Source organism: Staurois parvus, unplaced genomic scaffold (assembly GCF_062004578.1).
Source record: "Staurois parvus isolate SC_StPar_1 unplaced genomic scaffold, SC_StPar_1.0 ptg000595l, whole genome shotgun sequence".
In the NCBI taxonomy this organism is placed as follows: domain Eukaryota; kingdom Metazoa; phylum Chordata; class Amphibia; order Anura; family Ranidae; genus Staurois; species Staurois parvus.
This window is the reverse complement of record NW_028318391.1, coordinates 2,413,661-2,557,839: the sequence shown is the minus strand read 5'-3', so window position 1 is coordinate 2,557,839 and position 144,179 is coordinate 2,413,661. Positions and strand designations below refer to the sequence as shown.

General features: G+C 46.8%; 1 long non-coding RNA gene across 1 annotated transcript; it reads right to left on the bottom strand.

Moving 5' to 3' along the window:
* Positions 1-83,282: 83,282 nt before the first annotated feature.
* Positions 83,283-87,523, bottom strand: LOC149449930 (uncharacterized). The gene is made up of 2 exons (XR_016315345.1): positions 87,416-87,523; positions 83,283-83,749 (listed from the first exon to the last, which is right to left on the bottom strand). It is a non-coding gene; the product is annotated as an uncharacterized LOC149449930 (long non-coding RNA).
* Between the last annotated feature and the right edge of the window lie 56,656 nt (positions 87,524-144,179).

Genomic DNA, 144,179 nt, shown 5'->3' with positions numbered 1-144,179 from the left:
GTTTCCATAAATGGATCCATTTATGGAAACAAATACATACAATGTTTCAACCGCTGCATTGAAGGACAGTCCCAGAACTGTCATTAATAGTCTATTTCTGACAGTTCCATGACATTCCCTCCATACAGCGGTTAAAACAGCTGTATGCAGTGAATGTCCCAGAACTGTCATAAATAGTCTATTTCTGATAGATCTGGGACATTCACTCCATACAGCTGTTTTAACCGCTGTATGGAGGGAATGTCATGGAACTGTCAGAAATAGACTATTAATGACAGTTCTGGGACTGTCCTTCCATGCAGCGGTTGAAACATTGTATGTATTTGTTTCCATAAATGGATCCATTTATGGAAACAAATACATACAATGTTTCAACCGCTGCATTGAAGGACAGTCCCAGAACTGTCATTAATAGTCTATTTCTGACAGTTCCATGACATTCCCTCCATACAGCGGTTAAAACAGCTGTATGCAGTGAATGTCCCAGAACTGTCATAAATAGTCTATTTCTGATAGATCTGGGACATTCACTCCATACAGCTGTTTTAACCGCTGTATGGAGGGAATGTCATGGAACTGTCAGAAATAGACTATTAATGACAGTTCTGGGACTGTCCTTCCATGCAGCGGTTGAAACATTGTATGTATTTGTTTCCATAAATGGATCCATTTATGGAAACAAATACATACAATGTTTCAACCGCTGCATTGAAGGACAGTCCCAGAACTGTCATTAATAGTCTATTTCTGACAGTTCCATGACATTCCCTCCATACAGCGGTTAAAACAGCTGTATGCAGTGAATGTCCCAGAACTGTCATAAATAGTCTATTTCTGATAGATCTGGGACATTCACTCCATACAGCTGTTTTAACCGCTGTATGGAGGGAATGTCATGGAACTGTCAGAAATAGACTATTAATGACAGTTCTGGGACTGTCCTTCCATGCAGCGGTTGAAACATTGTATGTATTTGTTTCCATAAATGGATCCATTTATGGAAACAAATACATACAATGTTTCAACCGCTGCATTGAAGGACAGTCCCAGAACTGTCATTAATAGTCTATTTCTGACAGTTCCATGACATTCCCTCCATACAGCGGTTAAAACAGCTGTATGCAGTGAATGTCCCAGAACTGTCATAAATAGTCTATTTCTGATAGATCTGGGACATTCACTCCATACAGCTGTTTTAACCGCTGTATGGAGGGAATGTCATGGAACTGTCAGAAATAGACTATTAATGACAGTTCTGGGACTGTCCTTCCATGCAGCGGTTGAAACATTGTATGTATTTGTTTCCATAAATGGATCCATTTATGGAAACAAATACATACAATGTTTCAACCGCTGCATTGAAGGACAGTCCCAGAACTGTCATTAATAGTCTATTTCTGACAGTTCCATGACATTCCCTCCATACAGCGGTTAAAACAGCTGTATGGAGTGAATGTCCCAGAACTGTCATAAATAGTCTATTTCTGATAGATCTGGGACATTCACTCCATACAGCTGTTTTAACCGCTGTATGGAGGGAATGTCATGGAACTGTCAGAAATAGACTATTAATGACAGTTGTGGGACTGTCCTTCCATACAGCGGTTGAAACATTGTATGTATTTGTTTCCATAAATGGATCCATTTATGGAAACAAATACATACAATGTTTCAACCGCTGCATGGAAGGACAGTCCCAGAACTGTCATTAATAGTCTATTTCTGACAGTTCCATGACATTCCCTCCATACAGCGGTTAAAACAGCTGTATGCAGTGAATGTCCCAGAACTGTCATAAATAGTCTATTTCTGATAGATCTGGGACATTCACTCCATACAGCTGTTTTAACCGCTGTATGGAGGGAATGTCATGGAACTGTCAGAAATAGACTATTAATGACAGTTGTGGGACTGTCCTTCCATACAGCGGTTGAAACATTGTATGTATTTGTTTCCATAAATGGATCCATTTATGGAAACAAATACATACAATGTTTCAACCGCTGCATTGAAGGACAGTCCCAGAACTGTCATTAATAGTCTATTTCTGACAGTTCCATGACATTCCCTCCATACAGCGGTTAAAACAGCTGTATGCAGTGAATGTCCCAGAACTGTCATAAATAGTCTATTTCTGACAGTTCTGGGACATTCACTCCATACAGCGGTTTCCGGCAAAAAGTGTATGTGCAGAGTTCCTCTATTCTGCAGATACACTTAGAGGAGCTCTGCAGATACACTTAGAGGAGCTCTGCACATACACTTTTTTCCGGTTTGGAATTATTCTTATTTTCATCCTACTTCTTCTTCTTCTTCTTCATCCTCATCCTCATCCTCTTCTTCTTCTGAGGATGAGGATGAAGAAGAAGAAGAAGAAGAAGAAGAAGTAGGATGAAAATAAGATTAATTCCAAGCCGGCAAAAAGTGTATGTGCAGAGCTCCTCTAAGTGTATCTGCAGAGCTCCTCTAAGTGTATCTGCAGAATAGAGGAACTCTGCACATACACTTTTTGCCGGCTTGGAATTATTCTTCTTTTCATCCTACTTCTTCTTCTTCTTCTTCTTCATCCTCATCCTCAGAAGAAGAGGATGAGGATGAGGATGAGGATGAGGAAGAAGAAGAAGAATGAAAAGAAGAATAATTCCAAGCCGGCAAAAAGTGTATGTGCAGAGTTCCTCTATTTCTGACAGTTCTCTCACAGCTTCTTCACATGTACAGCGGTTGAAATATCTGTATCCTAAATGGAAACTAATAGATACAAATTGTATCTATTAGTTTCCATTTAGGATACAGATGTTTCAACCGCTGTACATGTGAAGAAGCTGTGAGAGAACTGTCAGAAATAGAGGAACTCTGCACATACACTTTTTGCCGGCTTGGAATTATTCTTCTTTTCATCCTACTTCTTCTTCTTCTTCTTCTTCTTCTTCTTCTTCTTCTTCATCCTCATCCTCATCCTCTTCTTCTGAGGATGAAGAAGAAGAAGAAGTAGGATGAAAAGAAGAATAATTCCAAGCCGGCAAAAAGTGTATGTGCAGAGTTCCTCTATTTCTGACAGTTCTCTCACAACTTCTTCACATGTACAGTGGTTGAAACATCTGTATCCTAAATGTAAACTAATAGATACAATGTTTCAACCGCTAAACATGTGTTCCTTCTGTCAGAGAACTGTCAGAAATAGCGGAGCTCACTGCAGGGACACTTTTGCCGGCTGATCGGGAAATGTTCGATTCGCGCACCCGAAGTAGGCAAAATTTCGGTTTCGACACGAATCGAATATTTCCTGAAATTCGACTCGAATTCCGGTTCGCCTAGTTCGATTCGCTCATCTCTAGTCATAATAATGGTATGAGGGGTGGTCATAATAATGTCATGGAGGGTGGTCATAATAATGGTATGGAGGGTGGTCATAATAATGGTATGGAGGGTGGTCATAATAATGGTATGAGGGGTGGTCATAATAATGATATGGAGGGTGGTCATAATAATGGTATGAGGGGTGGTCATAATAATGGTATGAGGGGTGGTCATAATAATGGTATGAGGGGTGGTCATAATAATGGTATGAGGGGTGGTCATAATAATGGTATGAGGGGTGGTCATAATAATGGTATGAGGGGTGGTCATAATAATGTCATGGAGGGTGGTCATAATAATGTCATGGAGGGTGGTCATAATAATGGTATGGAGGGTGGTCATAATAATGTCATGGAGGGTGGTCATAATAATGGTATGGAGGGTGGTCATAATAATGTCATGGAGGGTGGTCATAATAATGGTATGGAGGGTGGTCATAATAATGGTATGAGGGGTGGTCATAATAATGGTATGAGGGGTGGTCATAATAATGTCATGGAGGGTGGTCATAATAATGGTATGAGGGGTGGTCATAATAATGGTATGAGGGGTGGTCATAATAATGTCATGGAGGGTGGTCATAATAATGGTATGGAGGGTGGTCATAATAATGGTATGGAGGGTGGTCATAATAATGGTATGAGGGGTGGTCATAATAATGATATGGAGGGTGGTCATAATAATGGTATGAGGGGTGGTCATAATAATGGTATGAGGGGTGGTCATAATAATGGTATGAGGGGTGGTCATAATAATGGTATGAGGGGTGGTCATAATAATGGTATGAGGGGTGGTCATAATAATGGTATGAGGGGTGGTCATAATAATGGTATGGAGGGTGGTCATAATAATGGTATGAGGGGTGATCATAATAATGGTATGAGGGGTGGTAATAATAATGGTATGGAGGGTGGTCATAATAATGGTATGAGGGGTGGTCATAATAATGGTATAGTTGACCATTGTTTCAGACATGTAAATAGGAGCCTACACGTGATCAGATTTGGAGTCTACTCATCCTAAAAAATGTTCTAGACAGACCCTTCCATCCTCGGACTGGGAAGCCCTCATGATCCCACACCTCCATTAACAGTGCTCTCTTTGCCCGTCTTGGGTTTTGTTATCCCTTCATATTATTTTACAAGCGGAGACAAACACAGACAACCACAACTGCCGTTCCAGTGTAATGTACTTGAGGAACGATAAGGAGAACAAGTAGAAGAGGCTTTTAGTGGGTTTCTCTGATCGTATTGTAATTCAGTACCTCTAAAACCAAAGCTCATTGTCTCTCAAGTGTTTTCCCGATTCCGGCAGCGGCTCAGCGTTCTCTGAAAGGCACACATCCTGCATCTTATCATACAATAAAAATGGAATAATAAGAATATAACCGCTGGCTCTAAGCAGCGAGGTTCCTTGTCGCAGCTATTACACGGCACAATCACGCAGGAGTCACACGGAGGTTTGGTATTTAGGTAGCTGACTTTACATTGATCTCAGCCAGGCCCATGCCTTGCCTGGATGTAAAAGGCTTTCTATGTTCCGCGTGGTCATCTGGTTAAATAGATAAATCTCTGTTTTATAGTTTCTTTCATGGCGTCAGCCTGCAGAGCGGCTCCCTGTGAGGGTCAAGCTACTCTGGCGGTTTTTGCACTCTTTACAAACTGGAAAACTTGTTCTAGCAAAGAACTACTGAAAACGACTTCAAGATTTCCCGCTGAGCATCTGGCTTTCACATCTCAGTTCACATGTGAAGCAGCAGCCTTAGCCATGAGCAAAATGTATTTTTCACAGCTCATTTGGACAGGTATTTCCAGCTTAAAAGGTAGTCCGAAAGAGCAAACAGTGGACTTTTCAGGAGTAAAACTTGCGTTCATCTCCTCTACTTCCTTCTTGGTGTTCATCAGTCCAATCTTTAACAAACTCGTGCAGACTCCACCTCCGCAACATCGCCAAAATCCGCATGTTCCTAACCCCAGAAACCACTAAACGGCTCATCCACTCCCTCATCATATCCCGACTCGACTACCTCAACTCCCTCCTCACTGGCCTGCCTCGCCGCTGGTTATCCCCGCTTCAGTCCATCCTGAATACGGCTGCCAGACTCATCCACCTTTCCAACCGCTCCATCTCCGCCACCCCCCTCTGCCAATCCCTCCACTGGCCTCCACTCAGTGTCCTCCACCCCCCTCTGCCAATCCCTCCACTGGCCTCCACTCAGTGTCCTCCACCCCTCTCTGCCAATCCCTCCACTGGCCTCCACTCAGTGTCCTCCACTCCCCTCTGCCAATCCCTCCACTGGCTTCCGATTGCGCAACGGATCAAATTCAAAATCCTAACACTGACGTACAAAGCCATCCACCATACTGCCCCGAACTACATCACTGACCTAATATCCAAGTACCACCCAACACGCACACTCCGCTCCTCACAAGACCTCCTTCTCTCTAGTTCCCTGGTCTCCTCCTCCCATGCCCGCCTCCAGGACTTCTCCAGGGTGTCACCCATCCTCTGGAACTCCCTGCCCCAACCCATCAGATTATCACCTACTCTCCTCTCCTTTAGGCGCACCCTGAAAACCCATCTCTTCAGGGAAGCCTACCCCACCCCCTGCTAACTTGCCAACCTCCTCCACTCTCCTACCACTCCATCCCCCACAGCTATCTCCTCCTGTACCACCATCCCCTCCCTCCTATATTGTAAGCTCCAAGGATCAGGGCCCTCGATCCCCTCATGTTTTGCATTGTATTGGTATTGTTCTGTCACATGTTCTGTCCCCCTTTGTAATGTACAGCGCTGAGCGAACTATCGGCACTTTATAAATACTGTATAATAATAATAATAATCAGGATAGCAAGACCCTGGGCAGTGGACCTCTTTCTCTTACATAAAACCTGCAAAATGATTGCTATTCTCTTTTGGTGAGCCTCATATAGCCACTAAGATGTTTTCCTGTATCCAACAGAAGACCAATAAATGGTGTTCTCCACATGGTTACGATGGCCAGTGTGGTCCATAAAAGCAGTTTATTCTTATTACAGATATATAGCGCCACCAATTTAGGCATCACGTTATATATATTGTACATTCCCATCAGTCCCTAACCCTCAAGGGGTGTACAATCTAAGGTCCCTAACTTACATTCATACATACACATACTAGGGCCACGTTAGACAGGAGCCAATTTACCTACCAGCATGTCTTTGGAGTGTGGGAGGAGACCAGAGTACCCAGAGGAAGCCCAGGCAGGCACAGGGAGAGCCGGCAAAAGGCTGGTCTCCACCAGTATCACCTCCACTGCACACTAGCAGGTGCTGGCCCTGTTCATAGCAGGCATCATAGTAGAGAAGGAAAATCCGGTCAGTCGCACATCCGATAAAATCACATTTATTTGGACATGATCAGGTAGACACTCCACAATGTACATAAGAGGGAACATAGCACTCCAGCTAATGCATTTCACACCTCCACCAACCTTAATCATAGCCCACACAGGCACAGGGAGACAATGCAAACTCCAGGCAGGTAGTTCCATGGATGGGATTCAAACCAAAGACCCTAGACTTCGATATTTCCCGCTGAGCATCTGGCTTTCACATCTCACCTCACATGTAAAGCAGCAATCTTAGCCATGAGAAAAATATATTTTTAACAGCTCATTTGGACAGGTATTTCCAGCTAAAAAGGTAGTCCGAAAGAGCAAACAGTGGACTTTTCAGGAGTAAAACTTGCGTTCATCTCCTCTACTTCCTTCTTGGTCTTCGACCTCATCAGGATAGCAAGACCCTGGGCAGTGGACCTCTTTCTCTTACATAAAACCTGCAAAATGATTGCTATTCTCTTTTGGTGAGCCTCATACGGCCAGTAAGATGTTTTCCTGTATCCAACAGAAGACCAATAAATGGTGTTCTCCACATGGTTACGATGGCCAGTGTGGTCCATAAAAGCAGTTTATTCTTATTACAGGTATATAGCGCCACCAATTTAGGCATCACGTTATATATATTGTGCATTCCCATCAACTCCAGGCAGGTAGTGAAAAGTAATCATGTCTCAAGGCTGGTCTCCACCGGTATCACCTCCACTGCACACTAGCAGGTGCTGGCCCTGTTAATAGCAGGCATCATAGTAGAGAAGGAAAATCCGGTCAGTTGCACATCCGATAAAATCACATTTATTTGGACATAATCAAGTAGACACTCCACAATGTACGTAAGAGGGAACATAGCACTCCAACTAATGTATTTCACACCTCCAACAACACTTAATCATAGCCCACACAGGCACAGGGAGACAATGCAAACTCCAGGCAGGTAGTGCCATGATTGGGATTCAAACCAAAGACCCTAGTGCTGCTAGGCGGAAGTGCTACCCGCTTAGCCACTATGCTGCCAGTTTAAACATCATTTCTTGTTTTCAGGTGTAGTTTGGCCTCCCTGCATAGATGGCGCTGTTCATCAGCCACCGTGCAGGGAGAGCGGAGGACAAGGGAAACCACTGTTTCTCTGGGGCCTTCGTAGGTGTCCTTAGGAGAGCAGATGTCCGATTGGGCGCTGCTACTCTGGTTGATCTCTACAGCCATCTTTGGCGTGGGCAGTACTAATAAATAGGACTTCAGTTGGTGCACATTTGCAAAGTGGCTAAGACAGGGCCGGATTTGGCCCACGGAGAGCAGATGTCTGATTGGGCGCTGCTATTCTGGTTGACCTCTACAGCCATCTTTGGCATGGGCAGTACTAATAAATAGGACTTCAGTTGGTGCGCATTTGCAAAGTGGATAGGACAGGGCTGGATTTGGCCTGCGGAGAGCAGATGTTCAATTGGGCGCTGCTACTCTGGTTGACCTCTACAGCCATCTTTGGTGTGGGCAGTACTAATAAATAGGACTTCAGATGGTGTGCGTTTGCAAAGTGGCTAGGACAGGGCCGGATTTGGCCCACAGAGAGCAGATGTCCGATTGGGCGCTGCTATTCTCGTTGACCTCTACAGCCATCTTTTGTGTGGGCAGTACTAATAAATAGGACTTCAGTTGGTGCGCATTTGCAAAGTGGCTAGGACAGGGCTGGATTTGGCCCGCGGAGAGCAGATGTCCAATTGGGTGCTGCTACTCTGGTTGACCTCTACAGCCATCTTTGGTGTGGGCAGTACTAATAAATAGGACTTCAGTTGGTGCGCATTTGCAAAGTGGCTAGGACAGGGCTGGATTTGGCCCACGGAGAGCAGATGTCCGATTGGGTGCTGCTACTCTGGTTGACCTCTACAGCCATCTTTGCTGTGGGCAGTACTAATAAATAGGACTTCAGTTGGTGCGCATTTGCAAAGTGGCTAGGACAGGGGCGGATTTGGCCCGCGGAGAGCAGATGTCCGGTTGGGCGCTGCTATTCTTGTTGACCTCTACAGCCATCTTTTGTGTGGGCAGTACTAATAAATAGGACTTCAGTCGGTGCGCATTTGCAAAGTGGCTAGGACAGGGGTGGATTTGGCCCGTGGAGAGCAGGTGTTCAATTGGGTGCTGGTACTCTGGTTGACCTCTACAGCCATCTTTGGTTTGGGCAGTACTAATAAATAGGACTTCAGTTGGTGCGCATTTGCAAAGTGGCTAGGACAGGGCTGGATTTGGCCCGCAGAGAGCAGATGTCCGATTGGGCGCTGCTATTCTTGTTGACCTCTACAGCCATCTTTTGTGTGGGCAGTACTAATAAATAGGACTTCAGTTGGTGCGCGTTTGCAAAGTGGCTAGGACAGGGGTGGATTTGGCCCGCGGAGAGCAGATGTCCAATTGGGTGCTGCTACTCTGGTTGACCTCTACAGCCATCTTTGGTGTGGGCAGTACTAATAAATAGGACTTCAGATGGTGTGCGTTTGCAAAGTGGCTAGGACAGGGGTGGATTTGGCCCGCGGAGAGCAGATGTCCAATTGGGTGCTGCTACTCTGGTTGACCTCTACAGCCATCTTTGGTATGGGCAGTACTAATAAATAGGACTTCAGTTGGTGCGCATTTGCAAAGTGGCTAGGACAGGGCCGGATTTGGCCCGCAGACCTTGTGTTTCACACATATGATCTGCAGTATGGGCAGCAAGGAGTATTCAACCTTTCCTTTGCAGGGAACAGTCTGCTTTGAATATGTATGTTAGTAACAGTCACTTCAGCAATGTAATTTCACTCATTTACATGTATATATTGGAGTCTTGTGGTTAGGAACTCGCTCCTCCGTAGAGAACATTTTTCTTAGGGTTTTAGAAACAAAATACAGAAATGAAATTAAAATAATACAATAAAGCAGGCAAAATAAGCAGAGGGAACCCTGCAAGTAAGGCATGAAAGAACGGTACAAACGAAACAAAAGGTACAATATTTGACTGCATATAGCAAAAATATCATCACTTTATTGGTCTATTGAAATAAATAATAAGAAAAGAAAAAAAAATTAATGGCAGCCAACAAAATATAAAGTGAGGTAAAAAGCACTTAAATGTCAATGTTTTCTGGTCCCGTAGAACAGGTCTAGAACTCAGGAAGGGTTTCCATGCATAAAGAAGACGTTGTCAGGAACTCATCACAGGCCGGGGGACACAACAAGGCATTTAGATAATGCATTCACCCCTCATCATCACCATCATCATCATCTCTCCGCTGCGTCGCGGGTGGTCTGCTTTTAAAGCATCTTAACCATTTCCCTGCTGTGTGATTGAAAACTGACGTCTTCCAAGCCACTGTAATCACGGTACGAGGAGTGTGGCGTAAAACGAAATCCCTGCAAGACTTTGCCCTACATAAATCTGCCCCCTGTGCTGCCAAACCCATTACATAACTCCATCATAACACCATCTCATCCAGCCCTATACAATCTATTCTACCGGGAACTCTCTGCTGCAACCCCACCGCCTCCACCAACCACCTCATTTACTACCCAGGGCGTTGTCACTTCACAGTTCAGATATCTTCCTCACTTAACCATGTCTAGCATCACGTTCAATACTTTCTTTTTTGACCCTGCTATTATAAAGGAGGATGTTGAACTTTTATCTGAAACCCACATTACCGCCTGCCTCCTGGACCCCCTACCCTTGCTGCTACTTCAGTCACTGTCGTGCTCTATTTTATGCTCTATAACCTGTATCTATGATCCCCTTTATACTGGCATCTTCCCTTCCTTTCTAAAACATGCACTTGTAACCCCCACACTTTACAAATACCACTGGTAGGACCTGGATCACCTGCTGGCATGGTCGGATCTAGGGGTGTGCTGGGGTAGGATATGCCCTCTCCCCCCAAATTTCAGCTGTGCCCCCCCCCAAATTTCAGCTGTGCCCCCCCCCCCCCCAAATTTCAGCTGTGCCCCCCCCCCAAATTTCAGCTGTGCCCCCCCCCCAGCAGACATTATCGCAGAGAAGCTGTCTGCAGCTGCTCACATAGCCCAGACAACACACACACCCCTCCCTTCCCTGCATGGACAGTTGAGAGGGGATGATGTGCACTGCCTCCTCCTGCCCCTCTCCTCCTGTCTGCCCCATTCACACATCTTCGTAAGGCTCAGCACTGGTTAGGAGTTGGAGTTTGGGTGGGAAATTTCAAGCACTGCAGCTGACAACTACATCATGGCTGCAAGATTGACTCCTCTGCCTGAGCCTGCAGAGACCAACCTGGGGGAGTGAGCTGAGCTCTGCACTACAGCTGAACTCTCCCAATCCCCCTCCCCCCCCCCATCTCCCTCCTTCTCTCCCCCCTCCACCTCCCTCCTTCTCTCTCACCTCCATGTCCCTCTTTCTCTCCCCCCTCCATCTCCCTCCTTCTCTCCCCCCCTCCATCTCCCTCCTTCCCCCCCCCCCTCCGTCTCCCCCCTCCATCTCCCTCTTTCTCTCCCCCCTCCATCTCCCTCTTTCTCTCCCCCCTCCATCTCCCTCCTTCTCTCCCCCCTCCATCTTCCTCCTTCTCTCCCCCCCTCCGTCTCCCTCCTTCTCTCCCCCTCCATCTTCCTTCTTCTCTCCCCTCTCCATCTCCCTCCTTCTCTCCCCCCTCCATCGCCCTCCTTCTTCTCTCCCTTTTCCATCTCCCTCCTTCTCTCTCCCCTCCATCTCCCTCCTTTTTCTCTCCCCAATCCATTTCCCTCCTTCTTCTCTCCCTCCTACAATTCATTCCTTCTTCTCTCCCTCCTCCATCTCCCTCCTTCTCTCCCTCCTCCATCTCCCTCTTTTTTCTCTCCCCAATCCATTACCCTCCTTCTTCTCTCCCTCCTCCATCTCCCTCCTTCTCTCCCCCCTCCATTTCCCTCCTTCTTCACTCCCTCCTCCATCTCCCTCCTTCTCTCCCCCCTCAATTTCCCTCCTTCTTCTCTCCCTCCTCCATCTCCCTCCTTCTCTCCCCCCTCCATTTCCCTCCTTCTTCACTCCCTCCTCCATCTCCCTCCTTCTCTCCCCCTCAATTTCCCTCCTTCTTCTCACCCTCCTCCATCTCCCTCCTTCTCTCCCCCCTCCATTTCCCTCCTTCTTCACTCCCTCCTCAATCTCTCTCTTTCTTCTCTCTCTCCTCCATCTCCCTCCTTCACTCTCCCTCCATCTCTCTCCTTCTCTCCACCCTCCATTTCCCTCCTTCTTCTCTCCCTCCTTCATCTCCCCCCTTCTTCTTTCCCTCCTCCATTTATCTTCTCTCCCCCCTCCATTTCTGTCCTTCTTCTCTCCCCCCTCTATTTCACTCCTTCTTCTATCCTTTCTCCATCTCCCTCCTTCTTCTCTCCCCCTCCATTACTCCTGCTGAGGTAATGTGTTCTGAAAGTGAAGAGACTTCAATGCCACCAGAATACACTGATCAGTGCTGCCAGCTATAGTCGGCGGTGCTGATCGTGCAGAAATTTTCCTAGAGGATGATTGTACAGAAGTCGATCGGTACATCGACTTCTGTACAACCAGCCTGTCCATACATGGATCAGAATACAACCGGTCCTCAGTGACTCCGCACTGAATCAGAGGAATTTTGATCCGTGTATGGCCACCAAAGAAAAAAATATCCTTTTTGTGTGCTTAAAAACATATAAAAGGGAAACATTTCCTTTGTCCTGAAGTTTGTGTCTTTGAGAATGTGGGTTGTGCACAGTAATCAGTATTTTGTGGGTAAGAGTACTGTGGTATAGGTGTGCATTGTATACAGCAGGCACAGATTCTGTTCAATCTCCCCTTAAGACCCTCCCACTGGCCAGCCACAGAACCTATTTCTCTGTTCTTTCCCAGGGTGCCCCATGTCTTTCATCATCCCAGTCTTGCTCACATTTTGTCATCCTGCTTTGACTTTTTAATTGTAAAGCCAGTCAGATTACTTGTTATGCATATTGTTAATATTGTCAATGTTTACATATTGTTTATTCTGTTTAGAGGCTAAGTTTCCCTTTAAAAACATATATGTCCTGCACACTGCTGACCCCCGGTACACTGTCATACTGACCCCTGTCCACTCCCCTTCTGACTTACCATCCTCTGCCCTGCTGACCCCCTGTACACTGTCATACTGACCCCTGTCCACTCCCCTGCTGACTATCCGTCCTCTGCCCTGCTGACCCCCTGTACACTGCCATACTGACCCCTGTCCACTCCCCTTCTGACTTACCGTCCTCTGCCCTGCTGACCCCCCTGTACACTGCCATACTGACCCCTGTCCACTCCCCTTCTGACTTACCATCCTCTGCCCTGCTGACCCTGTACACTGCCATACATACCCCTGTCCACTCCTCTGCTGACTATCTGTCCTCTGCCCTGCTGACCCCCTATACACTGCCATACTGACCCCTGTCCACTCCCCTGCTGACTATCCGTCCTCTGCCCTGCTGACCCCCTGTACACTGCCATACTGACCCCTGTCCACTCCCCTGCTGACTATCCGTCCTCTGCCCTGCTGACCCCCTGTACACTGCCATACTGACCCCTGTCCACTCCCCTGCTGACTATCCGTCCTCTGCCCTGCTGACCCCCTGTACACTGCCATACTGACCCCTGTCCACTCCCCTGCTGACTATCCGTCCTCTGCCCTGCTGACCCCCTGTACACTGCCATACTGACCGCTGTCCACTCCCCTTCTGACTAACCGTCCTCTGCCCTGCTGACCCCCTGTACACTGCCATACTGACCCCTGTCCACTCCCCTGCTGACTATCCGTCCTCTGTCCTGCTGACCCCCTGTACATGCCATACTGACCGCTGTCCACTCCCCTTCTGACTAACCGTCCTCTGCCCTGCTGACCCCCTGTACACTGCCATACTGACCCCTGTCCACTCCCCTGCTGACTATCCGTCCTTTGCCCTGCTGACCCCCTGTACACTGCCATACTGACCCATGTCCACTCTCCTGCTGACTATCCGTCCTCTGCCCTGCTGACCCTGCACACTGCCATACTGACCCCTGTCCACTCCCCTGCTGACTATCCATCCTCTGCCCTGCTGACCCCCTGTACACTGCCATACTGACCCCTGTCCACTCCCCTGCTGACTATCCGTCCTCTGCCCTGCTGACCCCCTGTACACTGCCATACTGACCCCTGTCCACTCCCCAGCTATCTGTCCTCTGTCCTGCTGACCCCCTGTACACTGCCATACTGACCCCTGTCCACTCCCCAGCTGACTATCCGTCCTCTGTCCTGCTGACCTCCTGTACACTGCCATACTGACCCCTGTACACTCCCCAGCTGACTATCCCTCCTCTGCCCTGCTGACCCCCCGTACACTGCCATACTGACCCCTGTACACTCCCCTGCTGACTATCCATCCTCTGCCCTGCTTACCCCCTGTACACTGCCATACTGACCCCTGTCCACTCCCCTTCTGACTAACCGTCCTTTGCCCTGCTGACATCCTGCACACTGCCATACTGACCCTTGTCCACTCCCCTTCTGACTAACCGTCCTTTGCCCTGCTGACCCCCTGTACACTGCCATACTGACCCCTGCCCACTCCCCTGCTGACTATCCGTCCTCTGCCCTGCTGACCCCCTGTATACTGCCATACTGACCCCTGTCCACTCCCCTGCTGACTATCCGTCCTCTGCCCTGCGGACCCCCTGTACACTGCCATACTGACCCCTGTCCACTCCCCTGCTGACTATCCGTCCTCTGTCCTGCTGACCCCCTGTACACTGCCATACTGACCCCTGTCCACTCCCCTGCTGACTAACTGTCCTCTGCCCTGCTGACCCCCTGTACACTGCCATACTGACCCCTGTCCACTCCCCTGCTGACTAACCGTCCTCTGCCCTGCTGACCCCCTGTACACTGCCATACTGACCCCTGTCCACTCCCCTTCTGACTAACCGTCCTTTGCCCTGCTGACCCCCTGTATACTGCCATACTGACCCCTGTCCACTCCCATCTTAGCCAATGACACCACCAAGCTACAAATTAACTCCCTGCTTATTTCTCACCTCAACTACTGCAACCGTCTCCTTGTTGACCCGCCTCTACATAGGCTATATTCCATTCAGTTTATTATGAATGCTATTGCCAGACCCATCCAAGTTACAAACTGTTCAATGTCTGCCAATCATTTCAGCCAACCAATCCAGTGGTTTTTCTGCCCAACAAAAAAATTTAAATAGTAAGAAGATCATACCCAACCATTTACCTGTCTGATCCAAGCTATATCACCAACCTATTCTCAAAATATCACCCACACCTTCCTCCCAAGATCTCCTGCTCACTAGCTCTCTCAGAACACCTTTTTCCATGCGAATCTGCAGGACTTCTGCAGAGTTTCTCCCATCCTCTGGAACTCCCTGGCCCAATTTGTCTGGTTATCTCCAATTCTGTCCAGCTTTAGACGATCCCTGATGCTCATCTCTTTGGAGAAGCCTATCCCAACTCCACCTAAAAATTGTACTTCTGCGTTCTCCATTAACTCATCCCCTCAAACTTTTACCATTTATATTGTGTCCATCACATTTAAATTGTATGTTCTCATTACCAGGACCCTCTGAACCCTCTTGTCTTGATCTGTATTGTAACTCTACCATTTCCCCCTATACTGTGAAGCTCTGTGCAAACTGTTGGTTCTGTACAAATCCTGTATAATAATAATTATTACACAAATATATCAGTTCAATATTGAAACGTTCTGTTAAATTAAATTTGACCTTCAGATTTAGAAGGAAGAAAGTTTTTAATCCAATCTCTTGTCTATAATTAACATGTAATTTATTAAAGTTGGTCTATTAATAGATAATTAAGAGAAGCCATCCGTTCAATTCTTACACAACCAGAGCCAAAATCTTCAAGGGCCTTTGAGAATATGAATTTTATACATTAGACTTGTGTATCTAGCAATCTTAGACCAAAAAAGTTTGTTTCTTCACATCGCCGCATACCATATGCCAAATTTTTGTTTGAACAGCCACACTTTGGACATTATTTGCTATAGTTGGACAAATTGTAACTAAGGATGTAGCACCCTCCTAGTGTAGGATGCTAGGTAAATTTAGTTGTTGGTTTGATCTGAAATCAAAGAAGCAATTAATAATTGTTTTGGTCTGCTTGTGGTTTCAAAGGCTGGGCATTTGATTGTTTCCTCTGGGAGAAGCTTCCAGAGCCTAGGGCGAGAAATTCAAATGGCTGGCCTGAATATTTACTATGCCCTGGCCATTCCCTGAAGAGGTGTGCCCACAAGGTGGTCTGGGAGGTGGTAAATAGCCTGAAACCTTGAGGAAATTGTCTTTGCCTCATCAGGTATGGATCTATGAGCTTCAAGGGGCTGCCTGCCACTGAAGCACTTCTGGAAAAAATGCTGGACCTCTCTATCAAGGGATCGAGCCTGAAAAGTTGGCTGTATAGGATTTGTGAGTAGAGTACCTGGCTGACTCCCCATATATGAGACTTTAACTATTCTGGACTTATCTCATGGTCCCCAGCTGTGAAGCTTTGACTATTCTGGAGCTATCTCATGATCCCCAGCTGTGAAGCTTTGACTATTCTGGAGCAATCTCATGATCCCCAGCTGTGAAGCTTTGACTATTCTGGAGCTATTGCATGGTTCCCAACTGTGAGGCTTTGACTGCTCTGGAGCTATTGCATGGTTCCCAGCTGTGAAGCTTTGACTATTTTAGAGCAATCTCATAGTCCCCAGCTGTGAAGCTTTGACTATTCTGAAGCAATCTCATGGTCCCCAGCTGTGAAGCTTTGACTATTCTGGAGCTATCACATGTTCCCCAGCTGTGAAGCTTTGACTATTCTGGAGCAATCTCATGATCCCCAGCTGTGAAGCTTTGACTATTCTGGAGCTATCGCATGGTTCCCAGCTGTGAAGCTTTGACTATTCTGGAGCAATCTCATGATCCCCAGCTGTGAAGCTTTGACTATTCTGGAGCTATCGCATGGTTCCCAGCTGTGAAGCTTTGACTATTCTGGAGCAATCTCATGATCCCCAGCTGTGAAGCTTTGACTATTCTGGAGCAATCTCATGATCCCCAGCTGTGAAGTTTTGACTATTCTGGAGCTATCGCATGGTTCCCAGCTGTGAAGCTTTGACTATTCTGGAGCAATCTCATGATCCCCAGCTGTGAAGCTTTGACTATTCTGGAGCAATCTCATGATCCCCAGCTGTGAAGCTTTGACTATTCTGGAGCTATTGCATGGTTCCCAACTGTGAGGCTTTGACTGCTCTGGAGCTATTGCATGGTTCCCAGCTGTGAAGCTTTGACTATTTTAGAGCAATCTCATAGTCCCCAGCTGTGAAGCTTTGACTATTCTGAAGCAATCTCATGGTCCCCAGCTGTGAAGCTTTGACTATTCTGGAGCTATCACATGTTCCCCAGCTGTGAAGCTTTGACTATTCTGGAGCAATCTCATGATCCCCAGCTGTGAAGCTTTGACTATTCTGGAGCTATCGCATGGTTCCCAGCTGTGAAGCTTTGACTATTCTGAAGCAATCTCATGGTCCCCAGCTGTGAAGCTTTGACTATTCTGGAGCTATCACATGTTCCCCAGCTGTGAAGCTTTGACTATTCTGGAGCAATCTCATGATCCCCAGCTGTGAAGCTTTGACTATTCTGGAGCAATCTCATGATCCCCAGCTGTGAAGCTTTGACTATTCTGGAGCTATCGCATGGTTCCCAGCTGTGAAGCTTTGACTATTCTGGAGCAATCTCATGATCCCCAGCTGTGAAGCTTTGACTATTCTGGAGCTATCGCATGGTTCCCAGCTGTGAAGCTTTGACTATTCTGGAGCAATCTCATGATCCCCAGCTGTGAAGCTTTGACTATTCTGGAGCAATCTCATGATCCCCAGCTGTGAAGTTTTGACTATTCTGGAGCTATCGCATGGTTCCCAGCTGTGAAGCTTTGACTATTCTGGAGCAATCTCATGATCCCCAGCTGTGAAGCTTTGACTATTCTGGAGCAATCTCATGATCCCCAGCTGTGAAGCTTTGACTATTCTGGAGCTATCGCATGGTTCCCAGCTGTGAAGCTTTGACTATATAGAAATTGTCGTATGACAGCAGGCTGCCAGCCCAATTAGCTGCAGCCAAGATATTGCCTGTCAAGCAACTGTACATAGCACAGGGGTGGGGATGCTGGGGACATCATTGACCTAATATAGGGCAAGATACGATAATCCTTTAAGTTGTCTGTCACGCTCCCATGGATAAATGACAGATCATGTCAAACATGGCGCCGTAGATCCCAGGTGACATCATAGATCAAATATGGCCATCACTAGTAATACTTCACAAATAGTGACAGTGCTCCTACATAAAGTGCAATCAATGTAGTGCAAATCCTCCTGAATAATAAAGTGCAATCAATGTAGTGTATGTAACGTACCAAACTGCTATGTTTCACCAATAACATAATGCAAAAACATTTTCTCATCTGTGTGTTTTTCTGTAAACAAGTCCAATATTTGAAATGTAAAATTAGTGCTTAATACCATAAACATGATATCTTTCTAACATAAAAAAAACATACTGTAAGTCTCTAAAAGATAAAGTCCTTTCTTCGATTCCCAGTGAATAAGGTGCAAAATGGTGCCATGTAATCACACTGCGGTGCCAGCTCTCAGTGATCAAGTGCTCTCACCCCTCTAGGATGGAAAACTCACTGGAAATATATGACCTCTTATATGTAAAAAGGTCAATCAGTGCTTCATGGAATATATTACTCTTCACATATAAATGGAGTAATTGCTTCTCCCGAAGGTAGCAATCTCTCTTGTACAGAAGAGCCTTGTTGGAATCCACAAAATCCTTCTCTCACCTCCACCAAGTTTAATACATAAGACACAGATCAACAGGAGCCCCATCATGTAACACGGGTTATTCAAATTCTCATAGCAAGCCTCTCCTTTCCTTCTCTCTCTCTCTCTTTCCTTCTCCCTTTTTGCTCTCTTCTTCATTCTCTCCTTCTTTCTTTCTCCTTCTCTCTTTCCTTCTTTTTTTCTCTCTCTCTTTCCTTTTCTCTCTCTCATTCTCTCCCTCTCTTTCTTTCTCCTTTTTTCTTTCTCTTTCTCTTTCTCTTTCTCTCTCTTTCCTTCTCTTGCTCATTCTCTCCCTCCTCTGTCTGTCTTTTCTTCTCTCTCTTTCTTTCTCCCTTTTTTCTCTCTCCTCTTCCTTCTCCTGTCTCTGATTCTCTGATTATATCTCTCTTTCTTTCTCACCTTTTCCCTCTACTTCTCTCCCTCCTTCTTTCTTCTTTTTCTCTTTCCTTCTGTCTCTCCTTTCTCCTTTTCTTCCTTTTTTCCCTCTATTCCTTTCTTCTTCTCCCTCTGTCTCTCTCTCTCCTCTCTCTCCCCTCTCTCCCCCCTCTCTCTCTCTCTCTCTCTACTCTATCTTCTTCTCTTTCTCTTTCCTTCTCTTTCAGTCTTTCCTTCATTCTCTCATCTCTTCTCTTTTTTTTCCTCTGCATTTCCTTCTTTCTCTCACTCTCTTCTTCTCTTTTTCTTCTCTCTCTTCTTCGTCTCTCTCTCTGATTCTATCTCTCTTTCTCACTTTTTATCTCTCATTTTTTCTCTTTCTTTCTCTCTCTCTTTCTCCTTCTCCCTGTCTTTCCTTCTCTATTTTTCTCCCATTTTCCCCTCTATCTCTTTCTTCCTCTCTATTTCTCTCTTTTTCTCTCTCATTTTCTCTCTCTCCTTCTCTCTCTTCTTCTCCCTTTTTTTCTCTCTCCTCTCTCTTCTTCTCCCTTTTTTTCTCTCTCCTTTTCTCTCTTTCTCTCATTCTCTCTTTCTTCGCTCTTCTTCTCTCTCTCTCCTCTCTCTGTCTTTTCTTCTTTCTCTCCTCTATATTCTTTTTTCTTCTCTCTCATCTTTTCTCTCTCTGATTCTATCTCTCGTTCTTTCTCACTTTTTATCTCCCCTTTTTTCTCTCTCTCTCTCTCTCTCTCTCTCTCTCTCCTTCTCCCTGTCTTTCCTTCTCTATTTTTCTCCCATTTTTCCCTCTATCTCTTTCTTCCTCTCTATTTCTCTCTTCTTTTATCTCTGATGCTATCTCTCTTTCTTTCTCACCTTTAATCTCTCCCTTTCTCTCTCTCCTTTTTTCTCTTTCTTTCTTTCTTTCTTTCTTTCTTTCTTTCTTTCTTTCTTTCTTTCTTTCTTTCTCTCTCTCTCTCTCTCTCTCTCTCTCTCTCTCCTCTCTCTCCTTCTTACTCTCCTTCTCTTGGCCTTTCCTTCTGTCTCTCCTTCTCTCTCTCCTTTTCTCCCTTTTTTCTTTCTCCTTCTTTCTCTCCCTTCCTCCATCTCCTCCTCTCTCTCCTCTTTCTCTGCTTCTTCCTTCTCTCTCCTTCTCTCTCTCTCTCCCCCTCTCTCCTACTGTATCTCTCTTTCTCTCCTCCTCTCTCTCTTTGTCTCTCCTCCTCTCTCTCCCTTCCCCCTCTCCTCCTCTCTCTCCTCTTTCTTGCCTTCTTCCTTCTCTCTCCTTCTCTCTCCTCCACTCTCTCCTTCTCTCTCTCTTTCTCTCTCCTCCACTCTCTCCATTTCTCTCTCCCTTTTTTTCTTTTTATCTCTCTCTCCTTCTCCCCGTCTTTCCTTCTCTCTCTTCTTCTCATTTTCTCCTCTCTCTCTCTCTCTCTCTCTCTCTCTCTCTCTCTCTCTCTCCTTCTTACTCTCCTTCTCTTGGTCTTTCCTTCTGTCTCTCCTTCTCTCTCCTTCTCTCTCTCTCTTCCTCTCTCTCCTACACTGTCCCTCTTTCTCTCCTTCTCCCTCTCTTTCTCTTTCTCTCTCCTTCTCCCTCTCTTTCTCTTTCTCTCTCCTTCTCTCTCTTTTTCTCTCTCCCATTCTCTCTCTCCCCCCTCTCTCATTCTCTCTCTCTCTTTCTCTCTCCTTCTCTCTCTCATTCTCCCCCCCCACTCTCCCCCCCCTCTCTCTCTCTCCTTCTCTCTCTTTTTCTCTCTCTATTATGAATTCTATGGCTAAGACAGCAGATGAATCTCTCCCTAATATAACATATGTCCACCTGTTAGGCTCTGGCTTTTGTCTCAGAATACAAGAATTCAGGATTCCAATAAATTCCACAGAACAGGGTAGAAGGAGTGTTGCATTTTTCTTCCAATCTGGAGCCGTATTCCTCATGCCGGAGCGCTCCGAGCAGCTGCCGCCGTGTGCCGGGAAAGGCGCCGAGCGTTTATTTAGCTGCACATCTGTCAGAGATATTAGCTGAAGCAGAAGAGAGATTTCTACAAAGAGTGAAATGTTTGGATTTTAATGGCGCTCCTCTTTCATCCCCCTCTGAACAAAGCCGTGGTGTCAGAATTGTATTGTGAATGGAAGACGGGAAGATAATAAACCATATTAGGACAGGACTATGGAAAACACAAGGTCTCGGTGACAATCAGAGGAGGACGGGAACAATGCAACATGAATAGGGAGAATATATTTGGGGAGGGAACTGAACTGCCAGACGACTCCGTTTGTTTTATGTCTGACAAATCCCCGATGTGCATTGTTACCATTTCCATTGTTCTGCGGACAGAAGAATTAACTGAGAACCTCTCTGGGTGCCGATACTGCTGGGTGTTTTTTAAGCGTGAAAACTTTAAATCAAATGCAATCAGAGAATATCAAAGACAGATACAGCTTTCCATTACAGTTAACCTCCAGTCTTGCACTGGTGTACCGGCTCCTCCCCTTCAGTCTTGCACAGGTGTACCGGCTCCTCCCCTTCAGTCTTGCACAGGTGTAGCGGCTCCTCCCCTTCAGTCTTGCACAGTTGTACCGGCTCCTCCCCTTCAGTCTTGCACAGTTGTACCAGCTCCTCCCCTTCAGTCTTGCACAGGTGCACCGCTGTATGGAGTGAATGTCAGAGAACTGTCAGAAATAGCGGAGCTCTGCAGATACACTTAGCGGAGCTCTGCAGATACACTTTTTGCTGGCTTGGAATTCTTATTTCCATCCTACTTCTTCTTCATCCTCATCCTCATCCTCTTCTTCTTCTTCTGAGGATGAGGATGAGGATGAAGAAGAAGAAGAAGAAGTAGGATGAAAATAAGAAGAATTCCAAGCCGGCAAAAAGTGTATCTGCAGAGCTCCTCTAAGTGTATCTGCAGAATAGAGGAGCTCTGCAGATACACTTTTTGCCGGCTTGGAATTCTTCTTATTTTCATCCTACTTCTTCTTCTTCTTCCTCTTCATCCTCATCCTCTTCTTCTTCTTCTTCTTCTGAGGATGAGGATGAGGATGAAGAAGAAGAAGAAGAAGTAGGATGAAAATAAGAAGAATTCCAAGCCGGCAAAAAGTGTATCTGCAGAGCTCCTCTATTCTGCAGATACACTTAGAGGAGCTCTGCAGATACACTTTTTGCCGGCTTGGAATTCTTCTTATATTCATCCTACTTCTTCATCCTCATCCTCTTCTTCTTCTTCCGAGGATGAGGATGAAGAAGAAGAAGAAGAAGTAGGATGAAAATAAGAAGAATTCCAAACCGGCAAAAAGTGTATCTGCAGAGCTCCTCTAAGTGTATCTGCAGAATAGAGGAGCTCTGCAGATACACTTTTTGCCGGCTTGGAATTCTTCTTATTTTCATCCTACTTCTTCTTCTTCTTCATCCTCATCCTCAGAAGAAGAAGAAGAGGATGAGGATGAAGAGGAAGAAGAAAAAGAAGAAGAAGTAGGATGAAAATAAGAAGAATTCCAAGCCGGCAAAAAGTGTATCTGCAGAGCTCCGCTAAGTGTATCTGCAGAGCTCCGCTAAGAAATAGCGGAGCTCTGCAGATACACTTTTTGCCGGCTTGGAATTCTCCTTCTTCTCATCCTTCTTCTTCTTCTTCTTCTTCTCCTCCTTCTCCTTCTTCTCATCCTTCTTCTTCTTCTCATCCTTCTTCTTCTTCTCATCCTTCTTCTTCTTCTCATCCTTCTCCTTCTTCTCATCCTTCTTCTTCTTCTCATCCTTCTTCTTCTTCTCATCCTTCTCCTTCTTCTCATCCTTCTTCTTCTTCTCATCCTTCTTCTTCTTCTCATTCTTCTTCTCATCCTTCTCCTTCTTCTCATCCTTCTTCTTCTTCTCATCCTTCTTCTTCTCATCCTTCTCCTTCTTCTCATCTTTCTTCTCATCCTTCTCCTTCTTCTCATCCTTCTTCTCATCCTTCTCCTTCTTCTCATCCTTCTCCTTCTTCTCATCCTTCTCCTTCTCCTTCTTCTCATCCTTCTCCTTCTTCTCATCCTTCTCCTTCTCCTTCTTCTCATCCTTCTCCTTCTTCTTCTCATCCTTCTCCTTCTCCTTCTTCTCATCCTTCTCCTTCTTCTCATCCTTCTCCTTCTCCTTCTCCTTCTCCTTCTTCTCATCCTTCTCCTTCTTCTCATCCTTCTCCTTCTTCTCATCCTTCTCCTTCTCCTTCTTCTCATCCTTCTCCTTCTCCTTCTTCTCATCCTTCTCCTTCTCCTTCTCCTTCCTCATCTCCAAGGGCATTTAAATTAAAGGTACAGTGTTCTGCACTAATATAAAGGCTCTCTGAAGCCTAGAAACCCTTTTTATAAGTTAAATTCGTAGCGAATAAATTCGCATCGAATCGAATTTCTTCCTCAAATTCGGCGAATCAGCCGAATCAAATTTTTGAATAATTTGCTCATCTCTAGGTATTATCATGCCAAGACATCCGGACTAGTACCACCCATTCATCAAGAATGGCACCCACCAGGGGCGGACTGACCATTTGGAAACTCGGGCACTGTCCGAGGGCCCGGGGTCAGTAGGAGGCCCCATGAGATGCCCCTGGTACCTTTTTCATAGGCTTTTTTGAGTTTAGGCAAGGGCACAGGGGCCCCATGATCCCCTATTGCCCGGGGGCCCCATGAGTTGTCAGTCTGCCCCTGGCACCCACCCATCAAAGCATTTTGATATTTGCATAACTCCTTCCAAGAGCCAGTACTTTGCTTGCATCAAAGCTGAGGGCTCTTTAGAGAAGTACTGAAGGAAAGCTCTGTGATGTTTTCAGAAGCTATGTACAGCTCCCTGTTAGCCCCTCCCACCAGTGAGTGTACAACACTTTACTAGCCCCTCCCACAAGCCACGATCTTCCTGCACTGCATAAAGAAGCACATAGACCCAGTAATGACATTGTCAGGTCTAAAATAAAGTAGGTAATGAACACAGAAAGGTTTTATTTCACTAACATATTGATAACGGGGGAAGGGGGAAACCAGGGAAGGCCAAATAAAAGGAGAATTAACCCCTTGGCACCAGAGCCTCCCGGCCCTTTAAGGGTTTCAACATCCAATCACGTGCAAGTAAAAATGCTTTTTTTAAAATTTTTCTTGCGCCTGATTGGGTATTCTTTCCCAATTGAAGCTTTACCACATTTATAAATGGCAACCCGCTTCGGCACTGCTCCCGTCCAGCCGTTTATGTACATGGGCTGGGCAGGAAGTGGTTAAAGTGATATTAAAGCTTTGCTTTTTTTGTTTTTTTTTTCTTTAAAAGATAAAAAAACCTGTCATACTTACCTGCTCTTTGCAGTGTTTTTTTACAGAGCAGCCCCCACCCTCCTCTTCTCGAGCACCCCACCGATGGTCCTCCCCATTTACCAGTGCCTCCAATATCAAGCCACTTGCTATAGGGGCACTGGTGCATGCTCGCTCTCGCGCCCCGCTCTGTGTGTCCATAGACACATGCAGTCGTGTATTTAGGTTCTGTGCTGCCCTAGGCAACACAAAAACCGTATGCCCACATGGACACCGACCAACACAACCCCCCCTTCCCCCTCCCGCGGAGAGAGAATCACATTGACCAACAACACCCAGCACCCCACCTGGGAGAGCCTTCCAATACCCCCCCGCCCATAGAGAGACACTCATCTTCACAGCTCTGGACATCCCTGGGAGCAAGAGCCAGGCTCTACATACACCATCAAACAGGCTGCAGCCTCTCTTGGATCCCACCTGGTTCCCATGATGCACATGTCCATTCTTTCTTCCCTTCTTCTAGGGGGAGGTGCTGCCCCCCTGAAAAATGCTGCCCTAGGCAAGTGCCTTGTTTGCCTTGTGGTAAATACACCCCTGGACACATGCCCCCATGCTCAGCCCTGCCCCCAGCTCTATCTTCATTGGCTCACTGGCTGGGAACCAATGGCTCCTGCTGCTGTGTCAGCTAATGAGGAGAGAGAGACCTGGGATAGCAGGGGCTCTCGTGCACATCGCTGGATTGAGAGGGGGCTCAGATGAGTATTGGGGGTTTTTGGGGGGAGCAGCACACAAAACTTTTCACCTTCATGCATTCTAAAAAAAACTTCAGCCTTCACAACCACCTGAACCTTTTGTAATAAAGTCTTATATTTTACAAAAATTTGTGTTCCACTTTCAATTCCAACTATTTTTTCTGTGGAGAAACACCAGGGCCAATTATCTACAGAACAGAAGCAGGTGCTAATTTGCAGAAAACCAAAACAATTCCTGGCCTACAGCTGACCAGACCGGGATTGAGTTTCCCTTTAAGCTGATGCAACGAGATACAGGCGATAAAAGTATATTCTCCATTTGCAGATGATTCTACATAAAACAAACCAGCGTCCGCCTTTAATCGCTGGCTGTAAACCGCAGCCGGCCACCCTAAGGCGCGGTAACGGAACACTGCAACGTGCCACGGACGAGGAAATATTAGTCTAATAATATCTGCTGGTGCCCTGCTTCTCTCCCTCGGTCTCCATCTGACATCTTCATCTCGCCGGAGCCATGGGCGCTTCTCCCCGCACGAGGCTCCCGCTCTGCCCGCCCCGAAAAACGGCCTCAAAGATATGATTGATATGCCGCGGCCTTGACAATAAGCAAAACCTTCAACGGTGGGGCGTAAAGAACCCGCTGAGTGATGGAGACTGTCAGAGGAAACACAAACATAACAAATGGGCTAAATAAAGACAGAACCGTCTGAAGATTGTAATTCTTTCCTGAGGATGCCGGGAAGTGCCGGAGGTTCTGCCAGGAAAACTTCTCACTGGGATCCGGGACTCTATAATGAGAGACGTGACCGGATGAGATTCAGTTTTGGGTTGGAGCACATTCTTTGTTCACCTACAGTGAAGGAAATAAGTATTTGATCTTGGGTGGGAACCGTCTTCTGCTCAAGGAAGCACATGTCCAGGCCAGGTGCACCATGCAAGATCTCCCCTCGTGGAGTGTCAATGATCATGAGAACAGTGAGGAATCATCCCAGAACTACACGTGAGGATCTTGTCAATGATCTCCAGGCAGCTGGGACCACAGTCACCAAGAAAACAATTGGTAACACACTACGCCGACAAGGACTGAAATCCTGCAGTGCCCGCAAGGTCCCTCTGCTCAAGAAAGCACATGTCCAGGCCCGTCTGAAGTCTGCCACTGAACATCTGAATGATGCAGAGGAGGACTGGTGGAAATTGTTGTGGTCAGATGAGACCAAAATCCAGCTCTTTGGCATCAACTCAACTCGCCGTGTTTGGAGGAGAAAGAATGCTGCCTATGACCCCAAGAACACCATCCCAACTGTGAAACATGGTGGTGGAAACATTCTGCTTTGGGGGTGTTTTTCTGCTAAGGGGACAGGACAACTGCACCGCATCAAAGGAACGATGGACAGGGCAATGTACCCTCAAATCTTGGGTGAGAACCTTCTTCCCTCAGCCAGGGCATTGAAAATGGGTGGTGGATGGGTGTTCCAGCATGACAATGACCCAAAACACACAGCCAAGGCAACAAAGGAGTGGCTCAAGAAGAAGCACATTAAGGTCCTGGAGTGGCCTAGCCAGTCTCCAGACCTTCATCTGATTGAAAATCTGTGGAGGAGCTGAAAGTTTGAGTTGCCAAACGTCAGCCACCAAACCTTAATGACTTGGAGAGGATCTGCCAAGAGGAGTGGGCCAAAATCCCTCCTGAGATGTGTGCGAACCTGGGGGCCAACTCCAGGAAACATCTGACCTCTGTGATTGCCAACAAGGGATTTGCCACCAAGTACTAAGTCATGTTTTGTGAAGGGGATCAAATCCTTATTTCCCTCATGAACATGCAGATCAGTCATCATTTGTTAGACGCATTTCTGCTGAATTTGTTGTTGCTATTCCGTCTCTCAGTGTTACAATACACCGAACATTCGATTTTTAGACCGATCATTTCTTTGTGAGGGGCGAACATTCAACATCAGCAGGGGAGCAAAAGTCCACAAAAGTAAAATCAGTCTGTATATTCAGTAAAGCATGCTTGTTATACTCACTGTGGAACCTACGGGGTTATTCCTCCACATGTATAAAAACACTGTTTGATTCTGTCTTCTCTGATCATCCCCTTCTTCTGTTGTCCCCAATCCATCTGCTGACAGTACAGAGCTCTAGGAGGCACTCTGCACATGCTCAGTTTAGTGTGTGTAGCTAGAGAGTTTTTTTTTTCTATGGGAGGGTGCATGTGAATGGCACAGGGCCAATCAGTGCTGTCTGGACAGAGGGTCGGGGGTTATGCAGCCTCATAGGACCATCAAAGCAGAATGAAAACTCCTCCTACAAGTTTTAACCAGTGCTCAGCTGGACACTGATAGAAGTCACAAGACTGCTATATAAAGGTATTTAGCAGTTTATATTTACTAAAATAATTGCATTTCCATGTTCTGTGTCCTGTGGGAGACCAGATATAGTGAATTCAGGGTCCAGGGTTTAGTAACAGTTTAGGAGGCATTAAAAAACCATTTCCCCCTTGTACAATATTTTTAAAAACATTTTTGCATATCACATGTCCCCCATGGCAGTGCCTAGCTACCCATCCCCTCGCCTATTGATTTTTTTAAAAGGCCAGGAAAAAAATGGTTTTGCCTCCCACAGAATTTCAATGGAGTCCAGCACTTGGGGTTTACTGAGTTCTGAGGAGTGTTTTCTGAAAGCAGAGGGCCTGTGTGTAAGAGAAACCAAATCTGGATACCCATGGGAGTTTTTGGAGGTACTTCAACACAATAACTTATGTGTAGCACTACCCCCTTAGGAGTTGCAATAGATTTGGGTCCCCCTACAGTCCTGCACAGCCAGGCATCACACATTTCCTTTGCTCAGACTTGCATCTGGAGACAGTAACCAGTCCTTGAGCTCTGTTTTGATGTTTTATTAGGGGGGGTTTGAACTTGGATGGGTTGAGGGGGTGTACGGGATGCCCAAGAGAATGGAAATTGAGAACAAACTCCTTAGCAACTATATACAAGTCTTTACAGCAAAGTTTCTCTTCTGAATCGCTAGCCAGCATCTCTTGTTGTACCACCCCATACACCAGATTAACCCTCTTCTCATCCAGCTGTGTTGGGTGTTTCCCTGGGCAGGGGGTCCAGTGCCTGGCACTGCAGTGTGAACAGTTCTGGGTAAGATAGCAAATCCAGTTCCCCACTAGAGTGCTCCTTTTCCCTTACTGAGCCAAGGGGTGCAGGTTTACCAACTTGGTCCCTCTCCTGTGTTGCTGTGGCTTCTACCAGGCCTTCTAGCTGGGCTGCTCCTTCCCTGCCACACAGGTGGTCCTCTCTGTGGGGGCTGTGAAGTCCCAGGTTTTCAGCCTTCCAAGGTCCTCTGCCTGCAGGTGAGTCCCTCTCCATCTGGGCCCCTTTACAGGCTCCAGCCTCCAGCCTCACATCCTTCTCTCTCTCTTTCACCCAAACTCTCCTGCTGCTGAGCCGGCTCAATCACTTTTAAGGGTTATCCTGGCCCCTTGCCAAGCCTCCGCTTGCAGATCAGCCACTCCTCAGATCCACCCACTGCTTCTAGACCTTTCTCCAAACCTCTAGAGCATGGAGAAATTCCAGAAGACTTGTCTGCAGAGCCTCTCAGCCCTGACCACAATTTGACCTCCCTCTGACTGTTACATCAGGCTGCTACTCAGCCTCTGACTGGAAATTAGCACTCTAGCTCCCCTTAGCTAACTAGGCGGGCGCTCCATAAGCATTCAAACAGTCCACTCTATTGAACATGTAAAACGCCTATTAAAGATTAAAATGTATTTTGCTCCAGGTACTGATTTATGTTTTCACAAATGTGACCACATATTCAAATGGCCTCTTCATATAAATATCAATCAGGAAACCTGCAAATTAGACAGATGGATACATTGTATAAATATTGGTATTTTAACCGCTTCCCGTCCGGACACTGTATATAAACGGACGGATGGTGGCAGTCCAGGGGAGGGTTGCCGTTCATAAACGGCGCCCGCCATTTTGAATTGTGCACACTCCCTGGGAGCGCGCGGCACCACAATGCAGTGATGAGTTGTAGATTGGACATATAATTCACAGGGGAAGAGTTGGGTTAAAATAGAAGGTATATTAACCACTTCCTGTCCGGCCCATGTACATAAATGGCCTCCGCATTCCCTGTCTGTGTGTACTCCGAGATCCGGTGCCCGCTGTGTCCGAACACTGATCGCTGTACGGGACCTCTGTGTGAGGTCCCGATCATGTGATCACCAATTGGCCAATCAGTGATCACATGAATAGGTGTAAACAAGATGTCACTTCTGAAATCATTGCTTACTACGTGTGAAATCTGTGAATGATTACAGAGATCACATGGTACAGGACTGTTCACAACAGCCTTGTACCATGTGACAAGCTGTGACCAATCACAGCTCACACAGTATTTCTCAATGGCTGCAAGAATGCATCCAGAGAGAAGGAGAAATGATTGCTTTTACAGCCTTTATGGGTGTAAAAGCAATCAGTGTACAAAAAAAAAATCTTCATCACCCCCCACAAGTAGTACAGTGCCACTATGGTGACACTACTGCTAGGGTGACGGTATGTTAAAAAATAAAAACATAAATAATATAAAAAAAAAAATAAAAATATAAAAAAAAATTTGAAAAATTATAATTTTTGGTTATAAACAAATTTGGCTTATTTTTCTTTACTAAAAAGATAACTGAATAAATTTTGGCCAAGATTTATGAAGAAAGATTATTTATTTTCAAAATTTTATAAGAAAAACACTTTCTTTTCAAAATTTTTTTCATTTATATTGCAAAAAAAAAAAAAATCCCAGTGGTGAATAAATACCACCAAAATAAAGTTTTATCTGTCTCAAAAAAAATTCTAAAAAATTCATATGGGTACAGTGCTGCATGACCGCGCAATTGTCATTCAAATTGTGATAGCGCTGAAAGCTGAAAATTGCCTGGGCAGGAAGGGGGTGAAAGTGTCCGAACTGGAAGGGGGGGAAAGTGTCCGGACTGGAAGGGGGGGAAAGTGTCCGGACTGAAAGGGGGGTGAAAGTGTCCGGACTGGAAGGGGGGAAAGTGTCCGGACTGGAAGGGGGTGAAAGTGTCCGGACTGGAAGGGGGGGAAAGTGTCCGGACTGGAAGGGGGGGAAAGTGTCCGGACTGGAAGGGGGTGAAAGTGTCCGGACTGGAAGGGGGGGAAAGTGTCCGGACTGGAAGGGGAGGAAAGTGTCCGGACTGGAAGAGGGGGAAAGTGTCCGGACTGGAAGGGGGGGAAAGTTTTCGGACTGGAAGGGGGTGAAAGTGTCCGGACTGGAAGAGGGGGAAAGTGTCCGGAGTGGAAGGGGGGGAAAGTGTCCGGACTGGAAGGGGGTGAAAGTGTCCGGACTGGAAGGGGGTGAAAGCGTCCGGACTGGAAGGGGGTGAAAGCGTCCGGACTGGAAGGGGGTGAAAGTGTCCGGACTGGAAGTGGTTAATAGAATGGTATGATTCATTACAGTATAGTAATAATGTACTATTAATGTGCTGTTATTGGTCATTTTATTGTTATACTGTCTTGTTTTTGTTTGTTATTGTGATTTTATGTTGTCTTTGTTGACTGGAACCGTATTTTAATAATTTACCTTTGGGATTATTAAAGTATTCAGAATCTAAATCTAAAACCTCGGCACATTTTGTAAACCATCATTCACTTCCTCAGGAGAAAATGCTACTGGCAGGATATCTATGGATTAAATACAACAAAATGAGATACGTAAATAAAATCTCTAAATAAGACACTTACAAATCAACTTGGCAAATCCGGACATTATAAGGATTTTCTTGGTTTGTTTTATGCCAGGTTGATTTGCATGTACATAATAGACCCTTGCATAGTTTGAGGGAACCTCTACAGCAGGCCTTGAAATTTCCACTCGCCTGCTCGCCAATGGCAAGTGGAAATTATGGTGGGGGCGAGTGTGTCCCCCAGGGCCGTCTTGCTGAGCAGGCTCGGAGCTCGGGCCGGATCTGTCATTGGCACTGGGAGCCGTCAGACTGCTCAATAGCTGAGCGCAGTGAAAGCAAAGGAAGGAGTGTGTGCTGTGCTCTCTGCCTCCCCCTAGAGTGCAGTACCCGGATCTGTGAGTGAACAACGAAGTACTGCAACTTTTTATACGGTATGTGTGTGTGTATCTAATTTCAACTCACTCTGGTCACATGATCCTCTATGTCAGCCAGTGGTGGCTTCAAGGGAGAGGAGAGAGCACTTAACAGCGTGTGTGTATACATGTCTGTGTACATGTGTGTATCTGTACATGTGTCTGCATGTATGTGTGTGTGTGCATGTACATGTGTATGTATGTACATGTGTTTGTGTGTATGTACATGTGTCTGTGCATGTGTATTTCTGTGTATGTACATGTATCTGTGTGTATGCATGTCTGTACGTGCCTGTGTGTGTATACATGTGTCTGTATGTGTGTACATGTGTCTCTGTGCGTGTGTGTACATGTTTCTGTGTGTATGTGTATGTACATGTCTGTGTGTATGTACATGTCTGTGTGTGCCTGTGTGTGTATACATGTGTCTGTATGTGTGTGTGTGTACATGTGTCTCTGTACGTTTGTGTACATGTTTCTGTGTGTATGTGTATGTACATGTCTGTGTGTATGTGTATGTACATGTCTGTGTGTGTACAGGTGTCTGTGTGTTTGTTGGTGGCGAGTATGTCTTAAGGCTTGGCTAGTAGCTCAATACTTGAAGTTTTAATCCCTGCCCTACAGTATGTATTATGTTTTTATTATGTATCTTATTTTGTTGTATTGAATATATAGACATCCTGTCAGTAACATCGACTCCTGAGGAAGTGAATGATGGTTCACGAAACGGGATAAGTGGTGCAATTTATCCATCTGTCTGATTTGCAAGTTCCATGAAGAGGCCATTTGAATATGTGGTCACATTTGTGAAAATGTAAATCAGTACCTGGAGCAAAATACGTGTTAATCTTTTATATGTGTCTTTATATGTTCAATAAGGTGGATTGGTTGTATACATAATTTATTGTGCTGGAGTACCTCTGAGAAGTTCCACACCTATCCAGATTTGGTTTCTTTTGAAATGATGAGGGATGGAGGTGTCAGAGCCCATGTACCAGCAACCAATCTTTGTCACATTGGCAAGATCATGAGTTGAGCCCTGCTGCCTGAGAAAAAGAAAGTGGCAAAAATTGGGTGTGGTTTTCCCTGGGCTGAATATTGACTGTGACTTTAAGGAAGACAGTGCAGGGGTCAGAAGTAAGTAATGCAGAGTTCAGGGGTCAGAAGTAAGTAATGCAGAGTTCAGGGGTCAGAAGTAAGTAATGCAGAGTTCAGGGGTCAGAAGGAACACAGTGCAGGGGTCAGAAGTAAGTAATGCAGAGTTCAGGGGTCAGAAGTAAGTGATGCAGAGTTCAGGGGTCAGGAGTAAGTGATGCAGAGTTCAGGGGTCAGGAGTAAGCGATGCAGAGTTCAGGGGTCAGAAGTAAGTAATGCAGAGTTCAGGGGTCAGAAGTAAGTAATGCAGAGTTCAGGGGTCAGAAGGAACACAGTGCAGGGGTCAGAAGTAAGTAATGCAGAGTTCAGGGGTCAGAAGTAAGTAATGCAGAGTTCAGGGGTCAGAAGTAAGTAATGCAGAGTTCAGGGGTCAGAAGTAAGTGATGCAGAGTTCAGGGGTCAGGAGTAAGCGATGCAGAGTTCAGGGGTCAGAAGTAAGCAATGCAGAGTTCAGGGGTCAGAAGCAAATAATGCAGAGTTCAGGGGTCAGAAGTAAGTAATGCAGAGTTCAGGGGTCAGAAGTAAGTAATGCAGAGTTCAGGGGTCAGAAGTAAGTAATGCAGAGTTCAGGGGTCAGAAGTAAGTGATGCAGAGTTCATGGATCGGGAGTAAGTGATGCAGAGTTCAGGGGTCAGGAGTAAGTGATGTAGAGTTCAGGAGTCAGGAGTAAGTGATGCAGAGTTCATGGATCGGGAGTAAGTGATGTAGAGTTCAGGGGTCAGGAGTAAGTAATGCAGAGTTCAGGGGTCAGGAGTAAGTGATGCAGAGTTCAGGGGTCAGGATTAAGTGATGCAGAGTTCAGGGATCAGGATTAAGTGATGCAGAGTTCATGGATCGGGAGTAAGTGATGTAGAGTTCAGGGGTCAGGAGTAAGTAATGCAGAGTTCAGGGGTCAGGAGTAAGTGATGCAGAGTTCAGGGGTCAGGATTAAGTGATGCAGAGTTCAGGGATCAGGAGTAAGTGATGTAGAGTTCAGGGGTCAGGAGTAAGTGATGCAGAGTTCATGGATCGGGAGTAAGTGATGTAGAGTTCAGGGGTCAGGAGTAAGTAATGCAGAGTTCAGGGGTCAGGAGTAAGTGATGCAGAGTTCAGGGGTCAGGATTAAGTGATGCAGAGTTCAGGGATCAGGATTAAGTGATGCAGAGTTCATGGATCGGGAGTAAGTGATGTAGAGTTCAGGGGTCAGGAGTAAGTAATGCAGAGTTCAGGGGTCAGGAGTAAGTGATGCAGAGTTCAGGGGTCAGGATTAAGTGATGCAGAGTTCAGGGATCAGGAGTAAGTGATGTAGAGTTCAGGGGTCAGGAGTAAGTGATGCAGAGTTCATGGATCGGGAGTAAGTGATGCAGAGTTCAGGGGTCAGGATTAAGTGATGCAGAGTTCAGGGATCAGGAGTAAGTGATGTAGAGTTCAGGGGTCAGGAGTAAGTGATGCAGAGTTCATGGATCGGGAGTAAGTGATGTAGAGTTCAGGGGTCAGGAGTAAGTAATGCAGAGTTCAGGGGTCAGGAGTAAGTGATGCAGAGTTCAGGGGTCAGGATTAAGTGAGGCAGAGTTCAGGGATCAGGATTAAGTGATGCAGAGTTCATGGATCGGGAGTAAGTGATGTAGAGTTCAGGGGTCAGGAGTAAGTGATGCAGAGTTCAGGGGTCAGGATTAAGTGATGCAGAGTTCAGGGATCAGGATTAAGTGATGCAGAGTTCAGGGATCAGGATTAAGTGATGCAGAGTTCATGGATCGGGAGTAAGTGATGTAGAGTTCAGGGGTCAGGAGTAAGTAATGCAGAGTTCAGGGGTCAGGAGTAAGTGATGCAGAGTTCAGGGGTCAGGATTAAGTGATGCAGAGTTCAGGGATCAGGATTAAGTGATGCAGAGTTTAGGGGTCAGGAGTACGTGATGCAAAGTTTAGGGGTCAGGAGTAAGTGATGCAGAGTTTAGAGGTCAGGAGTAAGTTATGCAGAGTTCAGGGGTCAGTAGAAAGTAACAGTGAGTTCAGAGGTCAACAGTAAGTGACACTCAATCCCACAGCACAGCCCTCCCCCGCACAGTACCTGTACCTGTGCCTACAGCGCATGTGTTCATTCAGCAAGTTACAATCGAGTGATTCCTAAAGCTGCTGGGGGAGGGGGGCGATCGAGCCACACATATTAATTAGGGCTCGTTTACGCTTGCTTTACTTTCTGAAGAGCTATCCTGATTTAGATCGTTCTTCAGAGAGCATTTGATAGGCGATGAGGATGTGTTGTACCTAAATAACAGAATACCACGCCCAGGGGCAACTCATGGGGCCCCCGGGCAATAGAGGATCATGGGGCCCCTGTGTCCTTGCCCAAACTCAAAAAAGCCTATGAAAAAGGTACCAGGGGCATCTCATGGGGCCCCCTACTGACCCCGGGCCCTCGGGCAGTGCCCGAGTTTTCAAACGGTCAGTCCGCCCCTGGCCACGTCTCATCTGCATGCGTTGTGCGAGGTTGTAGGTAGGTTACAATTCTGTTCCATTCACTTCTGTGCGTTGGTTATAATTCCTGCTGCAGGTTCAAAGCAAAGCACCGTGTATACCCCTAGCCTCTGCCTTCCCAACTAAAGGGGGAGCAGTTGGGGGACGGCCGCAGGGTTTCACAGCCCCCTAACTGCTAATGTGAATGATCCCTAAGGTCCTGTTTGTGCCAATTCACACCACCGCAACGCTGACAAATGGTGCTACAAGCACTACTTTTTTTACAGTGCAGCACAGTGCGACACAATCCACCAACTTGCACCATGCCATAGAACTTCATGGGAAAAAGCAAATCCTCCCTGTGTTCATTCTGCAGCCATATTCTAATGCATCTGCTGGGGAAGGAGCCGAGCTCAAACTGAACCTCACAGCTGCTAGGCATCTGTCATGTGCCCAGGATGAGATTTTTCAGAAGATCCTCTCCCCCTGCCGCTGGCCCCCAAACTCCTCCGCAGCACAATTGCTAGATGGGTCTTCGCTGCAGCTGTGGCTGGTAATCGCAGCTGCAGCAAGGGCACAGAAGCGACACCTCCTTCTGTTGCGCATTGTGTGGGCACAGTGGGCCCCCACCTTGGGGCCCGTGTGCACTGCACACATTGCACTCTAGGAGGATATGCCACTGGGGCTCATAGACTTCACTCGCGGGTTCACCTGTCCCTATTTATTATTATACAGGATTTATGGCGCCAACAGTTTGCTCAGCACTTTACAATATAATGGGAGACAATACAGCAACAATACAGTTCAATACAAGAGGGATAGGAGGGCCCTGATACTGGGAGCTTACAATCTAGGAGGGAGGGGCTAGTGGTACAAAAGGTAATAACTGTGGGGGATGGACTGGCAGGAGGAATAGAAGATTCCATTATTAGCTGAGGGCAGGATAGGCTTCCCTGAAGAGAGAGGTTTTCAGAGATCACCTAAAAGTGGGCAGAGTAGGCGATAGTTGGATAGATTTGGGTAGAGAGTTCCAGAGGATGGGGGAGGCTCTGGAGAAGTCCTGGAGATGAGAATAGGAGGAGGAGACAAGGGAGCTAGAGAGCAGGAGGTCGTGGGAGGAGCAGAGAGTACGGTTTGGGTGATATTTGGAGACAAGATCGGTGATGTAATTTGGGGCGGAGTTATAAATGGCTTTATATGTTATTGTTAATGTTTTGAATTGTATTCATTGGGCAATGGGAAGCCAGTGGAGGGATTGACAGAGAGGGGTGGAGAACACTGAGTGGAGGCCAGTGGAGAGATTGGCAAAGAGGGGTGGAGGACACTGTTGCGGAGGCCAGTGGAGTGATTGGCAGAGAGGGGTGGAGGACACTGTTGCGGAGGCCAGTGGAGGGATTGGCAGAGAGGGAGGGAGAACACTGAGTGGAGGCCAGTGGAGGGGTTGGCAGAGAGGGTTGGAGGACACTGAGTGGAGGCCAGTGGAGGGATTGGCAGAGAGAGGTGGAGGACACTGAGTGGAGGCCAGTGGAGGGATTGACATAGAGGGATGGGGGACACTGAGCAGAGGCCAGTGGAGGGATTGGCAGAGAGGGGTGGAGGACACTAAGCGGTGGTCAGTGGAGTGATTGGCAGAGAGGGGCGGAGGACACTGAGTGGAGGCCAGTGGAGGGATTGGCAGAGAGGGAGGGAGGACACTGAGCGGAGGCCAGTGGAGGGATTGGCAGAGAGGGGTGGAGGACACTGAGTGGAGGCCAGTGGAGGGATTGGCAGAGAGGGATGGAGGACACTGAGTGAAGGCCAGTGGAGGGATTGGCAGAGAGGGGTGGAGGACACTGAGTGGAGGCCAGTGGAGGGATTGGCAGAGAGGGATGGAGGACACTGAGTGGAGGCCAGTGGAGGGATTGGCATAGAGGGGTGGCAGATACAGAACGGTTAGTAAGGTGGATGAGTCTGGCAGCAGCATTCATGATAGGCTGAAGAGGGGATAGCCTGTGATGAGGTTGGCCAATGAGGAGGGAGTTACAATAGTCAAGGTGAGAGATAACCAGGGAGGGAATAAGTTGCTTAGTTGTATCTCCGGAGGTTGGAGATATTGCGGAGGTTGGAGATGTTGCGGAGGTTGGAGATGTTGGGGAGGTTGGAGATGTTGCGGAGGTTGGAGGTGTTGCGAAGGTTGGAGATGTTGCGGAGGTTGGAGATGTTGCGGAGGTTGTAGATTTTGCGGAGGTTGGAGATGTTGGGGAGGCTGGAGATGTTGCGTATCTTGGAGATGTTGCGGAGGTTGGAGATGTTGTAGAGGTTGGAGATGTTGCGTATCTTAGAGATGTTGTAGAGGTTGGAGATGTTGCAGAGGTTGGAGATGTTGTGGAGGTTGGAGATGTTGCGGAGGTGAAGTCTACAAGATTTGGACAGTGATTGGATTTGGGGCTGAAAGGACCAACCAACGATATCCCTGCCTTCTAGAATGCACAGCCCCCGGTGCGTGGTGCACCCTGCGGAGTCCGTCTTCACAACAGTAGTGCAGCGCGGGATGCAAATAATAGACATATGTATGCAAAGTAAGCTCAGCAATAACTCTCCCTAACAGTTGCGATTTTATGTTTTTATGTGGTAGAGTCGTGTCATTTTAAAGCTGTTCTCCAGGCAAACAGCTAAATATACGCATGAAATACATTTATGGGAGCTGTTTTATCTGCCAAAGGATTTGTATTCCTATCTATCCAGTTGTAACAAGTAAAAAGCTCCGCCACACAGCACAGTCCTACCTGGGAGGGAAAGAGACCTGCGTTTTCTCTGCTGCAGATCAACAACACTCACAGGTCTTGTCCCTCCCTTGTGCTCACCCCAGAAGGAGGCGCTGTTGACTGGGTCCCCTTGGTGTCAGAGGACAATGACCTTTCCGGCAATGCCGCACCATCAGAGAGACGTAACAGAGAAATCCGCACGGCTTTCCATCAGTTTCCAGATACAGAGAGCCACAAACACCATGTAGACTGAGGGACCTGAACCATTCCAAGGGGTTTAAATCCAGTGCTGTCAAACATCAAGAGGCAAAAAAAAAAGTTTCCATCAACTAAATATGTCATCAAGATGTAGAGTAATGGGGAAGATGCCCTCATGCTCCAAAGATCTCTGCAGGGTTCCCTCATCAGCCTCCCAACAGATGTCGATCGTTCTAAAGCTGGGGCGGACTGACCATTTGGAAACTCGGGCACTGCCCAAGGGTCCAGGGTCAGTAGGGGGCCCCATGAGATGTTCCTGGTACCTTTTTCATAGGCTTTTTTGAGTTTGGGCAAGGACACAGGGGCCCCATGATCCCTTATTGCCCGGGGGCCCCAGGAGTTGTCAGTCCGCCCCTGTTCTAAAGTTTACACGTCGCCCAATGCGTTCTGGTGAACCAAGCCATCCAGGTTCAACGTCCTGAGGGCAAGTGGTTAACCTCATTGCGCTGGCCGCACGCAAATGTGCGGCCTCCCGTTGTCTGGGCCTTGACGCCGAGCATCCGCACATTTGCGTGCAATTAAGAAAAACATATGTGCTGAGAGCGCACGCCCTTCACGCTACCAGCACACATGTCCGGTACTCACGGAAAGGTCCCGATCTCCTCTTTCGATCGGGACCTTTCCAGATCATGTGACCGCCATGATTCGCCGTCACGGCGGTCGCATGATTGGGACCTTTCCGTGAATACCGGACATGTGTGCTGGAAGCACGCAGGGCGCGCGCTCTCAGCACATATGTTTTTCTTAATTGCACGCATGACCTTAAAACCCCGCCCCGCCTCCCGGCTTCTGAAACCCTTAAAGGGCCAGGAGGCACCGGCGCCAAGGGGTTAAAGAAAATGTAAACCCAATATTTCCTTTTCCTAATCTGGGCCTGCTCCCATATGGAAGAAAAATATATTTGAAATGCTACAATGCAGGCCATATTCAATATATTTCTAAATATATTTCAATAAATATATATAAATATACTGCATGTTGGAATGGGGTTTTTATGTATTACAAAATATATGAAAAATATTTTTTCAAATATATATTTTTTAAATATATTCTTCAGATTTTTTTAAACACATAAAAAAGTCATTTTAACATGTATTTGAACATATATTTGTAAATGCATTCCAAAAATGTAGATTTGTATTTTTAAAGACATAGAGTATATTTGAAATGTATTTTTAAAAATATTTTTCATATATTTTAATAATAAAAATGAATTTCAACATACTATATATATATATATATATATATATATATATATATATATATATAGTTATTATTATTATACAGAATTTATATAGCGCCAACAGTTTGCTCGGCACTGTACAATATAATTGGAGATAATACAGCAACTATATATATATATATATATATATATTTTTTTTTTTTTTTTTTTTTTCAAATATATTGAATATGGCCAAAATTGTAGCATTTCAAATATATGTCAATATATATGGGAAGAATATTTTTAAAATATATTTTTCTTCCATGTGGGCATCCACAGCCCTGCCCCAAGGTATACCAATCTCATCTCACATGATCACATGAAGAGTAGTAAGCAAGATGTCACTTCAAAGTGTGATAGCTCTGAAAGCTGAAAATTGGCCTTGGCAGGAAGGGGGTGAAAGTGTCCGGACTGGAAGGGGGTGAAAGTGTCCGGACTGGAAGGGGGTGAAAGTGTCCGGACTGGAAGGGGGTGAAAGTGTCCGGACTGGAAGGGGGTGAAAGTGTCCGGACTGGAAGGGGGGGAAAGTGTCCGGACTGGAAGTGGTTAATAGAATGGAATGATTCATTACAGTATAGTATTAATTTAGTATTAATGTGCTGTTATTGGTCATTTTATTGTTATACTGTCTTGTTTTTGTTTGTTATGTTGTCTTTGTTGACTGGAACAGTATTTTAATAATTTACTTTTGGGATTAATAAAGTATTCAGAATCTAAATCTAAAATCTCTACACGTTTCGTAAACCATCATTCACTTCCTCAGGAGAAAATGCTACTGGCAGGATATCTATGGATTAAATACAACAAAATGAGATACGTAAATAAAAATCTCTAAATAAGACACTTACAAATCAACTTGGCAAATCCGGACATTATAAGGATTTTCTTGGTTTGTTTTATGCCAGGTTGATTTGCCTGTACATAATAGACCCTTGCATAGTTTGAGGGAACCTTTACAGCAGGGGCGAACTGACCATTTGGAAACTCGGGCACTGCCCGAGGGCCCGGGGTCAGTAGGGGGCCCCATGAGATGCCCCTGGTACCTTTTTCATAGGCTTTTTTGAGTTTGGGCAAGGACACAGGGGCCCCTTGATCCCCTATTGCCCGGGGACCCCATGATCCCCTATTGCCTGGGGGCCCCATGAGTTGTCAGTCCACCCCTGTCACAGAGGTCACATGGTACAAGGCTATTCACAACAGCCTTGTACCATGTGACAAGGTGTGACCAATCACAGCTCTCACAGTATTTCTCAGTGGCTGCAGGAGAAGGAGAAATGATTGCTTTTACAGCCTTTATAGGTGTAAAAGCAATCAGTGTAAAAAAAAAAAAATCTTTATACCCTCCCACAAGTAGTACAGTGTCACCATGGTGACACTGTACTGCTAGGGTGACAGTATGTTAAAAAAAAAACAACATAAATAATAATATAAAAAATAAAATAAAAATGTAAGAAAGATTTTGAAAAATTAAAATTTTTGGTTATAAACTAATTTGGGTTATTTTTTTTTTTACTAAAAAGATAGATGAATAAATTTTGGCCAAGATTTATGAAGAAAGATTATATATTTGCAAACTTTTATAAGAAAAACACTTTTTTTCAACATTTTTGGACTTTTTCATTTATATAGCCAAAAAAAAAAAATCCTAGTGGTGAATAAATACCACCAAAATAAAGCTTTATCTGTCTCAAAAAAATGCAAAAAAATTTGTATGGGTACAGTGTTGCATGACCGCGCAATTGTCATTCAAAGTATGACAGCGCTGAAAGCTGAAAATTGGCCTGGACAGGAACGGGGGAAAGTGTCCAGACTGGAAGGGGGTGAAAGTGTCCGGACAGGAAGGGGGTGAAAGTGTCCGGATTGGAAGGGGGGGAAAGTGTCCGGACTGGAAGGGGGGGAAAGTGTCCGGACTGGAAGGGGGGGAAAGTGTCCGGACTGGAAGGGGGGGAAAGTGTGCGGACTGGAAGGGGGTGAAAGTGTCCGGACTGGAAGGGGGGGGGGAAGTGTCCGGACTAGAAGGGTGTGAAAGTGTCCGGACTGGAAGGGGGGGAAAGTGTCCGGACTGGAAGGGGGGGAAAGTGTCCGGACTGGAAGGGGGTGAAAGTTTCCGGACAGGAAGGGGGTGAAAGTGTCCGGACTGGAAGGAGGGGAAAGTGTGCGGACTGGAAGGGGGTGAAAGTGTCCGGACTGGAAGGGGGGTGAAAGTGTCCGGACTGGAAGGCGGGGAAAGTGTCTGGACTGGAAGGGGGTGAAAGTGTCCGGACTGGAAGGGGGGGGAAAGTGTCTGAACTGGAAGGGGGTGAAAGTGTCCGGACTGGAAGGGGGTGAAAGTGTCCGGACTGGAAGGGGGTGAAAGTGTCCGGACTGGAAGGGGGTGAAAGTGTCCGGACTGGAAAGGGATGAAAGTGTCCGGACTGGAAGGGGGTGAAAGTGTCCGGACTGGAAGGGGGTGAAAGTGTCCGGACTGGAAGGGGGGGAAAGTGTCCGGACTGGAAGGGGGGGGAAAGTGTCCGGACTGGAAGGGGGTGAAAGTGTCCGGACTGGAAGGGGGTGAAAGTGTCCGGACTGGAAGGGGGGGAAAGTGTCCGGACTGGAAGTGGTTAATAGAATGGAATGATTCATTACAGTATAGTATTAATTTAGTATTAATGTGCTGTTATTGGTCATTTTATTGTTATACTGTCTTGTTTTTGTTTGTTATGTTGTCTTTGTTGACTGGAACAGTATTTTAATAATTTACCTTTGGGATTAATAAAGTATTCAGAATCTAAATCTAAAATCTCTACACGTTTCGTAAACCATCATTCACTTCCTCAGGAGAAAATGCTACTGGCAGGATATCTATGGATTAAATACAACAAAATGAGATACGTAAATAAAAATCTCTAAATAAGACACTTACAAATCAACTTGGCAAATCCGGACATTATAAGGATTTTCTTGGTTTGTTTTATGCCAGGTTGATTTGCCTGTACATAATAGACCCTTGCATAGTTTGAGGGAACCTTTACAGCAGGGGCGAACTGACCATTTGGAAACTCGGGCACTGCCCGAGGGCCCGGGGTCAGTAGGGGGCCCCATGAGATGCCCCTGGTACCTTTTTCATAGGCTTTTTTGAGTTTGGGCAAGGACACAGGGGCCCCATGATCCCCTATTGCCCGGGGACCCCATGATCCCCTATTGCCTGGGGGCCCCATGAGTTGTCAGTCCACCCCTGTCACAGAGGTCACATGGTACAAGGCTATTCACAACAGCCTTGTACCATGTGACAAGGTGTGACCAATCACAGCTCTCACAGTATTTCTCAGTGGCTGCAGGAGAAGGAGAAATGATTGCTTTTACAGCCTTTATAGGTGTAAAAGCAATCAGTGTAAAAAAAAAAAAATCTTTATACCCTCCCACAAGTAGTACAGTGTCACCATGGTGACACTGTACTGCTAGGGTGACAGTATGTTAAAAAAAAAACAACATAAATAATAATATAAAAAATAAAATAAAAATGTAAGAAAGATTTTGAAAAATTAAAATTTTTGGTTATAAACTAATTTGGGTTATTTTTTTTTTTACTAAAAAGATAGATGAATAAATTTTGGCCAAGATTTATGAAGAAAGATTATATATTTGCAAACTTTTATAAGAAAAACACTTTTTTTCAACATTTTTGGACTTTTTCATTTATATAGCCAAAAAAAAAAAATCCCAGTGGTGAATAAATACCACCAAAATAAAGCTTTATCTGTCTCAAAAAAATGCAAAAAAATTTGTATGGGTACAGTGTTGCATGACCGCGCAATTGTCATTCAAAGTATGACAGCGCTGAAAGCTGAAAATTGGCCTGGACAGGAACGGGGGAAAGTGTCCAGACTGGAAGGGGGTGAAAGTGTCCGGACTGGAAGGGGGTGAAAGTGTCCGGACAGGAAGGGGGTGAAAGTGTCCGGATTGGAAGGGGGGGAAAGTGTCCGGACTGGAAGGGGGGGAAAGTGTCCGGACTGGAAGGGGGGGGAAGTGTGCGGACTGGAAGGGGGTGAAAGTGTCCGGACTGGAAGGGGGGGGGGAAGTGTCCGGACTAGAAGGGTGTGAAAGTGTCCGGACTGGAAGGGGGGGAAAGTGTCCGGACTGGAAGGGGGGGAAAGTGTCCGGACTGGAAGGGGGTGAAAGTTTCCGGACAGGAAGGGGGTGAAAGTGTCCGGACTGGAAGGAGGGGAAAGTGTGCGGACTGGAAGGGGGTGAAAGTGTCCGGACTGGAAGGGGGGTGAAAGTGTCCGGACTGGAAGGCGGGGAAAGTGTCTGGACTGGAAGGGGGTGAAAGTGTCCGGACAGGAAGGGGGGGAAAGTGTCTGAACTGGAAGGGGGTGAAAGTGTCCGGACTGGAAGGGGGTGAAAGTGTCCGGACTGGAAGGGGGTGAAAGTGTCCGGACTGGAAGGGGGTGAAAGTGTCCGGACTGGAAAGGGATGAAAGTGTCCGGACTGGAAGGGGGGGAAAGTGTCCGGACTGGAAGGGGGTGAAAGTGTCCGGACTGGAAGGGGGTGAAAGTGTCCGGACTGGAAGGGGGGGAAAGTGTCCGGACTGGAAGGGGGGGGAAAGTGTCCGGACTTGAAGGGGGTGAAAGTGTCCGGACTGGAAGGGGGTGAAAGTGTCCGGACTGGAAGGGGGGGAAAGTGTCCGGACTGGAAGTGGTTAATAGAATGGAATGATTCATTACAGTATAGTATTAATTTAGTATTAATGTGCTGTTATTGGTCATTTTATTGTTATACTGTCTTGTTTTTGTTTGTTATGTTGTCTTTGTTGACTGGAACAGTATTTTAATAATTTACCTTTGGGATTAATAAAGTATTCAGAATCTAAATCTAAAATCTCTACACGTTTCGTAAACCATCATTCACTTCCTCAGGAGAAAATGCTACTGGCAGGATATCTATGGATTAAATACAACAAAATGAGATACGTAAATAAAAATCTCTAAATAAGACACTTACAAATCAACTTGGCAAATCCGGACATTATAAGGATTTTCTTGGTTTGTTTTATGCCAGGTTGATTTGCCTGTACATAATAGACCCTTGCATAGTTTGAGGGAACCTTTACAGCAGGGGCGAACTGACCATTTGGAAACTCGGGCACTGCCCGAGGGCCCGGGGTCAGTAGGGGGCCCCATGAGATGCCCCTGGTACCTTTTTCATAGGCTTTTTTGAGTTTGGGCAAGGACACAGGGGCCCCTTGATCCCCTATTGCCCGGGGACCCCATGATCCCCTATTGCCTGGGGGCCCCATGAGTTGTCAGTCCACCCCTGTCACAGAGGTCACATGGTACAAGGCTATTCACAACAGCCTTGTACCATGTGACAAGGTGTGACCAATCACAGCTCTCACAGTATTTCTCAGTGGCTGCAGGAGAAGGAGAAATGATTGCTTTTACAGCCTTTATAGGTGTAAAAGCAATCAGTGTAAAAAAAAAAAAATCTTTATACCCTCCCACAAGTAGTACAGTGTCACCATGGTGACACTGTACTGCTAGGGTGACAGTATGTTAAAAAAAAAACAACATAAATAATAATATAAAAAATAAAATAAAAATGTAAGAAAGATTTTGAAAAATTAAAATTTTTGGTTATAAACTAATTTGGGTTATTTTTTTTTTTACTAAAAAGATAGATGAATAAATTTTGGCCAAGATTTATGAAGAAAGATTATATATTTGCAAACTTTTATAAGAAAAACACTTTTTTTCAACATTTTTGGACTTTTTCATTTATATAGCCAAAAAAAAAAAATCCCAGTGGTGAATAAATACCACCAAAATAAAGCTTTATCTGTCTCAAAAAAATTTGTATGGGTACAGTGTTGCATGACCGCGCAATTGTCATTCAAAGTATGACAGCGCTGAAAGCTGAAAATTGGCCTGGACAGGAACGGGGGAAAGTGTCCAGACTGGAAGGGGGTGAAAGTGTCCGGACAGGAAGGGGGTGAAAGTGTCCGGATTGGAAGGGGGGGAAAGTGTCCGGACTGGAAGGGGGGGAAAGTGTCCGGACTGGAAGGGGGTGAAAGTGTCCGGACTGGAAGGGGGGGGGGAAGTGTCCGGACTAGAAGGGTGTGAAAGTGTCCGGACTGGAAGGGGGGGAAAGTGTCCGGACTGGAAGGGGGGGAAAGTGTCCGGACTGGAAGGGGGTGAAAGTTTCCGGACAGGAAGGGGGTGAAAGTGTCCGGACTGGAAGGAGGGGAAAGTGTCCGGACTGGAAGGGGGGTGAAAGTGTCCGGACTGGAAGGCGGGGAAAGTGTCTGGACTGGAAGGGGGTGAAAGTGTCCGGACTGGAAGGGGGGGGAAAGTGTCTGAACTGGAAGGGGGGGAAAGTGTCCGGACTGGAAGGGGGGGAAAGTGTCCGGACTGGAAGGGGGTGAAAGTGTCCGGACTGGAAGGGGGGGGAAAGTGTCCGGACTGGAAGGGGGGTGAAAGTGTCCAGACTGGAAGGGGGGTGAAAGTGTCCGGACTGGAAGGGGGGTGAAAGTGTCCGGACTGGAAGGGGGGGAAAGTGTCCGAACTGGAAGGGGGGGAAAGTGTCCGGACTGGAAGGGGGTGAAAGTGTCCGGACTGGAAGGGGGTGAAAGTGTCCGGACTGGAAAGGGGGGAAAGTGTCCGGACTGGAAGGGGGTGAAAGCGTCCGGACTGGAAGGGGGGGAAAGTGTCCGGACTGGAAGGGGGGGAAAGTGTCCGGACTGGAAGGGGGTGAAAGCGTCCGGACTGGAAGGGGGGTGAAAGTGTCCGGACTGGAAGGGGGGGAAAGTGTCCGGACTGGAAGGGGGGGAAAGCGTCCGGACTGGAAGAGGGTGAAAGTGTCTGGACTGGAAGGGGGGGAAAGTGTCCGGACTGGAAGGGGGGGGGAAAGTGTCCGGACTGGAAGAGGGTGAAAGTGTCCGGACTGGAAGGGGGTGAAAGTGTCCGGACTGGAAGGGGTTAATGGTAACACGTATAAAGTAGCTGTTATCCAAATTTGGCTGCAGAAGTGGAAATGAACATTAAACTTCATTGGAGTGAGTGGTGCATGTTATCTCTCCAATTAAAACACAACTGCTTTGGATCCACCTCAGAATTTCTATGTGGATGTATTTTAAAATAGCGCAGTGCTGTGAATGTCTCCTGGAAATGATTTAAAAATAACCAAGCTGGGGAAAAAGATGAAAGGAAACTTTGTGTGTAAAATGATATAATTACATATGTTCCTATAGAGAGAACACAGCAAACAGAAATCCGTACAATGGGACTTTAAATACACCTCCAATGGTTCAAATGTACACGTGACACACGTAATAAAAGAAACGACACGTCTTTATTACATCAATTTTAAAAAAAAACGTTTTCCTTTAAAAACCACATATACAGTTTGAAATAGGATGTCACCTGTACCACTTGTGATCCACGTAATTGAATGGAAGGACTATAGCATGGAAGTTCTCAGAGATCTTTAGTTACAGGTCGACGCGTTTCGTGGGGTGACCCGCTTTATCAGGACCTTAGATCTCAACTGTAGATATAGATTAGGTAGATACACTATATTGCCAAATGTATTGGGCCCCCTGCCTTTCCACACACATGACCTTTAATGGCCTCCCAGTCTTAGTCCGTAGGGTTCAATATTGAGTTGGCCCCGCCCTTTCCACACACATGACCTTTAATGGCCTCCCAGTCTTAGTCCGTAGGGTTCAATATTGAGTTGGCCCCGCCCTTTCCACACACATGAACTTTAATGGCCCCCCAGTCTTAGTCCGTAAGGTTCAATATTGAGTTGGCCCCGCCCTTTCCACACACATGACCTTTAATGGCCTCCCAGTCTTAGTCCGTAGGGTTCAATATTGAGTTGGCCCCGCCCTTTGCAGCTATAACAGCTTCAACTCTTCTAGGAAGGCCGTCCACAAGGTTTAGGAGGGTGTCTATGGGAAGGTTGGACCATTCTTCCAGACGCACATTTGTCAGGTCAGGCACTGATGTCGGGGGAGGAGGCCTGGCTCGCAGTGTCCGCTCTAATTCATCCCAAAGGTGTTCTATGGGGTTGAGGTCAGGACTCTGTGCAGGCCAGTCAAGTTCCTCCACCCCAAACTGGCTCCTCCATGTCTTTATGGACCTTGCTTTGTGCACTGGTGGGCAGTCATGTTGGAGCAGGAAAGGGCCATCCCCAAACTTTTCCCACAAAGTTGGGAGCATGAAATTGTCCAAAATGTCACCTTAAGAGTTGCCTTCACTGGAACTAGAGGGCCAAGCCCAACCCCTGAAAAACAAACCCACACCATAATCCCCCCTCCACCAAACTTTACACTTGGCACAATGCAGTCAGGCAAGTACTGTTCTTCTGGCAACCGAAAAACACGTCCATCGGATTGCCAGACAGAGAAGCGTGATTGGTCACTCCAGAGAACACGTCTCCACTGCTCTAGAGTCCAGTGGCGGCGTGCTTTACACCACGGCATTCGAAGCTTTGCATTGCACTTGGTGCTGGAAGACTTGGATGCAGCTGCTCGGCCATGGAAACCCATTCCATGAAGCTCTCTACACACTGTTGTTGGGCTCATCTGAAGGCCACACCAAGTTTGGAGGTCTTTAGCTATTGACTCTGCAGACAGTTGGCGACTTCTGCGCACTGTGCGCTTCAGCATGCGCTGACCCCGCTCTATCATGTGACGTGGCCTACCACTTGGTGGCTGAGTGGCTGTTGTTCCCAGTGGCTTCCACTTTGTTATAATCCCACTAACAGTTGAGCGTGGAATATTTAGTAGCCAGGAAATGTCACGGATGGACTTATTGCCCAGGTGGCCACCTATCACGGGACCACGCTTGGAGTCACTGAGCTCCTGAGAGCGACCCATTCTTTCACCAATGTTTGTAGAAGCCGTCTGCATGCCTAGGGCTTGGTTGTATACACCTGTGTCCATGGAGGGGATTGGAACATCTGAACAGGGGCGGACTGACCATTTGGAAACTCGGGCACTGCCCGAGGGCCCGGGGTCAGTAGGGGGCCCCATGAGATGCCCCTGGTACCTTTTTCATAGGCTTTTTTGAGTTTGGGCAAGGACACAGGGGCCCCATGATCCCCTATTGCCGGGGGCCCCATGAGTTGTCAGTCTGCCCCTACACATGAATCACATGATTGGGAGGGCGGGCCCCATACTATTGGTGTGTATATTAAGTTGTTTTTTCAATATGAAATATATATGAAGTTTTGCTAATTTGTATATCTTTCTAATACAATTTTAGTAATCAGTTATATCTATATTTGAGATCTAAGGTCCTGATAAAGCAGGTCACCCCACGAAACGCGTCAACCCACAATTAAAGATCTCTGAGGACTTCCATGCTATAGTCCTTCCATTCAATGAACAAGTGGTAGATTTGATGTTTTATTTCAAACTATATTTGTGGTCTTTCATGGAATTTTTTTTTTATTGATGTAATAAAGACATGTCTTTTCTTTTAATACTTGTGTCACGTGTATATTTGAACATTGGAGAGGTATTTAAAGTCCCATTGTATGGTATAACCTATGATGATTCCTATATATATACATTCCCTGAGGACACCTGCCCTGAGATACTCATCATTATCCTCAATTCGGAGGAAAGACAAGGTGGATATTTTGGTCCATTGGTTCTACATTTAGGTAGATCAAGTAGAATATTCCCATGGCACGCTTTCCTGGAGATGGTTTGAAGCAGATGGGTGCTGCAGCAACTACTGGCTGGCATCAGTGTTAACATAAGTCACAGCATACAATATGTGGCCAGCATACCGCAGATCTTCAAAATAGGGTCCAAAAAAGTTATTAACCATTTGCTGACCGACATACCTATATAAACATCCTGGCTACAAATGGTTATGACAAGATCTTGGTACCGATCGCACTGTGAAGGGCCACCCTTACCCTCCTGCCGCCATCCACAGTGGTTCTTGGACTCTCCTATTACTCCAGGGGGGCTGGGACCACAGTAGGCACCTGGGATGGCTTCACACAGAGGAGGTGGAGGTACATTCATTCCCTGATATCCTTGATAAACCCAGAAGCAACAAGGATTTCATCACTTCTGGTTTCAGAGCTTTCATTCTGTTGCTGCTGGCATTCTGTAAGCTACTTTGAAGGCAGATGAGACATCAGGGGTCTAATAGACCCCTGAGGTCTCCATGGAGAGTACTAGTTTCATAGCAGTCATTCTCTGGCTGTTACAACCAGGGAAGCAGCTAACCAAGCACAATATGTTCTTCATTAGCTGTTTTGAAGGGCAGAGGAGACATCAGGGGTCTAATAGACCCCTGCTGTCTCCATAGACAGTACCAGTTTCAGAGCAGTCATTATCTGGCTGTTACAACCAGGGAAGCAGCTAACCAAGCACAATATGTTCTTCATTAGCTATTTTGAAGGGCAGAGGAGACATCAGGGGTCTAATAGACATCAGGGGTCAAACATTCATTCCCTGGGTGTTACAGCCATTGAAGCAGCTAACCAAGCATGATCTGTTGTTGGTTAGCTGCTTTGAAGGGCAGAGTAGACATCACGGGTCTAATAGACCCCTGATGTCTCCATAGAGAGTACCAGTTTCAGAGCAGTCATTCCCTGGCTGTTACAGCCATTGAAACAGCTAACCAAGCATGATCTGTGATTGGTTAGCTGCTTTGAAGGGCAGAGGAGACATCAGGGGTCTAATAGACCCCTGATGTCCCCATAGAGAGTACCAGTTTCAGAGCAGTCATTCCCTGGCTGTTACAGCCATTGAAACAGCTAACCAAGCATGATCTGTGATTGGTTAGCTGCTTTGAAGAGCAGAGGAGACATCAGGGGTCTAATAGACCCCTGATGTCTCCATAGAGAGTACCAGTTTCAGGGCAGTCATTCCCTGGCTGTTACAGCCATTGAAACAGCTAACCAAGCATGATCTGTGATTGGTTAGCTGCTTTGAAGAGCAGAGGAGACATCAGGGGTCTAATAGACCCCTGATGTCTCTATAGAGAGTACCAGCTTCAGAGCTGTCATTCTCTGGCTGTTACAGCCATTGAAGCAGCTAACCAATCACAATATGTTCTTCATTAGCTATTTTGAAGGGAATAAAAATTAGGTGAAATTAAAAAAAAGTAAATATTTAAATATAAATTAAAAGAATAAAATAAAATAAATAAATTAACATTTAAAATCACTCTCATCACAAATGCGAACACATGCATAGGTCTGGAACACATACGTGAACAGCGATTGCACCACACACGTGAAGTGGGAGCAATCATTTTAGCACCATAATTTGCAATTAATTCCAAATTGTTTACCTGTAAAGGCTTTTAAGGCGTCACCCATGGACAATTTTACTGTTTTAGTTTTTTTTCCATTTCACGGACGTGAACTATTTTAAATCTTGACATGTTTAGTATCTAATTACTCGATGCATTGCCATCTTTTATATGTTACAGAAAAAAATTGGGTATTATTTTGTGCTTGTGTGCATTCATTTTAGTGGTTTTTTTTGCATTTGATAAACAGCAGCACAAATATGGCGTGACATAAAAAAAATTTGACATAGACACCATTTTATTCTCCGGGGCCTCTGCTTACAGAATATATATCATGTTTGTGGGGGGGGGGGGGTGGTGGTATCTAAGTAATTTTCTAGCAAAAATTGCTGATTTTAACATGTGTGTGTGTGAATAATTAAAAAATTGTCCCGGACAGCATGTGGTTAAAGCGATCACATCGCTGCATTAAATGATGATATTTTGGGGCCCCATGGGACTTAATCAAAAGGGTCCTGTGTGGCCCCTGAAACATCACAATTTACTGCAGTGATGTGATTGTTGTTACATTTTTGGATGCTGTTTTGCAAATTCTTGGTGTGCTGGCGATATTTATTTTTTTCAGGTACTTATATAGTGCTGTCAATTTACGCAGAGCTTTACATATATATTGTACATTCACATCAGTCCCCGCCCCCGAGGAGCGTACAATCTAAGGTCCTTAACTCACATTCATACATACACATACTGGGGACAATTTAGACAGGAGCCAGTTAACCTCCCAGCATGTCTTTGGAGTGTGGGAGGAAACCAGAGTACCCCAGAAAAAACCCAGGCAGGCACAGAGAGAACATGCAAACTCCAGGCAGGTAGTGCTGTGGTTGGTATCAGGGGCGAACTAACCATTTGGAAACTCGGGCACTGCCCGAGGGCCCGGGGTCAGTATGGGGCCCCATGAGATGCCCCTGGTACCTTTTTCATAGGCTTTTTTTGAGTTTGGGCAAGGACACAGGGGCCCCAGTGCCCCACTGTGTCCGGAGGACAAAGCGGGCGATACAGTGCCCGCTTTGTCCTCCGGACACAGTGGAACACCGATCGTCGTACGGGACCTTTGTGCGAGGTCCCGATCATGTGATCACTGATTGGCCAATCAGTGATCACATGCAGAGTAGTAAGCAAAATGTCACTTCTGATCAGGGGCGGACTGACTATTTGGAAACTCGGGCCCGGGGTCAGTAGGGGGCCCCATGAGATGCCCCTGGTACCTTTTTTTTTTTTATAGGCTTTTTTGAGTTTGGGCAAGGACACAGGGGCCCCATGATCCCCTATTGCCCGGGGGCCCCAGAAGTTGTCAGTCCACCCCTGGTTGGGATTCAAACCAATGACCCTAGTACTGCCAGGCGGAAGTGCTAACCATTAAGTCACTGTGCTGCGATTTATGCTTTGACCTATGGGTAGGATACACGACAGTCCATTGAGGCGCCATCTTGATCCCAATAAATAGTCTATTACTGGGATGATGGAAGGCAGAAGGCTGTTCCATGGTGCCCCCCGTCCAGTATATATGAGGAGGCAGCACAATATACACTGTAACGAGCCGATCCGGGTCAATATTTGTTTAACCGGCTCATCCTTTAATCAGTTTAAATTGAAGGCATACAATAGGCAGATCCTCAGCTATTGATTATCGCTGTGAATTATTTAGTATCTCTTTTTCTGGCCATATTAATGTTCATCTATATGCAGATAGTCCCAGTGTTTATAAAAAAGGAAAATCCATTTGTTGTTCAAACCTAACCCCCCCGAGCCTATTGACTACACGGCCTCATTAACAAGCACAGCGCCTGCCGGGATGACGCCCCGGGTAGGATATTAGCTGGGCTTGCTATCCATTGACTGGAAAGAATAACTAAACATACAAAACTCATAAATACACCAACCGCCAGACTCCATAAAAAAAAAAGAAGAGTGTAAAGATGTCTTGGGGCAGATGTAAAAAGTGTTAAACGGGCGATCGGCAGATCATTCAATAAATGTTCAGTCTTACATGCCCACTGGATGATTTGCCGGGCTGTATAACACATTTGCTGTCTGCGTTCGTCCAATCAGGAAAACATTCGCTGGCGTCAGAGGATCCATGATGCACAGTCGGGGCCACGTTCCCCGTATGGAAGAAAAATATATTTGAAATATATTTTACAAAATATTCTTCGCAAATATATTGACATATATGTGAAATGCTACCATTTTGGCCGCATTAAATATATTTCAATAAATAAATATATATATATATATATACTGCGTGTTGAAATGCATTTTTATTACAAAATATAGGAAAATTATTTTTAAAAATACATTTCAGATATACTCTATTTTTTAAAAAATACAAATCTACAAATCTACATTTTTGGAATGCATTTACAAATATATGTTAAAATGACTTTTTTATATGTTAAAAAAAATCTGAAGTATATATTTAAAATATATATTTACATTTTTTAACACATAAAAAGTAATTTTCACATATATTTGTAAATCCATTCCAAAAATGTAGATTTGTATTTTTAAAGACATAGAGTATATTTGAAATGTATTTTTAAAAATATTTTTCATATATTTTGTAATAAAAACACATTTCAACACGCAGTATATATATACTTACACAGTATTTAGCAGTTTATATTTACTAAAATAATTGCATTTCCATGTTGTGTGTACTGTGGGAGACCAGATATAGTGTATGCGGGGTCCGGGGAGAGCGGATATAGTGAATGCAGGGTCCGAGGAGAGCGGATATAGTGAATGCGGGGTCCGGGGAGACCAGATATAGTGTATGCGGGGTCCGGGGAGAGCGGATATAGTGAATGCAGGGTCCGGGGAGAGCGGATATAGTGAATGCAGGGTCCGGGGAGAGCGGATATAGTGAATGCAGGGTCCGGGGAGAGCGGATATAGTGAATACGGGGTCTGGGAGAACGGATATAGTGAATGCGGGGTCCGGGGAGAGCGGATATAGTGAATGCAGGGTCCGGGGAGACTTGATATAGTGAATGCAGGGTCTGGGGAGACCGGATATAGTGAATGCAGGGTCCGGGGAGAGCGGATATAGTGAATGCAGGGTCCGGGGAGAGCGGATATAGTGAATGCAGGGTCTGGGGAGAGCGGATATAGTGAATGCGGGGTCCGGGGAGAGCGGATATAGTGAATGCGGTGTCCAAGGAGAGCGGATATAGTGAATGCAGGGTCCGGGGAGACCGGATATAGTGAATGCCGGGTCCGGGGAGACTGGATACAGTGAATGCAGGGTCCAAGGAGAGTGGATATAGTGAATGCGGGGTCCGAGGAGACTGGATATAGTGAATGCCGGGTCCGGGGAGACTGGATATAATGAATGCCGGGTCCGGGGAGAGCGGATATAGTGAATGCGGGGTCCGGGGAGAGCGGATATAGTGAATGCGGGGTCCGGGGAGAGCGGATATAGTGAATGCGGGGTCCGGGGAGAGCGGATATAGTGAATGCGGGGTCCGGGGAGACCGGATATAGTGAATGCGGGGTCCGGGGAGAGCGGATTTAGTGAATGCGGGGTCCGGGGAGAACCGATATAGTGAATGCCGGGTCCGGGGAGAGTGGATATAGTGAATGCGGGGTCCAGGGAGAGCGGATATAATGAATGCGGGGTCCAGGGAGAGCAGATATAGTGAATGCGGGGTCCGGGGAGAGCAGATATAGTGAATGCAGGGTCCAAGGAGAGCAGATATAGTGAATGAGGGGTCCGGGGAGAACCGATATAGTGAATGCCGGGTCCGGAGAGAGCGGATATAGTGAATGCGGTGTCCGGGGAGAGCGGATATAGTGAATGCGGGGTCCGGGGAGAGCGGATATAGTGAATGCGGGGTCCGGGGAGAGCGGATATAGTGAATGCGGGGTCCGGGGAGAGCGGATATAGTGAATGCGGGGTCCGGGGAGAGCGGATATAGTGAATGCAGGGTCCGAGGAGACCGGATATAATGAATGCGGGGTCCGGGGAGAGCAGATATAATGGATGCAGGGTCCGGGGAGAGCGGATATAGTGAATGCAGGGTCCGGGGAGAACGGATATAGTGAATGCAGGGTCCAGGGAGAGCGGATATAGTGAATGCGGGGTCCGGGGAGAGCGGATATAGTGAATGCGGGGTCCGGGGAGAGCGGATATAGTGAATGCAGGGTCCGGGGAGAGCGGATATAGTGAATGTGGGGTCCAGGGAGAGCGGATATAGTGAATGCAGGGTTCGGGGAGAGCGGATATAGTGAATGCGGGCCCGGGGAGAGCGAATATAGTGAATACGGGGTCCGGGGAGAGCGGATATAGTGAATGCGGGCTCCGGGGAGAACGGATATAGTGAATGCAGGGTCCAGGAAGAGCGGACATAGTGAATGCGGGGTCCGGGGAGAGCGGATATAGTGAATGCGGGGTCTGGGGAGAGCGGATATAGTGAATGCGGGGTCCAGGAAGAGCGGATATAGTGAATGCGGAGTCCGGGGAGAGTGGATATAGTGAATGCAGGGTCTGGGGAGACCGGATATAGTGAATGCAGGGTCCGGGGAGAGCAGATATAATGAATGCGGGGTCCAGGGAGAGCGGATATAGTGAATGCAGGGTCCGGGGAGACCGGATATAATGAATGCGGGGTCTGAGGAGAGCAGATATAATGAATGCGGGGTCCGGGGAGAGCAGATATAGTGAATGCAGGGTCCGGGGAGAGCGGATATAGTGAATGCAGGGTCCGGGGAGAACGGATATAGTGAATGCAGGGTCCAGGGAGAGCGGATATAGTGAATGCGGGGTCTGGGGAGAGCGGATATAGTGAATGCGGGGTCCGGGGAGAGCGGATATAGTGAATGCGGGGTCCGGGGAGAGCGGATATAGTGAATGCGGGGTCCAGGGAGAACGGATTTAGCGAATGCAGGGTCCGGGGAGACCGGATATAATGAATGCGGGTTCCGGGGAGAGCGGATATAATGAATGCGGGGTCCGGGGAGAGCGGATATAGTGAATGCGGGCTCCGGGGAGAACGGATATAGTGAATGCAGGGTCCGGGGAGAGCGGATATAGTGAATGCGGGGTCTGGGGAGAGCGGATATAGTGAATGCGGGGTCCGGGGAGAGCGGATATAGTGAATGCGGTGTCCGGGAAGAGCGGATATAGTGAATGCAGGGTCCGGGGAGAGCGGATATAGTGAATGCGGGGTCTGGGGAGACCGGATATAGTGAATGCAGAGTACGGGGAGAGCGGATATAGTGAATGCGGGGTCTGGGGAGACCGGATATAGTGAATGCAGAGTACGGGGAGAGCGGATATAGTGAATGCAGGGTCTGGGGAGTCCGGATATAGTGAATGCAGAGTACGGGGAGAGCGGATATAGTGAATGCAGGGTCCGGGGAGAGCGGATATAGTGAATGCGGGGTCCGGGGAGAGTGGATATAGTGAATGCAGAGTACAGGGAGACCGGATATAGTGAATGCGGGGTCCGAGGAGAGCAGATATAATGAATGCGGGGTCTGGGGAGAGCGGATATAGCAGATGCAGGGTCCGGGGAGAGTGGATATAGTGAATGCAGAGTCCGGGGAGACCGGATATAGTGAATGCCGGGTCCGGGGAGAGTGGATATAGTGAATGCAGGGTCCGGGGAGACCGGATATAGTGAATGCCGGGTCCGGGGAGACTAGATATAGTGAATGCAGGGTCCAGGGAGAGCGGATATAGTGAATGCAGGGTCCGGGGAGAGCGGATATAGTGAATGCAGGGTCCGGGGAGGGCGGATATAGTGAATGCAGGGTCTGGGAGAACGGATATAGTGAATGCGGGGTCCGGGGAGAGCGGATATAGTGAATGCGGGGTCCGGGGAGACTGGATACAGTGAATGCAGGGTCCAAGGAGAGCGGATATAGTGAATGCGGGGTCTGGGGAGACCGGATATAGTGAGTGCGGGGTCCGGGGAGAGCGGATATAGTGAATGCAGGGTCTGGGGAGAGCGGATATAGTGAATGCGGGGTCCGGGGTGAGCAGATATAGTGAATGCAGGGTCCGGGGAGAGCGGATATAGTGAATGCGGGGTCCGGGGAGAGCGGATATAGTGAATGCAGGGTCTGGGGAGACCGGATATAGTGAATGCGGGGTCCGGGGAGAGCGGATATAGTGAATGCAGGGTCCGGGGAGACCGGATATAGTGAATGCCGGGTCCGGGGAGACTGGATACAGTGAATGCAGGGTCCAAGGAGAGTGGATATAGTGAATGCGGGGTCCGAGGAGACTGGATATAGTGAATGCCGGGTCCGGGGAGAGCGGATATAGTGAATGCGGGGTCCGGGGAGAGCGGATATAGTGAATGCAGGGTCCGGGGAGAGCGGATATAGTGAATGTAGGGTCCGGGGAGAGCGGATATAGTGAATGCGGGGTCCGGGGAGAGCGGATATAGTGAATGCGGGGTCCGGGGAGAGCGGATATAGTGAATGCGGGGTCCGGGGAGACCGGATATAGTGAATGCGGGGTCCGGGGAGAGCGGATTTAGTGAATGCGGGGTCCGGGGAGTACCGATATAGTGAATGCCGGGTCTGGGGAGAGTGGATATAGTGAATGCGGGGTCCAGGGAGAGCGGATATAGTGAATGCGGGGTCCAGGGAGAGCAGATATAGTGAATGCGGGGTTCGGGGAGAGCAGATATAGTGAATGCAGGGTCCGGGGAGAGCAGATATAGTGAATGAGGGGTTCGGGGAGAACCGATATAGTGAATGCCGGGTCCAGAGAGAGCGGATATAGTGAATGCAGGGTCCGGGAGAGCGGATATAGTGAATGCAGGGTCCGGGAGAGCGGATATAGTGAATGCGGGGTCCGGGGAGAGCGGATATAGTGAATGTTGGGTCCAGGGAGACCGGATATAGTGAATGCGGGGTTCGGGGAGGGTGGATATATTGAATGCAGGGTCCGGGGAGGGTGGATATATTGAATGCAGGGTCCGGGGAGAGCAGATATAGTGAATGCGGGGTCCGGGGAGAGCGGATATAGTGAATGCGGGGTCCGGGGAGGGTGGATATATTGAATGCAGGGTCCGGGGAGGGCGGATATAGTGAATGCAGGGTCCGGGAGAGCGGATATAGTGAATGCAGGGTCCGGGAGAGCGGATATAGTGAATGCGGGGTCCGGGGAGACCGGATATAGTGAATGCGGGGTTCGGGGAGGGTGGATATATTGAATGCAGGGTCCGGGGAGGGTGGATATATTGAATGCAGGGTCCGGGGAGAGCAGATATAGTGAATGCGGGGTCCGGGGAGAGCGGATATAGTGAATGCGGGGTCCGGGGAGGGTGGATATATTGAATGCAGGGTCCGGGGAGACCGGATATAGTGAATGCGGGGTCCGGGGTTTAGTAACACTTTGCGTAATGGCACAATTATTGCTGAATAAACAGGTCCAGGCAGAAGTAGAAGCATTGTTCTGGTCCATCAGGGGTGTACAGGTGTGAATGCTGAACTGGTTGATCAATAGACCGATTTAATGTTTGAGAACTCCCAAGGATAACTCAATGTGCTTTGGGTCATGAATATTCAGTTGTGCTCCTGAAGCCGCGCGGATGTTCCGCCGCCAGTGCACATGCATATAGTGTTTGGCATTAGGCCCTTTCTCGTTTTAAACAGTCAGTACAGTAATGCTCGTTAAGCTAACGATTCTTAGAAGGCTTCCGTGAATCACGCAGGCGGCTTATTAGCTGGGCCCGGCGCTCTGTCCGTCCTCTCCTGTACTGCGCCACCGCCATCGACTCATCTATCAGAGACTTATGTGCCGGGTCAGTCCCATTACCGCGGAACAATAAATAAAATTATAATTGGCAGGACAGGATGTTACATTGTAACAAGCTGATGATATCTCCAGCGATGACTTTAATTTAGGATTTTTATGGGGTACGGCTAAGGTCATGTTAATAGGAATCGGCTGTATAGAGGAGATAAATCACGGGGCCAACAGAGCCAATGGATCCTCACCTCCGGGGCAGCTGCCCAGGGGAGAAATTCTGCTTCAGAGCCGCAAACAGACGATTACTGGAACATGCGACTGCTGAGCTCTCCTTATGCTGCTTGTCTGGCAGTCATGTTGATCCGATGTCTTCAGTACTTTCTGAGTCACTAACCCAGGACTAGTGTATTATGTGGATCAGAAGTTCATCACCTGAAGGTAGGTAGTCAGAGACTCTGAGGGCCGGTTCACACATAGAAATGCACTCCAGATGCGTTCCAGATGCGTTTCTACATGCGTGTTTTTGACGCATTCCGGTGCATTTTTAATGCGTTTTTCACGCTTTCCGCTGCATTTTTGATGCTTTCTGGTTCATTTCCCCTCCCCCTCTCCTTGTCTTCAATTTAAATAAGATCATGTGTGTTCCAGTCAGGGGCGGACTGACCATTCGAGTACTCGGGCACTGCCCTAGGGCCCGGGGTCAGAAGGGGGCCCCATAAAATGCCCCTGGTAACTTTTATAGGCTTTTTTGGGTGTGTTTTGAGTGTGGGCAAGGACACAGGGGCCCCATGATCCCCAATTGCCCGGGGGCCCCATGAGTTGTCAGTCCGCCCCTGGTTCCAGTGCATTTCTGATGCGATCTGCTGCGTTTTTGCTGCATTTTACTGCATTCCAGTTCAGTTCTGTGCAGGAAAAATGCTGCCTGTTCTACTTTTTTTCTGCAACCCGAACGCACTGGAACTGCAAGCACTGAAGGGAACTATGACACTGACAACCATATCACCTACTTTCTGTGTGTTTTGGATGCAGAAGAAACGCATCCTGAAACGCATGTAGTGTGAACTGGCCCTGAAAGTGCTGAAGCTGATGGATCAGCATGACGATTGGGCAATGAGGATTATCACATGGAGGCCAACTAGTTCAGCCTATGTATTTCATTCATCAACACATGGATCTGAACCTGCAACCTCTGCTGTGCCTAGTAGTATTTTCTTTAACCGCTTTCTCCCTTTAACCCTTTTGCTGACACAGCCATTGTTACATACGTTTAAAAATCATTTTAGGAAAAAAGGATTTAATATGATGAATCCCAACCACGGCACCACCTGCCTGGAGTTTGCATGTTCTCCCTGTGCCTGCGTGGGTTTCCTCCAGGTACTCCAGTTTGCTCCCACATTCCAAAGACATGCTGGTAGGTGAATTGTCTCCTGTCTAAATTGTCCCTAGTATGTGTATGTATGAATGTGAGTTAGGGACCTTAGATTGTACGCCCCTTGAGGGTTAGGGACTGATGTGAATGTACAATCTATATGAAAAGCGCGGCGTAAATTGATGGCGCTATATAAGTACCTGAAATAAATAAACCCCCCTCATTGTCAGGACCTGGATCCGAACCTGCAACCTCTGTTGTGCCTGGTAGTATTTTCTTTAACCCCTTTCTGCCCAACCCATTTCTCCCTTTAACCCTTTTGCTGACACAACCATTGTTGCATACATTTAAAAAATTATTTGAGGAAAAAAGATGAAACAAATCCCCCTCATTGTCAGGACCTGCATCCGAACCTGCAACCTCTGCTGTGCCTAGTAGTATTTTCTTTAACCCCTTTCTGTCTTTAACCCTTTTGCTGACACAGCCATTGTTGCATACATTTAAAAAATTATTTTAGGAAAAAAGATTAAATAACTCCCCCTCATTGTCAGGATCTGGATCTGAACCTGCAACCTCTGCTGTACCTAGTAGTATCTGTTCTTGCTGAGCCATCTGAGATGCTAACAGCTCCCTGAACAATTCATTGGGCAATCTTGACTTGTACCTTGTTTCTGGTGAACCTTGAACTCTTTGCTCCTCCCATAAACCTCCTATTTAAGCCATGCCTTTGCACTTCCTGTTTGCCAGATTATTTTGGCTTCTCCGGATGATATCTCGCTCTGCAGCTGTCCATGTCTCCGCTACCGCTTGTTACTGAACTTTGGCTTGTACCTCAACTAGCCATCTGCTTGAATCCAACCTACAACTGCTTGTTACTGAACTTTGGCTTGTTCCTCGACTAGCCATCTGCTTGAATCCAACCTACAACCGCTTGTTACCGACCTTTGGCTGGCGTTTGAAAAAAAAAAACAGTGGTGCTCAAACACCACCAATAGAAATCTCTATTTGTGTGGAAACAAAATTTAATTTGGGTACAGTGTTGAATGACTGCTCAATTGTCAGTTAAAGTAACGCAGTGCCAAAAAGCAAAAAAATGGCCTGGTCATGAAGGGCTGTAAATCTTCCGGAGGTCAAGTGGTTAAAGAACATGACATGAAGGAAGATGGAACAGGAGACAAACCAAGGGAGGGAAGGGGAAATGAAGAAGAGACCAGAGAAAAGGGGGTGGAAACAAGAGAAAGGGAGCCTGTAGTGGGTGGATTGCTGGGCTTTGGCGGGCATTGAGTGAGTAGGGTGGAAGAAACGGAGGAAGGTGTTGAGGGAGTTAATCTACAGCAGGATTATTAATATTATTATACAGTATTTATAAAGCGCCAAACGTTTGCTCAGCGCTGTACATTACAATGGGAGACAATACATGAGACAATACAATAACAATACAATGCGATACACGAGGGGTTCGAGGGCCCTGCTCCTTGGAGCTTACAATCTAGGAGGGAGGGGATAGTGGTACAGGAGGAGATAGCTGTGGGGGATGGAGTGGTAGGAGGAGTGGAGGAGATCGGCAGTTAGGTGAGGGTGGGGTAGGCTTCCCTGAAGAGATGGGTTTTCAGGGTGCACCTAAAGGTGAGGAGGGAAGGATGATGCAGTTAGTGTTTTGCAGCCAAGGAGACCATGATCAGTTAAACTTTTCTTGTATGAGGTGGGCTTTGGTGAACATAGGCTGAAGGGGAGCATGGTTGTTGAGTATTGGATTGGTTGCAAAAAAGATTGGAGGCATTGGTCATTTCCGGTTGTGGGCTATAGATAATCTGGTCACTATGGGGTTTATTTACTAAAGCTGGAGAGTCCAAAATCAGACTCCCTTCTGCATAGAAACCAATCAGCTTCCAGGTTTCATTGCCAAAGCTTCATTGAACAAGCTGAGGTTAGAAGCTGATTGGTTTCTATGCAGAAGGGAGTCTGATTTTGGACTCTCCAGCTTTAGTAAATAAACCCCTATGTGTCACGTATCTGGTGTTAGAGGCCAATGGAGAGAGGGCTTCCCTTGCGGCTAAGTTCCAGACTCCCCTGGAGATGGGAAAGAAGGAGTCAGGCCCAAAGTAGCATGGGTCGCCTGTAGGAGTGCTTGTCAGGGGTACACCCAGGAGCACAGCTGATGCCCTGGAATGGTGTCTATAGACAGGTGGTGCCTGTGAGAGATATGCAGGATTTCAGAGCAGCAGAGGACCACAGAGTACAAAGCTAAGGTCAGATGCTGGGTGGAGATTGGAGCAGACGTAGTTAATAGGATAGCTGGGGTCAGCAGGTGAGAATATCAGCAGGTGAGAATATCCATTAGCCAAGCCGGGGTCAGATCAGGAGTCAGACAGAGAAGACAGGTCCAGGAACAAGCCAAATCATTAACAGCATATCACAGTAGCAAAGGAACACGGACAAAGGTACTGGGGAGCCAGAGATCAACCAGCAATTTGAGGGAGTGATGGGCTTCCATATAAAGGCCATCTGGCTCCAAACTGGGCTAATGCGTGCGTAACTATGTGCCAGTGCGTGTCCGTGCTCCAATACACATAGATTTTCGCCAGAGTGCATTTCTGCAGCCATGCAAGGTACTGGCAGGAATGCCAGGTCTCCGAGTACCTCTGCTGTGGACAGAGCCCTGACACTATGAACAGGTGGGAAAGAATGGTGTGGAATTCAGAGGGCCAGGCGTGCATGCCTATTCCTAGGAGGGCCAATTTCCGGTCAGGTGCAGTTGCAATATTGATAACAAAGAAGACCAAAGTAAAAGCAGAGTTCCAAAATTCCTCAATGAGCGGACGGTACCACCATATATGAGCAAGCACACCTGTGGAACCACAGTTCCTCCAGCAGTAGCAGTAATGAAGGGCTTTTTCTGGATTTCCAATGGGAGACACATTTAGAGAGCTAAAGGGTTCATAGAGTAGCTAGATGCCACTGTGGGGGAGTGGCAGAGAAGTTAAATATGCATTTCCACCTTTCCATGGTGGATGTTTTATAAAAGGTTTGTGTAACAGTTGCCATATTGTGGAGACACCTTTGTTAGAGGAAATGAGACTGTCAAAGAAATTTAGTAGATCCCCAAGCAAAGGAGTGGCTCTGCTCTGGAGGTGTTTCAAGGTGTGTACTTATAGAAGTTGGAATGGTTGATAGCGTACAATGAGAGCAAAGGTCCTGGAAGGATTCCAGTTGTGCTTCTTGAATTAAATTTCCAACAGAACAGATACCTCCCTGGTGCCAGGATTGAAGAGAGATGCTTTGAATGAGAAAATTGGTAAACATTTTTGAAGCTAACTTTGGGGGTAATTAAATGTCCAACAGAACAGATACCTCCCTGCAATACGTTGTAGTCAGACTACCCCCAAAGTTAGCTTCATATCAAGTGGCAGAGCCGTGCTCTCAATTTGGAGCGGATTCCCAATGGAAGACACATTTAGAGAACTTGAGGGTTCATAGAGTAGCTAGATGTCACTGTGGGGGAGTGGCAGAGAAGTTAAATATGCATTTCCACCTTTCCATGGTGGATATTTTATAAAAGGGTTTGGGTTTGTTTAACAGTTGGCATATGGTGGAGACACCTTTGTTGGAGGAAATTAGAGTGTCAAAGAAATTTAGTAGATCCCCAAGCAAAGTAGTGGCTCTGCTCTGGAGGTGTTTCAAGGTGCCAGATACCTCCCTGGTGCCAGGATTGCAGAGAGATGCTTTGAATGAGCAAATTGGTAAACATTTTAAACCTTGGCTGTAAAGGCCATCATTGCTAGCCCTCATAGAATTCCATGTTTTTAAGGCCGTAGTGATGGTCTACGGGTAGGATCTCTGAGGCATACGTTGTAGTCAGACTACCCTCAAAGCTAGCTTCAGATCAAGTGGCAGAGCCATGCTCTCAATTTGAAGCCAAGACAATTCCGGAGGAGAACTCCATCTATGTTTGAGTTGATCTAAAATTGTTCAAGCCTTAGAATTGTGTGCGCACATGAAATGGCGACAAACTTCAGCACACTATACTTCCCATAGGTGGCACTTCAAAAGCCCCAACAGATCATCAGTCTAGAGTTAACTCTGGTGTGCTCGGTGATATGTAACTGTCTTGCAAATTACATTTTTGTGTGTAAGCATCCCCCAACACATGCATTTACCTTCATATATGGGGGCGGAGGGGGAGGAGGTTAAACAAATTTTGGTTGAAATTTAAAGCACTTGACTGTAACTTTAGTTTTTTTTTTTTTTTTACTGAATGGTTTTTTTTTCATCACATGGGAATGCAGATTGTGATCCATTGACTTCTTGGCTGAGGACAGTGTTGCCAGGACCTGGAAATGATGTTTTACATGTTGCTTCGAGGTCATTAGCAGGAAAGGGAGATCAGTGAATGGATGTTTGCTGATCTCTTTCTCCCCAGTGGCATCCGCCATGCTGGTTTCAGGGTGCCCAGAGCCTGGGAAACATAAGGAAGGGGGATGGACATGGGTGTGTTGACATGGCGGATGCACAGCCACTGGATCACTTCCATCTGACAGCCAATAGTTGGCTTGTCAGATTTAGAAACACCCTTGGCAGCTGCTGCCATCGTACGTGTGTGTCTGACCCCCCCCCCCCAAAACCATACATCAGTGGCAGTAAAGGGGATAACAAGCTCTGTACAGCAGGGGCCACATGATAGGGAGCCAGTCCAATTGGCTATCAATGTCTTTGACAGCTCGGTCTCAGCAAATGTGCTCTCAGGACAGAATGACCATGGACATGTATGTGCATCATGTGGACATTAAAGTCCACTCTCTTTTCCTCCACACATTTTGTTGGCTGCAAGAGGTTAAAGAGCATGTCTCAGCAATAAGTACAATCAATCAACACTGAACCTTGGGGTACCCCACCAATAACACTGACCCTTGGGGTCCCCCACTAATAACACTGAACCTTGGGGTACCCCACTAATAACACTGACCCTTGGGGTCCCCCCACTAATAACACTGAACCTTGGGGTCCCCCACTAATAACACTGACCCTTGGGGTACCCCACTAATAACGCTGAACCTTGGTGTACACCATTAACAACACTGAACCTTGGGGTACACCACTAATAATGCTGAATCTTGGGGTACCCCACTAATAACGCTGAACCTTGGGGTACCCCACCAATAACACTGACCCTTGGGGTCCCCCACTAATAACACTGACCCTTGGGGTCCCCCCACTAATAACACTGAACCTTGGGGTCCCCCACTAATAACACTGACCCTTGGGGTACCCCACTAATAACGCTGAACCTTGGTGTACACCATTAACAACACTGAACCTTGGGGTACACCACTAATAACACTGAACCTTGGGGCACACCACTAATAATGTTGAACCTTGGGGTACCCCACTAATAACACTGACCCTTGGGGTCCCCCACTAATAACACTGAACCTTGAGGTACACCACTAATAACGCTGAACCTTGGGGTACACCACTAACAACACTGAACCTTGGGGTACACCACTAATAACGTTGAACCTTGGGGTACCCCACCAATAACACTGACCCTTGGGGTACCCCACTAATAACACTGAACCTTGGGGCACACCACTAATAACGTTGAACCTTGGGGTACCCCACTAATAACACTGATCCTTGGGGTCCCCCACTAATAACACTGAACCTTGAGGTACACCACTAATAACGCTGAACCTTGGGGTACACCACTAACAACACTGAACCTTGGGGTACACCACTAATAACGTTGAACCTTGGGGTACCCCACTAATAACACTGACCCTTGGGGTACACCACTAATAACGCTGAACCTTGGGGTACACCACTAACAACACTGAACCTTGGGGTACACCACTAATAACACTGAACCTTGGGGTACACCACTAATAACACTGACCCTTGGGGTCCCCCCACTAATAACACTGAACCTTGGGGTCCCCCACTAATAACACTGGCCCTTGGGGTACCCCACTAATAATGCTGAACCTTGGTGTACACCATTAACACTGAACCTTGGGGTACACCACTAATAACGCTGAATCTTGGGGTACCCCACTAATAATGCTGACCCTTGGGGTACCCCACTAACAACACTGAACCTTGGGGTACACCACTAATAACGCTGAATCTTGGGGTACCCCACTAATAATGCTGAACCTTGGGGTACACCACTAACAACACTGAACCTTGGGGTACACCACTAATAACGCTGAACCTTGGGGTACACCACTAACAACACTGAACCTTGGGGTGCACCATTAAGCACACTGAACCTTGGGGTACCCCACTAATAACACTGACCCTTGGGGTACACCACTAATAACGCTGAACCTTGGGGTACACCACTAACAACACTGAACCTTGGGGTGCACCATTAAGCACACTGAACCTTGGGGTCCCCCACTAACAACACTGAACCTTGGGGTCCCCCACTAATAACAAAGAACCTTGGGGTACCCCACTATTAACACTGACCCTTGGGGTACCCCACTATTAACACTGACCCTTGGGGTACACCACTAATAACGCTGAACTTTGGGGTAAACCCAGGGGCGGACTGACCATTTGGAAACTTGGGCACTGCCCGAGGGCCAGGGGTCAGTAGGGGGCCCCATGAGATGTTCCTGGTACCTTTCTCATAGGCTTTTTTGAGTTTGGGCCAGGACACAGGGGCCCCATGATCCCCTATTGCCCGGGGGCCCCATAAGTTGTCAGCCCGCCCCTGGGTACACCACTGACAACACTGAACCTTAGGGTACACCGCTAACAATGGCTGCCTAAACACAATATCTAATAACCCTCAACATTAATGCAATATATATTGCTCCACAGACAGATTCAGCAGGCTTTTCACAGTGCATCTGGGGGAAACTGCAGCCTCTCGTCACATGACCTGGTGCCGGGTATCCTCCCAGTATTTAGATAGAGAGCGATTCAGAGAGTGAAGTTACTGGCAATCATAGAAGTTTGGAAGCCAGGAAAGGAGGGTACAGAATATGGATGGTTGGAAATCAAAGCCATTCTGCAGGCCTTCTATGTCCTACTATAAAACATTTTTATATCAGGCTAGAATTTTCCTTTAAAGTCTTGTAGATGCCAGATGACGAGTCCATGATTCTGAGAAAACAAAGATGCATTAAATGCGTGGCACATACTTCTTGCCATGTCTAGCCTAATAACGTGGGATGAAGAGCCTCCCTGTGCTGCCTGGTGAGAGACGGCGCAGCGTCCTCCATTGTCTCTCTACAAGGTCACGGCTCTTCTTCCACACACTCTGCTGCCATTACGGCTTCATTTAATATAATGCTGTTCCTGGAGAACAATGGGGTCTCCAGGGTGTTAGCAGGTGCTGTGTAAAAATGGGGACATGGAGCTCTGTGTACGGGGCAGTACCGGGTCAGGGCGGGAGATGGATGGTGTTGTGAGGTCTGCCTGCGAGTCGGCCTGCAGCAGATGACACCAAGACAATGACGGCATTTTATTTATAGTTTAATACAGCAATGCCAAACTTTGCTCTGGTTCTCCAAAAGCCCCCAATTCATATATACTCTATATATACTACTGTGCAAAAGTTTAAGGCAGGTGTAAAAAAAAAAGTAAAAAAAGATAGAGGAGGCCCACTGCGTGCAGGCCGGTATACACTTTGTTAAACAATGCCGGGAATTTGTACTCACATTGTAGGAGATAAATACAGACACATCTGAAGTCCAATATAATCCTCCGGGAGCGGTATGCAGAGGCTCAGTGCGCCTTCTCTATCTTTTATTACATTGGAGACTCGCTTCTGCTCTACCCTGAAGGCCAGCCTTGAAGTGACAACCATCCTGGTAGGCCAGACCTAGCAGTGGTCTTCTCCTTCCTCCCCCCCCCCCCCCCCCATACCCATATGGAAGAAAAATATATTTGAAATATATGTTAAAAATATTCTTCCCAAAAATGTTGACATAGATTTGAAATGCTACAATTTTGGCCATATTCAATATATTTCAATATATATATATATATATACTGCATGTTGAAATGCATTTTTATTACAAAATATCTGAAAAATATTTTTAAAAATACATTTCAAATATACTGTATGGCTTTAAAAATACAAATCTACATTTTCGGAATGCATTTACAAATATATGTAAAAATAAATGTTAAAACGATTAGTTAAAAAAATCAGAAGAATATATTTAAAAAAACTGATTTTGAAAAATATATATTTTTAAAATATATACTTTATAAATATATATATATATATATACTTTTTATATATAACCCCCTCTTGTATTGAACTGTATTGTTTCTGTATTGTCTCCTGTTATATTGTAAAGCGCTGAGCAAACTGTTGGCGCCATAAATCCTGTATAATAATAATAATAATATAAATCCTGTATAATAATAATATAAATCCTGTATAATAATAATAATAATAATATAAATCCTGTATAATAATAATATAAATCCTGTATAATAATAATAATAATAATAATATAAATCCTGTATAATAATAATATAAATCCTGTATAATAATAATATAAATCCTGTATAATAATAATATAAATCCTGTATTATAATAATAATAATAAAATAAATCCCGTATAATAATAATAATAATAATAATAATATAAATCCTGTATAATAATAATAATATAAATGCTGTATAATAATAATAATATAAATGCTGTATAATAATAATAATAATAATAATATAAATCCTGTATAATAATAATAATAATATAAATGCTGTATAATAATAATAATTATATATATATATATATATATTTATTGAAATATATTGAATACGGCCAAAATTGTAGCATTTCAAGTATATGGCCATATATTTGTTAAGGATATTTTTAAAATATATTTCAAATATTATTTTTCTTCAATGTGGGTAGTGGGGACATGAACCTGACAGTGGACATCTAACTTGCCCCAACTCATCTCCATGTATGTGAAAAAAGAATGCTTTCAAAAAGTATTTCAATGTTTTATTTTTATCAATTTACAAAATGCCAAGTGAGCGAACAGAAGAAAAGTCTAAATCAAATCAATATTTGGTGTGACTACCCTTTACCTGCATCAATTCTTACAACTGCACAAAGTCAGGGATTTTGTAGGATTAGAGCCAGATGTATGATTAAACCATTATACCAAGCAGGTGCTAATGATCATCAATTTCATATGTAGGCTGAACCACAATCATTAACTGAAACTGGAACAGCCATGTAGGAGGCTTAAAACTGGATGAGGAACAGGCAAACTCTGCTACTAAGGTGAAGAAGTAGAAGATTGTTTCATGTCACAGGTCACATACCATGGCAAGACTGAACACAGCTACAAGACACAAGGTAGTTATATTGCATCAGCAAGGTCTCTCTCAGGCAAAGATTTTAAAGCAGACTGGGTGTCAAGGTGTGCTGTTCAATTACTTTTGAAGAAGCACAAAGAAATGGGCAGTGCTAAGGACCGTAGACGAAGTGGTCAGGTAACCTTGAGGACCATAGACGCAGTGGTCGGGTAACTTTGAGGACCGTAGACACAGTGGTCATGTAACTTTGAGGACCGTAGACGCAGTGGTCGGGTAACTTTGAGGACCGTAGACGCAGTTGTTGGGTAACGTTGAGGACCATAGACGCAGTGGTAGGGTAACTTTGAGGATTGTAGACGCAGTGGTTGGGTAACGTTGAGGACCGTAGATGCAGTGGTCGGGTAACGTTGAGGACCATAGACGCAGTGGTCACCCAAGGAAACAATGCAGCAGAAGAAAGCCACATCATGCTTACTTCCCTTCCACATCAGAAGATGTCCAGCAGTGCCATCAGCACAGAACTGGTGGAAACCAGTGGGACCCCAATACACCCATCTACTGTCCAGAGAAGTCTGGCCAGAAGTGGTCTTCATGGAAGAATTGCGACCAAAAACCCATAACTCCATTGTGGAAACAAGGCTAAGTGACTCAACTATGCAGGGAAAAATATGAACTGGGGTGCAGAAAAATAACAGCAGGTGCTCTGGGTTGACGAGTCAAAATGTGAAATATTTGACTGTAGCTGGAGGCAGTTTGTTGAAGGGCTGGAGAGTGGTACAATAATGAATGTCTGCACTGCAGGTGACTGTGAAGCATGGTGGAGGTTCCTTGCAAATGGAGTTGGAGATTTGGTCAGGATCAATGGCATCCTCAATGCTGAGAAATACAGGCAGATACTTATCCATCATGCCAAACCATCAGGGAGGTGTGTGATTGACCCCAAATTTAATCTGCAGCAAGACAACGACCCTAAACATACAGCCAAAGTCATTAAGAATGATCTTCAGTGTAAAGAACAAGGAGTCCTGGAAGTGATGGTTTGGCCCCCACAGAGCCCTGATCTCACCATCATGAAGTCTGTCTGAGATGACATGAAGAGGCAGAAGGATTTGAGGCAGCCGACATCCACAGAAGATCTGTGCTTAGGTAATGTTTGGAACAACCTACCTGCCGAGTTCCTTCAAAATCTGTGTGCAAGTCTACCTAGAAGAAGGAAAAGGGTGGTTACACTGAATATTGATTGGACCTCTGACTGAGACCCAACTTCCTGACACTGAACCCTACATTGCACCCCAGAATTCTTTTGGTAGTCTTCAGATTTTATAAAGCCATGCACACGGATAAGATATCCAGGGCCTGAAGCAGCAAAGCAACCCCAAAACATCAGTGACCCCCCTCCATGGGTGACTGTAGGGACTCGATTCTTTTTTTTTTTTTAGAGGCCTCATTGTTTTTTCTGAAAACAGTAGAATGATGGGCTTTACCAAAAAGCTGTAATATTGTTTCATCTGTCCACAGCACATTCCCCCAAAAGGATTTTGGCTTCCTCAGGTAAGTTTTGGCACACTCTCTGGCTTTTTCAGTGTCATCAGTGGGGTCCTCCTGGGTCTCCCACTATATTTCTGTATCAGCAGTGGGGTGCTCCTGGGTCTCCTACCATATTTCTGTATCAGCAGTGGGGTCCTCCTGGACCTTCTACCATATTTCTGTGTCAGCAGTGGGGTCCTCCTGGGTCTCCTCCCATATTTCTGTATCAGCAGTGGGGTCCTCCTGGGTCTCCTACCATATTTCTGTGTCAGCAGTGGGGTCCTCCTGGGTCTCCTACCATATTTCTGTATCAGCAGTGGGGTCCTCCTGGATTTCCTACCATAGCGTTCCTTTTCATTCAGATGGTGACGTATAGTGAGAGCTGACACAGGTGTACCCTGTGCCTGAAAATCAGCTTGGAATTGTCTGGAAGTTGATTGAGGTTTTTTAGCCACCATTTGAACAATCCTTCATTGCAATCTTTGATCAAGTTTTTCTCTTTCGTCCATGTCCAGGCAGATTAGCTACAATTCCATGGGCTGTAAACTTCTTGACAATGTTGCGCGCAGTGGACACAGGAACATTAAGATCTGTTAATTGATATAGGGGAGTTTAATTACAAATTACAAAATCATCACAAACTTGGAATGCAATTATTTCTTACAATTTTGAGAAGGTGCCAATATTTTGTCCAGCCCATTTCTGGGGTTTTGCGTGGAAAACATCAAATTTGGATATTTGTTCCTCCACTTTTTTGTGTCACAGCAATACAAACTAAAGAAAGAAACATGAGAATGCTGAAACATTTGTAATGGCAACAATTTTCTGGGTGACATTGTGCATTAACTGACATAAATAAATATATATACTGCTCAAAAAAATGAAAGGAACACTTTGAAAATGCATCAAATCTCAATGGAGACAAATCCCCTGCTGGATATCTATACTGACATGGATGGGGTAATGTGTGAGGAATGTAAGGATGCCCCATCATTTGATGGAAATGAAAATGATCAACCTACAGAGGACTGAATTCAAGGACACCCTGAAAATCAAAGTGAAAAAATTATGCAGCAGACTAGTCCATTTTGCTGAAATTTAATTGCAGCAACTCAGAATGGTCCTCAGTAGTTTGTATGGCCCCCACCTGCTTGTATGCATGCCTGACAACGTCGGGGGAGGCTCCTAATGAGGTGATGGATTGTGTCCTGGGGGATTTCCTCCCAGATCTGGACCAGGTCATCACTGAGCTCCTGGACAGTCTGAGGTGCAACCTGGCAGCGCTGGAATGGACCGAAACATGACATCCCAGAGGGGTTCTATTGGATTTAGGTAAGGCGAGCGTGGGGGCCATTCAATGGTATCAATTCCTTCATCCTCCAGGAAATGCCTGCATACTCTCCCCACATGAGGTCGGGCATTGTCGTGCACCAGGAGGAACCCAGGACCCACTGCACCAAGAGGAACCCAGGACCCACTGCACCAAGAGGAACCCAGGACCCACTGCACCAGCGCAGGGTCTGACAATGGGTCCCAATACCTAATGGCAGTCAGGGTGCCATTGTCTAGCCTGTAGAGGTCTGTGCGTCCCTCCATGGATATGCCTCCCCAGACCATCACTGACCCACCACCACAACGGTCATGCTGAACCATGTTACAGGCAGCAGAACGTTCTCCACAGCTTCTGCAGACCATGTCTGTCACATGTGCTCAGGGTAAACCTGCTCTCATCTGTGAAAAGCACAGGGTGCCAGTGGTGGACCTGCCAATTCTGGTGTTCAATGGCAAATGTCAATCGAGCTCTATGGTGCCGGGCAGTGAACACAGGGCCCACTAGAGGATGTTGGGCCCTCAGGCCACCTTCATGAAGTCTGTTTTTGATTGTTTGGCCAGAGACATTCACACCAGTGGCCTGCTGGAGGTCATTTTGTACGGCTCTGGCAGTGCTCATCCTGTTCCTCCTTGCACAGAGGAGCAGATATCGGTCCTGTTGATGGGTTAAGGACCTTCTACAGCCCTGTCCATCCCTCCTAGAGGAACTGCCTGTCTCCTGGAACCTCCTCCATGCTCTTGAGACTGTGCTGGAAGACACAGCAAACCTTCTGGCAATGGTACGTATTGATGTGCCATCCTGGAGGAGCTGAACTGCCTGTGTAACCTCCGTAGGGTCCAGGTATGGCCTCATGCTACCAGTAGTGACACTGACCCTAGCCAAATGCAAAACTAGTGAAAAACAGTCAGAAAAGATGAGTAGGGAAAAAAATGTCAGTGGCCTCCACCTGCAAAACCATTCCTGTTTTGGGGGTCGTCTCATTGTTGCCCATCTAGTGCACCTGTTGGTAATTTCATCAACAGCAAAGCAGCTGAAAAGAATTAACAACCCCCTCTGCTACTTAACTGACCAGATCAATATCCCAAGAGTTTAATTGACTTGATGCTATACTCTGGTTAAAAAGTGTGCCTTTCATTTTTTTTACCAGTGTGTGTGTGTGTGTGTGTGTATATATATATATATATATATATATATATATATATATATGTGTGGGGTTTTGATGACTTTTTTATTTTCTTTTTCTCTCATCAAGTTGTTAATTTTTATATAAATCACTTCCTTTTCATTTATACCATATTTTATTCATCAATGGAACTCTGTTCTTCTCTAGGCAATGCAGGCAGATTATGGCTGGAGGGAGGGGCTGAATCCAAAGAACAAAAGGTATACTGCTCAGGCAAACAATCCAGATCAATCCACAACAGGAGCAGGCTCTGGCCACCACACACGATGCAATAGGAAGAAGGGTCAGCCGCACACCGGAGGATAGATGAATATAGTGTGTATTCATTGATCCATAGGACACACAAAACACCAGGACATCAATACAGGATTTGTTAACGCGTTTCACATGATCTCGGGCTTAATCATAACCAGCCGGGAGGGGCCAGCCGGATGTTGTACATAGCTTCCTAGTAACACCTGCATATGATTTAAAGAACTGAAATCCAATGAATGAAATTGATGGGCCAGGGACAGTTATGAAGGCCATAGATGGGGAGAAAACCGGACGATTTTTCTTTAAAAAAATGAAAAATCGGTCGTTCAAGCGGCCGACGTTACCAGGAACGATAAAAAAAATCGGCCGATTTTCATCCCATCTACAGCCGGCAAAAAGTGTCCCTGCAGAGAGCTCCACTATTTCTTTGACAGTTCCTTGACATTTATAGCGGTTGCAACAATGTATCTATTTGTATCCATTTCGGATACAGATGTTTTTATTCGGAAACAAATAGATACATTGTTGCAACCGCTATAAATGTCAAGGAACTGTCAAAGAAATAGTGGAGCTCTCTGCAGGGACACTTTTTGCCAGACTGGAATTCTTCTTCTTCATCCTCTTCTTCTTCTTCCTCTTCTTCTTCTTCATCCTCTTCTTCATCTTCTTCATCCTCTTCATCCTCTTCCTCTTCTTCTTCATCCTCTTCTTCTTCTTCTTCATCCTCTTCTTCTTCTTCATCCTCTTCTTTTTCTTCATCCTCTTCTTCTTCATCCTCTTTTTCATCCTCTTCTTCCTCTTCTTCTTCATCCTCTTCTTCTTCTTCTTCTTCATCCTCTCTTCTTCTTCCTCTCTTGTTCTTCCTCTTCTTCTTCTTCTTCATCCTCTTCTTCATCCTTTTCTTCCTCTTCTTCTTCTTCATCCTCTTCTTCCTCTTCTTCTTCCTCTTCTTTATCCTCTTCTTCCTCTTCTTCTTCATCCTCTTCTTCTTTTCCTTCTTCTTTTTGTCTTCCTCTTGCAGGTCACTGCTCATGCGCAGATTTTTTTAATGGTAAAAAGATCGGCCGATTTGCCCATAATTGCCACGAAAATCAGCCGATCGGCAAAATCAGCCGATCTTTTTCCAACTTTACCGATAAAAAAAATCTGTCAAAATACCAAAAAACGGCCGAACTATTAGCCCACTAACAATCCGAAAATCGGCCGATTTTATTTTCGGCCGAAAAATCGGACGATTTTCGACCCATCTATGGCCTGCATTAGACTGGGAGAAGAAAGAGCTAGATCAGAGGTCTTCAAACGTTTTAAATAAAGAGCCAGTTTACTGTCCTTCAGGCTTAAGGGGGGCCAGACTGTGGTCAGTGGGAGTAGAAACTATTCCAGTGTCAGTGGGAGTAAACAATGCCCCATTCTTGGTATCAGTGGTAGAAATAATGCCCCATTGATGGTGTCAGTAGAAAGAATGGTGCCCCATCATTGCTGGTAGTGGGAGGAATTGTTACTCATCAGTGGTGTCAGATGTAATTGTGGTGCCCCAAGGGCCAGATGCAGGAGAGCAAAGAACCACATCTGGTCCCTGGGCCACAGTTTGGAAACCCCTGGGCTAGATGATGCTGGTCGTCCTTCAGCCAGGAAATGAGCCTGCAGCTTCTAATGCCATCTTACAGTCATGGTGCACTTTCCTTGATATTCAGGGAAACCCATCTATCAGAAAGAGGAATCTTCCATTGCTGATTGATGATGTGATCTCTGCCGGCATTTGATAAATGTCTCCTACAAATGGAAATGTGCTTCATAGGGCGTATGCCAGGACTTAAATGTATGCAACCAGCCCTGGCACCAAACACTTCACTGAGTGATATTAAACTTCAGTCAGGGAGCTTCTTATGTCCTAAATTCATGATGACGTCCAGTTTATATTCAAGTCAAGTGAATTCTGAGAGCATATTGAGAGCCGCAAGGACACTGATGTAATGAGTTGTGATGGGAAAGGCCAGGGGATCGGTGAGATAATGAATTCTTGTTACATTGTAACAACACAGAACAGTTGTGGGTGGAAAGGAGGGACACAACACAAAGCTCATTCTGAATACACATGATTTACTATGTACACCAGACTTATTCTGTATACACAGAATTTTTTGCACATTACTTTATATACATAGGACATATTTCCATTAGGATGCAGGTCAGGGATATTGAGTCGCGCTGTTTGATGTTGTAGGGGCTGAAAATTAACTCACCGTCCACTAACATCTGAGCCGCGTGTAATAAATTGTTACTTGGAGGAACCCTTAAAATTATTTCCAGGTCTTAAGGTTCACCAGAAATATAATTTTATATATACAATTCACAGAACATCGCTTTGGTTAGTACATTGTAGATATAATAAAACATAAAAGAACGAGGGAGAAACGAATGAGAAATGCGAGAAATGCCCAACCACTTTGGTGGCTAGTGGTATAAGGGCCCTCGTACATTGGCAGTTATGAGAGAAGGGCTCCCATGTATTGGTGGTCAGTGGGAGATAGACCCTCTAACATTGGTGGTCAGTGGAAGAATAGCCCCCATAAATTGGTGGTCAGTGGGAGAAGGGCCCCTATACATTAGTGCGCAGTAAGAGAAGGTCTTCCCTATATTGGTGTTCAGTGAAATAGGGGCCCCCAAATATTGGTGACCAATGAGTTAAGGGACTCCAGATATTGGTTGTTAAAGAGATAGGGGCTCTCATACAATGGTGCTCACTGGGATAAGAACCACCATATATTGGTGACCAGAAGGAGAAGGGCTAACATATATTGGTGGTCAGGGCCCTGTCATTTGGTGGCTGGTGGGATAAGGGTGAGGATTTTGCTTTTTCCTATGAAGCCATCTTTTGTCTGACAGCAGATTTTGCTATATTTTATTTCTTGTGTAAGTATGTAAATAATTATTTATGTATATTCTGTATATGATTGTATGTTTATTGATTGCAAGACTTTAATAAAGAAAAATTGGGTTAAGGGCCTCCATACAATGGAGGTCAGTGAGAGAAGGGCTCTCATACATTGCTGCTCACTGGCTTAAGGGCTCCTGTATATTGGTTTTTAGTGAGATAAGGGCCCTTTGGTGACCAGTGGGGAAAAGGCTACCATACATTGGTTGTTGCTAGATGTGCCAGTTTACATTGGTGGTCATAGACAGATAAGCGCCCATATATTGGTGGTCCATGAGATAAGGACCACCAAATATTAGTAGTCATTGGATAAAGGGCCCACATACTAATGATCGGTGGGAGAAGGAGGAGGACACACTGAAGGAGCTCTCCCTGAGAACCAGCGTTGTCAAGCCTGGGCCTTGCCTGCTAGCTTGGCCCAGGAACCATGCCTGATCCAGGGGGAGGCCCTAGTCAGGAGGAGGAGGTTGAGGACCTGACTGTGGGTCCAGGCCCTGGTGAGGATGTGGATGTCTTCAGACAGAAGATTATTGACCGGTTCTTGGCTATTGGAAGAGCTGAGGAAAAACTTCAAGTTTTAAAAGCTGAGCATAAATCCTTCAGAGTCAAGTACTGCCAGGCCTGGAGTAAGAACAGATTGGCCATGAAGCCAGAGCTACAGCAGATGGAGGAAAAAGTAAAGAAACAATCTTTATTGTTGGAAAACCTGAAAGCCATAAGTGGAGCATTTTCAGAAAAATTTGAAAATGAGAGGAGATTTGCCAGCCAGACATCAGCAAGTTTTGTGGATCAGCAGCCTCAGGTAATGGATGACCTCCATCTACCTCTGTGTCTCTCACCCCATGTCAGGCTGTGGAATCGCCAGGGGGTTGAGAGTGAGCATGGAACCCTGACCTTCATCCAGTAGATGGACTCATACCTGAGGGCAGACAGGTTTGAATTCTCTGATGACCCTTCAGAAGTCCCTGAGGATGGACAGAGGAGGTACAGACCAGCAAAGCCAGTACTGGTGGAGAAGTCCCAGTACACCAAGCTGCCTTCCAACATGTCTGCCCCACCAGCTGTGGCAAGTACTGATGCAAAGGAGCAACCTGCTGTGGAAGTTTCTGCTGTGGAGGAACCCTCTGCAGACATGGAGGAAAAACCCCTCACAGAGATGTCTCCAGACCATCAGGGGAATGAGGATGGACCTGCATTAAACACCCCAGGGATGGATGTTACTGCTGCTGAGACCAGTAGTCCCTCTACAGGCAAGATGGCTGCCACCTGCAAAGAGTCTACTGAAGCTGAATCTGCATGTCTTCCAGAGCTAATTCATGCTGGCCGGTGAGGGGAGCAGCACACTGCACCATGTGGAGAGCAAACAGCCATGGATGTCTCTCAGTTGTTGGTATGTCTGAACAGCCTGTAAACTGGGCTGAAAGTTCTGATCTGGAGGAAGAGATGACAGCTGGAGCTGAAGTTTCTATGGTTGCAGCAGTGAATGCGGACATTGCTGTGAAATCTATGAATTTGTCTGCAAATAATTTTTGAGACTGGTAAAGCAATGGATGTGTTGGTGGCGGGCTGTGGTGAAAAGGTTAATGTTGCTGTCATCTCCGAGTCTGTCCCTCCTGTTCCTTATCCTATTGTATGTAGATCCTCCAGATTAGCTGAAGCTGCTGGGGGGGGGGCGGGTTTAGGGGATTTTCCCTCTCGGCCTATTCCACCTCCGGTACTTGTCCCCCGAGAGTGCAAATGTGGTCAGGAGAGTGTGGGGGTGCTGGATGGGGGTGGAGCCGATAGGGCTCAGGGAGGGGTGTCCATGTACCAAGTCTCACCTCCTGCTGAAGGGGATTCAGCTGATGAGGGGTGGGAGAGGGTGAGGGGGAAGAAAAAGAAGAAGAGGAGGATGAGAAGAGCTGTCCTTTCTTCTTCAGAATCAGAACCAGGAGGGGTCCCTCTTGGCAACACCTTTTCAGTTTTGTCAGGTGATGAGATGGAGTCTGATTTATCCATTTCTCTATCATCTATGGATGAGGGGAGTTGTAAAGCCTGAAGACAGCTGTTTTGGGTGATGAGTGTGTGGTAGAGGTTAAGAAACGACTACCCCAATCATCCTGATGGCAGTTCCCACTCAATTAAAGGTGGACGTAGATGTGGTCCCTCCTTTTGGTCTCTTGCGGCTGAACCTTGCAGCCGAGTTGCAGTGCTTTTTACAACCGATATGGTAACGTGCCGGCGGGTAATTGAGGTATAAATGGGGAGATGCATGGTCTTAGACGTCTCTGTTAGGGGGCAGGACCGGCGCCTGATCAATATTTATGGACCACAGCCAAAATGGGACAGGAAATGCCTCCTCACAAAGATCAAGCCCTTCCTTTTTACATCTCAGCAGGTTGTCTTTGGAGGTGACTTTAACCACTTGAGCCCCAGAGGATTTACCCCCCTTAATAACCACGCCTTTTTTTGCTGTTTGGCGCTGCACTAATTCAAATGATAATTGCGCAGTCATGCAATGCTATACCCAAACAAAATTTACGTCCTTTTTTTCACACAAATAGAGCTTTCTTTTGGTGGTATTTGATCACCTGTGCGCTTTTTATTTTTTGCGCTATAAACAAAAAAACCACGAAAATTTTGAAAAAAAACAATATTTTCTACTTTCAGCTATAAAAAATATATCGTAAACTCAAAGTTAGTCATAAATTTAAGTCAAAATGTATTCTGCTCCATGTTTTTGGTAAAAAAAAATCCCAATAAGTGTATATTGATTGCTTTGTGTGAAAGTTATAGCGTCTACAAACTATGGTATAGATACTGTAATTTATGCCTTTTTTGCTATACAGCGCTGCACTAACTCAAATGATAATTGCGCGGTCATGCAATGCTGCACCCAAACGAAAATTACGTACTTTTTTTCACACAAATAGAGCTTTCTTTTGGTGGTATTTGATCACCTGTGCGCTTTTTATTTTTTGCGCTATAAACAAAAAAACACAAAAAATTTGAAAAAAAACAATATTTTCTACTTTCAGCTATAAAAAATATATCGTAAACTCAAAGTTAGTCATAAATTTAAGCCAAAATGTATTCTGCTACATGTTTTTGGTAAAAAAAATCCCGTGCATTAGCGGGCAAACTGGCGCTATCTAGGAGGGGCGCTAACACTATCGGAAGTCACCAGTGACACTAATACAGTGATCAGTAAAAATCTGTTCACTGTAATCAATGACACTGGTGACAGGGCAGTGAAGGGGTTAACTGGGGGGGGGGGCGATCAAGGGGTTAAATGGGATTTCTGGTGCACTAGCGGGCAAACTGGCGCTATCTGGGAGGGGCGCTAACACTATCGGAAGTCGCCAGCGACACTGATACAGTGATAAGTAAAAATTGGTTCACTGATCAGTGACACTGGTGACAGGGCAGTGAAGGGGTTAACTGGGGGAGGGCGATCAAGGGGTTAAACGGGATTACTGGTGTACTGGCGGGCAAACTGGCGCTATCTGGGAGGGGCGCTAACTCTATCGGAAGTCGCCAGCGACACTGATACAGTGATCAGTAAAAATTGGTTCACTGATCAGTGACACTGGGTGACAGGGCAGTGAAGGGGTTAACTGGAGGGGGGGGGGCGATCAAGGGGTTAAACGGGATTACTGGTGTACTGGCGGGCAATCTGGCGCTATCTGGAAGGGGCGCTAACTCTATCGGAAGTCGCCAGCGACACTGATCAGTAAAAATCGCTTCACTGATCAGTAACACTGGTGACAGGGCAGTGAAGGGGTTAACTGGAGAGGGGGGGGGGCGATCAGGGGGTTAAATGTGTCCTAGAGTGTTCTAACTGTAGTGTAGTGCTTGTGTACTCACTTTTTGGATATCTTCTTCTCTGTCTGGAACGGAATGTGTCCAGGCAGAGAAGAATGACATCATATCCTGCCCTGTGTATGTCAACACAGGACAGGATAGGACAGGGACCGATCATGTGATTTCAGCCAGAAATCACTGGCTGAAATCTAATGATTGATCCCTCCTGGATCAAATAGTGTCACCCGCGGGTCGGCGGGAGCGCGCGCGCGCGCCCCCTGCCGGCGAAAGTGTCGGGAGCGCGGAACCGGTTTTTAAACGTGGTTTTGCGCTCCACTGCCGCCCTGCACACGTATATACACAGTGGCAGGGCGGCAAGCGGTTAACACCATAATTAGGCCTGAAGACAGGAGAGGCTCCATAGACAGGCTGGGTTATGATAGCGTTTTTCGCAGAGATTTGGTTAGACAGGCAGGCCTGGTAGATGTGCACATTAAGCACTGCCCTGGCAGCACGGGGTTCACATTTCAGAGAGGGAATAGTCAGAGCAGGATAGACAGGTTTTTTTTAAAGGAGAACTCTGCTTTCTCGGCTCCTGACCAAGGGTGGACTGACCATTTGGAAACTCGGGCACTGCCCAAGGGCCTGGGGTCAGTAGGGGGCCCCATGAGATGCCCCTGGTACCTTTTTCATAGGCTTTTTTGAGTTTGGGCAAGAACACAGGGGCCCCATGATCCCCTATTGCCGGGGGCCCCATGAGTTCTCAGTCTGCCCCTGCTCCTGAGTTGAGGGTGGTGGAGGTCTGTGACCACTTTATGCTGTCTGTGACTGAATTCCTCGGACACTCCACCCAGGGGAAGGGGTGTCTGAAAACTGAATTTGACTCTCCTGGAAGATGTAGAGGTAAGACAACTGAGGATTTTTTTCAGGCACAGGTTTCTATTCTGGACTTTTGCAGCAGTAAGTCAGAGTGGTGCTAAGGGCGATTGAACTTTTCAAGGCCATAAGTAAGAAGAAGCAGCTTGTTTTTTCCAACTCTTATGGGGAAATAGGCTCAACCTGATTAAACGCAATGTAACTTACCTGCCCAGGCGGGAGGGTGGCCTAGGAATGGTCAACCCAATAGTTTTCTTTTCTCTTCTCTTTTTAAAATACAATCTTGGTAATATGTTTTCAGGGACCCCGCCGGGATGGGTGGATATTTTTAATTCTTGGTTTAAGCCTTTTCTGCGTTGCTGGGAAGATGGCGGCCCAGTGAAAAGTCTGAGAGTCCGACATGGCGACATGGCAAGCTCCTGGCTTATGTTGCCCCGTGTTTGAAAATACTACGGCAGTGGCAGGTGATAGTGGAGGATATCAGGTCCCTTCCCAGGAAGCTTCTGGGGGAGAGGATTTTGGCTTCTGCTTTCAGTGTGTCACTGGCCTTAAAGGATTGCCCAGGCTCCGTAATTAGGGAGGGATTGCATTTAATTAACTTGGAGAGAATCCCTTTGAGGTTTAGGGATCAAGCCTGGCTCGATTTCCATGGAAGGCTCTATGTGAGAGGGAACCTGAAGCACTGCCCTGTGGATGATCGGGATTGTCCTAGAGTAGAGTATGTTGGTAAAGTGGAGTCTATGGACCACTTTCTGCTCCAGTGTCCCTTTAACATAGAGATGTATAAAAGGGTGGGGAGGGTTCTGAGCATCCCCTTTCTCTATCGCATGAGTCATGCAGAGTGGGTGTACGGGACATTCCCAGCTCGCTGGGACTTTGATTTGGATACACTTTTTTTAGTTAGTATAGTTTTTTCTTACTTCACATGGAATGCACGGTGTCAGATTACCCTGTGGAAGAAAGTCCTGCCTGTTGAGGTAGTGGTGCACGATGTACTGGGTGAGGTTGGGAAGATTCGGGGTCTTGAGAAGGGCAGAGAGCCTCGAGTGGTCTGAATAAGGGCGTGGAGGAATATCAGACCTGCCTTTGGTGAACTGTCCATCTCTGGGTGAGGGGGTCTTTTTTTATGCTGTTCTTTTCACTCCCTTAATTTTTGTTGGTTAAGACCTTCTTTTTGAAGGAGCGCTGCATGCATAACGGAGGGCGGGGTTGTTTCTTGACCTCTCAGGTTTGCTGTCTGGTGAAGTGATGTGAGTCTTAGTAAGATTTATTTCCCCCAATTATGACATATTCATTTATGAACGTTTTGCTTTTGTCTGACAGCAGATTTTGCTATATTTATTTTAGTTTTTGTGTAAATATGTATATAATTATTTATTTTTGTATATTCTGCATATAATTTTATTTTAATTCATTGCAAGACTTTTAAAAAGAAAAATTGGGATAAAGGCCTCCATACATTAGAGGTCAGCTAGAGAAGGGCTTCCATATATTATTGGTCAGTGGGATAAGGGTCCCTATATATTGGTGGTTAATTAGATAAGGGCCCTTTAACAATGGTGGGAAAATGGCTACCATACATTCGTTATTGGTAGACGTGTCCCTTTACATAGTGACCATAGAGAGATAAGGACTCCCAAATATTAATGATCATTGAGATAAGGGCCTCACATACTGGTCAGTCACATAAGGATCCCCATATATTGGTGGTCAGGGAGATAAAGAGACCTCTAACATTGGTGCTCAGTGGGATAAGGGCCCCAACACATTTGTGGTCAGTAAGACTAGGGCTCTCACACATTGGTGCACAGTGGGAGCAAGGCTTCTATATATTGGTGATCAGTGAGATAAGGATGCCCAAATATTAAAGGACATTGAGATAAGGGCCCCATATACTGGTGGTCAGTAGGATAAGGCCGTCCATACATTGGTTATCAGGGAAATAAGAGACCTCTAAAATTGGATCTCAGTGGGATAAGGGCCCCAGTACATTGGTGGTCAGTAAGATGAGGGCTCTCCTACACTGGTGCTCAGTGGGGTAAGGCCCCCCATATTTTGCTGGTCAGGGAGATGAGGGACCTCTAACATTGGTGATCAGTGGGAGAAAAGCTACCATGCTTTGGATGTCAGTAGAAGTGCCCACCCACTTTGGTGGTTAGTGAGAGAATGGCTATCATACATTGGCGCTCAGTGCGAGAAGTGCCTCCATGTATTGGTGGTCAGTGAGAGAAGGGCTCTCTAATATTGGTGCTCAGTGGGATAAGAGCCCCAATACATTGGTGGTCAGTAAGATGAGGGCTCTCCTACACTGGTGCTCAGTGGGGTAAGGCCCCCCATATTTTGCTGGTCAGGGAGATGAGGGACCTCTAACATTGGTGATCAGTGGGAGAAAAGCTACCATACTGTAGATGTCAGTAGAAGTGCCCACCCACTTTGGTGGTTAGTGAGAGAATGGCTATCATACATTGGCGCTCAGTGCGAGAAGTGCCTCCATGTATTGGTGGTCAGTGAGAGAAGGGCTCTCTAATATTGGTGCTCAGTGGGATAAGAGCCCCAATACATTGGTGGTCAGTAAGACACTGGCTCTCATACATTGTTGCTCAGTGGGAGAAGGGCTCCCATATGTTGGGGTCAGTGAGATAAGGGCCCCTTAGCATTGGTGATCAGTGGGAAAAAGGCTGCCGTACATTGGTTGGTGGTAGAAGTGCCTACTAACTTTGGTGGTCAGTAAGACAATGGCTGTCCTACTTTGATGAAGGAGAAGGGCCCCCATACAGTATAGTGGTGGTCTGTGGGATTATAAACTTTCTACAAATTTTATTTTTTAAACAATGTAGATTTTGATGAGTTAATGGAGAGTAAATTGGATGTATTGTCTCAAAGGTGTCATTAAATTCTGCAGGAAAAAAAATAAAACATTATAAACGTTTCCTGGCCTCTTCCTCGGCCGACAGCCACAATAGAAGCAGCGGATGAAATGTTGATTTCTTCCTGTCTGGGGAGAATTTTGCTGCCCTCCAAACGAAAGCTCTTGATTTTCGCACAAGTTCTCCAAATGACTCAATCACATGGCTGTGTTTCACCTGCGCTCTGAGCAATCAGCGGATTCTCCGTCCTGAACCTGATAATTAAGGAGCTCGGTGAGTCACACTCGTTACAAGTGTCACCTCGGTACATCTTTCTGAAGCTGCTCGCCAACAAAGTCTAAGCTTGCTGGTAATTGCACAGAATGAGGTGGCGATGCTGTAATTGGAGATGGCGCCTTTTAGAAAGAAAGAGAATCAATGTAAACAAGACAACGTCTGGAAATTCTACAGCTTGATTGGGGTAGAATAGATGTTCACAGTCTACCTCCCATTCTTCTGAAAGGCCATCCCTGACACTACCATACCATTTCCTGCAAATAACCAGACTCACGGGGTCCATGACTAAGCCATGTGGGTGAGGCGGAACATGTCAGGGCGAGTGGCCTGGATGCAGTTAGGTAGAATTGGGGTAGATTAGATGTACCCAGTCTACCTCCCATTCCTCTGAAAGGTCATCCCCGACACTACCATGCCATTTCCTGCAAATAACCAGACCCACGGGGTCCATGACTAAGCCATGTGGGTGAGGCGGAACATGTCGGGGCGAGTGGCCTGGATACAGTTAGGTAGAATTGGGGTAGATTAGATGTACCCAGTCTACCTCCCATTCCTCTGAAAGCCCATCCCCGGCACAACCATACCATTTCCTGCAAATAACTGGACGTTAAAAACTTACATCTACTATTATTTAATCAACATGAATCAAGCAAAGCAACCATAATGTATTTTAAAAATGCTGAAAATTTAACATATATGGAAGAGAGGGGGGGAGAGGGGGGGAGAGAGAAGAGAGAGGGGGAGAGAGAGAGAGAGAGAAGAGAGAGGGGTAGAGAGAGCAAGAGAGAGAGAGAGGGGGGGGAGAGAAGAGAGAGATGGGGGAGAGAAGAGAGAGGGGGGAGAGAAGAGAGAGAGGGGGGAAGAGAGAGAAGAGGGAGGGAGGGAGAAGAGATGGAGAGAGAGAGAGGGAGAGAGAAGAGAGAGGGGGGGGAGAAGAGAGGGGGGAGAGGGGGAGAGGGGAGAGAGAGAGAGAAGAGGGGGGGGAGCGAGAGAGAGAGAGAGGGAGAGGGGGGGAGAAGAGAGGGGGGGGAGAAGAGAGAGAGGGGGGAGAGTGGAGAGAGCAGAGAGAGAAGAGAGAGGAGAGAGGGGAGAGAGAGGGGAGAGAGAGATGGGGGGTAGAGAGAGGGGGGGAGAGAGGGGAGAGAGAGAAGAGAGAGGGGGGAGAGAGATAAGAGAGAGGGGGGAGAGAAGAGAGAGAGGGAAGAGAGAGGGGGAAGAGAGAGAGGGAGAGAAGGAGGAGATGGAGGGAAGGGAGAGTGGGAGAGAGGGGAGAGAGGGGGGGGGGGAGAGAGAAAGGGGGGAAGAGGGAGGGAGAGGAAAAAGAGATGGGGAAGGAGAGAGAGATGGGGGGAAGAGGGAGAGAGAGAGGGGGAAGGAGGGAGAGAGAGAGATGTATATACAGTATATATTGTACATTCACATCAGTCCCTAACCCTCAAGGGGTGTACAATCTAAAGTCTCTTACTCACATACTAGGGACAATTTAGACAGGAACCAATTCACCTACCAGCATGTCTTTGGAGTGTGGGAGGAAACCAGAGTACCTGGATGAAACCCACGCAGGCACAGGGAGAACATGCAAACTCCAGGCAGGTGGTTTTACCATGTTTTACGGTGTTTTTCCCCGATTTTATGCATTTGCGTTTTGTTTTTTAAAAAAAGCCAAAAACACTGGTTTGGGAAGTTTTACCATGTTTTACTGTGTTTTGTCACATTTTTCAGTGAAAAAACTCCTCTAGAAATCCACTAGTCCTGGGTTTTTTTTCCAGCCAAAAAACGTTGATTCTAGTCTCTGTGTGTATGGACACATAGGAGAACATGCAGGGGATGGACACATAGGAGAACATGCCGGGGATGGACACATAGGCTAACATGCTGGGGATGGACACATAGGAGAACATGCCGGGGATGGACACATAGGAGAACATGCCGGGGATGGACACATAGGCTAACATGCTGGGGATGGACACATAGGAGAACATGCCGGGGATAGACACATAGGAGAACATGCAGGGGATGGACACATAGGCTAACATGCTGGGGATGGACACATAGGAGAACATGCTGGGGATGGACACATGGGAGAACATGCCAGGGATGGACACATAGGAGAACATGCCGGGGATGGACACATAGGAGAACATGCCGGGGATAGACACATAGGAGAACATGCAGGGGATGGACACATAGGCTAACATGCTGGGGATGGACACATAGGAGAACATGCCGGGGATGGACACATAGGAGAACATGCCGGAGATGGACACTCAGGAGAACCTGCTGAGGATGGACACTCAGGAGAACATGCTGGGGATGGACACATAGGAGAACATGCCGGGGATGAACACATACAGTAGGAGAACATGCTGGGGATGGACACATAGGAGAACATGCCAGGGATGAACACATAGGAGAACATGCTGGGGATGGACACATAGAAGAACATGCTGGGAATGGACACATAGGAGAACATGCGGGGGATGCACACATAGGAGAACATGCTTGGGATGGACACTCAGGAGAACATGCTGGGGATGGACACATAGAAGAACATGCTGAGGATGGACACATAGAAGAACATGCTGGGGATGGACACATAGGAGAACATGCTGGGGATGGACACACAGGAGAACATGCTTGGGATGGACACATAGGATAACATGCCGGGGATGGACACTCAGGAGAACATGCCGGGGATGGACACATAGGAGAACATGCTGGGGATGGACACATAGGAGAACATGCTTGGGATGGACACATAGGAGAACATGCTTGGGATGGACACATAGGAGAACATGCTTGGGATGGACACATAGGAGAACATGCTTGGGATGGAAACATAGGAGAACATGCCGAGGATGGACACATAGGAGAACATGCTGGGGATGGACACATAGGAGAACATGCTGGGGATGGACACATAGTAGAACATGCTGGGGATGGACACATAGGAGAACATGCTTGGGATGGACACACAGGAGAACATGTTGGGGAGTTTACTAGCTGTAGAAAAAAATGTCAAAAGCCAAAAACAGCCGCTATAAAAACACCCCGTGTGTGTGAGGACTAACCTTCAGCTGATTAATTTGGCTCCCTTAAAAAAAAAAAAAATGGCTTGATGAGCTGAAGGAATGCAAAAAACAAACTAACTCCTCCTGCACACGGGGCGTTTTGATATCGCTGGTAACATTAGCTGTGTAAAGTCACGCTAAAAACGTGCATTTTCCAGCTTTTTTAGCGTTTTTGCATTAGCGTTTAGCAGCGTTTTTCCGCATTTGCATTTCTAGGGGTTTTTAGTTTTTTTTTTAAAAAAGTCCAAAAACACCGGTTTGTGGCGTTTTACCGCGTTTAAAAAAAAAACAAAAACTTGATAAGTTGAAGGAATGCGAAAAACAAACTAAAGGATGTTTTCATAGCTTTCCCCAGAGCAGCTCTTTAGATGGCCTTTCCAAGTTCTGGATCTGAATATATTATTATAGGGGGGTGATGAAGACGCATGACCGCGACAGTGATTAATCGAGTTTATTTCTCCTTTTTTTTCCTGACTTATGCTGAATTGGCCTGGCAAACATTTTCCGTTAAGTGCAGCAATTTCGGCAGATCGAGTGTTGTGCTCTTGAAGGGGACGGCTCAGGAGGGATCGGCTTTCTGCTGGCACGGAATAAGATGACCACAAAATGTACTATTAATCAATGTAGAGTACTCTCGTAGCGTGACCTGATCTGAAAGTCCTTGCCCAAAGCAAACTCTATACTCCCTCTGGCGCCCAATAAATATTGTCTTACCTGATACACTTGTGTCTGCAGGAGCGATGGGAGAAACAGATCTTCTGGGAAGGAGAAAGCAAGGGTGTGGGCTGAAAGGCAATCGCAGGGTCCTTCGACGAGGAGAGGTCATTAGGACTGCGGTGAGGTAGGAGAAAGACAATACGTACCCAGAGAGAACATGGCGGCCCTCCTGGGAATCTGAACGAAGCTTCTGAATCACCATATGATCTCATGTTTTTTTATCGCTCGTCCTTGGCCTGCCTTACGTCCTCTGCTGCAGCATCGGCATTTGCTATGGAGAGATTTTTCAAAGGACTTTTGCTATGATGTCAACGACCGCCATTTGTGTCTCACCAAGGGTCTTCACCATAGGGGGGTCAGGTGAGCCCAATCTACAGGTAAGTAGGTAGGTACAGTCTTTTTTTTTCTCCACTGTAGGTGGAGCAGTACTGCAGCTGGAGGAGAAGTCAAGGGAAACTTGGTTTCTCTAGGATTCCCTCAGTTCCCCAGTTCCTGTTGGCTATGCTACATCCAGGTGACCTTGGTTGGCCATCTTGGGTCAAACTGGATCTCTTTAAGTCTCTGCCCCTAGCTTTTCATGTGCTAGTGTAGAGAGACCATACCTGTCTATCATGGACAGCAGTAGCAACAGGGAGAGGTTCTAGAGATGTCTACAACTGCCATTTGTGTCTCACCATAGGTCTCCACCATAGGAGGATGAGGTAAGCCCAATCTACAAGTAAGTAGGCAGGTACAGTCTTTTTTCTCCACTGTAGGTGGAGCAGTATTGCAGTTGAAGGGGAATTCAAGAAACTTGGTTACTCTAGGATTCCCTCAGTTCCCCAGAGCGGCGTTCCTGTTAGCTATACTGCATCCAGGTGACCTTGGTGGCCATCTTGGGTCAAACTGGATCTCCTTAAGTCTCTGCCCCTAGTTTTTCATGTGCCAGTGTAGAGAGAGCATATCTGTCTGTCATGGACTGCATTAGCAACAGGGAGAGGTTCTAGAGGACTAGTGCCAGCTCAGGGCCTATGTCGGCACTTGAACAAGCACTCTTTTGGGTCGGACTGGCCAGGCTGCATTCCACCCTCCTTTGCAAGTCAGACCTACTACCTTTGATGCAATGACTGTAATTTCCTGGTCCAGTGAGCTTGTCAAACAATTAACAAGGTGTCACACCAATCGTTCTCCATAGTTATCTGTGAAATAACCAGTGCAGAACACACTAGACTAGTATAGGGGAACAAACCTCAAACTTTAAAGTTACATAGTTAGTCTGGCTGAAAAAAGACAAAAGTCCAATCAGTTCAACCATTGAAAAAAAAAAAAGTTACAATCCTACACCCACAGTTGATCCAGAGGAAGGCAAAAAACAACCCAGCAAAGCACGATCCAATTTGCTCCTGTTGGGGAAAAAAATTCCTCCCTGATCCCCCGAGAGGCAATCGGATATTCCCTGGATCAACTTTCCCTATAAATGTTATATCCAGTTATATTCTGTGTATCCAAGAAAGAATCCAGGACTTTCCTACAGCAATCCACTGAGCTGGCCACAACCAACTCTGGGGGAGTCTATTCCACATTCTCACAGCTCTCACTGTGAAGAAACCTGTTTGGAGATTAACTTTATTTTCCTCCAGACGTAAAGAGCGCCCCCTTGTCCTCTGTGATGACCTCAGGGGGAATAACTACACTGAGTTCACTATATGAACCACTGATGTATTTATTCATGGAGATCATATCCCCCCTTATGTACTACAGTTGTGGCCAAAATTATTCAACCCCCACTGAAATTGAGTGTTTTGGCCAGTTTGACATTGCTTTTGATCATTCAGTCATCTTGCTTACATTTACATTAAAGAGGCACTTGTAGGTCAGACAAATATAACATAACAGTTATAATGAAATAACCACAAATGTCTTTTCTGTGCTCACAGCATTATCAGTTTTATTCAACCCCCAAGTGACATTCAATCTTAGTACTTAGTACAGCATCCTTTTACAGTTATAACAGCTTTTAAACGTGAAGCATAGCTTGACACAAGTGTCTTGCAGCGATCTACGGGTATCTTCGCCCATTCTTCATGGGCAAAGGCCTCCAGTTCAGTCACATTCTTAGGCTTGCGCACTGCAACTGCTTTCTTTAAGTCCCACCAGAGGTTCTCAATCGGATTTAAGTCTGGTGACTGCGATGGCCACTCCAAAATGTTCCAGCCTTTCCTCTGCAACCATGCTCTAGTGGACTTGGAGGTATGCTTGGGATCATTGTCCTGTTGAAAGGTCCAACGTCTCCCAAGCCTCAGGTGTGTGACGGACTGCATCACGTTTCCATCCAATATCTCCTGGTACTGAAGAGAATTCATGGTACCTTGCACACGCTGAAGCTTCCCTGTACCTGCAGAAGCAAAACAGCCCCAAAGCATGATTGACCCTCCACCATGCTTCACAGTAGGCAAGGTGTTCTTTTCATCATAGGCCTTGTTCTTCCTCCTCCAAACATAGCGTTGATCCATGGGCCCAAACAGTTCTAATTTTGTTTCATCAGTCCACAGAACACTATCCCACAACTTTTGTGGTTTGTCCACATGGCTTTTGGCATACTGCAGTCGACTCTTCTTATTCTTTGGAGACAGCAAGGGGGTACGCCTGGGAGTTCTGGCACGGAGGCCTTCATTACGCAGTGTGCGTCTTATTGTCTGGGCTGAAACTTCTGTACCCACATCTGACAAATCTTTTCTCAGTTCCTCAGCAGTCACACGGGGACTTCTCTCCACTCTACGCTTCAGGTAGCGCACAGCAGTCGAAGTCAGCATCTTCTTTCTGCCACGACCAGGTAGCGTTTCAACAGTGCCCTTTGCCTTGAATTTGCGAATGATGCTTCCTAAGGTGTCTCTTGGTATGTTTAACATCTTTGCAATCTTCTTATAGCCATTGCCCTTCCTGTGAAGAGAAATCACCTCTTCTCTTGTCTTCCTGGACCATTCTCTTGCCTTCACCATGTTTGTAACCACACCAGTAAATGTCTAGAAGGAGCTGAGTATCACAGTCATTTTAAAGCTGCCTAATTGGTGCTTATTATGCTTGATTGCTGCTCGGTGACATCCACAGGTGTTTTCAATACCTGATGGAAAGCACCTGTATGAACCTCTGTTCTTCAGAGTGGTAGTCTTTAAGGGGTTGAATAATTGTGGCAATGAAGAAACCACATAAGAACCATTTACTACTGTATTACATAAACAATTGATGTCATTTTAGTTGCATTTGGGTAGTTACAACGTCCTTGTAGGATTTGATTCTGAATACAATTCCAAATGTACACTATAGTCCCTAAACCCCTTTACAGCATTGGGGGTTGAATAATTTTGGCCACAACTGTATATATGGAGATCATATCCCCCCCTTATGTATTATATATGGAGATCATATCCCCCCCTTATGTATTATATATGGAGATCATATCCCCCCCTCATGTATTATATATATGGAGATCATATCCCCCCCTCATGTATTATACATGGTGATCATATCCCCCTTATGTATTATACATGGAGATCATATCCCCCTTATGTATTATACATGGAGATCATATCCCCCCTTATGTATTATACATGGAGATCATATCCCCCCTTATGTATTATACATGGAGATCATATCCCCCCTTACGTATTATACATGGAGATCATATCCCCCCTTATGTATTATACATGGAGATCATATCCCCCCTTATGTATTATACATGGAGATCATATCCCCCCTTATGTATTATACATGGAGATCATATCCCCCCTTACGTATTATACATGGAGATCATATCCCCCCCTTACGTATTATACATGGAGATCATATCCCCCCTTATGTATTATACATGGAGATCATATCCCCCCTTATGTATTACACATGGAGATCATATCCCTCCTTATGTATTATACATGGAGATCATATCCCCCCCTTATGTATTATACATGGAGATCATATCCCCCCTTATGTATTATACATGGAGATCATATCCCCCCCTTATGTATTATACATGGAGATCATATCCCCCCTTATGTATTATACATGGAGATCATATCCCCCCTTATGTATTATACATGGAGATCATATCCCCCCTTATGTATTATACATGGAGATCATATCCCCCCCTTATGTAAGTTGGAGACATTATGTAAGGACGTTATTGATGGCCTTTTCATGGAAAGCAGTGGCGGCAGTAGAACCGATTTAGGAGTGGCAGGGATATGACTCAAGTAACGTCATATCCCAACTCTCTTTTTACTGGTTGCCTTCCTGGAAGGTTTCCATTAGCCCAAACTTGAAAGAGTGCAGGAGCACAGGCTTACCACTAGGGGAGTGGCAAAAAGTGGTTTGTGGCCAAATGTAACAGTTGTAGAGGCTTAAGAGGCATAATTTAAAAACCCAGGCTCTGGATATGTGCCTGGGAGTCCCTTTGAGAGGGTAGAGGACTTGTGCTAGAAGGTGGGGTAAGGGAGGGTCAAATATGCACTAGGGGGGGTGATGTGGCAGGGTGGAGGACTTCTGCTAGAAGATGGGGTCGGGGGTTGGATACATACTGGTGGGCTCTTTGGGAGGGGAGAGGAATTCTGCTAGAACGTGGGGCAGAGGGGTCAGATAAGTTACGGGGGGGCTTTTTGGGAAGGGAGAGGACTCTTGCTAGACGTTTGCATGGGGGGGTCAGATCTGTACAGAGAGGGATGCTTTGGGAGGAGAGGGGAGTGGAGTTGTGCTTCGGCTGTGGGGAATCAGATACAGTATGGAGGGGTTAGATACTGTGATGTACCCCCTGGCAGGCACCCCACCTGGGTGCTTCCATCAGAGGGCTGATTTCTTACCACTGGAGCACAGGAACAAGGTATTATAGCTAGGCATTGCACCCAAGAACTAGATGACACTAACTTAGGTACAAACAGGAACTTTTTTATTGAACAGACATACAGGTTTTTATACACTTCAGAAATAGGGTCAGTCCCCACATGAACAATAAAAACAAATATTACACATTGGGATAAACATCCCACGCTGATTAGGTAGCGTGGTCAAGTTGACACAAGAGTAATCCCATCATGTAGGAACCTCCAGGAGGAATAGTCAACAGACAGAAAAAATAGGTGGCTCAGCTATCTCAATTAACAATGGGACAAATACACAATGATAAATACATTACACCTTAATAGACAGATTACAGAAAGAGACCTCAGTATCAGGTTTTTTTGTGCTGATTATATTAACAGCGGCTTTGAGTCTAGAAGGGGGTTTGAAGCAGACAATGCTGATTTGGGCACAGAGACCACAAATTTGTATCTGGATCCTCCAGTTCTCAAAGTCTGTGTGTTTCAGGGAGATGTAGACTTGAATCTGAAGTAGAACTACTCCAAAGAGCCCCCCAGGCACATGCCTCCCAAATAACAGAGCCCCCTAAGATGCAAGGGATCATGGTCAGTAGCAGGGGCGGACTGACCATTTGGAAACTCGGGCACTGCCCGAGGGCCCGGGGTCAGTAGGGGGCCCCATGAGATGCCTCTGGTACCTTTTTCATAGGCTTTTTTGAGTTTGGGCAAAGACACAGGGGCCCCATGATCCCCTATTGCCGGGGGCCCCATGAGTTGTCAGTCCGCCCCTGGTCAGTAGGCAAGAGGTTAGCCTGCAGTCCCATCCAAAAGCCCCCATCCCAGTTGGGTCTGTCACAGATACTTACTTGAGGGGAGAGGACTTGTGCTAGAAGTGGGGTCAGGGAGGGATTTCAAATCCAACCCTCCCTTCTAGTAAAAGTCCTCTCCCCTCCCAAAGCACCCTCCCTTGACCACTTGTTAAGTATACTTCTTTGTTAACTTAACCCCCCACCACCATCGCTGTCACTGTGTCCCCCTCCCCAGCAAATTTCCATTTTACTTACTACAGACCTTAGACAGAGCGGTGTCCCGCCACCTCCTCCTGATGTAAACATCAGAGCCAAGGAAGAGGAGGGGGCTTCAGTCCGCTCTGCTGTGACATAGTGTGGTATGCAGCCAGTAGCGAGAGATGTTGGCTGACATACAGAGAGAGATGCAGTCGCTAAATGGGACCACAGACACCCCCCAAGAGATACATGGGTCACTGGTGGCTGCACTAGCGCGCCGCTGCTGGGCTCGTTTCCGGAATCGAGTGCCAGAACCTGTTCTGGAACTTGATTCATCTCCAGGACTCAACCTGATGGGCCTATATTAAGGTAGGGGCCTGGAGCTGCGGCACCAATAGCCCTTACATTATTCCGGACCTGACAGTAATTTAAAAAAGGCAACGTAAATAACTGTACTGACAATAGTATAGCCTACCCACTACAGAAGTACACTACCAAACCATTGGTTATTGGGATACCAAGTCTCCCCGTGTTGGAGCCAGTGGACTCTTCATAGAAGTATGGTTAGAAACTGCAGACATGGTACAAGAGATAGCTAGAGACTATGGGCATGATACAACAGATGGTCAGAGATTGCAGACAATCTGCAGGAAACTTTCAGACTGTGAACTTGGTATAGATGTTGAAGACTGGGGACATGCTTCAAGACAAAGTCACAGACTGAATGGAGGCTGAAGTGATGAGAGAGCTTCGCTTGAGGCTATGGTTCAATCACCCCTTGAGGTTATGACAGGGAACGCAAGGCTCAGAAAAACATGGGAGACAGGAGACTGGTTCATTAGTGGCTGTTCCAGGAAGCATCTGACTGAGTAGTTCTCAGGTGAGGACATCAGCAGGAACACAAGGAACTGAAGTGGAGCAGGTCAAGTTAAGTAGTAGGCAATGTGACGACACCCTTGGCAGATGAAGATGAGGATCAGACTGGTAGGGATAAGCCGGAATGGCGTGGTCAAGATCTGGGTTGAGGTCATACATGGAGGATCAGTCAGAAAAGGGATAAAAGCATGGTCAGGAGCCAAAGCCAAGGTCATACATGGTCATCAGGTGGACAGGGAAAGCAGAGGAGTCAGGTGCAGAGCCAGGGCCATCCATGGCTGATCATGATCAGGTCCGTAAATGGGTCAAGGTCACAGCCAGAAGTCAAAGAGAAAGTCCAGAGGCAGGTTGAATCGGTAACAAGGAATCAGGATAAACACAGGGAACATGGAAGCAAGAAACACGGGCAAGATGAAGATCTTCCAGCAATCTTCTGTCACTGCTTCCTCCCTTAATGTGGCTGTAAACCTCTGACATGAAAAATTAACAAAGTATATCCCTCTATAGTGTGTACTTGTCTCAATCCAGAGCACTAGATTCATTTCAGTCTGCTGCCTCCTTCCTCTGCAATCTGCATGAGTCACTTCTGACAAGTATTCTTGACACCAAGAGGAAAAAAGGTGACAGTGGAGAGAGCTTCAGCATACAGCCTGTGATTGACAGCCTCAGTGAGGGGTATGTCCCATCCCTTTAATAATTTTTTACTGAGCTCTGCAGAGTGAAACTTCAGCTCATCGCCCTCTGCTTTCTGAAAGCTCAGATAATCTGTATAGATTCTTCACTTTAAACAGATGTAGAGAAGACTGCAGATAGACAGGTACAACTTAGGTAGGAGGATTTGTTTCATCTCTGAGGCCAGTCACTTTAGTGGATAAATGGAAGGGTTTACAACCATTTTAAATAGGGTGTTTGGTGCCAGTTTTGGAATTGGACACGCACACGCATGCAACATGTATGCATTGCACGCTCAAACAAGGGCGCCCACGCAGAATACAGGTGGAAGTGCCTGTCCTGTGTATTGGTGCATGCGTGCCTCTGTCCCAGATGATGTCCTGTCACTGGAGACACATTACACAAGACTGCTAGAGATCACTGCTATAACAGGGCAATAAGGGAAAACAGATTGGGGCCTGTAGGGGCCCCTAGGGCTGCACATAAAAAGGGTCAAGGGTGCATAAAATTGTAGAGATCCCCGGAATTCGACTCTTCCCTCCTATCATTTCTCGAATGGCACACTATTGCTCAGGCAGACAGGACAAGCCCTGCAGTTTCGATTTTTGGAAATCCGCAACCTTTTAATGGACCGTCCAGAAAGTTTATAAAGCTGTAGATTCTGATTGAACCAAATCCAACATCTTCATAACCTCCTTTATTCCCAATACAAAAAGCTCAAGATGAATAATGGATTTAATTACACCAAATGGCTGGGAATTCAGAGAGGCTTTTCTGCGAGGCCTCCGACGTGCTGACAGGTCCTGCCACGTATTGATCCCAGCAAAGTGTCAGGTGCTGAAATAACGCCACATCTCCAGAGTTTAACCGGGACCATTAAACTTTGATGATCTGAAATTGGACAACTTCCAGAACTTTTTATGCTGAAGAAGTTGAAAAGATCAACAAAGTCCTGACTTCCTACAAAAGGAGGTCAGGTGAAGTGACATCGGTCTGTAAAGGCCTAGAAGTGATCTTCGCTTCAGTCTTGTGCAGTTGTAGCGGCTCCTCTCCTGGACTGAAGTGGCTTACTCTGATTTTACTGCACACTGTGAGCTTGACTGGCTACCCTGCTGCATAATGAACACAAGAGGTCAGCCGCTGGCGACAGGCATCAATTGCAGTGAGCACAGGGCCCACTAGAAGACGTTGGGCCTTCAGGTCAAGCAGCTGACCTGCTCCATTGTTAACACAGGTGGCTGACTGCTGGGCGCAGGTACCATTCAGAGATCACTTTGATTTTTTTCAGTAAATACAAAGCATTCTTTGATTGGACAAATTGAAGAGGTGGGGAGGTAACATCATGCTCTTCGCCTCATCCAATCAGAGAATGCTTTGCATTTACAAAAAAAACTCAAAGTGATCTCTGAATGGCACCTGTGCCCAGCAGCCAGCCACTTGTGTTAACAATGGAGCAGGTCAGCTGCTTGGCCTGAGGGCCCAACGTCCTCTAGTGGGCCCTGTGCTCACTGCCCGGCACCATAGACCTTGACTGGCATTTGCCATTGAACCCCAGAATTGGCAGGTCCACCACTGGCACCCTGTGCTTTTCACAGATGAGAGCAGGTTCCCCCTGAGCACACGTGACAGACGTGAAAGGGTCTGGAGAAGCCGTGGAGAACGTTCTGCTGCCTGTAACATGGTTCAGCATGACCGTTTTGGTGGTGGGTCAGTGATGGTCTGGGGAGTCATATCCATGGAGGGACACACAGACCTCTACAAGCTAGACAATGGCCCCCTAACTGCCATTAGGTATCGGGATGATATCCTTGGACCCATTGTCAGACCCTACACTGTATATGTTTAGCAGCTGGTATGTAGACAGGCATTCTACAGGGTTTGTTTAGGGGAATATGACCTTGTATTCTTTCACTTCTCTAGATTTCATAATGTGCTGTTGTGTTGTAGAGTTTTGTTGCGGGTGGGTAAAACCAGGTCCCAGACTGTCTAGTCAGGGTGGGGGTGCATGGGGCAGGGATTACTGCCAGCATGTGCTGTATAAACTGAGCTGTGTTCAATAAAGCATTCGCTCATTCATTCATTCACCCAACACGAAGTTCCAACTCATGGTTTGGGATATCGGGGAAGGATTGGTTTTGAGCTCTAATACCGACCTTGGCAGAGCGCTGGAAGACTTGCCGGAAAAAGGGACCATTGGCTGAGACGCACGAGGAAGCCCAGGCGGAACGGTTTCCACCACAACTGGTTGGCAGCGGTGGGATCTTTCCTCATTGCGGAGAAAGTCCAAACCACCAACCGGGACCCCATCTTTTTCACGGAGACGTCCCTGCTTGGCCAGATGGATGTACGGAACCTCCGGAAGCCAGCTCTCCAAAGCCTGAAGGAGCCTGCGAGCCTTGATGTCACGCCGCCGGATCAAGGAGGTCCGGTGGTCCCTATTACGAACTAGCTGGTTAGTGCTCATAGCAACCTTATGGTTTTCATTTTTTACTGCTGCTGTTTATCGCATGACTTCTGGCGTATGCTTAGACATCTACATGTATGGGAATACTTTTTATGCTGCTGTTCATACTTTTCATTAAACGCTATTTGAGTATACTACACTATGGGCATCTCCATCTTTTGCTCTTTACTGAGCACCTAATCCCCCAGAGCTCCCCCTGGTGACCACCTTACCATACTGAAGAGGCTGCACCTGTGTCCTTAAAGGGGACCTCCGGTTGAATATTCTTGATGACATCCACCTATCCTGGATCGATTCCATTCCTATGCTGGGAGGGACCCATTGGCAGACCTCCATTATACTATACACTGCGCATAACCATTGCGCGTTCGGTCAGTGCGCACTTTACCTATTACCTTGCCCCTCACCTATCCTTTAAAGGTGTGATGCACTGAGATATGTGAAGTCACACGGAACTCTTTTACTATTTATGAACTTTTATCATATATACAGTTGTGTTCAAAATAATAGCAGTCAGACATCACTAACCGGATCAATCACTGTTTTTGGTGGAAATGATATTTCTACATGGCAAATAATTTCCTAGCAGGTGTAGTAGAGTCATAGAAATCCAACAGACCCAACAGTCATGACATGCATGCTGCTGATTCTGTGTCATTGAATCACTCATTGAAAGGGGCATGTTCAAAATAATAGCCGTGTGGAGTTCTATTAGTGAGGTCATTCATTCTTTGAAAAACAGGTGGCAATCATTGCCCTTATTTAAGGAAGGAAGGCAGCAAATGTTGTACATGCTGGTTACAGTGCACATTTCTCTCTGAAATTCTGAGGAAAATGGGTCGTTCCAGACATTGTTCAGAAGAACAGCGTACCTTGATTAAAAAGTTGATTGGAGAGGGGAAAACATATAAAGAAGAAACATATATACAGAAAATGATCGGCTGCTCAGCTAAAATGATCACAAATGCTTTACTATTGCACCATAGATAGGCTTGTCCACTCCCCATTACCACCATGACCGTTCCGTACAAACCCCCCTTTCCCCTTAACCCATTATACTTACAAAAGACATGACACCAATTTTGAAGTAAATGGCCAACATGGCCTTTTATTAACAACACAAATTTAAATACACCAACCATTCCTTATAACAGAAACCCAAATAATTGTTGTTGGTCTTTGAAGGCACCCCCAAACAATCCGAAATGCACCTGCGGACAACCATATACACTAGGCCTCCAGCCGCAACCAACCAGCTCGGAGACAACCATACCGTCCGCAGTGCAGCACCACCACCTTCCAGTTAAACCTTGGTTAACTGGGAATGTCCCCCGGGCATCCCATACCACCGATGGGTCCCACACCATTGTTTTTACCTTCCAAGATAAGAACCGCCTCCAAAGACCAACAACCGCCCAGGAACCAACATAACCCCCCTTTACCTGGAGGGACCCAATACTCACCAAAAACAGGGAGGGCGGGAGGGAAGCTCTCACTCCTGACTTCCAGCTCAACTGACGTCCCCTCACTGAAACCCCCCACCCTAAAGTGCAGGAAACCCCACCTACTCTCAACCTTCCACCAACCAAATACCCCCACTATCAAAACAAACCCCTTGGATCTGCCTTAACCCTTTCTGTTCCTCCTTCCCCACTCTGGGCCTAGTCATGTATGCCCTGCGCCATTTCTTCTTTCTTTTTTGCTACGGGCATTTCTTGACTATTGCACCATAGATAGGCTTGTCCACTCCCCATTACCACCATGACCGTTCCGTACAAACCCCCCTTTCCCCTTAACCCATTATACTTACAAAACACATGACACCAATTTTGGAGTAAATGGCCAACATGGCCTTTTATTAACAACACAAATTTAAATACACCAACCATTCCTTATAACAGAAACCCAAAGAATTGTTGTTGGTCTTCGAAGGCACCCCCAAACAATCCGAAATGCACCTGCGGACAACCATATACACTAGGCCTCCAGCCGCAACCAACCAGCTCGGAGACAACCATACCGTCCGCAGTGCAGCACCACCACCTTCCAGTTAAACCTTGGTTAACTGGGAATGTCTCCGGGCATCCCATACCAGGGATGGGTCCCACACCATTGTTGTTTACCTTCCAAGATAAGAACCGCCTCCAAAGACCAACAACCGCCACAGCACGCTGGGTAAGCCCTTACCCATGCGTGCCACGCCACAAACGAACAGCCTGCTGTATGCCATCCTGCAGCTCCAGGGACCATAAATCCGTCCCAACCACGTTCAAATGCACCCCATCACTCCGAAGATATCCACCTCCAACTCCAAGTGCCGGACCACCAACCCCCCATTGTGACTAAAGAAACGCCCCACCTCCTTGTTGACCTTGATCCGAGCCTTGTTGAGCCGCTCCACCGACCGCGCCCAACACCAAGAGGTGCGGGCGACAATGTCGGACCACCACCACCATCCCCGGATAATCCCTTCACAACTGAAGAAAGTCCAGCTTGACATCGCGCACCAGCTCCCGCATGGACCTAACCCCTAAATCATTCCCACCAGCATGAAGCACAAGAACATCCGGTGGCCTATCAAGCCTAGCAAAACGCTGCACCTCGGGCACTACACGACCCCACAACATGCCCGGCACACCTATCCAGTGGACACAGGCCTCCTGTCTAGCTAACCCCAGCTGCCGGCCATTGGGCCGCATATCTGCCCGCTGGGCCCCCCAATACACATAAGAGTGACCCAGGATCCATACCAGGCACAACGCTCCATCTGAAAGAAAGGAAAAGCAATACAACCAGAACAATAGATCACAGAGACAGGACCGAACTACCCCCCAAAACCCAGGGACCATCAGACCAGGCCTCCCACTATTCCCTCAACAGATGCAGACGAACGTACAGGCGAAATCTCTGGGAATCCCACCTACCAATGCGTTTTACCACCTCATCAGACAACCCCCACCTGGCAGCTTCCGTAGCAGCCCCTATCCGAAATGAATGCGAAGCATACAAAGACGCATCCAAACCAGCAGCTGTCAAACACCGTAGAAAAACTGACACAAATTGAAAGCGCGTTAACGGGGACCCATCAGCGTGCCGGAAAAAGGACCCCTGCCCCACTGGACGACGGAACAAAAAATCCCGAACCGCCCGCACCGGGCACACCAGTGATGCCAGAAGAGCGAAAAAAACGCACCCGCACACCACGTCCCAATTGGTCCATCTTGGACCGATGGACCAACACCTCCACCCAGTCACCGGAGCACGCGACCTCATCCACCAACAACCCCCCAAGAACCGATTTGGACGGACTAATGAGCTCCCCAATACGCAACGCCCCAAAGAAGGCCACCGCAAAGGCAGCCCGAAATAAGCCCACCTCAAAGTCCGAAGAACACACCGTCCGCAGATGCACAAACAAAGACCCCAACAACTCAAAGGACACCGGACGACGGGAATCCTTACAGCGATGAGCGCTCTGGTAACCACGGAGAGCCTGTCGAACCCAAAAATCCTTCGTGAAATCCCGACACCCTTGCAACTTAAAAAAGAAAGCCAAACCCGCCAGACGGCGATCCACCGCAGCAGCCGACACCCCCCGCTCAAAATTCCGCGCCACAAAATACAAACTGCCAAAACCACCTCCGGCCCCCAGGGATCAATATCGACCCATTGCAGCAGATCCAGCCATTCCCGCCAGACCCTAGAGTACGCGGACCAAGTCTCCTCACTCACCGAACGCCGGATCCAGCCTGCAACGACCCCAAGGCAATCTCCCACAGCCAGTCGGGACAAGGAACCCCGCGTTGCTCTGCCGCCGGCACCAACTCTCAAAATTTGTCCCACTGAAAAGGAGACAAAGCGTCAGCCAAGGTGTTATCAACCCCAGGGAGATGCACAGCATGGAGAAAAACATTCAGCTGCAGGCAACGCAACACTAAATGCGAAGCAAGCCCACCACCGGCCGGGAGGAAGCCGAGACCCGATTGATGACTTGAACCACCCCCAAATTGTCACAGTGAAAATTAACCTTTCGATTCCGAAACTTCTCTCCCCAAACCTCAACTCCCAACACCACCGGAAAAAATTCCAACAGCACCAAGTTACGAAGAAGCCCCGCTTCCCGCCAGGAAGCAGGCCACGAGGCCGCACTCCACCGACCCTGGAAAAAAGCCCCATATCCCGCTGAAGCCGCCGCATCTGTGAACAATTCCAAGTCAAAATTGCTAACAGGGCCAGACATCCAGAGAGCCCGCCCATTAAACGAATCCAAAAAGGTGTGCCACAAATGCAAGTCCTCCCGATGATCCAGAGTCAACCGAATAAAATGGAAAGGGGAGGTAATCCCCGCCGTCGCCGCCGCCAACCGGCGGCAGAACACCCGACCCATGCGCAGAATCCGACAAGCGAAGTTAAGTTTGCCCAACAACGACTGCAAGGCCCGCAGCTGAATTTTTCGCTTGCCCAGCACCCCACGGATTTCCCCTTGTAGGGCCAACAGCTTATCCTCAGGCAAGCGGCACTCCATCGCGCCAGAATCCAAAACGATGCCCAAGAAAGTCATCACCGAAGCCGGGCCCTCAGTCTTATCCACCGCCAGAGGAATCCCGAAACGTTCAGCAACGTGTTGCAAAGTGGCCAGCAAAACTGCGCATACTCCGGAATCTGGCGGACCCACGCAAAGAAAATCATCCAAATAGTGGATGATCGAATTCACCCCTGAGACATCCCGCATCACCCACTCCACGAACAAACTAAACTGCTCGAACAAAGCGCAAGATATAGAACACCCCATGTGTAGTCACCTATCAACATAAAAGGAGCCCTGCCAAAGACAACCCAAAAAACGAAAACTGTCTGGATGAACCGGCAACAGCCGAAACGCCGACTCAATATCCGATTTCGCCATGAGCGCACCGCGCCCATACCGACGAACCCAGAAAACTGCTGCATCAAAAGACGTGTAAGACACCGAACACGACTCCGGATCAAGAGCATCGGGAAGGACAGGTGGTGAATTAACCTAAACGCATGCAGCTCCTTCTTGGGCACAACTCCCAAGGGAGAAACAACCAAATCCGAAAATGGAGCACAAGCAAACAGACCCCCCATGCGTCCCAACCCCACTTCCTTATGCAACTTAGCCGAAACCACCTCTGCATGCTGCAAGGCTGACCGTAAATTCCGAGCTAAGGGAGGAATCAAAGTCAAAGTACACGGGATGCGAAAACCCTCCGAAAAACCCGCCGCCAGCAGCACTGCAGCTGCCCGATCAGGATACCTTTTTAAGAAAGGCCCCATCCTTTCCTCCCGCACCGGAGTCGTCCCTGCATCTTACCCGCATGCTCTCCGGGAAGGCCTCGACCCCGCTGGAAACAGCGCAACAACGGATGGGAGCCACCGCACACGGAACATTCGTGCTTAAAACGGCAGGACCCTCCAAATCGGCACGTCCCCTCCTGGAACTGCACAGCAGAACCCCGTACGCCTGGATGCCGATTGTCATGGGGAGAACAAACCACCGGCCCCGCTCTGAAAAAACGAACCAGGGGCCCTTTCCGGCGTCATGAGTTGCATCCAAAGGCCAATGTCCTTTGGATCCCAACGCAATGACGGGCGAACCGCCCTCCGCTGCCTAAACTGCTCATCGTACTGTAGCCACGCAGTACCCCCGTAAACCCTGTGAGCCTCACTAATGGCATCAAGGTAACAGAACAGTGCCAAGCAATGTTCAGGAGCCTTCTCCCCAATCACACTGGCCATGATCGCGAACGCCTGCAACCAATTTGCAAAGGTACGCGGAATAAAACGAAAACGCTGTTTCTCCGCTTCCTCCCGTCTACTCTCATCAACCCGGGACCCATCGAAAGGAAAACGCTCCAAAGGCAAGAGCGTGTATATATCTACGTACTCCCCTCTCGAAATCTTCTCCCGTACGTCCGACTGTAAGTGCGCACCCAAAGGGCCCTCAAAATACATGTACACTTCGCACTTGGCCGAGTCTGCCAAGCCGTCAGGCCCGGACACCCTCGAATCCTCACCCAAAGCCGTGGAGGTGGCCGCAGAACCCCGATCACCTGTCTCCGCCGTAACAACCCCTAGCCCAGACCCAGGAGGAGAAGAGACCCCTGGGCGCTGCACGGCCCCGCTGTCCTGTACTAGAACCCCGAAACCTTCCCCACCATCTGGCGGGAGCCACGCAGAAGCAGGCCCAGGGGCCCCACCACCACCCCACTCAAGACGCCGCAACAGGTCCCGCAGACCAAAAATCACATCACCGAGACCCCCACCCATACCCGACGGGGGAACGCAAACAGCGCACGCCGCAGAGGCTGCGCCCACAGTAGCGGCCCGACCACCCCCCAACAGGTCCCGTAACGCAGAAGAAAAAGAGACAGATCTCAGAACAGGTAACTCACCAGGCTGCCCAGGATATGCCCCATCAGCCGCGTGCCCACAATCCACCGTTGCAGAGCGGCCAGTCGTCGCCCCCGCATCGGGTTCCGACAGCTCGCCCTCCGACCTCTCTTCCTCCTCACGATGTCCGGATGGCCTCCCAGTCCCAGGAGCCACGGGTCCTGCAGGTCTGTGCCGCTCAAAACTCCGCCTCCCGGCACCAGCCACGCTCACCGCCGTCCCTGGGCTCCGACCTGCAGCACTCCCAGCTGCACTCCGCCCAGCTCCGATCCTCTGCTGATGCCTTTGTGGAGCCAGAGCACCAGACTTTCCAGGGGGCCCGCCGGCCGCAGCAGGAGACAGCCCAGCAGCCGCAGAACTCCCAGCTGCACTCCGCCCAGTGCCGATCCCACGCTGCTGCCTCTGTGGAGCCGGAGCTTCAGACTTTTCAGGGGGCCCGCCGGCCGCAGCAGGAGACAGCCCGGCAGCCGCAGCTGTGCGCCTCCCACGCAGGGCTCCCTCCCTGACTGGCACCTCGTCAGTGGAGGAGCCGATGATCCGTCTTCCTCTGCGCCGCGTGGGCAGGGGGGGAGGGGCTTTCTCCGTGCGAGACCCTGCCCGCCAAGCTCCGCCGATGGCGGGGATTCCTCCCGGCTTCCCCGCTAGCAGAGGCAAGGGAGCGCCCTGCCAGCGGGGCCGGAGGGTCCCGAGCGGGGCTCCCAAGGTGGCGCTGTGCTCTGGGAGGGGGGGGGGGGGCCTGGGCTAAAGCGCTCCGGAGGCCTAGACCTCCGAGCACGTGGGTGCTCCCGCCCTCCTGCTGCAGGTGATGAGCCCGGATCCTGTAGCAGATCCGAAACCCGGCTCTGCAGCCAGTCCTTCCCTCTGTCCTCCGCTGCCTCCCTCAGCTGTGCCAAGAGGCCTTCCATGGCAGGTCCCCGGAAAGGCAGCCTGTAGCAAGGTATGCTGTCACGATGAAGCTCTCACTCCTGACTTCCAGCTCAACTGATGCCCCCTCACTGAAACCCCCCACCCTAAAGTGCAGGAAACCCCACCTACTCTCAACCTTCCACCAACCAAATACCCCCACTATCAAAACAAACCCCTTAGATCTGCCTTAACCCTTTCTGTTCCTCCTTCCCCACTCTGGGCCTAGTCATGTATGCCCTGCGCCATTTCTTCTTTCTTTTTTGCTACGGCATTTCTTTAAAATGGCAACCAAAACCTGAAAGACGTGGAAGAAAGCGAAAAACTACCATTGGAATGGATAGAAGAATAGCCAAAATGGCGTGGACTCAGCCAACAATCAGCTCCAGGAAGATGAAAGAAGGTGTGACGTTCCCTGTGAGGACTGTTACAATTAGAAGACGCCTATGTGAAGCCAAGCTATCTGCAAGAAGTCCCCGCAAAGTCCCACTGTTGGGAAAAAGACGTGTGCTGAAGAGGTTACAATCTGCCAAAGAGCACATTGACTGGCCTAAAGAGAAATGGCGCAACATTTTGTGGGCTGATGACAGTAAGATTGTTCTTTTTGGGTCTAGAGGGCGGAGACAGTTTGTCAGATGACCCCCAAACACTGAATTCAAGCCACAGGACACTGTCAAGACAGTGAAGCATGGTGGTGCAAGCATCATGATATGGGGATGTTTCTCATACTTCGGTGTTGGGCCTATTTATCACATACCAGGGATCATGGATCAGTTTGAATACATCAGAATACTTGAAGAGGTCATGCTGCCTTATGCTGAAGAGGAAATGCCCTTGAAATGGGTGTTCCAACAAGACAACCACCCCAAACACACCAGTAAACGTGCAACATCTTGGTTCCAGACCAACAAGATGGACGTTATGGAGTGGCCAGCCCAATCCCCAGATCTTAATCCAATAGAAAACTTGTGGGGTGACATCAAAAATGGAGTTTCTGAAGCAAAACCAAGAAATAGAGAAGAACTGTGGAATGTGGTCCAATCATCCTGGGCTGGAATACCTGATCACAGGGGCCAGAAGTTGGGTGACTCCATGCAACACAGATGTACAGCAGTTCTCAGAAATAGTGCGACTACAACCAAATATTCATGAAGTCATTCAAAGGAAAGCAAAATCTTCAAACATTTCTCAGTTTATATAGTGAATGTTTGAGTTTGTAAAGAAGAATACAAACACTGCGATTTTTTTGAACCGTCTAATATTCACTTTTCTTCCATTTTTTTAGAGGAACAACACAAATTTGATGTATTTTTCTTCATGTTTTGATTTGGAATAGAATGTGTCGTGTTCCCAATGCATGACTAGTGCACCCGAGATATGTTCATCCAGACCCCACTACACCACCATTACCCTTCCATACCAATCTCCTTTACTTACTATACTTACAGAAAACACAACACCAATTTTGGAGTAAATGGCCAACACGGCCTTTTATTAACAAATCAAGTTTAAACACACCAACCATTCCTTATAACAGAAAACATAAAGAGTTGTCGTTGGTCTTTGAAGGCACCCCCAAAACGATCCGAAATGAACCTGCGGACAACCATATTCCACTAGGCCTCCAGCCACAACCAACCAGCTCGGAGACAACCATACTGTCCGCAGTGCAGCACCACCTTCCAGTTAAACCTCGGTTAACTGGGAATGTTCCCGGGCATCCCATACCACCGATGGGTCCCACACCATTTTTGTACCTCCAAGATAAGAACTGCCTCCAAAGACCAACCACCGCCCAGGAACCAAAATAACCCCCCCCCCCAGGAGGAACACAACACTCACCAAACAGGGAGGGCGGGAGGGAAGCTATCTCTCCCACGTCCAGCTCCAACTGACGCCCCTCCCCAGGACACCCCACCCTAAAGTGCAGAAGACCCCACCTACACTCTCCTCTACCAACCAGATCCCCCAGCTATCCTTTACCAACACTAATACTATCATTAACCCTCACACGTCTTCCTTCCCACTCTGGGCCTAGTCATGCCTGCCCTGCGCTAATTCTTTTGTGTGTATGGAAATAAAAGCTATTAGAAGGATTTTGAGCTTTATTAACCTTTTTCAATACACTGCTATTATTTTGAACACAACTGTATATGTTCTACATTTTATACTGAGGACTATTCATATATTGAGGACTATTGACAGGTTTAGCGCTGCACTTATTTTACTTTTATGTGTCATTTGGAAGGTTTATGGTTTCATTTTTACTGTGCATAGCCGCTTATTTATATTGAGCGCTCGCTGAGTTGTCTTCTCTTTCTCCAAAGCCTGCTTGTTGCTCGGGGAGGTATCGCTGGCTCCAAGAACTGTTGGCCGAGATTATGGCCCTGGACCAAGCGGATGCGCACTCCGCTCCGTCTGAAGCGAACTCCGCTTCACAGGAGGAGTTGGAGGAACAGAGCAGCTCATCGACTGAGCACCGTACGGAGACCCCTATACCATTCGGATTTACAAGAGGTGGAGTGGCGTTTGGATCTGTTCGGCAGCGCTCCCACCCCCAAACAGATTTCCAAGCCCAAGTGGAACAGTTCCGCCACAATATCCATACCTGGATTTCCTCTTGAACTGTAGATAATATTTTATTAACACCGTGGAAGCAGCAGGAACCAAACTTTGCCTTCCCCTAAAAAAAACGAAAGTAACTTTATTCTATCATGTGAGGATACAACTGACATTTCGAAGCTTGCACAGTTACTTTATCACGTTGAGAAAAAAGTTCAAGACAGCGATAGACCTCTTATGGGTCAGTAACAAACATTGGAAGAGAAAAAGTGATAAATTGTTCAACAAAGCTATGGCAAGCTCCCAGCATTGGTGGTGGGGGTGAGGGTTGAGTTCTATTTATTAACTTATCTCTGCCTATAAAGTCCTGCTTCATTTATTTGCCACAGATTGAGATCCAGTTGGGGCCTTCTGCATATTTGAAGGGACCCTTTGACCCTCCAAGACACACTATAATTGATGAGTATGGATAGTGTAGCACCCTCCTAGTTCAGAGAAAGCTGCTAGGTAAATTACGTTTGACTCCCCTTCAGTCAGTGGAGCAGTGATTGATTATCCAGGTCCAGGGGCGGACTGACCATTTGGAAACTCGGGCACTGCCCGAGGGCCCGGGGTCAGTAGGGGGCCCCATGAGATGCCCTGGCACCTTTTTCATAGGCTTTTTTGAGTTTGGGCAAGGACACAGGGCCCCGTGATCCCCTTTTGCCCGGGGGCCCCATGAGTTGTCAGTCCGCCCCTGTTCAGGTCTGCTCAGTGTTTCACAGGCTGCCTTTCTGTTACTTCCCCCTGCCTTCTAGAAGATTTTAGAAATACAGTAGGAGGGAAGACAGAACAAGCAGCCTGAATATTTATGAGATTCTTGCCAATCCCTGAGAAGGTGTGCCCAGAAGGTGGTGAGAGAACTCATAAATAGCTTAATGCCTGCGAAGCAGGTTGCAGTGTTCCTGGGTCTAGGCATGCAGGAGGAGACCCTTGTGCAGGGGCTCTGCCACCTGGTGCAGGATCCTAGAAGAAGCCTTGAGGTAGACACTGAGGTCCCAGCTAGGCTTAGCTGGGGGTCTATTGGCAGATCCATGTGTAGGGATCAAGTTAGGTCTGGAAGAAGTTCTAGGGTTATCACCTCATCCCTTTAAAACTGAACACATATGAATTACACAGGTTCTGAGGCTAATTTAATGCAGATGAGGCACTAAGGCCCCTTTCACGAGGGTGTTCCGTTTTTTTAATCCGTTCAGTCACATTTTTTATAAGCAAAAACAGATCAGTTTACATCTGTTTTTTCATCAGTTTACATCCAATTTTCATCAGTTTACATTTATTTTCGTCTGTTTTCATCCATTTACATCCGTTTAAATCTGTTTTCATCCGTTTAAATTTGTTTACATCCGTTTGCATCCCTTTTTTGTATGTTTGGTTTTTTTTTTGTTTTTACTGAAGAAAGATAGGGTCTTCTTCTGGTCAAAAATATGGATGTTAACGGATACGGTCATTAACGGATGTAAACAGATGATCATCCGTTTTCATCCACTAGTCCATACATGGGTGTCCGTTTTTCATCCGTAAACGGACAGATGAAAAACAGACATACGGATCGCCCGTGTAAAAGGGGCCTAAGTGAGTTTAATTATCACGTTAATCAGCCACAGAACCTGTGTCATTCATATGTGTTCGGTTTTAAAGGGATGAGGTGGCAACCCTAGGAAGCTCGCTGGAGAGAGCAAGGAGGAAATTGGTGGGAAAGAGTCCAGCTGTCCTATGGTGGTGTGAGTCTACATCTCCCTCACTGGGAGGAGCAGTGGCGTCCCTAGGGGGGGTGCGGGCCACACCGGGTGACACCATCACAGGGGGTGCAGGAGCAGGATGCCAGCAGTGACAGCTGCCCCCGCCCCGGTGTAGCAGTGAAATTAATCCCCTGAAGCAACTGCGAAGAAGCCAATCGCCGACTATGTGCTAAAGTCGGAGATTGGCTTCTTCGACCTGAAACCGGCACATGCGCATTTGCTTCAGGGGATACATATCTTCAAGGGATACTCATTGTACCGCTACACCGGCACCGCTCCTTCCTCTCTGGAGGGGTGACACCAACCCTATGGACACCTCTGAGGAGGAGCCTGGTAGAAACTGGCAGAAGGCAACCAATGATCCTGTGGCTATGTGAATAGATGACCCCAGTGCTGAAGAAAAGTGACTGGGTGGAGCTTTTAACTCTGGAAGGAGCAGGGGTGGACTGACCATTTGGAAACTCGGGCACTGTCCGAGGGCCCGGGGTCAGTAGGGGGCCCCATGAGATGCCCCTGGTACCTTTTTCATAGGCTTTTTTTGAGGCCCCATGATCCCCTATTGCCCGGGGGCCCCATGAGTTGTCAGTCCGCCCCTGGGAAGGAGTACAGGTCACCATCAGCATAGAGATCAAGTAAGACATTCATGGAGAGATTTATGAAAGGCAAATAGTCTGTGCACTTTACAAGTGCAGTTGCAGTCTGCAAGGACATGCGCTCCAGAGCTTGGAAAATGAGGGGAAGCGCTGCTGACTTCCATCGTTCAATCATGTTCACAGAAAAATGCATTTTTTCTTTGCATGTGATTGGGTGTTATTTGCAAAGTGAAGCTTCACCTCATTTTCTAGGCTCTGGTGCAACTGCTCTTGCAAAGTGCACAGTCTATTTGCCTTTAGTAAATCAACCCCTCAGTGTTATACAGTGCAGCCAGCAGTGGGGCTGATTTTCTAAAGGCAATTAGACTGCACACTTTGCAAGAGCAGTTGCACCAGAGCCTAGTAAATGAGATAAAGATTCAGTTTGCAAGGAATACCCAATCACGTGCTAGGAAAATTGAAAAAAAAAACCCTTTGGTTGCTCATGATTGGATGATGGAAGTCAGCAGAGCTTTTGCTCATTCACTAAGCTCTGGAGCAACTGCCCTTGCAAAGTGCACCGTCTATTTGCCTTTAGTAAATCCACCCAATTGTGTGTAGTGCCGCAATCAACTTTGTGTAGTGCAAAGTGCAGCCAGAAATTACGGAGTCTTCACGTTGTTCAGTTCTGCAGTTCATCAGGGTATCCTATGCTCCCTACTCCCAGACAAGTTACTTGTTCCCTATTGAAAAAAAAACATGCGATCGTTCTTTGAAGCCAGTGAAAGAGTGCTGAAAATGCTGTGTGCCTGGCTGAGGGGTAAATAGATCTAAATTCACCAGCAGCTCTTCAGGGGGTGTGCAAAATAGTATGTCTTGAACAGGGGCGGACTGACCATTTGGAAACTCAGGCAGTGCCCAAGGGCCCAGGGTCCGTAGGGGGCCCCATGAGATGCCCTTGGTACCTTTTTCATAGGCTTTTTTGAGTTTGGGCAAGGACACAGGGGCCCCATGATCCCCTATTGCCCGGGGGCCCCATGAGTTGTCAGTCCGCCCCTGGTCTTGAAGGTCCTACAGTGACCAGTATACCATCCCAAACCCACCTCCCCACAAGTCACCTCCCCAGGGGAAACCAGTTAGGAACACCAATCCAGCCTGCAGGTTCATTAAGGACAAAAGATGTAGAATAAGCGGGGCTTTTTTTTTTTCAGTGGGAACGCAGTGGATTGCAGCACCGGCACCTCCAGCACTGAATGTATGTAATGCCAAGGGATGCTGGGGTGTGCTGGAGGGTCTATTGATGCTAGCTGCTTCAGATCGGTTGTTGTGGGGGGGGGGGGGGGTCTATTTTGCTGGGGAGTCTATTGATGCTGGTAGGGGATCTATTTTTGCTGGGGGATAAGTTGCTGAAGGGATGGACCTACTGTTGAGAGAGTTGTCTATTATTGCTGATCGCTGGAGGGTCTGTGGGGGAATGCAGCAGCGGCACCTCCAGCACTGAATGTATATAATGGCAAGGGATGTTGGGGTGTGCTGGATGGCCTATTGATGCTGGCTTCTTGAGATCTATTGTTGCTGGCGGGGTTTTTTTTTATTGTGCTGGGGGGTCTATAGATGCTGGTAGAGGATATATTGTTGCTGGGGGGTAGGTTGTTGATGGGATGAATCTACTGTTGAGAGAGTGGTCTATTGTTGCTGATTGCTGGAGGGTCTGTGGGGGAATGCAGCAGCGGCACCGGCACCTCCAGCACTGAATGTATGTAATGGCAAGAGTAGCTGGGGTGTGCTGGAGGGTCTATTGATGCCAGCTGTTTGGGATCTATTGTTGTGGGGGGGGTCTATTGATGCTGGCTGCTTTGGATCTACTGTTGCAGGGGGATGTCTATTGTGCTGGGGGTCTATTAATGCTGGTAGGGGATCTATTGTTGCTGGAGAATAAGTTGCTGATGGGATGGACCTACTGTTGAGAGAGTGATCTATTATTGCTCATTGCTGGAGGGTCTGCGGGGGATGCAGCACCGACACCTCCAGCACTGAATGTATGTAATGGAAAGGGATGCTGGGGTGTGCTGGAGGGTCTATTGATGCTAGCTGTTTGGGATCTATTGTTGTGGGGGTTATATAGTGCTGGGGATCTATTGTTGCTGGGGGATCTATTGTTGCTAAGGGGTACGTTATTGATGGGATGGATCTACCGCTGAGAGAGTGGTCTATTATTACTGATTGCTGGAGGGTCTATTGATGCTGGCTGAGGGGAAATCTGTTGTTGCTGGGGGGTATCTATTCTTGCTGGATGCAAGGGATTTATTTTAATGCTTTTCTTGTTGTCCTTAAATTCTATAAAAATTACTTAGCACACGGGTGTCAGACTGGCGGCCCTCCAGCTGTTGCCAAACTACAAGTCCCATGAAGCATTGCAAGATTGACCGTTACAAGCATGACTCCCAAAGGCAGAGGCATGATGGGACTTGTAGTTTCGCAACAGCTGGAGGGCCACCAGTTTGACACCCCTAACTTAGCACCACAAAATGATTCTTAGTTCTGTATTCTCTAGAAGGGCGGTACTGAGAGGGGGTGGAACCAAGGAACGGTGCTCGGAGGTGGGTAGGGGGCGGAGACAAGGGGTGAGTTGGAAAAGGAAAGTTTGCAACAGCTATCGGGCCGCCAGTTTGACACCCCTGACTTAGCACCACAAAATAGAAGGGCGGTACTTAGAGGGGGTGGAACCAAGAAACAGTGCTCGGAGGTGGGTAGGGGGCGGAGAGAAGGGGTGAGTTGGAAAAGGAAAGTTTGCAACAGCTATAGGGCCGCCAGTTTGACACCCCAGACTTAGCAACACAAAATTATATTTGGTTCTGTATTCTCCAAAAGGGCGGTACTGAGAGGGGGTGGAACCAAGGAACGGTGCTCAGGGGTGGGTAGGGGGCGGAGACAAGGGGTGAGTTGGAAAAGGAAAGTTTGTAACAGCTATCGGGCCGCCAGTTTGACACCCCTGACTTAGCACCACAAAATAGAAGGGCGGTACTGAGAGGGGGTGGAACCAAGAAACAGTGCTCGGAGGTGGGTAGGGGGCGGAGAGAAGGGGTGAGTTGGAAAAGGAAAGTTTGCAACAGCTATAGGGCCGCCAGTTTGACACCCCAGACTTAGCAACACAAAATTATATTTGGTTCTGTATTCTCCAAAAGGGCGGTACTGAGAGGGGGTGGAACCAAGGAACGGTGCTCAGGGGTGGGTAGGGGGCGGAGACAAGGGGTGAGTTGGAAAAGGAAAGTTTGCAACAGCTATCGGGCCGCCAGTTTGACACCCCTGACTTAGCACCACAAAATAGAAGGGCGGTACTTAGAGGGGGTGGAACCAAGAAACAGTGCTCGGAGGTGGGTAGGGGGCGGAGAGAAGGGGTGAGTTGGAAAAGGAAAGTTTGCAACAGCTATAGGGCCGCCAGTTTGACACCCCAGACTTAGCAACACAAAATTATATTTGGTTCTGTATTCTCCAAAAGGGCGGTACTGAGAGGGGGTGGAACCAAGGAACGGTGCTCAGGGGTGGGTAGGGGGCGGAGACAAGGGGTGAGTTGGAAAAGGAAAGTTTGTAACAGCTATCGGGCCGCCAGTTTGACACCCCTGACTTAGCACCACAAAATAGAAGGGCGGTACTGAGAGGGGGTGGAACCAAGAAACAGTGCTCGGAGGTGGGTAGGGGGCGGAGACAAGGGGTGAGTTGGAAAAGGAAAGTTTGCAACAGCTATAGGGCCGCCAGTTTGACAACCCAGACTTAGCAACACAAAATTATATTTGGTTCTGTATTCTCCAAAAGGGCGGTACTGAGAGGGGGTGGAACCAAGGAACGGTGCTCAGGGGTGGGTAGGGGGCGGAGACAAGGGGTGAGTTGGAAAAGGAAAGTTTGCAACAGCTATCGGGCCGCCAGTTTGACACCCCTGACTTAGCACCACAAAATAGAAGGGCGGTACTTAGAGGGGGTGGAACCAAGAAACAGTGCTCGGAGGTGGGTAGGGGGCGGAGAGAAGGGGTGAGTTGGAAAAGGAAAGTTTGCAACAGCTATAGGGCCGCCAGTTTGACACCCCAGACTTAGCAACACAAAATTATATTTGGTTCTGTATTCTCCAAAAGGGCGGTACTGAGAGGGGGTGGAACCAAGGAACGGTGCTCAGGGGTGGGTAGGGGGCGGAGACAAGGGGTGAGTTGGAAAAGGAAAGTTTGTAACAGCTATCGGGCCGCCAGTTTGACACCCCTGACTTAGCACCACAAAATAGAAGGGCGGTACTGAGAGGGGGTGGAACCAAGAAACAGTGCTCGGAGGTGGGTAGGGGGCGGAGAGAAGGGGTGAGTTGGAAAAGGAAAGTTTGCAACAGCTATAGGGCCGCCAGTTTGACACCCCAGACTTAGCAACACAAAATTATATTTGGTTCTGTATTCTCCAAAAGGGCGGTACTGAGAGGGGGTGGAACCAAGGAACGGTGCTCAGGGGTGGGTAGGGGGCGGAGACAAGGGGTGAGTTGGAAAAGGAAAGTTTGCAACAGCTATCGGGCCGCCAGTTTGACACCCCTGACTTAGCACCACAAAATAGAAGGGCGGTACTTAGAGGGGGTGGAACCAAGAAACAATGCTCGGAGGTGGGTAGGGGGCGGAGAGAAGGGGTGAGTTGGAAAAGGAAAGTTTGCAACAGCTATAGGGCCGCCAGTTTGACACCCCAGACTTAGCAACACAAAATTATATTTGGTTCTGTATTCTCCAAAAGGGCGGTACTGAGAGGGGGTGGAACCAAGGAACGGTGCTCAGGGGTGGGTAGGGGGCGGAGACAAGGGGTGAGTTGGAAAAGGAAAGTTTGCAACAGCTATCGGGCCGCCAGTTTGACACCCCTGACTTAGCACCACAAAATAGAAGGGCGGTACTTAGAGGGGGTGGAACCAAGAAACAGTGCTCGGAGGTGGGTAGGGGGCAGAGAGAAGGGGTGAGTTGGAAAAGGAAAGTTTGCAACAGCTATAGGGCCGCCAGTTTGACACCCCAGACTTAGCAACACAAAATTATATTTGGTTCTGTATTCTCCAAAAGGGCGGTACTGAGAGGGGGTGAAACCAAGGAACGGTGCTCAGGGGTGGGTAGGGGGCGGAGACAAGGGGTGAGTTGGAAAAGGAAAGTTTGTAACAGCTATCGGGCCGCCAGTTTGACACCCCTGACTTAGCACCACAAAATAGAAGGGCGGTACTGAGAGGGGGTGGAACCAAGAAACAGTGCTCGGAGGTGGGTAGGGGGCGGAGACAAGGGGTGAGTTGGAAAAGGAAAGTTTGCAACAGCTATAGGGCCGCCAGTTTGACACCCCAGACTTAGCAACACAAAATTATATTTGGTTCTGTATTCTCCAAAAGGGCGGTACTGAGAGGGGGTGGAACCAAGGAACGGTGCTCAGGGGTGGGTAGGGGGCGGAGACAAGGGGTGAGTTGGAAAAGGAAAGTTTGCAACAGCTATCGGGCCGCCAGTTTGACACCCCTGACTTAGCACCACAAAATAGAAGGGCGGTACTTAGAGGGGGTGGAACCAAGAAACAGTGCTCGGAGGTGGGTAGGGGGCGGAGAGAAGGGGTGAGTTGGAAAAGGAAAGTTTGCAACAGCTATAGGGCCGCCAGTTTGACACCCCAGACTTAGCAACACAAAATTATATTTGGTTCTGTATTCTCCAAAAGGGCGGTACTGAGAGGGGGTGGAACCAAGGAACGGTGCTCAGGGGTGGGTAGGGGGCGGAGACAAGGGGTGAGTTGGAAAAGGAAAGTTTGCAACAGCTATCGGGCCGCCAGTTTGACACCCCTGACTTAGCACCACAAAATAGAAGGGCGGTACTGAGAGGGGGTGGAACCAAGGAACGGTCCTCGGAGGTGGGTAGGGGGCGGAGACAAGGGGTGAGTTGGAAAAGGAAAGTTTGCAACAGCTATAGGGCCGCCAGTTTGACAGCCCAGACTTAGCAACACAAAATTATATTTGGTTCTGTATTCTCCAAAAGGGCGGTACTGAGAGGGGGTGGAACCAAGGAACGGTGCTCAGGGGTGGGTAGGGGGCAGAGACAAGGGGTAAGTTGGAAAAGGAAAGTTCCCTCATCTATTCTCTGAGAAAAAAAAAGCCCTGAGAATGATCTTCCAAAATATTCCACAGCAAAGTTATTAACAAGCGTGTAGTAGATGGGAGCCAACTGCTGTTCCAGGGACATCGATTTATCTCTCATATTATAGTCTTCTCTCTTCACTGAGCTTTATCAGTTTGTTGGTATACATCAATATCTGGCATCATATTGTACAAAATATTTGCATTTTTATAGTCAAGAAATAGAAGATCTCCTGTTGGCACAGTTGTCTTCTATCAATGTGTCTTCACAGAAACACAAGGAACTGTTGGCGGTAGGTGGCCTCGATCTGTTTAGTCATGCAATGAAAAGTTGGTTGAACATGGTGGAAATGTTAGAAAACTGAAAAGAGAATGTAGCACCCTGCCAAAATGTTAGGCTAAATTTCCTTTTTGGCTTCACTGTACTCAGTAGAGCAGGGATCTGTTTTTTTTTTGCTCTGGTCAGGGCATGGGCGGACTGACAACTCATGGGGCCCCCGGGCAATAGGGGATCATGGGGCCCCTGTGTCCTTGCCCAAATTCAAAAAAGCCTATGAAAAAGGTACCAGGGGCATCTCATGGGGCCCCCTACTGACCCCGGGCCCTCGGGCAGTGCCCGAGTTTCCAACTGGTCAGTCCGCCCCTGGGTCAGGATTTCCCTAAGGTCAAAGGTGGATTGCTCCTGCCTGCTTCTGGAGGAAGCTTCCGTAAAATAGAATAGAGGGTCAACCACTGATTTATGAATATTTATCAGACCGCAGCCAATCCCTGGGGGAGGCAGCACCCAGAAGGTGGCAGAGAAAGGTTATAAATAGTTGGGAGTCCTTACCAGAGTGTTCTTCCTCTGCTAGGTGGAATAGGGGATTTTTGCTGGAAGGCACTGTTCTGAAGTCCAGATCTGGAGAAGGATCTTTTATCTCTCCTATAGAATGTAATGGAAGCACCTAAGAACTGTCTCCTCCTCCTCCTAGTAACTAGTTTTCCAATGGCTGAAACAAAAATACTTAAAATGGAACGTCACTCTCTCAATCAACATGGACTAATTTTTAATCCGTATGCTGCTAGAATTAGTAAATAGATAGGAAGGTATATTAGATTTACTTGTTTTAAATGTTTTCTTTTTACATTTTATTATTATTATTATACAGGATTTATATTATTATTATTATTATACAGGATTTATATTATTATTATTATTATACAGGATTTATATCGCTCCAAAAGTTTGTTCAGCGCTTTACAATATAACGGGAGACAATACAGCAACAATACAGTTCAATACAAGAGGGATTTTAGGGCCCTGATCCTGGGAGCTTACAATATAAGAGGGAGGGGCTAGTGGTAGAAAAGGTAGTAACTGTGGGGGATGGACTGGTAGGAGGAATAGAAGATTCCATTATTAGCTGAGGGCAGGATAGGCTTCCCTGAAGAGAGAGGTTTTCAGAGATCGCCTAAAAGTGAGCAGAGTAGGCGATAGTCTGATAAATTGGGGTAGAGAGTTCCAGAGGATGGGGGAAGCTCTGGAGAAGTCCTGGAGACGAGCATGGGAGGAGGAGACAAGGGAGCTAGAAAGTAGGAGGTCTTGCGAGGAGCGGAGAGTACGGTTTGGGTGGTATTTGGAGACAAGATCGGTGATGTAATTTGGGGCGGAGTTATAAATGGCTTTATATGTGATTGTTAATGTTTTGAATTTTATCCGTTGGGCAATGGGAAGCCAGTGGAGGGATTGGCAGAGAGGGGTGGAGGACAATGAGTGGAGGTCAGTGGAGGGATTGGCAGAGAGGGGTGGAGAACACTGAGTGGAGGTCAGTGGAGGGATTGGCAGAGAGGGGTGGAGGACACTGAGTGGAAGCGAGTGGAGGGTTTGGCAGAGAGGGGTGGAGGTCACTGAGTGGAAGCCAGTGGAGGGATTGGCAGAGAGGGGTGGAGGACACTGAGTGGAGGCCAGTGGAGGGATTGGCAGAGAGGGGTGGAGGACACTGAGTGGAAGCCAGTGGAGGGATTGGCAGAGAGGGGTGGAGGACACTGAGTGGAAGCCAGTGGAGGGATTGGCAGAGAGGGGTGGCAGATACAGAACGGTTGGTAAGGTGGATGAGTCTGGCAGCAGCATTCATGATAGACTGAAGAGGGGATAGCCTGCGATTAGGTAGGCCAATGAGGAGGGAGTTACTTCAGTTACTTTCTTGTGTCCATTCCTAGGAAAATTATGGCATACATCCCAGGAGTCTTCAGGAGGGGTTTTCTCAACTAAACACACCCTCCTCCCTGCCTGAGCTAAGGGTAGATGGATTCCATGAAGTAAATGCTGCATAAATAATCTGCCCTCACTCAAGATGGCCATGGCCAGAAATGCTAGGGGGTTTAAAGTGATTTCTTAGCAAAAAATCATGGGAACATGGATAGATGGCGGAGTTTGCTTTTAATATTAAACAGGAATGAAATAGTGGTTTTGGTTTGTGTTGCTCAGGTGTGGCGTAAATTTTTTTTTTAAGGTGTTGTACACCTTTACAGATACTCAGTGAGGTAACTGGCCTCAGGTGATACACAGAGATAAAACAAATCTTCCTACGTAAGTTGTTCCTGTCTATCTGCAGTGTTCTCTACATCCATTCAAAGTGTTGAATTTATAAAGCTTGCCTGGGAGTTCAGAAAAAAGGGGGTGGGGAGCTGAAATTACACACTGCAGAGCTTAATGAGGAGAGCTCTGAGAGCTGATTGGAGGGAAGAGACACACCTCCCTCCACACAGGTCATAGGAACAGGGCTTAGGCTGTCAATCTGCTGGAGGTCCCTTCTCTGTCACCATTTTTCTCTTGGTGTCAGGAAAACTTGTTAGAAGTGATTCATGCTAATAGCAGAGGAAGGAGGCAGCAGACAGAAATGACACTTAGAGCTCTGGATTGAGACAAGTACACACTATAGAGGGATATGCCTTGTTCATATTTCATGTCAGAGGTTTACAAACAATATAGGGCTAAAATGCATCAAAACCACGTGCAAAAAAAAATAAAATCACAGAGAAACTTGAAACTCATATTAAAATGCTCATGCTCAAGTTTGAATCCAGGCTTAGATGTGAAAAATATGAAAATAAGGTGAAAACATTGTTTTATTAACCACTTGAGCTCCAGAGGATTTACCCCCCTTAATGACCACGCCTCTTTTTGCTACTCGGTGCTGCACTAATTGAACTGACAATTGCGCGGTCATGCAATGCTGCACCCAAACGAAATTTACGTCCTTTTTTTCACACAAATAGAGCTTTCTTTCGGTGGTATTTGATCACCTGTGCGCTTTTTATTTTTCACGCTATAAACAAAAAAAGGCCAAAAATTTTGAAGAAAAACAATATTTTTTACTTTCAGCTATAAAAAATATATAGTAAACTCAAAGTTGGTTATAAATTTAGGCCAAAATGTATTCTGCTCCATGTTTTTGGTAAAAAAAATCCCAATAAGTGTATATTGATTGCTTTGTGTGGAAGTTATAGCGTCTACAAACTATGGGATAGATACTGCAATTTACGCCATTTTTCTGCTATACAGCGCTGCGCTAGTTTAACGGACAATTGCGCGGTCATGCAGTACGGTACATAAATGAAATTTACATCCTTTTTTCCCCCACAAATTGAGCTTTTTTTCGGTGGTATTTGATCGCCTGTGCGGTTTTTATTTTTTGCGCTATAAAAAAAAAGGCTCACAATTTTGAGGAAAAAGAAAACAATATTTTGGACTTTTTGCTATAAAACATGTCCAGTAAAAAAAAAATGCAAAAATCAAATTTAGTCATAAATTTCTGCCAAAATGCATTCTGCGACATGTCTTTGCTAAAAAAAAAACCCAAAACGTGTAAATTAATTGGTTTACGTGAAAGTTATAGCGTTTACAAATGGCGGGAAAGATACTGGGATTTTTAATTTTTATTTATACTAATAATGGCGGCAATCAGCGACATATGACGGCGACCAGCGACTTATGGCGGGACTGCGGGACTGAGGCGGACATTTTGACACTGGGGGGGAGCTGACTTGGGGTCACTGACATCCCCAGTGACACCAATACAGTGATCAGTGAAAAAAACCCACTGAAACTGTACTAATGTCACTGGGGAGGAAGGGGTTAACATTTTTAGTGTTCACTGTGTGAGGGGAGTGTTTTATCAAGATGCGGGGGTGTGTACTGAACGGGGGGGGGAGGGAGGGGGGAGCTGATCGAGGGAGAGAAACTGTATTCTCCCTCTGCAGCTTGGCGGCGAACTGTCACAGAGCAGGCTGTGTGTAAACAATGCAGCCCTGCTCTGTTTCAGTGTTCACCGCTCATCGCGGGAAAACGGCCGGTAAAAACCGGCCGTGACACGGCGGCGGGGACCCGCTGCTGACACCCACGGGACAGGTAGGGCGGGCGCGTGCCTCGCGCGTGCCCCCTGCCTGTTTTGTAGGCACACGTTTTAAAACGTGCTTTTGCCTACGAGCGCCGCCCTGCCACCGTTTATATGCGGTGGCTGGGCGGCATGTGGTTAAAGAAAAAAAGCAATTGTTTATAATACACTGTGCACAGAGCAAGCTTAGGCCCCATGTACACGGGACACTTCTGAACGATGGAAACTGACTGCTGGAAAACGTAGGTTAAAAAATGTCTGTTTAGCCGCGTTTGCATAACGTGTTTATGCGCGTTTGTGTTCAGAAGCGTTTTTTAAAGATAAGCATAAGAGACCTTCCGAATGCCCAGAATGCACTGAAAAGTGGTAAATTATTAACTATTTCAGACTGTTTCAGAGAAATACAGAGAGTAGAAGCAGAGACAGCAGTATGTGTTGAGATTAGCTGAGGTGTGAGTTGCTCATTAACATTTATTTTGTTTCCAAGGGTGGGAAAGGTGTCTGGTGGAGGGAGTCATTAAGGCCACCTGGCAGGGGGTCTTCAGGAGGAATTTGAGGTGTGAATGGTCATTAACATATCTTTTGTTTCCAAGGGTGGGAGAGGTCTGAGGTGTGAATTGGTCATGAACATATCTTTTGTTTCCAAGGGTGGGAGAGGTCTGAGGTGTGAATGGTCATTAACATATCTTTTGTTTCCAAGGGTGGGAGAGGTCTGAGGTGTGAATTGGTCATGAACGTATCTTTTGTTTCCAAGAGTGGGAGAGGTCTGAGGTGCGAATTGGTCATGAACATATCTTTTGTTTCCAAGGGTGGGAGAGGTCTGAGGTGTGAATGCTCATTAACATATCTTTTGTTTCCAAGGTTGGGAGAGGTCTGAGGTGTGAATGGTCATTAACATATCTTTTGTTTCCAAGGGTGGGAGAGGTCTGAGGTGTGAATTGGTCATTACAATGTGTGACAAGCTTGGTAGGAACATCCTGTGTTCAGTGTTTTGTCCATCTGAGTACCTTGAAAACTCTTTGCATGCATTTTTCATGATGAAAAAGGCTCTGGACAGCATCGGGAACTGGAAGAGTTAAAAAAAAATTTCAAACGCAAATGCTTATAAACGTGATTTGCCACGTTTACAAGCATTTTGCGTTTAAAATGCTGATAAAATCGACTGCTGAACGCAAGTTTTCTGCATTCAAAAAAATTACTGTATACGGCTGTAAATGAAGATGTGTACACGGACACATAGGAAGACATTAGGGAGAGTTAAGGGGCTGCTGAAAAAAACGTGAACAGCTCCTAAACGTGAGTTTACCAGCTGCAGTGTACATGAGCCCTAAACGTCATCCAGTTTGGGTTTATATCTTCTTGAAGTTGACAGATATTCCAGACGTTGTTGAAAACAGGACCAGGCGCAGATGTCTATGATGGAAGGATTGTTATTGGCCGTCGTTCACCTTTAACTACCAACAGCTCCTCCTGACTCCCCTATGTGTTCCCAGAGGGATCAATCTATGGATGGTTCACTGGAATGGACAATACAGGGACCACATTCAATCATCTATGGTAATGAGGATCCCCAAGAGATGATAGATACAATTTTTGTTTTTTTCCCTCATTGATATAAAACAGATTCAGCAAGAATTCTAGATAGGTGAGAGGAATATTTATCTCTTCTTGCAGGAGGAGAGGAAGAAGAAGAAGTTGCGGAAGAATGACAACATGGGACTTATGTATTGAAATTGGCAACATAATAGATTTTATTTTTTTGTATTGCATCTATTTTATGGCCAAATTTTTCTTCAGTTGATAAAAGGGAGTTCCAGAGGATGGAAGAGGCTATAGATGTGAGCATGAGAAGAGGAGATGAAGAAGCTGGGGAACAAGAGGTTTTGGGAGAAGCGAAGAGGACGGTTTGGGTGATATTTTGAGATGAGATAGGTGATGTAGTTCGGGTTTGGAGCTTGCAATATCAGGGTGAAAAGCAAACAGATCAGCCAAAGAGTTGCCAAAAAAGGAATGAAATGAAAATATATACCCGCTGTTCACTTTATTAGGTACACCTGTTCAATTGCTTGGTAACACAAATGGCTAATCAGCAAAATCATGTGGCAGCAACTCAATGCATTTTGGCATGTAGACGTGGTGAAGACGACTTGCTGAAGTTCAAGCCAAGCATCAGAATGGGGAAGAAAGGGGATTTAAATGACTTTGAACTTGACATGGTTGTTGGTGCCAGACGGGCTGGTCTGAGCATTTCAAAAACTATTGATCTGCTGGGGTTTGGTCCAAAAACTAGAAAATATCCAGTTGTGTGGATGGAAATGCCTTGTTGATGTCAGAGGAGAATGGCACACTGGTTTGAGATGATAGAAAGGCAACAGTAGTTCAAGTGCCCACTTGTTACAACCAAGGTATGCAGAATACCATCTCTGAATGCATCACACATCAAACCTTGAAGCAGATGGGCTACAGCAGCAGAAGACCACACCGGGTGCCACTCCTGTCATAGGCTCACCAAAATTGGACAATAGAAGATTGGACAAACATTGCCTGATCTGATGAGTCTGGATTTCAGCTACGATGTTTAGATGGTAGGGTCAGAATTTGGCTTAAAAAACATGAAAGCATGGATCCATCCTGCCTTGTACCAACGGTTCAGGTTGGTGGTGGTGGTGTAATGGTGTGATGGATCCATCCTGCCTCGTATCAATGGTTCAGGCTGGTGGTGGTGTCATGGTGTGATGGATCCATCCTGCCTTGTATCAATGGTTCAGACTGGTGGTGGTGGTGTCATGGTGTGGTGGATCCATCCTGCCTCGTATCAATGGTTCAGGCTGGTGGTGTTGGTGTCGTGGTGCTGGGGGTATTTTCTTGGCATTAGCAAGGTGTACCTGATAAAGTAGCCAGTGAGTGTAGATTTATGTATATTGCACCTTCTTCCTTCTCCAACCTGCCAAAATGATTTGCATTGTCACGTTTTCTTCACGTGCATTAGAGGAGCTGGAGTTTGCCTGTTTGATCTTATGTGAGGAACTCCAGCCTGGAAAATGTTCTAGATTCTTCTTGATGCTTCTCGTTCAGTGGTGGGTTGAGCCTGGGTGTAGTCAGGGCCATGGATAAGGGGATACCACCAGTCCTCCTGAAGGGGACCAAGGCCACCAGGGGTCCCAGACAGCTGGGTGAATCGAATGTGGGCAGGGAGGGTGATCGGCACGGTGGGGGAGGGGAATTACTGTAACCGCTCCTGTTATTGCACTCTCTGCAGCAGCTGAAAGCTGGCTTCTTCTCCTTTCCCTCCCGCTGGCTTTCAGCTGCTACAGAGAGAGCCATACAGGGGATGGGTTCAAGTAATTGCCCCCCGCCACACCCATCACTCTCCCTGGGCACCCCATATATTTCCCCCTGCTGTCCAAGTCCCCACGCTGTAGTGCTGCCGGCTTTCCTCCTCTCTTCACCACCAGCTGTAAGCACTCAATAGGATCCTTCAGGATGGAGAGTGCCATTTGTGGCAGTGTCACATTTATCAGCCCCTTCCTTTCCTGAATGAACACAATGAGGGATTGGTACAGATCATTCACCGTGTTTATTCCTAACTGAAACATCGTAAGCTGTTTTTTTTGGGAGGGTTGGGGGGCCCTGTCAGGTTGGCTGTATGGGGCCCCATTGTTTCTAATAGCGCCCCTGGGTGTAGTTCTAAAAGCCATGACTCAGGGACAACCAACAAGGAGCTGAGGAATGGTCATGTGGAATATGGAGGAAGCAGGGGTACAGGCATGGAGTCATGCTGAGTCACCAGTAGAGAGATGGCATCCAATCTAGAGGTTGGTCTAGCAGGGACCTCTAAACTATGGCCCTCCAGCTGTTGAGGAACTACAAGTCCTATCATGCCTCTGCCAGTCATGCCTGCGGCTGTCAAGTCTTGCAATGCCTCATGGGACTTGCAGATCCTCAACAGCTGGAGGGCTGGAATATTCCTTTCTGATCAGTCATGTGATAAACATAAAAGAGAACCTGTCATTAAGCCCCCAGGAGCTGGTTCTTTAAAATGGGCTGTTACTGCCTGGGCTGCTAGGATGGGCTCCTGGTCAATTGGCATAGTGCTTACTTCATCGGAAGCCCCCACACTACCGATTCCCGATCTTCGGAACTTGACTATGAACTGTCCATGACAGCTTGGTCACATTTCCAGGGGCACCAAAGGGGTGTGTACCAGTACAAGCCAGCAACACATATGCGGCAGAAGCCATAAGACTCCTCCAACCTGCTGCCACCTTTACATGAATAGGTGTCGTAAAGGGGTTAAACATGCCATGCCAACCAAGCTCAGCTAAAAAGTCTAAAATAAATTAATAAAATATAAAAAAAACCTTTACCCTCCTGACTCCATATTTTTATCCCTTATTGAGTGTATGTCCAGACATCCAACCAATTTAACCCCCGATGCCTCGCAACCCCTTTTACTTTGCTCCTGTAGAGAGAGCCGGTGGGGTGGATTTACTAAAACTAGTGTAGTAAGAACCGTGTGCAGCTGTGTATGGGAGCCAATCAGCTTCTAACCTCGGCTTGTTCAATTAAGCTTTGGCAATAAAACCCGGAAGCTGATTGGTTTCTACGCAGAGCTGCTCCAGATTTTGCACTCTCCAGTTTTAGTAATTCCCCCCCCCCCCCCACTGTTTAATATTCCTTGTAAAGTGATTACAGGGCTTGCAGGGGCAGCAGTTGGGAGTCCAGTTCCTGATGCGGACAGGCCCCCAGAACTACATTTCCCAAGAGCTCTTTCCCCAAAAACAGGGTGTGGGCAGACTGTTGGAAATCAAAGTAGGAATACGGTGTCCTTGCAACTTATTGTGCAGTGAACTGAAATCTCAAACAATTTGATCAATTTTCAAAGATGTCATCTGTAACTACAAAACTTCTCCTACCGATGTAATAAAGGTGATGTTAGCAGTTCATATGTCAGCACCTGTGGTAGTGAGCTCTTTGATCCACAACTTGGGGTTCCCCAGGGCGCGGAGTCTAAGCCCCAACCTGCTTGTTCACCAGGGCCCCTGATGGTGGGGATGGACTTGCAGCAGGCTGGGACCAGGTCGCGGCCCCCAGGTACACCCAGCTGAGGTGGAGGAGACCGCTAGCGGGAGCAGACAACGGGAGTAGACACAGGGAATCCAGTAGGCAAGCCGAGGTCAGGACAGGCGGAAAACTAGCAATGTCGGTACACAGATAGACTATAAAGGATTCTCAGTAGAAACACACGGGAGCTCCAACAACAAGACACTTACCACTTCAGTGCATTCTGGGCATTTGGGAGGTTCTCCTGTGCTTATCTTTAAAAAACGCTTCTAAACGCAAACGCTCATAAATGCAGCTAAAGGGACGTTTTTTAACCTACATTTTCCAGCAGTCAGTTTCCATCGTTCAGAAGTGTCCCGTGTACATGGGGCCTAAGGGTATACAACCACTTTAATTTAGCAAAATCTAATGGGACTCAGGGGCTCAATACTCCCTTTCATCAAGGACAGATCATGGACCACAATAGCCCGAGTCCATCGTGGTTCAGGTGCCTGCATGGTCCGTCTCTGATGAAGGGAGAGTGTTGACACCTCAAAATGCATTGGAGGTTGCAAAATAAAAATTTTTTTTTGGGACTGTACAAACTAGCGTGGCACTCCCATCTCTTCAACAATTTTGCCATGTCTTCAGGACGGGAAGTAGACATATAGGGGAGGTTACAGCACTGAAAGGGTTGATATCCGTGATCCTATCATTGAGACCCTCTGACTCATTTACGGCTTGAAATCCGACCACATATACATCATAAATGCACCATCAGATGTCTCACAAGCAGAACCTGATCCTGAAGGTCTGATAAACCATTCTGCCGCGTGACGCAGAAACAGAAAATTGATGCAAAGCCGAATGCATGCGGTGTGACCGCCACGCTGACCTTTTGCCTGTTCCTCCTCCATTATGCTCCTCAAAGTTCCTTCCCTTCCAGGGAAAAAAATTACATTCTGATGGGCCTAATAGCGCATTAAAGGGACAAAACGCTGAGTAGCTCTGAACACAATGCAGACTCTGTAGAAATTAACTCCGGGGAGATAATCAATGTCAGATTTGGCTAATTGGCGAGCGAAGGAAGTGGCAGCGGCCAGACCTCGCGGGAATCCTTTGTGCGCTGGTGTGATCCGTCATGTATCAGGTTATGTGTCAGCACGATTGTAACATAGACTGTCGCCTGTCTGCAGACAAAAGCGGGGTCACGAGGTTGCCTGTGGGTCTGGATTTCTCCTGCTTTTCAGGAACGGTGATAAAAAGGGGTAAACCTCAATCTCACACTTGGAGAAGGCAGATCTGCAGATTTGTTGGGATGGGTTCTCATCAGGGGCGGACTGACCATTCGGGCACTCAGGCACTGCCCGAAGGCCCCGGTGTCAGTAGGGGGCCCCATGAGATGCCCCTGGTATCTTTCATAGGCTTTTTTGGGTGTGGTTTGAGTGTGGGTGAGGACACAGGGGCCCCAAAATCCCCTTTTGCCTAGGGGCCCCATGAGTTGTAAGTCCTCCCTTGCACGGGACACTTGTGAATGATGGAAACTGCTGGAAAACGTAGGTTAAAAAAAGTCTGTTTAGCCGCGTTTGCATAATGCATTTATGTGCGTTTGCATTTAGAAGCGTTTTTTAAAGATAAGCACAGGAGACCCTCCCAAATGCCCAGAATGCACTGAAAAGTGGTAAATTATTAACTATTTCAGACTATTTGAGAGAAATACAGAGAGTAGAAGCAGAGACAGCAGTAGGTGTTGAGATTAGCTGAGGTGTGAGTTGCTCATTAACATTTCTTTTGTTTCCAAGGGTGGGAAAGCTGTCTGGTGGAGGGAGTCATAAAGGTTACCTGGCAGGGGGTCTTCATGAGGAATATGAGGTGTGAATTGGTCATTAACATATCTTTTGTTTCCAAGGGTGGGAGAGGTCTGAGGTGTGAAAACGATGCTCAATTGGTGCTAAAGGGCCCAAAGTGTTCCAAGAAAATCTCCCCCACATCATGATACCACCTCTACCAGCCTGAACCGTTGATACAAGGCAGGATGGATCCACCACACCATTACACCATCACCACCAGCCTGAACCGTTGATACAAGGCAGGATGGATCCACCACACCATGACACCATCACCACCAGCCTGAACCGTTGATACAAGGCAGGATGGATCCACCACACCATGACACCACCACCACCAGCCTGAACCGTTGATACAAGGCAGGATGGATCCATGCTTTCATGTTTTTTATGCCAAATTCTGACCCTACCATCTGAATGTCACAGCCGAAATCGAGACTCATCAGACCAGGTAACGTTTTTCCAATCTTCTATTGTCCAATCTTGGTGAGCCTGTGCGAATTGTAGCCTCCATTTTCTGTTCTTAGCTGACAGGAGTGGCACCCGGTGTGGTCTTCTGCTGCTGTAGCCCATCTGCTTCAAGGTTCACCGTGTTGTGTGTTCAGAGATGGTATTCTGCGTACCTTGGTTGTAACAAGTGGTTATTGGTGTTACTGTTGCCTTTCTATCATCTCCAACCAGTCTGCCCAATCTTCTTTGACCTCTGACATCAACAAGGCATTTTCCTCCACACAACTGGATATTTTCTCTCTTTCAGACCATTCTCTGTAAACCCTAGAGATGGTTGTGTGTGAAAATCCCAGTAGATATTTTTTTTAAATACTCAGACCATCGCAACAACAACCATGCCATGTTCAAAGTCACTTAAATCCCCATTCTGATGCTCGGTTTGAACTTCAGCAAGCCATCTTCACCACATCTAGGTGCCTAAATGCAATGAGTTGCTGCCATGTGATTGGCTGATTAGCAATTTGTGTTACCAAGCCATTGAACCTAATAAAGTGGCTGGTGAGTGTACATCCACCTATGGTGGGCCCTAATCCTCATGATCAACCAAAGCCAACCAATGAATAGTAGGTGATGGGCTCTCCACAGGAGAGACCCAAAAGGCAGGACAGGAAGGAGCCTAAAGGCCACGCATCCTCCCCCAATACTTCAGGGTAGACCTGTAGACCCACACCCATAAGTGCTAAGGAAATAAAAGCGAGGAGGCAAAGATGTTCTCCATAGAGCACGGGTGTCAAACTGGCGGCCCTCCAGATGTTGCCAAACTACAAGTCCCATGAGGCATTGCAAGACTGACAGTTATAAGCATGACTCCCAAAGACAGAGGCATGATGGGACTTGCAGTTTCGCAACAGCTGGAGGGCCGCCAGTTTGACACCCTTGCCATAGAGGAAACACATGAGAAGATCGGAGTACTGGAGCAGGAAGGAGGAAGCCTCACTACAGAGTCAGTGATCCTTGCCCTGCCTATGCACACTTGAGGTAAGAAGATTATCGGAGCTCCTTGAATTGCTGTAAGTCCATTATAAATATTTGTCCCACCATCATTGTGAAGTTGCTATAAAGTGTACCTGAATATAAATACGTGTATCCTTGTATATATGTATAACCAGGGCTTTCTTTTTAAGAGGATAGGTGCAGAAACTCCCCACCTTTTGAGTCACCCCTTGTCTCCCCTCCGAGCACCATCCCTGAGTTCCACCTCCGAACTCTGTCCCTGGGTTCCACCTCCGAGCACCGTCCCTGGGTTCCACTTATGAGCACTGTCCCTGGGTTCCAACTCTGAGTACCATCCCTGGGTCCCACCTCCGAACACCGTACCTGGGCTCCACCTCCGAACACTTTCCCTGGGTTCCACCTCCGAGCACCGTCCCTGGGTTCCACCTCTGAACTCCGTCCCTGGGTTCCACCTCTGAACTCCGTCCCTGGGTTCCACCTCCAAACACTGTCCCTGGGTTCCACCTCTGAACTCCGTCCCTGGGCTCCACCTCTGAGCGCCGTCCCTCGGTTTCACCTACGAGCACCGTCCCTGGGTTCCACCTCCGAACACCGTCCCTGGGTTTCACCTCTGAGCACCGTCCCTGGGATCCATCTCCAAACACCGTCCCTGGGTTCCACCTCCGAACACCGTCCCTGGATACCACCTCCGAGCACCGTCCCTGGGTTCCACCTCTGAGCACCTTCCCTGGGTTCCACCTCTGAGCACCGTCCATTGGGTTCTACCTCCGAGCACCATCCCTGGGTTCCACCTCCGAACACCATTCCTGGGTTCCACCTCCTACCCACCTCCCAGCAGCCAGCATCAATAGGCCCTCCAGAAGCCAACAACAATAGACTCCTCCCTCAACAGGAGATCCCGCCCAGCAACAAGACCCCCCAGCAACATAAAACCCACACAGCAACAATAGATCCCTGTTCAAAAATAGATTCCTTTCAGTGACAATAGATCCCCCAGCAGCCAGCATCAATAGACCCTCCAGCACCCCGCAGCACCCCTTGCCATTATATACATTCAGTGCTGCAGGTGCTGAAACTGCATCCCCCCCCGCATTCCCGCTGAATAGAAGCCCAGCGTATAACCTGCCACATAACTTTTAAAAGCCCCAAAGAGGTGCAATGAAGACAGGAAACTTCCATGAGCAGAATCTCGACTTTTCTAAGCAGACATTGTATTCTCTGTGTATACAGGATTTCTTCCTCTTTTGTGTTCTTTTCCTTTGTGATGGTTTTTGGCACATCTTGAGTCCCTATTATCCAATATAATGATTTTGTAAATATTCATCAGGTTCCCCCTATCTCCTTCCAAGCGTGTTTCCTGAACTTTGGGACCAGACATAATCCTATCACTGACAAGAATGACAAAGAATATTACATGGGGACCGGGGGCTGAATATATTTGCATGCCAAAAAAAATGTAATGAGCCCAAACAAATCCACGAATTACCATATCGGCATTGAAAATTTTGGCAAGTATTGGGTGCTGCTGTGATTAACCGCCTGCGTCCTGGAAAACTGTTACAATACTTTCTCGTTTTCTTCGGTCCTCACCTTTGCACCTTGGAAAACTGTTACTTCGCTGCGTCGTTACATTGTTTTCCTGTTTTTTTTCACGGTTCTCACAAGTGCAACCTTTTACTCAACCGGCAACTTTGGAAGGAAGCCCATGAATGTTGCGTCAGTCAAAGTCGGCTAATTGGTAGTTTGTTCTTTTTAAGGTGCTCGCTGTTTTCGAACCTCGCCTTGAGATCGCTCTGTTCTGCACTGCGAGCTTCGGCGTTTGTTGTTTGACCCGCGCGTTTGTTGCTCTGATTTGTTGACAGCTTTCGTAAAGTTCAGCTATAATAATCCTGCTGATTAAGGCTTGGAGACAACCAAGTACCAGAAGATGTATCTCACCTCAAGAACATGGAAGGAGGCCATAATGAACCCATAGAAACGTAGGGGAATCCAGCTAACACTGATCCAGCCAGCAAAAACTACAGAGATCTGCTTTCTGATTGGTGCTAAAGCTTACTAAACGTTGTGGATTTTTTACAAATACAGGCGTACCTCGGTTTACAAATTCAATGCGTTCTGTGGGACTTTTTGTATTGCGAAAAATTCATAAACCAAAGCGCGATTTCCCATAGGAATGCATTGAAAACCAATTAATCCGTTACGGAAGTCAGAAAAAAGTTAAAAAAAAGTCTTTTATCTGTTCAAAACTCTTTATAAAGTGCACTTTAACCACCTCCCGCCCGCCATATAGTAATATGATGGGAGCAAGGTGGTTCTCTCGTTCTTAGGGAGCGTGCAGCGCGGCGATTGCCAGTGCGCTGTGTCCCTCGGACACAGCGGATCACCGATCATGAAAAGAGTCGAAGATGTCGGCTTGGTCATGTGATCAGCTGTGTCCAATCACAGCAGGGAAATGCCGGTTATCAGCATTTCTCTCCTCTCAAGCTTTCCGCGGAAGGGACATGTACACTGCTCATCAGGGCACTGATGATCAGTGTGCCCTGATGATCAGTGTAGCCCTGGCAGTGCCACCTGTCAGTGTCCATCAGTGCCTTTGTGTCAGTGCTCATCAGTACCACGTGCCAGTGCTCATCAGTGCCACATCAATGCCACATATCAGTGCATACCAGAGCACATCAATGCCACATATCAGTGCCCATCTGAGCTGCCTTTCAGTGTCACCCATCAGTGCCAGTTAGTGCCACCTATCAATGCCAATCAGTGCTGCCAATCAGTGCCACCTATCAGTGCCAGTCAGTGCTGCCTATCAGTGCCAGTCAGTGCCACTGAACAGTGCCAGTCAGTGCCGCCTATCAGTGCCAGTCAGTGCTGCCTATCAATGCACATCAGTGCAACCTATCAGCTCCTGTCAGTGCCGCCTATCAGTGCCAGTCAGTGCTGCCTAACAGTGCCAGTCAGTGCCACCTATCAGTGCCAGTCAGTGCCGCCTATCAGTGCCAGTCAGTGCTGCCTATCAGTGCCACCTATCAGTGCCACATATGAGTGATGCCTTTCAGTGCCCATCAGTGATGCCTGTCAATGCCCATCAGTGCCTCCTACTAGTGCCTCCTCATCAGTGCCCATCAGTGCCACCTATAAGTGCCCATCACTGCAGCCTAATTAGCACACATCAGTGAAGGAGAAAAATCACTTATTTACAAAATTATGTAACAAAAACTAAGAAAAAACATTTCTTTTTTTTCAAAATTTTCAGTGGTCTTTGGTTTGTTTAGCAAAAAAAAAAAAATGCTCAGAGGTGATTAAATACCACCAAAATAAAGCTCTATCTGTCTCAAAAAAATGATAAAAATTTTATACGGGTACAGTGTTCCTGTAGGCAGGAAGAGGGTATAAGTGCCCGGTAGGCAGGAAGGGGGTAGAAGTGCTCGGTAGGCAGGAAGGGGGTAGAAGTGCCCTGTAGGCAGGAAGGGGGTAGAAGTGCCCGGTAGGCAGGAAGGGGGAAGAAGTGCCCGGTAGACAGGAAGGAGGTAGAAGTGCCCTGTAGGCAGGAAGGGGGTAGAAGTGTCCTGTAGGCAGGAAGGGGGAAGAAGTGCCCAGTAGGCAGGAAGGGGGTAGAAGTGCCCTGTAGGCAGGGAGGGGGTAGAAGTGCCCGGTAGGCAGGGAGGGGGTAGAAGTGTCCTGTAGGCAGGAAGGGGGTATAAGTGCCCTGTAGGCAGGAAGGGGGTAGAAGTGCCCTGTAGGCAGGAAGGGGGTAGAAGTGCCCTGTAGGCAGGAAGGGGGTAGAAGTGCCCTGTAGGCAGGAAGGGGGTAGAAGTGCCCGGTAGGCAGGAAGGGGGTAGAAGTGCCCGGTAGGCAGGAAGGGGGTAGAAGTGCCCTGTAGGCAGGAAGGGGGTAGAAGTGCCTGGTAGGCAGGAAGGGGGTAGAAGTGCCCGGTAGGCAGGAAGGGGGTAGAAGTGCCTGGTAGGCAGGAAGGGGGTAGAAGTGCCCTGTAGGCAGGAAGGGGGTAGAAGTGCCCTGTAGGCAGGAAGGGGGTAGAAGTGCCCGGTAGGCAGGAAGGGGGTAGAAGTGCCCGGTAGGCAGGAAGGGGGTAGAAGTGCCCGGTAGGCAGGAAGGGGGTAGAAGTGCCTGGTAGGCAGGAAGGGGGTAGAAGTGCCCGGTAGGCAGGAAGGGGGTAGAAGTGCCCTGTAGACGAGGGGTTAATAATCTTTCCTTATTATTATGTAACATTTCTCTTCTAAATAAACTTTGAAAACTCTTCGCCATGAACAGAGGTTGTTGATTTTTCCTTATCATCGCTTTTCTCCGATAAGTCAAATAAATTGTCTCCAGAAATGTTCATAAAAATTATTTTAAAATTCATCTTGTAAAGAAATCGAGCAGAACCAGCTAATGCTTTCAGCCTAATTGTGTGTAAACCCATCAAAGTTCGAACCGCTTTGCTGGATAAACTCTTGCGCGGGGGACACGGGGGGCGCCGTAGACCAATCCTGCGCTGTCTGCCGGTAGAACAACAGCTCTAATGGTAATAGGCCTCCATGACATTTACAGAAGTATGCTCTTTGCTAAATTGCAGTTTCCTTGGACAAACAGGCCAGTAAGTCTCCCCCCCCCCTCCCCCCACCTGCCACCCCTCTAAGTGCTCAGGAAAGCTTAAGCCATTTTGCAGCTCGGCTGGCTCTCTGCGGCGGCTTGTCGAAGGATGGATAAGCGGCTGTTCCATGCAGCGCTCAGGCCGTGTGCAGTCACAAAGGCTTAGAAACTGCTGGGGGCTTTACGGAGTTCAGGCCCGAGGAGAGCTGTCACTGACAGCGTCGTATTACAGATGAGTTTAACTCTTATAGGACATAAGCAGATAAAATATGAATCATGCCGTGCAGTGTTAAGTATGTAGGGCAGGGCTGGTTGACCCTCTGGCCTTTGCTGGAGCATCTAGGACACTTCTGGGTCTTCTTTTATTCTATGCTAGGAAAGCAATTGTGTTGAAATGTAAGTCCCCTCTTGCCCCCACCCTAGATTTCTGGAAACATTTGGTCAATTCAGACATCCCACTTATCCTTATAGGTTGCCCCAAAAAGTTTCATACAGTCTGGGACCTCTGGCTTGATTCTGTACCCACCAACATGTCTTCTGAGACCCCTGTCTACTATATACCCCATTGACTGAAGTCAGGAGAGGGAATATCTTGAGTAGACTATTGTGGTACAATAGATCACGTGTCAAACACAAGGCCCATGGGCTAAATCTGGCCCGCCAGGTCATTTCATGTGACCCTTACACCTCTCTTGCAGCTGGGGCACCCTCCTTGTCTCCTCCTCCACCTGTCAACAGTTGGCAGCAGAGAGGAGCACAGAACTCCTGATCCCATGTCCCATGCAGCCGCTGCACCCCTTTGTCTCTGCCTCCCCTAGTCTCAGCATTCAGAAGATTCCGGCAGTTGACACAAGCCCTCCTCTGGTCTTCCTCCAGAGCCCACATTTTATGCTTCCAAGCTCCAGCCTGAGCTTCTTCTCAGAAGCAGCATAAGGTAAGGGGTGGGGGTGCACTGTGATGTAAAGGAATGGTGGGGGACTCTGGCATCTGATGGGTGGGGGGGGTGTCTAGACATCTGATGGTGGATGGGTGGTGGGGTGCTGTGAATATCAAGTCTTACAGATACAACTGACCCTTTTGAGGGCAACCATAATGCTGATGTGGCCCGTGATGAATTTGAGTTTGACACCCCTGCTAAAGATGGTTTCTCCAGGGCTGAGCCTATATTTTCAAGAACCTCCTGGAATCCTTTCTACATGTAGCACCCTCCTAGTTAGAATATTAGGAAGTTAGGTAAATTTAGTCTGGCTCCTCTGTAACCAGTGGAGCAGTTGTTAATTGCTGTAGCTTTGGCATTGTGATTACCGACCTGAACTCAGAGCCCTGGTGGCTGAGTGCAGTTCTCTCTTTTCTCCAGAAGGCCCTTGTACTTGCTCTGTTGGTGGTGGCCTTTACAAGAACTTGGTTTCAGCTACTTCTCCTGCCCTTTGCACAAAGACTGCTGAGAGAAGAAGTATCTTCTTCTTATTTAGTGTTCCTGGGGTATGCCATGCAACCCTTCACCCCACCTCAGTTTCTTCAGCAATAAAAAGCATAAAAGACATCACCTAGACCAGTGGTCGGCAAGCCGCGGCTCGCGAGCCACATGCGGCTCTTTACACACTTTGATGCGGCTCTTCTGTGTCCCGGGCGCCCGCTCCCCTCCCTCCTCTCGGGCGGCCACCCCAAAAGTCAGGACTCTGCAGCTAGCCCAGCAATGGGCAAACTACGGCCCGGCGGACCTTTTAATCCGGCCCACGGAGCGTGGCAAACATTGGCTGACAGGAAGTAGGCGGGGCAGCGTGACGAACTCCTCTCCTCTCACAGTCTGCCCTGAAGACCGGAACGGCGCGGGAACACGGCGAGAGGAACGCGCGGAGCAAAGGTAAGTGAATTGACACGATATGGGGAATGAATTACTATAGGGGGGATGAAATACTATGGGGGATGAATTACTATATGGGGGATGAATTACTATGGGGGATGAATTACTATATGGGGGATGAATTACTATGAGGGATGAATTACTATATGGGGGATTAATTACTATGGGGGATTAATTACTATGGGGGATGAATTACTATATGGGGGATGAATTACTATGGGGGATGAATTACTATAAGGGGGATGAATTACTATATGGGGGATTAATTACTATGGGGGATGAATTACTATATGGGGGATGAATTACTATGGGGGATGAATTACTATAGGGGGGATAAATTACTATATGGGGGATGAATTACTATGGGGGATGAATTACTATATGGGGGATGAATTACTATGGGGGATGAATTACTATATGGGGGATGAATTACTATGGGGGATGAATTACTATATGGGGGATGAATTACTATGGGGGATGAATTACTATAAGGGGGATGAATTACTATATGGGGGATTAATTACTATGAGGGATGAATTACTATATGGGGGATGAATTACTATGGGGGATGAATTACTATAGGGGGGATAAATTACTATATGGGGGATGAATTACTATGGGGGATGAATTACTATATGGGGGATGAATTACTATGGGGGATGAATTACTATATGGGGGATGAATTACTATGGGGGATGAATTACTATATGGGGGATGAATTACTATGGGGGATGAATTACTATATGGGGGATGAATTACTATATGGGGGATGAATTACTATGGGGGATGAATTACTATATGGGGGATGAATTACTATGGGGGATGAATTACTATATGGGGGATGAATTACTATATGGGGGATTAATTACTATGGGGGATGAATTACTATGGGGGATGAATTACTATATGGGGGATGAATTACTATATGGGGGATGAATTACTATAGGGGGGATGAATTACTATATGGGGGATGAATTACTATGGGGGATGAATTACTATATGGGGGATGAATTACTATGGGGGATGAATTACTATATGGGGGATTAATTACTATGGGGGATGAAATACTATATGGGGGATGAATTACTATATGGGGGATGAATTACTATGGGGGATAAATTACTATATGGGGGATGAATTACTATATGGGGGATGAATTACTATGGGGGATGAATTACTATGGGGGATGAATTACTATATGGGGGATGTATTTTCAGTTTTAAAAATGTGGCTCTCAAAATAAATTTCAATTGTGGTTTTGGCGAGATTTGGCTCAGTTGAAAAAAAAGGTTGCCCACCACTGACCTAGACTATTTATTGGACCAGAGAGAGCAAAAACTGTGTGTCTCGATGCATCTGCACTCATTTTTGGGGAGTGAATCATTAAAGTTACAGCACCTCCCTTGGGAGTAGTACTACATTCATATTGGATGAGAACCTAATGCTTTATCTCTCTACTTCTCCTATTTTGGTGATCTCAAGTGTATCTACTGCGTGTTATTGGATATGACATGGAAATACATGAACCAGGATATGCCAAATGGATTCTGTTTTGTACTCTTATACCACAAAAATTCAATAAAGAGAATTTCTTTAAAAAAACAGTATATAGGGCTCCCCTTCTCAACCATTCCATCATGAAGGAACCCCCCAAAACAGTTTCCTGGTGTTGAGGAACCCTAATTTAAATATTAGACCTACAGCCTAAAGTACATTAGTGTGACCAGCGGTAAGGATGAGCCAATCTTTTCATTATGAAGGAACCCCCTAAAACAGTTTCCTGGTGTCGAGGAACCCTTGTTTAAATATTAGACCTATAGCTCATAGTACATTAGTGTGACCAGAGGTAAGGATGAGCCAACCTTTTCATTATGAAATTTCAGCGTTACCTATAATGCTACCACCTCCCCCTTACTCCCCTTCTCTGTTGGGGTCCCTCAAGGCTCCGTCCTCGGGCCCCTTCTCTTCTCCATCTACACCTCCTCCCTTGGCCAACTCATACACTCTCACGGCTTCAACTACCACCTATATGCCGATGACACACAAATCTATCTCTCAACCCCCCACCTCACCCCCTCGGTCTCCGCCCGAATCACACACCTACTGAACGACATATCAGACTGGATGTCGCTCCACTTCCTTAAACTGAACCTCTCCAAAACCGAGTTTCTTGTCTTCCCCCCAGCCTGGACACCACCCCCCCTTGACTTCTCCATCACATCCAACAATGCTACCATCAAACCCGCCCCGCAGGCCAGAGTACTTGGTGTCATTCTGGACTCCAACCTATCCTTCCAGCCCCAAGTCCAATCTTTAACAAACTCGTGCGACTCCACCTCCGCAACATGCAGACTCCACCTCCGCAACATGCAGACTCCACCTCCGCAACATGCAGACTCCACCTCCGCAACATCACCAAAATCCGCACGTTCCTAACCCCAGAAACCACTAAACAGCTCATCCACTCCCTCATCATATCACGACTCGACTACTGCAACTCCCTCCTCACTGGCCTGCCTCGCCACTGGCTATCCCCGCTTCAGTCCATCCTGAACACAGCTGCCAGACTCATTCACCTTTCCAACCGCTCCATTTCCGCCACCCCCCTCTGCCAATCCCTCCACTGGCTTCCGATTGCACAACGGATCAAATTCAAAATCCTAACACTGACATACAAAGCCATCCACCATACTGCCCTGAACTACATCACTGACCTAATATCCAAGTACCACCCAACATGCACACTCCGCTCCTCACAAGACCTCCTTCTCTCTAGTTCCCTGGTCTCCTCCTCCCATGCCCGCCTCCAGGACTTCTCCAGGGTGTCACCCATCCTCTGGAACTCCCTGCCCCAACCCATCAGATTATCACCTACTCTCCTCTCCTTTAGGCGCACCCTGAAAACCCATCTCTTCAGGGAAGCCTACCCCACCCCCTGCTAACTTGCCGACCTCCTCCACTCTTCCTACCACCCCATCCCCCACAGCTATCTCTTCCTGTACCACCATCCTCTCCCTCCTAGATTGTAAGCTCGAAAGAGCAGGGCCCTCGATCCCCTCATGTTTTGCATTGTATTGGTATTGTTCTGTCACATGTTCTGTCCCCCTTTGTAATGTACAGCGCTGAGCGAACTATTGGCGCTTTATAAATACTGTATAATAATAATAATAATTATGAACCCCCTAAAACAGTTTCCCAATGTCGAGGAACCCTAATTTGAATATAAGACCTACAGCTCATGGTACATTAGTGTGAACAGAGGTAAGGATGAGCCAAACTGCCGTGGGTTCGGTTTGTGCACAGTTCGGAGAACTTCAAAAAAGTTTAGATGTCAAATCGGAACCCCAGTGAAATTAATGGGAGCAGAATCTGTCAAATTAAAAATGTCTATTTTCTGGGCTAATAGGCAAGGGGGTATAAAGAAATAACATGGGAGTGAACATTGCTCTGGGGAACATGTAACAATGCAAAAACATTTTTTAAAAAGTCCGTTCAGCCAGGAACAGGTAAAAATATCAAATTCCTTTAAATAATAATGTCTGGGGTGTCCTAATCCTTATGTACAGAAAGTGCTGCAGCAGCACTGACATTTACAAAGGAAAAAATGCTGGTAAATGACATTTCATTACCTGCTTCTTCAAAAAAAAAAAAAACTCACAAATCTCTCCAAGGGTCTGCTATATACTTTGGGGGACCTTTGCAGGGCTCTGTGTGCCGTGTGTGCAGGACATTTGCTGGTAATTTAAAATGTATCACTGAATGTATTTTTCTTGATTAATGTCACTTTTGCTGTAGCACATCCTACAGCAAGAATTACACATACAATTGTAGAGTCCACCCCAAAATGCATCTGGTATGGATTTAAAGGGGGACTCCATGCAAAAAAAAAAAATACATGAGATCCCTTTACAAATCCATACCAGACTCACTTTTGGGTACTCCGTCTCCTACAGATGACAACATAAGTAATTCTTCAACGCTCAACTTTGGGTGCTCATATACTGTAGATTACATGTAGGTTACCGCATGAGATAACATGGTCACGTGACGTATTTGCATAAATTATCGCATGCGGTAAAAAAAATGTCCAATTCACAAAACAAAACCCAAAAAACATTTATGCAGAATGAAAAATGTGCAGGTAAATTTGGCAAAAAAACAATACACAAACGGAACAGAAAGTAAAAAACGATACAATATTTATCACCAGGGTATTGCTGGCGGTATCATGTGCAGTATGCCCTTCGAGTCTGGTATGGATTTTAAAGGGAACCCCAATCCAACATTGTTTTAACCTTCCTAGCGGTCTGATTATTTCTGATTTTTTGTGCTGAAAGCGGTACCATTTTTTTGCATGGAAATATGTCGTTTTTTTATTGTAGGCCTGTAATTTTTAGGAATAACTCCCTGAAATCTGTCCGAACAAGAGTCTAGTAAACATCCCAGGGAGGATAAAATTTGAAACACAAAATCATAAATTATAATTTAATAAATAATCCTAAAAAATAATAATATAATAATAATACATTTAATTCAATAATATAATCAAACCAAAAACACTGAAATGTGAAATAGAGCGCCAAGTTCGCACATCGCTGAGCTCAGTCGCAGAATCGTTTTCAGTGTCTGATGAGGAATTTCCCCCACCAATCATTATCACTCAATTCTGCAAGTGGTTCTGATTTACTATCGCTGTTCTCTAGCCGGTCTAAAACCGCGCCTGACCTAAAGGGACGCTTTTTGGACGCCATGGACGTTTCTCAGTTTCCAGGCAGAAAGAACAGTAAAAATGAAGGCAGGGCGCCGGACAAAGCACTCGGGACACAATGTATGTGAAATGGGTTGAAACAGCAATGTTATACTATGTAAAATTTGTTTGGAAAAAAATTACATTTTTTAAAATTTTCAAATTTCCCGCCGCCGCCGGCGCCCGTACGTCCCGATGTCACAGGGACCGGAAAACAGAAGCCGGATGCCCGCATCAGCCGGAGGAGATGGCTGGGGACGCTGCAGGGGACACATCGTGGGAGCGAAGGACAAGGTAAGCTCTACAGGGACTCCCTATGCAACGCCGCATGGTAAGCCCGAGTGTAGCTGGGGGGGGTTACCGCTTTTGGTACTGAAACTTTACCCCGAGCTACACTCGGGAATACCGCCAGGGGAGGTTAAAAATGGTATGGCGTCCCCCCACCCCAAATCCATACCAGACCCTTAGATTTGGTATGAATTTTTAGGGGACCCCATGCCATTTTTTTTTTAATTCTGGCATGAGGTTCCCCCCAAATCCATTCCAGACCCTTAGGTCTAGTATGGATTTGGGGGGACCCCATGCCATTTTTTTTTTAATTTTGGTATTGGGTTCCCCTAAAATCAATACCAGACCTAAGGGATTTTTTTTTTTTTTTTTGTTTAGTTTTGGCATGGGGTTTTCTTTCAAATCCATAGTAGATCTGAGGAGTCTGGTTTAAACGGGGAGGTGGGATTCCCACCTGTTTTTTTTTTTTTTTTCATAATTTTAAATTGTCGGTATGTTTTGTTTCCATTCAGTAAACCCGCTAACAGCTGGTGAGCCAACCATCGTTAAGGAAGCAGCGGCCGGCTTCCTTAACAACCAGCTACCGTGTGATAAATTACCGCATGAAAATATGTGGGAATTACCACAATACCGATATTTTACTGCAGGAGTTATTTACCGCAAAATTCTTAGTGAATTGCATGTTTGCAAAAGATTTACCATATGCGTTATTTTGCCACCTTTTTTTGTCGGGCAATAGGGGATCATGGGGCCCCTGTGTCCTTGCCCAAACTCAAAAAAGCCTATGAAAAAGGTACCAGGGGCATCTCATGGGGCCCCCTACTGAACCCGGGCCCTCGGGCAGTGCTGAGTTTCCAAATGGTCAGTCCGCCCCTGATGTGGAAACAAAATGAATACTACAATATATTGTGAGTATGTGTAATAAATAGTCCATGTGGGATAAACTCTGAAGTCTAGTTTGGAGCGAATACGAGCAACACCGGCAATTCTCCTGCTCACCTTTTGGTGCTCATACCTATAAGCCCCTTTGCTGCTCATATATACAAGTACAGGAAAAAAATATAATACTATATTGTAGTACAAGTAGAAAACTAGTATGGGATTCTAGTACAAGTACAGAGGAAAGTTGGGATTCTAGTATAAGTACAGAGAAAAGTTGGGATTCTAGTACAAGTACAGAGAAAAGTTGGGATTCTAGTACAAGTAGAAAACTAGTATGGGATTCTAGTACAAGTACAGAGAAAAGTTGGGATTCTAGTACAAGTACAGAGGAAAGTTGGGATTCTAGTACAAGTACAGAGAAAAGTTGGGATTCTAGTACAAGTACAGAGGAAAGTTGGGATTCTAGTACAAGTACAGAGGAAAGTTGGGATTCTAGTACAAGTACAGAGAAAAGTTGGGATTCTAGTACAAGTACAGAGAAAAGTTGGGATTCTAGTACAAGTACAGAGAAAAGTTGGGATTCTAGTACAAGTACAGAGGAAAGTTGGGATTCTAGTACAAGAACAGAGGAAAGTTGGGATTCTAGTACAAGTACAGAGAAAAGTTGGGATTCTAGTACAAGTACAGAGAAAAGTTGGGATTCTAGTACAAGTACGGGGGAAAGTAGGGATTTTAGTACAAGTACAGGGGAAAGTTGGGATTCTAGTACAAGTACAGAGGAAAGTTGGGATTTTAGTACAAGTACAGAGGAAAGTTGGGATTCTAGTACAAGTACAGAGAAAAGTTGGGATTCTAGTACAAGTACAGAGAAACGTTGGGATTCTAGTACAAGTACAGAGAAAAGTTGGGATTCTAGTACAAGTACAGAGGAAAGTTGGGATTCTAGTACAAGTACAGAGAAAAGTTGGGATTCTAGTACAAGTACAGAGGAAAGTTGGGATTCTAGTACAAGAACAGAGGAAAGTTGGGATTCTAGTACAAGTACAGAGAAAAGTTGGGATTCTAGTACAAGTACAGAGAAAAGTTGGGATTCTAGTACAAGTACGGGGGAAAGTAGGGATTTTAGTACAAGTACAGAGGAAAGTTGGGATTCTAGTACAAGTACAGAGAAAAGTTGGGATTCTAGTACAAGTACAGAGAAAAGTTGGGATTCTAGTACAAGTACAGAGGAAAGTTGGGATTCTAGTACAAGTACAGAGGAAAGTTGGGATTCTAGTACAAGTACAGAGAAAAGTTGGGATTCTAGTACAAGTACAGAGGAAAGTTGGGATTCTAGTACAAGTACAGAGAAAAGTTGGGATTCTAGTACAAGTACAGAGAAAAGTTGGGATTCTAGTACAAGTACGGGGGAAAGTTGGGATTTTAGTACAAGTACAGGGGAAAGGTTGGGATTCTAGTACAAGTACAGAGAAAAGTTGGGATTCTAGTACAAGTATGGGGGAAAGTTGGGATTCTAGTACAAGTACAGGGGAAAGTTGGGATTCTAGTACAAGTACAGGGGGAAGTTGGGATTCTAGTACAAGTACAGAGGAAAGTTGGGATTCTACTACAAGTACAGAGGAAAGTTGGGATTCTAGTACAAGTACAGAGAAAAGTTGGGATTCTACTACAAGTACAGAGGAAAGTTGGGATTCTAGTACAAGAACAGAGGAAAGTTGGGATTCTAGTACAAGTACAGAGAAAAGTTGGGATTCTAGTACAAGTACATAGGAAAGTTGGGATTCTAGTACAAGAACAGAGGAAAGTTGGGATTCTAGTACAAGTACGGGGGAAAGTAGGGATTTTAGTACAAGTACAGGGGAAAGTTGGGATTCTAGTACAAGTACAGAGAAAAGTTGGGATTCTAGTACAAGTATGGGGGAAAGTTGGGATTCTAGTACAAGTACAGAGAAAAGTTGGGATTCTACTACAAGTACAGAGGAAAGTTGGGATTCTAGTACAAGTACAGAGGAAAGTTGGGATTCTAGTACAAGTACAGAGAAAAGTTGGGATTCTAGTAAAAGAACAGAGGAAAGTTGGGATTCTAGTACAAGTACAGAGAAAAGTTGGGATTCTAGTACAAGTACATAGGAAAGTTGGGATTCTAGTACAAGAACAGAGGAAAGTTGGGATTCTAGTACAAGTACGGGGGAAAGTAGGGATTTTAGTACAAGTACAGGGGAAAGTTGGGATTCTAGTACAAGTACAGAGAAAAGTTGGGATTCTAGTACAAGTATGGGGGAAAGTTGGGATTCTAGTACAAGTACAGAGGAAAGTTGGGATTCTAGTACAAGTACAGAGAAAAGTTGGGATTCTAGTACAAGTACAGAGGAAAGTTGGGATTCTAGTACAAGTACAGAGAAAAGTTGGGATTCTAGTACAAGTACAGAGGAAAGTTGGGATTCTAGTACAAGTACAGAGGAAAGTTGGGATTCTAGTACAAGTACAGAGAAAAGTTGGGATTCTAGTACAAGTACAAAGAAAAGTTGGGATTCTAGTACAAGTACAGAGAAAAGTTGGGATTCTAGTACAAGTACAGAGAAAAGTTGGGATTCTAGTACAAGTACAGAGGAAAGTTGGGATTCTAGTACAAGAACAGAGGAAAGTTGGGATTCTAGTACAAGTACAGAGAAAAGTTGGGATTCTAGTACAAGTACAGAGAAAAGTTGGGATTCTAGTACAAGTACGGGGGAAAGTAGGGATTTTAGTACAAGTACAGGGGAAAGTTGGGATTCTAGTACAAGTACAGAGGAAAGTTGGGATTTTAGTACAAGTACAGAGGAAAGTTGGGATTCTAGTACAAGTACAGAGAAAAGTTGGGATTCTAGTACAAGTACGGGGGAAAGTTGGGATTTTAGTACAAGTACAGGGGAAAGGTTGGGATTCTAGTACAAGTACAGAGAAAAGTTGGGATTCTAGTACAAGTATGGGGGAAAGTTGGGATTCTAGTACAAGTACAGGGGAAAGTTGGGATTCTAGTACAAGTACAGGGGGAAGTTGGGATTCTACTACAAGTACAGAGGAAAGTTGGGATTCTAGTACAAGTATGGGGGAAAGTTGGGATTCTAGTACAAGTACAGAGAAAAGTTGGGATTCTACTACAAGTACAGAGGAAAGTTGGGATTCTAGTACAAGTACAGAGGAAAGTTGGGATTCTAGTACAAGTACAGAGAAAAGTTGGGATTCTACTACAAGTACAGAGGAAAGTTGGGATTCTAGTACAAGTACAGAGGAAAGTTGGGATTCTAGTACAAGTACAGAGAAAAGTTGGGATTCTAGTACAAGTACAGAGGAAAGTTGGGATTCTAGTACAAGTACAGAGAAAAGTTGGGATTCTAGTACAAGTACAGAGGAAAGTTGGGATTCTAGTACAAGAACAGAGGAAAGTTGGGATTCTAGTACAAGTACAGAGAAAAGTTGGGATTCTAGTACAAG